The sequence below is a fragment of the Hoplias malabaricus genome, chromosome Y (genome assembly GCF_029633855.1).
Source record: "Hoplias malabaricus isolate fHopMal1 chromosome Y, fHopMal1.hap1, whole genome shotgun sequence".
Classification (NCBI taxonomy): Eukaryota; Metazoa; Chordata; class Actinopteri; order Characiformes; family Erythrinidae; genus Hoplias; species Hoplias malabaricus.
In genome coordinates this window covers 19,624,020-19,763,341 of record NC_089820.1, presented here as the reverse complement: position 1 = coordinate 19,763,341, position 139,322 = coordinate 19,624,020, and the positions used below count along the sequence as shown (strand labels likewise).

Genomic DNA, 139,322 nt, shown 5'->3' with positions numbered 1-139,322 from the left:
TTCTCTTGCATCCCCCATTTCCAAACATGCTTGCAGCCAAACCTGCCTGACCCCTTGGACACGGGTCGCCGTACTCTGTGTGTACCACTGTGGATGGATCGAGTGTTCCCCATGCCACCTGAAAATGATACGTTGAGTGGAGTTAAGAGAGCCGTTGACAGTAAATAAGATAACCTGATTTGCTTAAGTTTTTTTGGCTGGGCTACAGCTGCCAAGGCCAGGAAGGTAACAAGAAAGAAAATGGCTTCTGGCCAAAGCATTCCCCGTGGTCATTAAGCGTTGTAAGTGTTCAGGCCCTATGCCAAGGGTTTGGGGTATATTTGGATATTTCTGCAGCATAATACACACAAAAGCAGATATAATACAGCAAGGAATGCGGGCTAAACGTTTTGCCTATGGGGCCAAAGTGCTATGTGTTTTTCATGTTCCACAACACAATTCCAAGACGGCACAGAAATAAAAATTGTTGCTAGGTATAAGATAAACCTATTCCATAAGGAATGGCAGAGTCAGGGCAAAATAAGTGAGAACAACAAGTTTCTAAAATGGCAAGGTGTGTTTGTCACTTCCTCCAGAGTTGGAGGACAACTCAACAATATGGGAAAAGATGAGTAGCAGTCACGGAGCTATTGTAGAGTAAAGGGAAATAGTGAATTCACAAACCTCAAAACAGTAGCACGTTTAAGGATTCATGGATGTAGAAATCTAATTATGATAAATACGGGGAAAAAAAACAAGCAACCATTCCAACAAATTGCAGTAGGCTACAGGAAGTACTGGGAGCAGGGGGTTCTCTTGTTTTCGTTGCACAATGAAAGACAGCTCTGATGGAACCTTAAATGAAAGCAGCGGTGAAATGTGAGAGGAAACCACAGAAAGTGGTGTGGTTTGATTAGTCAGTGAATAGAATAATAAAGAGTACATTAATTAATTACGGAAATAATTGTCTTGCTGCAGTCCTTCATCAGTGGTCTTCCAATCTCTTCCTAAATGGCTGCCGCCCTGAAAAGATGAATTGAATAAGAAAGGTTGGAACAAGAGAATCATCAAACTATCCTGGACCAAACCCTGAACTGTATGCCCCTAATATACAGCATATCTGCGCACTGTACAAGCGTTTTCGACAATATTACATGTGACAAATATCAAGAAAATGTCAAATAAATTGCTTTGCAATTACAGTTTATTCCCAAATTGACAAGACAAACAAATGGATGGACTCAATTATGACAGTGAACATCACAGAATCATATGTTGCTGGTTATTCGTCTGTCAGCACCTTCTTTTGAAGTCACTTTACAGAAAGACAGCTGAGGTAAGAAGGTGCCAAACAGGCCTGTAGATATTTGTGTGGAATATTTTGCCACCCAAAGAACATATGAGCAGGTACTGATAAAGAGTGACAAGCCTGACCATGAGGAGGACTTCTGCTTCAATTTGAGGTGCAGAGCCTCATCTATTTTTGTCTCATTTATGTGTGTTTGAATGCGCGTGTGTGCGAGAGAGAGAGTGTGAAGCGAGACAGGGGGAATTGCATTGTCTTTACTGTAGCGACTGAGGGAGGTGCACTCAACGATTCTCCTTGAAGTTCTGAGAGATGTCGGTAAAGACGGAGCCGTCTGAAGTAGGTTAACCTCACCGTCATGTGACAGACGGCGGAGAGCGAACGTGCGACTTCCAGAAGCTGCCGAGCCCTGCTGACACCTCTCTCATTAATGGCTAACTCCTCTGCTCTGTCTTAATGAATCCTCAAGCTAGTCTTCAGCTTTAAAAAAAAAAAAAAGAAGGCGTAGAGACAGAGGCAACAAACATTTACCCTTTTTAAAAAGCTCACGTTACAAAGTGATCAAGCACCTTGCTGGTATCACATTTACTGTCATAATCAGAACAAAGCTCAAAATGATAACTTTACAAGAAAAAGAAAGTGTTTCTACCCCAAAATCTTAGACTATTTCTGTTGGTCCATTCAATGTGAATTGAAATTCTTTATTTAAAAAAAAAAGTAAAAAACAAACAAAAAATTTTATAAAATTTTAAAAATAACACGAAGACAGGTGTTTTTTTCTGACATAAACATTGTTTATTGGGAGAAGGGAACAGAAAAAAATGAAAAAAGTTCGAGGGAGAATGTGCAAAATGTATAATTGGATGACAAACAAAAACAGCAAAAGTTCTGTTTGTTATTGTAGAAGTTAAGACGAATTTTGAAGGTTAGTTTGAAAAATAGGTGCTGGAGAAAATCTGTAGTAAAAGAACTTAAGCAACAACTTCATTATCCAATCTTCTTTGTCCTCTGTGTGGTTCTGAACCTGCTAGGATCCCCTGCTTGATCCATAATCTGGACTTAAGCACAAGGAGAGCACACTGTTTCTACTTTTGGGTCCTCTCTATGAGGAGTAGGGATATATCAAAGAGCACAAATACCCCCACTTTGTGCTTAGAGGGTGACCTTTCTGACCTTCTCTTAGAACCAAGAAGAACCAGGCAGAGATCCACCTCTGTCTGGCACCTAAACACACATCGGGAGGAGCCTGTTGACGGCCACTAGGTGAGAAGAGAGGTTGCAGAGGTCATGGAGCCTCGCTGACAGGCATGAAAGGGCGGCACGATCACCTGTCACTCTCTCCATCACATCAAAGTCTGGCAGAAGAGCCTCCCTCCTGAGCAAGATCTGTTCATGAATATACCCACTGTGCAATCCGTCCTCGCTCCAGCCACTTTTCAGCAGCTCTGCAGCTCATAATACCACCTCAGTAGTCATCAGCGCAACCAATGCAAATCTTCGAATTACCCCACACCTCCAGTGTTTGAGGCAAAATAATGCTTAATCGCTTATTGTGGATATGAAGTTTCAAGTTTCAACGACACTGGGGTATCATCAGTACATGAGGAGTGTTCATCCTGTTTTTCTACCATTATAAACATGTTAAACCATTATAAAATGCCAGGTTTGACAGAGAATGAAGAATGAACCTGTAGAATTTTTATAAAACAAAACAAACTGCCTATTTTTCAAAATGCCCATCAAAACCCACTGTTGACACATAAACAAATCATCAGAGCATTTGGTAAGTCAGATGTCAGCTTCCTATAGCCACCAGTGTGAACAATTCTCTTTGTGTGAAATATAATGTTCAATATAAATCCATTCTCTTTCGTTTAGTTAAATTTCATTAATTGATTAAATGTGAAAAGTTTGTGGAATTTCCTTTTAAAATATAATAGTATCAATATTCTCCTGTAATGTTGAAGGTTTAATTTTTCTGCATTATAAATATACTATAAATGATATAATAATTCATTATATTCATAATTAATGGTACTTAAGATGGTATTAAGTAATAAGACAATAATAAGCATTGCTAAACAATTAAGTAAAGTCATAATTAATCATTTTGCCATGACAGAAACCAGAAATGGCATTATTATAGGACTTTATTTAATACTAAAAGAATCCTAGTTGATGCTAGTTCTTGTTTTTTATCATTACCTAATGATTAATTCATTAAACTAACCATCAAGTAAGGCATGTTACTGTCTTGTTTATTGTGAATTAATGTACCCTTACTGTAAAATGTTACGAATAATTCGTAAAATCTTTAATGTAAACTGTAGCAAGCCGTCTAAACTTGATCGATACATGTATCATTATTGGACAAGTTAAATTTTGATCAAGTAAAATCTGATCAAGAACGCCACAAAGATTCTCCCTCTCCTAAAGAATCTGTGTCAAATGAAAGTATCATGTCATTATATTTGAGAAGCAGCACACCTCAGCAGGTCTGAAGGGGGGGGGCCATGGTGTGGCCCTCTGGCTCCTGGCTTTGGTCTTAATCCTCTGGCTAATAAGTTCATAGCCAGGCCATATGCTCTGGTGCTGTTGCAGAGGGGGGGAGGCGTCTCCCCATGCTACTTACACCGGGACGGCCCATTTCTCAGGTACCTCCCCCGCTGGCCAGCCCTTTGTTCAGGGGGATCAGTCCACTCCACGCCGTGAATGGGTTGAATTGATTAGTCTGCACCGTATAATTGTCAGCAAATCCCCCCCTCGAATCATTTCCCATCCATTTGAAAAGGACAACGTTCCTTCTACTTTTTTTCTTCAGCTTTTTTTTTTGTGCCCACCACCCCCCTCCACCCTTTTCATGCCACTTGGTTTGTCTCCCCCCAACCCAAGCCACCTCCCTTCATGTTGAAGTGAAAAAAGAGGTGGGGGACAGAGAGAAGAGGGGGGGAAAAAAAGCAAATCTTTCACTTTGCCAGCCCTCCCGTTGGCACTCTGGCCAAGGATGAAAGGGGCCGGCGGGTGGACGTGTTCTAATCTGATGTCCTGGAGGGTTAGCGGCAGGCTGGCCACAGCTCTTACCTGCCCACGGACAGCCAGCACTGGCGTGAGCAAGGAGGATAGGAGGCTGGATAGGGGGGAAAAGGGATAAAGAGTGAAAGGGAGTTGTTTTGTGGGGGAAGACTCTGGGGTCTAGGCGCCAACTCTGGCTTATCCTGTGGCTTGGCCCATTCAAACAAGAGGCCCAGAAACCTGGGTCAGGCCAAAAGTCTGGAGTATTTACTAATACCGGTCACTATCATTGACTGGAACATGTAGAGCCCATCAAGCCTTTAGTGTTCGAGGATCAGGATTTGCCAGTTGTTCAAAATTATATACGTATCATATGTACATTTTAAAATAAAGAAAATGACAATCAGAAAATGATCAAAATGTCAGAACCGCCATTAATTGCAACAAAACATTTTAAAGGATGGTTATTTACAAAAATATATTTAAATGTAGCAGTTAATGTGAAGGACTTTTCATTTTAAAGAAGCTCAGTGTAAAGTTAATCATACCAACTATCAATTACATTTAAAACAAGAATTCTTAGGAATGTTTCATTTTGTTTATAGGAATCAACACCATTTTAAGCTTAAACAGAACATCTAAGATTGTGGGGAAACTCTGTTCTCTCTGGTTTGTTTATGTTCAGATGCTCCACATCTTTTAATGTGGAACAGTGTGTTTGATGAAAATAAAGACTGTTGTTTGTATGTGGCTGAAAGTCCACTTGTCTGTACGTTTGTTTTCACTGCATTACCACTGAAACTCAGTTGTAAATTGACCTGTTTAATTTTTGGTCTGTTCACTTTCATGCAGTTAGCAATTTCCTGAACGGAGCAATATCCTTGTCTTGGTTCATGCTTTTAAAAGTTTGGAGGTCTGTTCATTGTCAAAAAAAAACAAAAAAAAAAACAGATGTATTTTCTGTCTCGTGAGCAGAGAGAGAGAGTTAGAGAAAGCCTAGCATACCACAATGAGACACTGGGGCATCGTAAAAACATTAGACCAGTTTCAAGCACACAGACAGACCACAGAGCTACCAAATGGTGAGGCAACATCCTCTGAATTTTAGAAAAAGTAATTTTTTGAAATTGTGAAAGTTGCTTGTAGACTGTATTACTGTCAGTGGTGGACAAATTACACAAACTATGTACTTGAATCAAAGTACAGACACTCAAGGTAAAATATTACTCGAGTAAAAGTAGATGTCCTTGTTGTAGATCTCCACTGTAAAAGTACAAAAGTATCTACCTTCAAATGTACCTAAGTATCAAAAGTAAAAGTACCATGATGTATTATGGCTCTAATGTCCTATTATCATTTTTATAACAAAACTCATGCTTAACCCATTGTAGGTGAAAAGATTCTAGTGTCACTCTTGGTTCCCGAGTCTTTTGATGGATTGTCATGTAATTAGTCTGACACTGAACACAGAAATGGCCAAAGATTAAATACAATGAATGATGTTATATCAACGATTACATACACCCAAGGTGCTGCCCCTCCAAACCAACAGAGGTCACTGTCTCCAGAGTATTAAGCCCAATTTAAGCTGCTGTGTTGAACCTATGCCGTAGGCCTGATGCACATCTCTCCTGAAATGTAACTCGTTACATCTACGCAGACCACAACAGTTGTGATTGTTCTGCAGTCAGACAAAAATAGTCCAAGTTGCTCAAGAGAAGAAGTCCAGATAATTTAACTCCTGTACACTACACTCCCTAAATAGTGCACTTTAAAGATTTGTAAAACTTACACCATTACACATTATACTATATAGGGTTGAAGAAGATGTTTGAAATTCAGCCCTAGTTGTTTGGCGGTGTAATTGCAGAGCGACACAGATGCTAACGCACATGTATAAAATATTATAGTGGCATAGGACACTTGTGCATAACATAGATTTTTATTCATTTAAGAACATTAGGCATGATTTGGGGTTTTGTTTTCTGCTCCTGGGGCTCCCCATAGTGCAAATAACATTTACAGCACTGTACTGAAATTGGTAAGAAAAGGAGTGGTTTCCTACCCTCCTACTACATAGTGCTATCACTATTACATAGTGCTGTTTCTGCAGTGCTGAGCCCAGAGTAGCAACGACAGAGGCTCTATTCTCCCTATTATAGGTCAGTGAAGCATCACAATGTTTTTGAAGTTATAATTGTAATGTAAAAATATTACATAGTGTTCCATTAAGTTTTTTGTTTTGTCATCAACATAGTTGCAGAGATGCAGAGCATAATTTGAGCAATTTCTGCAGTTCTGTTTTTTAAACAGGTTACGTTTTTTGTTTTCCTGACTTCTTGTCTGATACTCGTTTTTGTCTTTTGGATTTGTTTATCTCTCTATACTGATTTTTGGGTATTGGAATATTTCTTCTGGTTTTGACATCACGTATTGTGTAAATCTCCAACTGACTCTCACCCTCGGTGAGTGATTTGCGACATCTACAGATCTGTAAACTGTGTATTTGAATGAATAGTAATTACTGATGACTCAAATACTGCCAAATACTAAACGGTATAAAACATTTTGTTAATTCATAACGGTTCTAAGAACAAAGCCTGCCTTTAGTATTATTGGGTTTTAGGCAGAGAAACATTTTCAATTGTTTTAGCGTTGCGAATATGTTTGTTCGTCTCCTAGCAATGGAACAGCTGTGTGTCACGTGTAGAGCTGTGCGGAGCAGGGAGACTTGTTCAGACACATAACGATTTTATTCACACATAAACCAAAAGTAACAGTAAAAAAGTATGATATTTGACTTTGAAATGTTGTGGAGTTAAAGTAAAACGTTGCCCAAAATGTAAATACTTCAGTAAAGTACAGATACAGGAAAAAAAATACTTAAGTACAGTAAAGAATTACATTTACTTTGCTACTGTCCACCACTGATTACTGTACTAAAGTATATACTTGATTTTTTTTGCTTTATGCTTTTTAGCTTGTGCCAAGACATTTGTGAAATTACGTTGAAATGTTTAAAGCCATCTGATGCTTCAATGTAATTTTTGTAGAAGTCCAGCCATTGAGTTCACCAGAGACCATCTCCTTTGAGGAAAGTTCATAGGTTCACGGTCATCTGGGTTGTGACCCCAGCTCCTCTCCCTTGTGACCAGAAAAAGTTTATGCCCAACTAAGGTCATAGACAGGGCGTTGACAAGTGGTTTGAACCCTTGAAGACCTTTTGTCCATTCTAGAGGATGGCTACTAGCATGACCACAGCTACTAATGGTTTGACCTTAGAGCACAGCCACTGTCCACGTGCCTGAAATCCCTTGATAAATGGGATGCTCATTGCGCAGTACTTACTCCAGGGAAAACAAAGCACTATGTGATGATATGGAACAATAAATTATCCAAAGTGCCTCAAAGCAAAATTGACATTAGCTCATGAATCACTATGATTAACATCTTATGATTATGGAGGATTTTTTTTAATAACAGTTCAATCTTCGCAATCTTGAAAAGTTTTTATTTCTTTTTAAAAAATAAAAGACTAATTTTTGTTTTTAAAAGTCAATTATTAATCACTGCTTTTCTGTATTAGCCTGTATAGTGCTGCTCAAGTAGGAATACAGTAAAAGCAATACTTGTCACTTAATTTATCGATAATGAATTAACAGCCAATGTTTATGAAGACTTTTTCATCCAAAATATTTTTCTAGTCCAAAAAGTCTAACAAATGACTGGTCCTGCACCTCACAAAGACAGTTAATGGCATTGCAAGGGCTAGGGTGAAAGGTCAAGTCGGTAGTGACCATTAAATTGGCCGATGATGGACTGGTCAAGCTTTCCATGGCTATGGGTAGTTTCCTGTCCCTTTGAAAATAGGTCATTTTACCAGCCTATTGATCTGAACCCCCACCCCACCATATGGACACTAGCAAACAAGGGTGACTGTTGGACACCTAATAGGTTAAAGGTTAAATGACCAGGGCTGTGAAAGGGGAGATAATGAAGGGTTCTCATTGGCTAATGTCCAGGAAATTCTAGAGGAAACAGAGAGAAATCTAACACAGAAGGTATTTACCTTGATGAAGTGTACCATATTACATTTCAAGCATAACTTGCTTGTCTATGGGATTGGTTGGACTTTGTAAAATCTTAACAGCCAACAACCAGAGACTAAAACTAAATTAACCTAGATGTATTTTCCACAGGTTCATATCCACTGTGGATTTTAGGACTAATCGCACTGGTCCATGAAGGGATATGAATATATTTAACTAAGGGCCCTTTTTTGTTTGACCATCCTCTATTGACATAAAGTGCTCCCACGGGACATCTTTCAAAGGCCACTGACCTGCCTCGTCTTCGTGACAGGCAGCCGTCTGATGTGTTTTTCCCACGTTCCTGGACCCTATTGTACCATGCAGGGGGTCTCTATTCGGGTTTGACCCCAGCGAGGGTAGACTTTGGCTTGGAGACGGCAAAGCCCCTCAATAGCTCCATGAGAACCAGGCTGAACTGGGAGTGGCAGAGTTGACCAGGACGGCATGTGGTCATTTTCCGGCTTGCTGCCCTCCTAAAGGCCCCTGGAGTAAAGGGGCTGAGCACTCCAGGGGTAGGGGGGAGCTTCTATATGTGAGAGAGGAATGAGAGAGAGAAAAACACAGGGTAGAGAAGAGAAGAATAACTGCCAAGATGCGCTGAAAGTGAGATGAGGTCACTGCAGTGGTGATGTCATCAGAGGATGGCACCATTGCTTATGATTGGTCTACAATCACTAAGATACATATTACACTGTAACTAGAGACCAGGCTAAGATTCTTTCAAAATGCAGATAAATTTCAAAACATATTTGTTCTACAAAGCATGAAAAATGGTATGTTTTAAATGCTAGTTGATGAAATGCAATAGGCTGGCCACATAAATACATTTCATAGAGGAGCAATACTTTGCCCATTAAAATCTGACAGATTTGTAATACCTCCACAATAAGATGACGTGTACCCAAGAGGACCATTCAAGTTGGATAGTTATGCATATCATGGACAAACTAGCTCAAGGAATACTCTATTTCCAATATCATTTGTTTGGTTACAAATAGCAAGATATAAAGCCACATCATTGTAAATGATCAGTTTGCAATAACTCTTCGCTGCTGTTTGTCATGAGCTGAGAAAATGGAAGTTAATTTGAAGATGGTAATTATATCGGGTAATAAAGTGCATCAAATTAGGTCCTCTCAGTTGGATTCTCTAACACATGATGTGTATGTTCCCAGTCAGGTCATACCTGTAAGCAATTCACTGTGTGATACAGCTTGTATTATGCACTGTGATCAGATGTGAAGTATTCAGCACCTGTCTTCATCCAGCAGTCGATTCCTTCAGTGTCAGCCATCTTCTCGTTTTCTCTCTATATCTGTAACCCCTCCACCCCCACCCATCCCTCCTCCCTCACCCTGAAGCCTGAACAGGCAAAGTAGAGAGATTTATCTGCGTCCTCTAGCCATGATGACAGGGTAAATATTCATACAGACATCCAAGGTTCTTCGCACTATTACTGGCATGGTTTCCCCCCACCGTTCTCCTTGCCGGTTAAATTCTTAAAGGGATTATTTGGTGAGATGAATGGGGCAAAAGCACTGAAGGGCATCCCAGCGATCTTCGAACAATGCTTCTGCCCCGATTGGTCCAGTGCTCGTTCTGGCCAATAAGATGACAGGAGAAATAAAACTGGCCTGAAGCTAATCCTAGCTAGGTGATTTGGATATAGAGACAGGCTATATTCATTGACATTTTAGATGAGGTTGTTAGCATAAGCTGCCATTCACCTGCATGGAAGGGGAAAAAGGATGTTTGTGTTAATGTATGTGGACCTGTACTTGTATTTGATTTTATGGTGTATTATAGTAAAGGTCAGAGTATCACAGTATTTCGTGTAAAAATTTAAGTGTAATATATTTTTAAAATAAAGGCTGTGACTGTGAATTTGAAAAGGTTCGCGTCAGTTCAATGGATCTTCCCAGAATTTTTTTTATGTGGCAATCCTTAAAATTCAAAAATGTACTTTCTTTAAATGTTTTATAGGGAACTAAAGATGGTTCTTCTGGATCACAGTGCAAAGAACCCTCTCTGCACCAATATGACGTGATTACTGACTGGAATAGTTTTATTTAATTTTTTATTTTTTTTAAACTAATACTTTATAGAAAATAATTTATCAAACACAGAACATTTCTATGGAATATATATAGTACATGATATATATAATAAAGAATGTATTCATTTAAAAACACAGATAAATAATCATTACAAGATGTAATATCTTTTTGTGCTTTATATGTTGGATTTCCATTGTTTGCTCATGAATACGTGGCCTCTTAATGACTGCCGAATATCCATCAAATCGTATATCGGTCAACGTTTAACACATTCACTGGCCTTTCCGTGAATCTGAGCTGCAAGTCTCTATAAGGGAATATGGTATTTTTATGGCATATCTTTGTGTACAATTGTGTGTGTGTGAGTGTGTGTGTGTGTTTGTGCATTGCGCCATTGCTTTGTGTCGTGCTGAGAGCTCCTCCTGAGAGCAGTGCACCACACCAGGGTGGCTGCAGCTGCACTGGCTTTCATCTCCTTAGGCACCCGGCGGGGGGCCAGGGTATTTATGTGTATCTGTGTGACCGTGTGTGTATGTGTGTGTATTTGTGAAAGAAAGTGGGGGAAGTCTAGAGGAGTGTACATTTTGAAATTAATTAAGGTTGGCAAAAAAAAAAAAAAAAAAGGAAAGAGAATGAGGGTATTTCTTTCAACGCTACTGTACTTCGCCTTGATTACAGCCTACATGTTTAATGAATTCATGTTTCATAGCTTGTCACTTTGAAATTGTGCAATAAAACATTGTTTTCTATAAATCAAAGGTGCTTCAGATTACAAACTGTCTTCATGCCTCTAAGAATAGAGTGGATGCAAGCATTACTCAGATATGAAATAATAATAATATGACAACTCCTGTTTATTCTTATATACGTGGGAAATAACTAAGATATTCATTCAAAATTAGTTAAAATAAAATAGTTTTAGGGAGAAAGTGTCTGACAGAATGCTTTATAATTTTGCGTCTCATACGGATTAACACGCTGCCCCAGGTTACATAACACACTGTCTTTTATTTCCTAACATACTGCCTTATATGTCCTTACACATCATCCTATATTACACTGTCCTTAGGCCATTAATACAGTCTCCTTTAGGACTTCACACTCTGCCCTTTATGATCTAACACCATCTTCTCATGAAAAGTTAACTGCATTAATTCATAAACTGAGTTTTTTTAAAGCCCATATCCAAATAATGTGCAAACAGTGTTCAATTTGTGTTTGGTACTGCAAACAAAACCTCAATACATTGTGCCTGCTGTCCGTTTATTATCAGTACACAGTCCTTAATAACAGACCCTGTCCTTTAGAGCATGACCTAACAATCATAACAATCATAACTTTGTTTTAAAAGGTAAAGTTTCAATATTTTGAACACAACAGTCAAAGGGCATGTTTTGTTGATGTTGTGTGGGACAATAAGTATACTCTCTGAGACACATTTATGCAGTATTACTGTTAGTTTGGAATGCAAATTATTGTGGGAAAATATATTATAAATTATGGCTTGGGTAAAATTTGTTGATTCTTTGTTTGTATATTTTTGTTTTTCTTTGTGGGAGTGTAAACGTACTTTCACTTTGTGGGAATTTTTAAGAACCCCCCATATCTTGTTTTATAATCAATAATGTATTGTGACTTATTTAGAAACCTTTCTTTATTTAAAAAAAATCTGCTGCTCTTCCACAACATTGATCTCACTCACAGATCAGGTAAATTACTGATCATCTTTTTGCAGTGGCACATGGCAAGGGGTAGGATATATTTGACAGCAAGTGAACAAACAGTTCTTGAAGTTGCTGTGTTGGTAGCAGGAAGGATCTGAGCACCTTTGACAAGGGCCGAATTATCTCCAAAACAGCAGGTTTTAGTAATGTGTTCATAGTATGCTGTGTTTAGCACCTACTACAAGTGGTGCGAGGGAGGACATATCAATGGGCCAGATGCCGTGATCTCACAGAAAAGCTATTGTAGCACAAATAGTGGAAAAACGTAACACAAAATGTGCCCCCACTAGGTGCATTTGGGCCTGCATGTTTGCAGACCGGTCATATGAGGTCATGTTGACCCCTTTTCAGCGCCTAAAGCATGAACATTGGGTATGTGAGCATCAGAACTGACCATGAGCAATATCCTGGTCTGATGAATCACATTTTCTTTTATATCATGTGGAGGGCTGTGTGCATGAGCATTGCTTACCTGGAGAAGAGATAACCCCAGGGTGCAGTATGGCAAGAAACAGTGTAGTCCTATGGGCAGGGTTAGGCTGGGAAACCTTGAACACATAAACACTGTTACAGACTATGTACATGGCCAACTGTATTCCCTAACAGCCGTGGACTTTTTCAGTATGATATTGCATGGTATCACAGTTCAAAAAGTGTTCAGTAGAGAGTTTAAGGAATTGATTTGTCTTTTATATCCCCCATTTCCTAGTCCAAACAAGCATCTGTGGGATGTGCTAGGGGAAAAATGCAATATATATGCAGGCCCCACCCCACAACTTACAGGCCTTTAGGATGTGCTGTTAATGTCTTGGTGTCAGTTACAACATTCAGAAGTTGAATCCACCTTGATAGGTCAGAACCAGTTTGGTGGCATGGAAGGGACCTACACGATAGGTTTATTGTTATGGCTGATATATGTAGGTGTGTGTATCTAAGAACAGCATAACCATATATGAATGATTCATCTGCTTGTTTCTTGGAATGACTGTTTGTTCTGCTGCCAGTGTCCATGCACATTTCCATGAGGCGCATTTTGTATGTGTGTTGTGTGTCTACATTCATCTCCTATCTGCGAGACTCTGTCCAAGTCAATCCCGGCAGAGCGGCTGCGGGAAAAGGGCCACACATGCGTCTCTCTGTGGCGAAGCTAATCCTGCACACACCTCTCACTCTCACACACAGCCCGAGGCTGGCCGCAGTGCTTTAGCCCCCGCGGAGTGCTGCAAGGCAACTGTGAGTGTGTATGTATGTGTGTGTCTCTGTCTGTTTCTCAGTACTCCATCCTCTATGCCTTTGATTTGCCCGGTCCCAACACGCCTTGCCCGTTTGAACTTTCCTTCCTCACTCCAGCGCCTGCTGAGGGCTGCAAGTCGTTTCATTTAAGGTCTAACTGCAGCCGGGATGAGGCCTGCTACCTCCTACTTTAATAATATATGGAATCCATAGAGTCTTTCCGAAAGTTGTTCTCTCTCCAGCTCTCCTCGGGAAGAAGTGAAGTAGTGAAGCCACTTGAAAGTTACTTTATGCATTCGACACTTTGATGTCCAGTAAGGAATCACTCTTGGTCCAACCTACAGCATCCACACGCCCTATGTGTCATGTACTGTCACAGTAGAGAACGGTGAGCAATTCTCTGCATTTTACACTTAACGTCCTTAAAAATAAAGATGTATATGGGGCCCAAAACTCTTCTTTGAAGCAACGCGATAGAACCATATTTTTAATGGTCATGTGAAGTACCTTTCTGATAAATGAATTCCGGGAGTTTGAAAAAGAAACTTGTTTTAATGCTTTTTTTCACACTCAAACAAATTAATTTAAATCAGGCTCTTATACTACATCATTTAAAACCACTGTAAAAGCATTGATGTTTGTGACATCAAAAAACAAGTCATTTAACATACACCATGATAGCTGCTTGATTTCCAATAATGGACTACGTTTACTGAGGGATAAATAGTATGTTTTGAAATGTGTGGCTTTACTAAGTCATAGTCTTTCTGTGATGTTTGAAGTATTATTCATTAAAGTTTATTAACGAAACAAACCAGATTCCTTTTGGGCATCATTCCAAAGAATATTTCTGGTGCCTTTATTTTTAAAAGCTTTGTGGATGTTTCTAAATACTAGCGAGTTACTTCTGCTCATTGCATCCCTGATGTCCTCACAGAAAGCAGTAATGGGATTACAAACATAAGTCTTTGTAATTGAGCTCCACCTAGAGAGATTAGCCCTTCAGCCTTTTAATCTTTAATGGCAAAACCTTCCTCAGCGATCTCTACAGGCATGTTTAAAAACATGTTGATGTTGGTTATTGTGGACTTATGATTGGTTAAGTCATGGACCTTTTGAGCAACATTTCCTTTTGATCAAATATAAATTTTCAGTTGTTTCGTGATATTACTTTGGCTAATTTGAGTGGGCATATTTACAAGCCCAAAGAAAACGTAAAAATGCTGGGTAACTATGATTAGGTCATTTTTCTCCATAGTATAATTCCTATTTCCAACTTTTCCATATGCCCATATTCCCAGCATTTCTACAACATTTTCTAATAGTTTACTGACCTCTCGAGAATGAAGTTTTGGCTTATATCTACAAACAGGTGGTGGTTCATCAGGACCACTCCTATCACATTGTAAAACCAAAGCAAAAACACTTTTGTGCCCCTGCCATTTGGGTGTATGCTAAACAGATATAATAAGCAGCTATGAACAAGGAGAAGAGCTTGTCTCTTCTACTGCGTTGTGCATCAGTTTCAGCATGTCCCCGCCTCAGCCTTGTCAGCCTTTGCCGGTCCTCACTCTCTACGAGTCCTCATTAGAAGAGGCCGGACTCTCCCCTCTCTTTCTCCACTTTCTCTGGATCATTAAACGTGATAACAAACAACTGTAGCAGCCCTGCAGAAGTCCAAATGTTCTACTCAAACTCTCTGTTAAAGAGTGAAAAAAGGGATCCAAACCTAGCAACCTTCAATAAATTGCACTGGGGTGAAATTTAAGGGAAATACAATGTATGCACTTCTCAGTAGGTTTGGGCACAGTCTGTAGGTTTTGATTGTTATGTATAATTTCTGCAAACCATAACTTTAGCAAAACCATTCACCTGCTAATAAATCTGGCTTTCATCTAAATGTGTTAATAGTGTAGGTAACTCGAAGGCATCAAAAAGGATCCATCAAAATGAGGGCGATCATTTTATATATTTTCAGTATGATTAGGATTGCTAAGGACAGTGAATAAAAACGATTTTGTTTTTTAGAGAATGTTAGATTTGATGTAAATGGATAACTAAATGCCATTTTTCTGTATAGCAATTCGTGAATGATACACTGATAATTAATAAACGTGTAGAAAGCCAGTGTTAAAACCACTTGAAATCACTTCCAAATGGTTTTAAACAGTTCACATTACATATAAGTGTCTTCCTCCGTCATTTCACCACTTAAGACAGCACTAAAAAAGAGCTGTCTGTAGAGAAACAACAGTCTGTTTGTTTTTTTTTAATCCAGACAAATTTAATACAGAGGATTATTATTATTATGATTGAAAACATTGCACCAGTTTTAAGGCTATGGTGAAGTCCATTGAGTCCAGATTGTTGTTGTGTATATGGTTTACAAAAGGTGTATTTATCCGAATGTGTTTTTGTGTATATTATTTGTTGTAACTGCAGTTTTTTGACCATGTCTCCCTTGTAAAGGAAGTCAGCGATCTCAGTGAGACTAAAGTGGTTAAATAAAGGTTGAAAAAAAAAAAAAGATTAAGCATTGAGTCTTTCAATGTGTACAGATATCTTACTTACTCATTTTTAAATAAATAGTAGTATTCTGCCTTTTTTATGTATTTTGTTAGCTTTTTTCATGAAAATCTGCACTGCATTCTTAAATATTAATTAATTTGTTAAATCTTAATTTTCAAAAAAATCAATTGAATTGAATTGAAATTGAAATGTGATTTAATTTATTTTAGAATGCTTATGAAGTAAGTATAATTCTATCTCAGTTTACACTTGAAAATAAAAGGCTCTAGTGTTGCTCTCTTTGTTGTGTTCTATATTCTACTGTTATTTCAGGATGACAAGCGAATCATCGTTTAGAATGTGTCTTAAATCTGTCTGGTGTTTTTGTGCATGATTTAACACAGTCTATTTTGGTATGATACACAGTGCAGTGTATATGGTACAATATAATCTATTTTCTTTTGCCTGCTGATAAAAATGAGGTAAAAATGCAGGGCATTGTCATAAAAAGGCAATGCTAATAATGCAACTGTAAGCATTCCACCGGGTCTTTTTTTCCATGGCTCCATTACAACTGAACTCGAACCTGAGACCTGTCTGCTATTTAATGTCTAGAAAAAGCTATTTATCCTCAAGCCAGGCTGAAATGGCGTTGGGATGTGTTGGTGGTAGAAGGCTGTAATGATTGGGAGAAATTACTGGGGCCTCAGCAGGCCTTCCCCCTCCTTTCCTCTCAGGTAGTAAAGGATCCACTCTTCTCTCTGCCTTGTGCACTCTATTCAAAGGGAATCCGTAACTGAATACTAGATGGTCCAGGCGTCTTTCAAGGGCTGGAGCTAATGAGACGCTTTACCTTGAAATCTGAGTGAGGCCAGAACTCAGCTAGTATAGCAGGATCACAATTGGGTACAGAGGTCCAGATCTTTCCAAAAGAAAGATAGAGGGTGGTGGGAACTTGGAATAGACATCATTTGAAGGATGTATAAAGCCCTTGAAGAAACTGGATTAGTGGGGATACCATTTTGTCGACCTCGAAAAGAAAGCTAGCATGGTTGACCGTAGCACTATGGCATTATACAGCACTGAAGGGACATGTAAAGCACTTGAAGAATGTGGATTAGTACAAGGAAGCCATTTTGTCCGCCTCAAAAAGTAAGCTAGCATGTTTGACACTAATGCTGACCCATTTTTTATGCTATTATCCCTGTCTATGTAACAGTCAGAAACCTTGAGGGCCTGGTGAGTTTACACAAGGCAGGCTTGCTTGACTGAGATGAGTAGAGAAATAGCACAGAGAACATATAACACATATTTTTAGTGTTAGCGACCCCTGCTAGCATATGACAGCAACACCATATGAAGCCAGGGACAAAAGAGGCCGGAAGATTTGCGTCCAAGGAGTCTTCTTTCAAAGCAGGGGGCCTAGGATGGCATGGAGGAGCAAGCGTACAAGCCACTGTCATGCTAATGAAAGTGTCCGAGTCTGTGAATGGGGGGGTGCAGCTAGTTATCTACTCGCTAATTAATGCATGCTACCGTGAGAGGGTTATATGCATAGCAATGAAGAGGAGAAATGGCAGTGTTTGTGCAGCGTGGGGGAAGGGTGTGTGGACGTCTTCTCCTGCATATAGATATCTAGTGTCTTTTAGATATCACTTTTTACGTTTAGATATCTAGTTACTTTTAATCTTGAGTAAGGTGCTACAGCTGCATTTTGGTGGTATATTTTCATGCATAGTTTGTTATGAGGGACTTTATTTTATTGTCATTTTGTAAATTGCTAGGACAATTTTTTAACAGAATTAATTTGATATGTCTACTCTGAAAATTTAAAAACAAAGTAAGGAAATTGTGATTTCTCCAGTAATATTGCTTCACCCTTCTGTGAACCCTTGCCACTCTAAAGAATCAAGAACACTCAACGAGCTCTTAGAATGTATAAATGGTTCTCTGCGTGGAATGGTTTTTCTCTATAACAGTTAATGGAAGCATTTTTAAATGGTTGTATGGACCTTCGTTTCACTATTGTTATGTGTCAAGGAAACAATTCCTCGGTGCTAAGTAAAGTTCTTCTTGTGAAGAAGAGTGTAGAGCCGAAGGTGCATCAGTGTAGAGCACTATGTGGTATTGTGGTAAGTCAACAAGTCAACAGTAACAAATTCTGTTTACATATCATCAGCTTTTTTGTCTTTTGTGGACAGTTCTGATAGCAAGCAGTTTTAGAAAGGAACTTGATGGTGACATTACCCCAGGGTCTGCTTTTTTAGAGTCTCCCATGACCTTCCTTGTCTGGCCCAGCCTAACGAACCTCTTTTCCCATAGACGGCTCTGCAGACCAACCTGTGTCAAGAGGCCCAGCATATGGCCCTGGGCCCTGCCTATTGTCTGCTGTGGCCGAGCAGGATGGCCTGCCATCATTGTAGCCATTGTGAAGGCAGAGGAGTATGTCTGGAGAAACAGACACAGGCTGACAGCAACTGATCCATACACTCACCAGTGTCTTTTCCCACCTAGTTCTCTATTATAGTAAATGCACACTAGACAAATGTGTCCGTGGCTGATCATTGTCAATCATAAGCCCCTAATTGTGGCCTGACATCCTTGAGACACTCCCATAAGGAAATGTTCTATGGTCACGAATCAAGCGTAACACTTTGGTAAAAAACGGTTCATTTGGAAATGAAAGGTTTTTAAGAATGTCCCCATAAATTGTATCTCATCTAAAATAGGTTAAATGCTTTGCGGCTCTGACTATTCCTGTCTCCTTTGGATGTGGGATGTAGAGATTATTTTAATTTGAAGATGAAGACTAATTTAAGAAATGCAATTTGCACTCAGCTTGAGCTCATGTTTTTTTTTCTTTTTCCAACATAAACTGCAAACAAAAAAATTAGCTATTGTTTATTATGTTTTTATTTGCTGCATAGTAGCACCATCTGCATTACGCTACACTGTTAGTCTTCAAACCACGCTGTGTATTTTCCTGAACCCTGAATTGACAGAAAGCAAATAGAAAGTAACGACTCATTTGCAGTGCAGAAAGAAGAGGTCTCGAGGGAAATAGTTAAAATTAGGTTCCATCATTCCCTCAGCCTGATCTAAAATTCTCCTTCATCACCTTTATAGGACATGGAGCAGCCCGTGGCACTATATGCATTCTCATGTCAATTTGTTGAAAGTGACACTCACTGAGATACTTTCAAAGTGGAGACCTTACAATTATAAAACCAAATGAAACAAATGTTTTCACATTAAATGTGCTGCATCCAGCTCTTGTTTCTAATGCAGAAAAGTGCATAGGTATAAATCAATCTATCTATCTATCTATCTATCTATCTATCTATCTATCTATTTCTTAATTTAATTCACTGTTGTAAATGTTAATTTGAGCACTTTTTCAGTGTTGGGTTGAAATCATTACACTCTTAGTGTTTGCCTTTAAACCACTTTAGAGCCATAGCCAAGTGTAAATAAACACTTACTTAAGTGATAGACTAAGTGTTGGGACGGGACACCTGTCTGTATACATTTCATTACTCTCTATTTACCTCCCTTTTATATAACATTTTAGTTTGACATGGACGTAGTAACCACATTCTGATTATTAATATCAGCTGACTGTCAATCCATTGATCATGGTCTTAAAATACATTAGTGCCTTAGTTCAGCATGCTTGTTTATATTGGCATATTTATATAGATTTATAATATGCATTTTACGAGTCTTTGTGCCTGTAATGAGTTTCTTCACCTTCAGTGAAGGAAGAAAGAAATATTAACAACGTGATCAATGTAAGAGTCCTCTATTTCTCTAAATATTTCTTTAAGGTATATCACTTATTAATGCTATCCTTTTTTTTATTTTATTTAATGTCTCTTCAAGTATCTACCATAGGGAATAAAAGGAAAATTACAGGAAATATTATTATTTTTTTACATTAGAATCAGTTGTATTTTTCAGTGCAGTTTTTGCAATTATATTGTTCTTTTATTGTTTGCGTTAAAATGGGACAGGACTCGCTTATGTCATGATTTGCAGCAGCGAGCACGGTTAAGAATACTCCAAATATGGAAAAAAATAATGGTGTGAAAATATAAATTTCTAAAAAGCCATCGGTTTCTAAAAAGGGGGGAGAGAAAAAAAATATCTGCAAAACAGAGACCCTGCTTTTCCGCAGAAAAGAAGAGACTCCCAGGTCGCTGATGCCATTTTAATTAAAGTGTTGCTAGGTAACAATGACACGGCGTGGCTTAATGGCCTCGCTTTAGTGAAATGAGGAGGGCGCTTGGGCACAAAGCGTGTGCTCGTCTTTTCTTTACCTTTGCATAGACAGTACCCCTCGCAGAGGGACATGCTAACATAAAAACACCCTTTCTCTCTCACTCACCCTCTTTTTCTCTTTTCTCTTCCTCCAGGATGGAGCACAGAGGCCACGCCGTGCCTTTCACCTTCAGAGTTGACTTACGGGTTCGAGGCTGCTGTGGCATGCTGGGAGTTTTATGGCGCCTGGCAACTGTCTCCAGCAGCAACCAGGAGACTGTCATGGCGAAGGGTGTGCAAACTGTGGACATAGTGAGAGAGAAAGAGAGAGAGAAAGTTGTTCTGTCTGTATTTGTGTATCAGAGGTGTAATAATTCCTTTTTTTTTATTCAGTCTGAGGCCAGTGCAGAAAAATTTTATGAAACTTTAATTACAAATATAGTGTTATATCAAATATCAATAGCTTTTCAACTCTGCATCAGTTTTTTGTCACTCAAAACCCCAAATTGTTCCATACTAAACATTTTTAAGATATAAGGACAATTTCTCTTTGAAATTAAGTGGCTAAGGTTTCACATACTGTTCACTTATGTGCCTTACATTCATACAACGAAATGTTTTCTACATTCACGCACACACACTAGTGAACACACACTTGGAGCAGCGTGCAGTCCTATATTGTAACTAAGCTGCAAAACAATAAGCCCCTTTTAAAAGAATAATTTTTGTGATGCTGTGAAAAACAACACGTTCACCTACATCTGCCCATTCATACCCCAGCAGTTGTGCCCCAGACATTCACACTGAGATTACTGGGAGTGTTTCATAAAAGTGCTCAGAACTTTTCCACTACCTGCAACGACAGGCCTCTAATAAAATAAGCCCCGATAATAAGCTCCCAAATAACCCTGAGAATTTATAATGACTTTTTAAAAAAAGGCCACTCGATTGAGTGTGAGTGTGTACTCAGATTAATCCCTGCCCCCTCACACTTTACTCTGTTAGGAGACATACAGGTGCTGAGATCTGATCACTGGATTCGCTGTCTTCAGCATTAGTTTGTATAGTTTTTCTATAATCTGTTAAAATTTGTTACACTCATCTATCTATCTATCTATCTATCTATCTATCTATCTATCTATCATCAGCAGACATTTTTCCTGTAATTTTATATCTGTTTTAAAGTATAGTGTTAAGGCTTTTCTTCTTTCTTTTCTTTTCTTTTTTTTTTTTTTTTGAAAACCATTTTATTCTTTCAAATGTTTTTGACTATACTTCTACAGCTCTTAACCTTTTCTCTAATTGTCATAATTCAAGTAATCCCAGACACATTCAGTGATGAAAAGACCTGGACTGTGGGGAGACCAACTGTTGTGGGAACACCACCAGCAGCTTCTCTGTTTGAGTCAAATTTCCGTTTCTCAGTTTTTTCTTGAAGGCTTCACAACCTTTCAGAACCATAGTGTTGAGTCACCTTCTCACCCTCAAAGAATGAAGAGAAACATCTGGGAATTTCATCAAACTCTATTTGATTTTTTCTCTCTTCTTTTCCCTCTGACTTTACCCCTGTATAAGATTATTATATATTTGATCTCTCTCTCTGAACATTTTATGGAAAAATGAATTAATGGCTGTTTTGAACATGTATTAAATAAAAATGTAAAGCTATGACTAAAGGACGTAGTTATTGCTGGCAACGCATGGTCCACAGACTTCCATTGGTCTGCTCTCTATATGTGTTTTGATGTATGGGTGTTTGTTTGTATGTATTTATGTATCTGTATGTCTGTCTATTAGGGCCATACAATATGGACAAAATAATGAAGGCAGAAGTAAATGTGGGAAGTGAAGCAGCTCTTTCAAGGAGCAGTGACTAAGGGTTTATTTCTTCTAGGTAGACACACAGTGTGGCAGTAATGTATGCATGTGGAATACATCCTGAGCTCTTTCTAATTCTAATATTCTCTGTCTCCCTCGTCCTCTCTCTCTCTCTCTCTCTCTCTCTCTCTCTTCTGAGATAATGCCATAATTTACAGCCACGTATTGTGCGAGATAAATGATGGCGGCTTTTCATAGCTAATGGGCATTTCCCTTTAACAAATAATAGGCCCCATTCTAACAGGAGAAAAAAGAATTGCCATCAAGGGGTATTTCTCACCTTGACTTCTTATTTTCCCTGTAATGGACATAAAGAGATTTTTCCTCCTTTGTAGACGAAATACATTGACACTGATCGAGAAGTGGCTCAATTTTGTGGATCTGCTCGTGCTGATGTATCTTTTTGGAACAATAAAATTTCTGCTGTTTTTTTATTTTTTTTTGGAGGGGAGTGAGAAATTGTTCCTGTCATCTTAAGTATCGTGTGATATTATGCAATTAGATTTTGAGGGAAGCTATATATTCTTGGCACTGTTTCTTTAACTCTGATCACACACACACACACACACTGAAAAACACACAGTCTGTTGTAGTACTGCTGGAATCTCAACGTCCCTTGAGGGTTCCAATTGACTGGCTACTGACCCTTGCTGCCCTCGGACTGCTAGCCACGGCTTAAATGAGAGGCTCGAGGGACACATCAGAGGCCACTGAAGGTTAAATAAGCAGAGGTGGCTAGTACAATACTGACCAAAGACCCTCCTGATTATGTATGGTGCTTATAACATGTTTATATTAATACCATGTAATTGGTCATTCTTCACCTGTAGTCAGTGTCAGAACTAAGATAAAGGTGTTGTGTATCTTTTGTTCCTTGCTCCATATTTTCATACTTTATTTAGTTTATTTTCAATGTTGCTATTTTTAATATTTGAGAACAATAAAAATCTCTATTAATTAATTGATAGGACTTTATCATTTTATATCATTAATAGTTGGTTAAATGTTGGTTTGGAAGCAGTTTGAGATGGTGGTGGGGGGAGAAAGGAACAAAAAGATCTTTCTTTTGAGACCATGCTGCATGATTTTGATCACAAGGGGGCAGTCAACTCTGTTCAAAAACCAAAGCATTTTCTGAACCCAGCCTGTTGGTTTAGCAAAATCCCTTTCTTCCTTTTTTTGCCTCGCTCTTATATCAAAACGCTGCATTTGACTCTCTCCCTGTGGTGATTTCTTCTGTTTTCGCCTATTAAAAACTGCCCTAGACTATGTAAAGCAATACATACAGTGTATGACAGTTCACAAATCAATTAGATGTTTTATATGAACATCCTTCAGCTCCAAACACTGCCCCAGATGAAAAATAGCATCCCACAAATACGCAGCGAGGGCTCCTGATCTACTTCAAGTGTCCTTTCTGTTTGCATTCATCTCGGGACAAAGGGGACGAGGTTAGGGTCAGCCATTATTGCAACTTTCCAGTATTTATTTCCCCTCTCTCAACAGAAATGGCACAATCATGGAATCCTCATTATGTGGCGGTAGACGACGACTAGGTGATTAAAAAGATACCTTCCCCAAAGCCGGTCTCTTGCTGGAGTGCTTGGGAACGATGATCCACCTGAAAAGGCCGCATGGTGGGCCTCAGTGAAGACGGCCTGCGTGAATGGAGCCTCTTACAACCAGAAAAGAGCCACTCTGACTGTTTGTTTTGGAAGCTGTCTCATTGATCCGAGGGCCAGGACGAAAAGGACAGGCTCGTTGTTCTGCTTTTTCCGGACAATAGCACTCATGCCTACCTTGCTCCAGTACTGGCCACTGGAATGCTTTTCACTCTGTGGGATTTGGGCCACCTCTTAAGACGAACAGTAAGCCTTTGCTTAAGTTAACATTCAGCTTTTTAGAAGAAAAAAAAAAAAATCATACAAAATATCTATTGTGATTTTATCCGATTGTGTGTACGGACCTCGACATGTTCAATAAATAAAGTGTTTGAATCAAATTTATTTGAACGTAAAACATGACAAAATGACATGTTCCATAACATTCATTTATTAAACACAAACTAACCAAAGTAATAAATAAAACGGAAGAATAGCAGTACTTAAAATACACTTAAGACAAACAAGGCCATTCCGACCCAATGGATTTTAAAAAGTGTCCCAGCTACTTCTCCACTAAGAACTCAATGGAGATTTAGAAAATAAAACAAAATTGTACATTTTACAAATGATTTGTCAATTTTGAGAAATTAAAAACAAAAAGGGTCAATTCTGAACCCTGAATAAAATGTTATTTGGCATTAGGGTTAGAAATGTTTAAAGACACAGACAGCATGGATGCCCCAAACAAAAGAGGCATTTCGTATGATTAACAGCTTTTTCTTCACTCTTGGTCTCTCTTCAGCATCTTGCTGAGAATTAGGCCTAATATAAGGAACAAAACGAACCAAAATCGGATATTAACGTGGCCTGGAAGTTAGCTTATTTATTTATTCTTTTTTTTTTTTTGCAAATATCAGAGTGTTTATAAGTCACAGATGACCAATAAAACCGAATGAAGCTGTGCAGGAATTTACATTACTCTTAAATCACAGCTACCATCCCAATTTTTAATGGATGTGCGGATGGTAAGAGTTTTTTTTTTGTTGTTAAAAAAAACAATAATAATATATTAATTTCAGTATTAATTTGCCTGATATACCACCTTCATTAGCAAGTTGTGTGAATCAGGAGAAAAAAAAAGTATGAATCAATCAATGAAAAACGACGTATTCATCAAAATTACATTTGAAAATATTAGGAAGGCTGATACATTCATATTGTGCATGCTCTCCAGATACTCCCAGTGGAGAGAGAATGAGGATAAGATTCATTTGTATAACTCTTGAGTTAAAAACACACTTTCATACAAAAAAAGAAAAAAAAGACACATTTGCGAATTAAAACGATATGCTTCTCTACGTGTGCTGCTTGAATGAGTTGTAGTGCAAAACCCATGTTTTTTTTACAGGCTGATGCTTCATTAATTCAGTATACTTCAACTTTATGCACCACTCTACTGTGGTACATGAAACACATTAACTCTCTTTGTAAAGAAGCCATGAGTTTTTTTCCCCTCTCTCACCATTGCTTGTACAATGAAGAGTACATCTGAGTGTTAACACTTACAATTCACAGCAGGCCATATGGTGCAATCACTGAGAATGGACACAAGCAGATGTTACACTCACAACAGATTAGGGGTTACAAGCGTACTTGGCACCTTAATATAAAAGCTAAACGGAAATCAATCCGAATACTAGATCCATGACAGCAAATCAATAGGGGCGACACGGGAACATGTGGAGCGCGCTCGCGGGCTCCGTTTGATCACGCTGGACCTTAGATTCAAAGCGAAATGTTTGACCAGTTAAACGATAAAGGAGGGGTGGGAGAAGAGCGCAGACCAGTGCTTTTTAGATCGTTTCCAAGATAGCTCCTTTCTTGTTCAAAATGCCCTTTTTAGATTTATGCCCGCCGGCAGCAGGGGTCAGCTGCAGCCCGCAGGCATTGATGTCTTTATGTTAACACTCGTTCGTCTGCTCACATGTACGCATTCATACACAAACACAGTTAAATTAGCTCAGTCTTTACAGCTACACATGACTCTTCATACAGGGAGGCCGGTTAAGAACCGCCCCCACGTCCATGCAGTCCAAACAAACAGAACACACGTTTAATTAGTACACACCTCTCTAATGAAGGCCGACGAGAGTCGATGTACCGCTGCTTTAGTGCTTATCCCCTTCACCATTACACATGCTTCCTTCGGTTGTAACACTGGGGTGACCGATGCCCCTACAGCATAGCCGAGTTTCTACTTTGGAGGAGGCAAACATAAAAACCGACTTACAAAATAAAATTATAAAACCTGCTGTTATTGTGTTGTTGTTTTTTTTCTCATCATTTATCATCCACTCAGCTCAGATCTAAAAATACAGTATCTCAATAATCATTAGCAATGCGCATCAAAAGTTCCCTCAGTGTATTTAAAACAAACAAACAAACAAACAAAAAGGCTCATATAAATGTATCCCTCTGATTATTCAGCGCTGCCATGTCGTCTGAACCCAGCATAGGCCCCTTCCCCTCAGGAGAAACCCCTCTTTTCTTCTATGAAAATTGCAATGACATTAATTGTTATTACTATTATTGTTATTGTTTGTTACAGTTGCCCGAACTTCAACTTGAGCGTTTTTTAAAAAAAGGACACCAAAGTCCATGGAGGAAGCCCATAAAGAGAGGAACTCTGATATGGTCGTGAGAGAGATGGAGAGTGGAGTTCCTGGGCCTTCAGCTGAGCAGTCCTGTCTGCTTTAGCACTGGCCTAGGTGGTGGCTCTCGAGGCACATGGCACCTCGCGGACTACTAGGCAGCCATCAGGTACTGGTGGTAGAAGAGGCCGAAGAGGGATGTGGAGAACAAGCAGGCAGCGATCCACCATGTGAGAAAAGAGAGGAGGCCTCGAAAAAGCAAAGGGGTGAAAACGGTCCTCAGTCCCCCTAAAGCCACAGACAGTTGGGCTACCGTTTGTGGAGCTTGTGCTCCTCCTTGTCCCACTGGGGCAGCCTGAAAGTCCTCATTCACAACGCACGGTGAACCACTGTCTTCGGGGTAAATGCCCCAGGAATGTCCACCTGAGAGGAAACCAAAAATACATGGTTTTAACCAAGATAAAAAAAAAACCTAGACGCTCGCAGAAACAAAGTAAACCATTTTCACCTTGAACCTGGACATTGCTGAAGAACACATCCGATCTACTCACCTAACGTTTTTAGCAGCAAAGTCGTATGCAACAGCATCACCAGGGGTGCCACATACTGAAGAGCTATCACACATAGGTAGTAAAAGACACGTGCGACCTGAGCAGAAAAGGGAAGAAAACATATTTGCAGTTAAAAACAGCTCATTTACACAAATCCACTTCAAAAACAAGCTACTTCAGGGCAAGAGGAGCTCATCAAACAGACTTATGGAGAACGTTCAGTGGGAGCTTAACTATGGAGAAGGGAGCGAAAACTCATAAATTCTGCGGATGGCTGTAAGACCAGACACCGCCGCAGCCATTTGTGAACCTCACTTATGGCTTGGCACATCAAACAGGCTCTTTTCCTCAGTGCAAGCTTTGGAGTGCTGGGGGTTTTGATCTCAACTGAGTCTCTGCTAAGCCCAAATAGTGGGCTCATTTTGGAGCTCTGAGGGCAACAATACCACCCCATCCTTTTTCATAGCGACACATTTTCGCCATTGAGGGATGCTGCCATGGTAATGTAGCAATATTGAGCGAACGATGGATGTAGGCATCTGGACACATTTAGACACCTGTGTCTGGTGGGGGCAGCGATTCTTTCCCATCTTACCAGTCAACACAGCAAAGAATATTTGGACACTCATTTAATGTTGGAGTTGTTGCAGTAGCAACATCAGAGAAAATGCGATGATGGCTTTACACCGGAATAATTCATTGAAGTATATAAAAAAGTCATACACTTCACTGAAACAAACAGTGGGCCTCGGTGGAAACGGGTAAAGGAAAGACTTTGGCACTGATAACATTTAGGGGTCCATGCAGTGGACACGACAAATAATACAGTTTGTAATAAAGTTTACATATTTATAAATATTTCTTTGAGTTTATTTATGTGTTTGTTCACCATTCTTTTGGATGTTATAAATCTAAGCAAATTTTTTCATGAAAAATATTGCTAGAAATTGTTCAATCTAACCATTCAAGACCATGGGGACCCATCATACATCACTGAAATGTTTAGTATAATACAGTGGAACCTCTACTTACGAACACCTAAACTAACGAACTTTCCAAGATACGAACCGGGTATTTGAATATTTTTTGCCTCCACCAACGAACCATGACTCTAGAAACAAACCCGAGCCTCCGCCGAGCCGGCGGCTGGAAATGGCCTCTGTCCCCAATAGACGAGTCTCCCAGCGCCCAGACTTGAGTGAGCGTTTAAGATTAGCAAATTGTAGCTTTAGCAATTTAGCATTAGTGTAAATAGCAGACATCGAAATTCGTGCTAAGTTAAGCCGTATCTACGCTTCGTCTCCCCACATTCACCCGGCTACTCTCCATTTTTTACTAATTTGAGAGTGTTGTAAACATAAATCCGTGCAAAAAGGGTGACTTTCAGGGTGGGGGCTGGAACGCATCAATTACTTTTCCATTATTTTAAATGGGGAAAATTGACTCGAGAAACAAACTTTTCCACTTACAAACCGGGTCACGGAACGGATCAAGTTCGTAGATAGAGGTTCCACTGTACTAAACTTTTATGTTAAAAATCCAATAAAGATTAAATGGGACAAACAAAATAGAAATATGACATTAAATACTCATCAAAGAATGACAAATTCGCTCATCAGGGAGTGGTCCTCATACTCCAATAAACATTTTTGGGAATGAGAGCCCTCTATCACTGACTCGTATGGAAAGCTGAATGTGCTTTGTTTCACAATCCAAAATACAGTTTTTAGCAATATTTTATTCAATATTTGCATTAATGTACACATTTACATTAGACAAAGTAAATGTATTTTTGTTAAACATAGTAAATGTACACAGCAAAAAGCATAAGGCTCATCACACGTTACTTCATTTCTCATATACAAATATTTTTGCTTATGTTGCGTGATAACTATGTCAGCCTTCTGCTTGTTTAGGGAATGCTTACACAAGCCTCTATTAAGACCTCCCATTTTATATCAAAACGAGAGAAACACTGGTGAAACACAGTAGACATTGATTGTGATTGTGTTTGATTGACTTGTGAAACGGGTGCAAAAGACATATTTGCACATGTTTACTGTGGGCCCAAAGAAATAAAATTCATTTAATTTGAAGACAATCGAGAGAAAACCAAGATTCGGGTTCCGTGAGACTTTAAAAACGTCAATTCACAACTTGACTACACAGTTAAAAACAAGTGGCATTCACCATGTTATTCCCGATCATTTCCTGAGATCACCTTCATTATCACGTACTTACACATATCACATTTTTACAAAAAGTGTTGAGATAAGAAAACGTGTTCTTGAAAATATTCTTCAATACGACACACTCTATACCTATTCATTAAAGCAACACACAGAATGCTGTATCATCAAAAAAATCAATCTGAGGGTTCAGGATGATCCTGTTAGACAAACAACACAGGATAAAGGGATGCATCTACCCACTCACCATTTTTTGCAGGTCCACTGTGCTGATGCGACCTGCTTCTTTCTTCATCTGCTCCACGCCCTTCTTGGCCAGGTTGAGGTAAGCCTGCAGGTGGTGCCGCATCATGGCCAACCTCAGCGCACACAGCAGCAAAATGACCCACAGACGCAGTGTATCATACGTCTTCTCTGACATCCTGGGTATTACACCAATGTTAAATTAATATTTATCTATTTGTGAACAGCAATGATTTTTTGCTTTTTTAAGAAGACATCATTCAGGTATGCATTCCTCTAATCTCTGCTCTGTAAAAGTAACAATATACATTTCCCATTACACTTTATTTTATATTGTAGTAGTTTAAAGTCTAAAGTATTGGAATATACACCAAGAGCTTAGGCCAATTTTCGAAAAATGGCAAAAAACTAATATTTGAATAATTACATGTATTTTAGGCTTTCTTTTACTTGTTATGTACCCTTTTGTTTTGATTTTAAAGAATGATAGTTTTGAATAATGATCAAAAATAATAGAGCAAACGTGACATTGCTCACGTTTTCCTTGTTAATTGTACCCCCCAGGTGACAGTTTTGGCACCTTACTCCTATGGATGTTCTGAAATGACATGTCTATTACTGCAGGTAAGTAAGTCTTTGTATATGGCTAAAGAACCATAGAATTAACAGCAGGTAGTAAAAGCAATTTAACCATGGTCCAAAATTGTGTTAAGCTTCACTGTTGTAAAGCTTGTTAAAAAAAAAAAAGAAATCACTGGTTTCTTGACACTTCCTTATTATTTTATTCCCTCAAAGTAAAATAATACATTCAAGATTTCAAATATTAAAGTTCACAGCATCACAGCTAAAAAATACCGATGTGAAATATGCAACTTACAAAGGCACACTTTCTTTCCCCAGTGTGGGATTCATTATGTAATCCTTGGTGATAGGCTTCACCCACAACAGGACCATTATTAAAGGGGCCAAAAAGTTGATATGCAGCAAAGTCCTGCAAAACCACCAGAAAAAAAACGACAAAGAAACATCAAATATACACATCCTCACTCTCTCATATCAAGAATGCCTCTAAAACACATGGCCTCAAGCATCGATTTTCAACAGGTCCTTGGAGCATTACTGTTTAATAGTAAAACCCAGAGAGGAACACTGAACAAGGGTTGGGGGGTTGGGGGGGTACGACACTGGGTGGCCACGAAGGGCATGAAGGGCCCCAACTGTAAAGCACTGCGGAAAACCCAGTTATTCCAATAATGATTATTTATTTATTAATAGGAACATGAACTATATCAATTTTCAACAGGTCCTTGGAGCATTACTGTTTAATAGTAAAACCCAGAGAGGAACACTGAACAAGGGGCTCAAGCTCAGGCTTAGGCCAAGAAGAGTGGTAGAGACTGTGGATTTTAAGAAAAAGGACAGGGAATAGGTTGGGGGTAATCCGGGCTACAGAAAGGAGTAACTATAAGCTGTGGAGTGAAATGGATATGGGTCTGGAGAGCTGGCCATACTGAAGTGGATTAGCTGAGGCTAGTGGGGAGTTCCTGACCCTCATCGCCAACCTCTCCCATGACACACGCCCCAGTGCCTGACGCAGGCTGAAATGGAGACCAGGTCCATCTGTAATAGTATTCATCTGCTGACTACATGAGGCAGAGGTCATGTGCAGGTGGACTGTGGAGAATTATGTGCAAATGCTAATGTGGTTACAGTGTCCAGGTCGTTTTTGCCGCTATAAAATGAGCCGGCTGGACAACTGGAAACATTGCTCTGGAAATTGGAATGAGTCTGTTGTAAAATATGTATAAAACATTGGTCAGGAAGTGATAGAACAGGGTAATTAGGACATAGTAATCAAAGAGCTTTCTAAGATTTTACAAAGGCAAAATTTTATGCTAATTATTTGAAGATACTGGCTTCATAATTCAGGATAACTCCCAAAAGATGCTGAACAAACAAAAAAGAAATTGTAATGGTAAGTATAATCAAGCTGGAAGGCCGAAGGAACGCTAGAGTGAGTTTTTTTTTTGGTGCTGATCATTTGAAAACTTCAGTGTTCACACTATGCAATCGATTTAAATGGCAAAATAAAACGTCTATTCTATTAATTTTAAGTTTCTAAAGGCACTCACTGTGTGAATTTGCCAGTGTTCAGGGTGAGGGCATCAAGATGCATCTGGGCCAATCGCAGACCGGGGAATGTGAGGAACGCTCCAATCAGAGAGCAGAGCAGAGCCAGAATCAGCTTAAAGGTCAGTTTGGATATAGGACCCCTGGAGAGAAACAGACAGAAAGCAAAGCTTTTTCACAGCAGGATTACACACAGACACACACAGAGACAGAAAACACACATACACATGTAAAGAGTCACAGACACAAACTAACAGAGCCTGACACACTAGCAGAGTTCAATGCACACACTCACTCACACACACACACACACACACACACACACACACACACACACACACACACACACACACACAAAACTCACTGGGATTCAAGGCCTTGGTTCTCCAGAAACTGCACAGCACTTTCAGAGAAATTTGCAAAACCTGAATAACACAAAAAAAGCTATAAATACAGGCTTTTCGTCACAGTACTTTAAGAACATTATTATTGTGTCAAATATTTTATTTCCTTAAAAACCTGCAGGCTTTTTGGCATGACAGTGTAATAAAATGTTCCCCAATCCTAATGGTGACTACCAACACACCTTCCTTGATTCATCACCTTATTAACAAACCTAATTAATTAAAATCAATGTTTTAGTTTTGGAGCAGAACATAGTGGCCAAGTAGTAGAGTTGATACATTGAGTGAATCAGTTCACAAATCAAGTTCAAACGCAAATCAATGATTCAAATCATTGTTTACAAGCACATGCTGCACATGCTCTGACCTCGTGTACACACAGCCATGGGGAAACTCTGAGACGACACACTGCTCGCCTTAAACACTGGATTATACTTCAGAACGTGTGTTTGTGACTGAAAACTGAGGAATAACAGATTAAACGAGTCACAGAACTTTGATGGAGCTCTTATTATTGAGTGTTTTCTACAATGGATTGATTAATAATGGATCACTGGACATAGCAAAAAGCCACATGCAACTGAACGAATTGCACCTTTGGGGGTTGGGGGGTTGGGGGGGTACGACACTGGGTGGCCACGAAGGGCATGAAGGGCCCCAACTGTAAAGCACTGCGGAAAACCCAGTTATTCCAATAATGATTATTTATTTATTAATAGGAACATGAACTATATCAATTATATCAAATTTAAAATTCTGGTTTTGGACAACTTGTATGAGGAAACTGAGGTTAAATAAAATGTGCCAGTCTTGGAATCAAATAGTACATGCACAGTATGCTATGGTCTCAAACCTGTATTTAATTTGGTTTTATTTTTGCATACAACTATTTATTATCAAAATGTATTGTTTACATAGCTGGGCTACTTGGGACCCCCAATAACTAAAGCTTTGCTCCTTTTGAAAACCAAGTAGGATGTGACCCTGTATGAACAGAACTAAATTTAAAACATTTACTGAGATTGACACACAGCAAGTCAAAGACAAACACAGAAAAAAATGGTTTTACCAGTTTCAAGTCCAAACTCCAGGTAGTTCTCAGTAACAATAAGGATGGCCATGGCTTTGACAAAGAAGAAGAAGGCAAAAGTGATGCAGAGAGAGCGCTCCCCACCTTCCTCCAGCTTAAAGTAATGAGCCGTGAGGGAGAAGAGGATCTTTCTGAGTAAATCGTGTTAAGGAATGCTTGTATAATGAAGACACTATATAACCAGGCACCCCTTTTAATAAGTGAATTCATATCTGCTTTTTTCAAGGTGCACTCATTACTGACACATGTTTAAATGTGCACCAACTGTTTGTATATATAAGCTTTGTTAACCGAATGGGACACTGATACAAAGATCACAATGGCCAGTACTAAGCATCAGCGAGAAAAAAAAAACAGAGCTGTGAAACTGCGTTCTCTGGAGTGATGACAAGCTTCTAACTTTTATTGTTTATGCTTATTTTCACACCTAAAAAACTCTATTCCTTGTGTTCATGGGACTCATCTGGGCAATAGGATCTTTTCGCACTGTGCAATATCTAAATCTGAGATAACCTACTGCTGAGAAAGTTAAGTGCTAACCGATACACTGTAATACCTGTTGAATCCTACAAATCCAAAGCTCCACTTGAGGCTCAAAACTTTTTGATCCTACATTAACATGGGCTCAAAGGGATCTGTAGCCCCCTGAGCAGAGCAGTAGCCTTTGATTGGGTCCAGCAGCTGTGCTTTCAGGGAAGCCGTCTAGTTGACTACTTTCCATTACTATAGACCACTTTGGAGATGCAATACATCTAAATCAGCTTCATCTGATAATGGCCACCAAAAATTTGTAGCTTTTGGACTCCCTATTAAAAACCCTGCCAAAGGAAATGAGTTACACAAAAGCAAGCTACATCAAATCAAACGTGCCAAAATCACATTCTCCAAGCTGAAGACCCAGCTACCAAATTAAATCATTCACTTTTAAAAAGTGAAAGACAAGATAAAGCCTATTATCAGTGGGAAGATGTCCAGATGTGTCCTCTCATAAGGCCAGCATGCCCGAATCTACTGCAGCTGATTACACTGGTCCGGGGTCAATCATGTGGTTGCATAGTGCAAAATCATGGAGGACCGTAGAAGGCCATCTAAGGAAATGTCTTGGTGACCATCACTTTGACAAGGTCATTTCTCCATCACATTCTCTCTGGAGCAAGCCAGGAGGGTAAAAAATGGCTCCTTCCTGACCACGTCCATCCATTTGCACTCACACAGGCCTATCATCATCCTCATCATCTTCATCATCCCGCCAGCCAGCCTCCCTCTTTCCCCATTCCCTCCGTCCTTTTTCCCAGGCAAATCAGTCTGGTGGGCCATGAAAATTGGGTGTCCAATCTTCAGTAGCAGGCAGTGAGTGGGTGAGGGGCAATGCATATAGCCACCGAGAGATTGATCCTCGTGGACTGTGCCGGGGTTAATGTGTGTGATTTAACGGCCAGCGAGGAAGAAAAGTAGCGGGTAAGAGGCAACAGGTGCTGACTCGGGGGCCTTACATCACATAGTGGCCGAGGCCTGCATTTCACCCAACTGCTTTCTGACTGCATAAATGGAACTTCTTTCAAAGAGGAGGTTGTTTTTAAACATGTACATACTGAAGGAATCGCATATTACACGTATTCTCAGAATTATGTCTGAGTACAAAGCCTTAAAGAAACTCAACAGCACACTTTCTGTTGTCCATTCATCTTTTGAAAAAGCGAACGGCAAATATTTTCACTCATGATTATTAGCAGGAACACAGAGGTATGCATCTTATTAATAACAATTGTTATATATCTTAGTGTGCATCTTATCGGCAGGTAGTGCACACATGGGCTTACAAAGGCATGAAACTGCTTTACATTTTGGTCATTTGTATTCTTTCGTCAGGCATTGACAGAGGGTGGACTCTACCAAGGGAAACATAAAAAGCTCAAACAAGGTTTTATTTATTATTTTTTATGAGATATATAATGCTACAGAAATTCAGAGGAACCCCCTTTAGCTTTAAGAGAGTCTGATTAATTTTCATACCAATGTACTGAAATTCCAAATAAGAAAACTGTCACTGAGCAAATAATATATACATATTTATATATGTGTATCACTGGCAGTTCATATAAAATATAGTAATATTTGGCCAATATTTTACATCATAAATTCTAATTCCTTACAGTTTCAGTAGACATCGATCTGGATTGTCAACACCTACCTTGTATCTACACTCATTGTCCATTTTTTCAGCTCCACTGACCACACAGGAGCACTTTGTAGTCCTGAATTTACAGACTGTAGTCCATCTGTTTCTCTGTATAATTTCTTATCCTCATTTCACCCTGCTCTTGAAAATGTCAGGACCCCCACAGTGCAGGTATAATCTGACACTGACTTGGTGGTGGTGTGAGTGTATGCTGCGCTGGTGTGATCAGAAACGACAGTGCTGCTGGAGTTTTTAAACACCGTTTATTCACTGTCCACATTCTTAGACACACCTACCTTGCTAAGAAGTCAGAGACAGAAGCTCATGTTGTGTTATTCTCTACTCCATCAGTGGACAAAGGGTGCCGCGCACAGTGGCCTGGATATTAGTGGTTGGTGAACAATTCTCGGTTCAGCAGTGACATTGAGAGGTTTAAACATACACTACACTAACATGAACTAACAATAACATACACTAACTTACCACCAACAGGTCTGTGTCACTGCAGCACTGAGAATGCCCCACCACCCAAATAATATCTGCTCTGCGGTGGTACTGTGGGGGTCCTAATAACTGAAGAGCAGGCGAGTTACAGTATTTAAAACAACAAAATACTTCTGTATGGTCAGTGGTGCTGATAAAATGAGCAATGAGTGTAGATACAGGGCAGGTGTTCCTAATCCAGTGATCATTCAGCGTGTATCACATAACCTTTTGGGTATTTGTGTATTTTTCATAAATCTTATCCACTTTAGATGCTTAAGGAAATCTATTTCTGTGGATAAACAGAGGTTTAGTTTATATGGACCCTGCAAAATGTGCTAACATTAGTCTGTTATCTGCCCATACCTCAGGCATAAGTGGAATAAATATTGTGACCAAATTCACCGCTTAGGAATATTTTAATCCAGTAAAACTGATGTGATGTTAGACAGCATTTTCTTCTTTCATCTGGCATTAAAGTAAACAGCAGGATTAGTGAACTTCTGAGGTAAAAAATATTTCACAATATTCATATACTCCACAGCACTTTAAATCCATGCATATGAAAAAACATAGGATATCCTGTAGATTACTTATTTGTTGGTCTGAGGACATGTGCAGATTCAAGACTAAAGATTCTTTGGATCCTTTTAGATCGAGAGCTACAGAACTCCACGCTAGGCTTCAACCAGAGTGAAATATTCAACGTTGCTGTTATGAAGGATACACGACAAAGGCCAGCACCAGCAGACTCCATACGACACTGATGTTCATCTCTCCACTTGGCTCAGCCATGCAGAAATACAGCTCAGTGATGAGGTACACTGCTGTTGCAGCCACAGTGAAGTCCACCAGCCACTGAAACTCTGGGAAGTAGTGCAGAGCTAGCAGAAAAAAATGACTGATGAGATCTTCAGAGTAGACAACAACTCGGCATATATAATAATAACATCTAATGATCTGAAGTAGACAGCATTGTATATACCTAGAGTGTCCACTTCTGCAATACATTTTGTTTCCAGCTGGAGGTCGATGTCCTTGGGAATGGTCACTGGCTTGTCTATGTGCCCATTATATTTCCTAGAATTGCAACAAAAAATGAAAGATATTCATGACATGTTGCAGTCAGAGTTAAATAAAGCAGCATTCATGCAACCAATATTGCAACAGTTAGTTTGGAGTGATTAAATTATTATTATGCCAGTTGATCTGAATGCAAACCAGTTGTAATCAACAAGGCAATCATATTTCAAAACAGAGGAATATGACATCATATTTACAAAATTCCCTCCTTGAATAGAGATACCTACAAGGCAAACTGGCTTCCAGGTTTGTAATATAGGCCGTATCAATAAGTCACAGCTTGACAAAATCCAATTACTGATACGGAGACCTATACAGTTCCCCACCTTTTTATGAAACAGATTCTGGTGTGCTCACATGATGGTGATGCCATTATTTTCTTTTCAAGATCACTGGATACCAAACACCAACCAGCAACATGAAGTAGAAATAGTTTCTCTTTAATGCAACTGAGGTGCTAGCGATTTTTCAGGGGTGACAGCAAAGGAAATATAACTTTATTTCAAGCGACAAGACTTGTGTTAGAGTTGCATTGCCTCAGATCCAAAAATTGCTGGCAATTATACTGTGAGAGGTAGAGGACTGCAAGAATTGGAGAGGAGAATTCACAACAAAACTTCACAAATTCCTCTCTCAAGCATCAAAAAGGCATTATTTAGCAATAATAGTTTCATAGAACATAAAAGGAACACGTCAAATATGAAATGTTTGATTGGTATTCTCTCAGGCCCAAAACATCATAGACAGATTTGCTCAGTCTGGGCTGCACATCAGTGTTTACACTTTTTTTTATACACTGAGGATTAGTACATTTCTTGCTTTTAAAAAAATAGCTTTATTCTATACAATGGTCAAATCAAATATTTCCCCCTAGTGCTCAGGCTGTTTGCATGAGAAGGGACTGAGTGTGAGGATGAATGTTGAGTCTGCTGGGAACAGCGGGGTACTGGAAGGGGAAGGGGTGTGTCCATGGGCCTCAAGGATCAACAGGAGCCAGTGTTTGAGCTCTCTACCCCATTGCTCTGGACCAGCTGTCCCAAAGAGTTTTCTAGGCCTCAACATGGCCCAAGTATAATGGCACTGTAGGAATCACTGGCTCCTTTCGTTTGATCTCTGGGTACCTGCTTGACGAAATTGTGCGGGAGCCCTCCAAAGAGCAGAGGAGGGCTTTTACATGACAACAGAAGGTGGACATAACAAAACTGGAAATAATAAAAAGGTAGGTGTATACAGCCTCATCTGCTTTTTAAAGGAATTATTAGAACAACACACTTGATCTTCAGTGCGCATCTTCAGATCAATAGAAGTAAGCCCATACTCTGTGAATTAGCCATAATTAGCAGTTGAATTAGCCATAATTAGCATATTAAAAGGTACACTTTTACTGTGATGGTGAACAACATATATTTAGGGCTAAATCTCAGCTCTGCAATTCAAGAGGCTAGCAAAAGACAAGCTAAAAGATAAAAGGAAATGCTTCTACAGACCTGTCCTTCTTGCTCTTCCCTAATTTCTGGTGTTTTCCAGCCAAACTCCTTAACTCATCTTCCGTGGGATGCTGGTACCAGCGCAGACTAAGACATGAAACACAATATAAAGAGGTTAGGAAAGAGTAATGATGCAAAATTAGCTAATATTATTTGCAGAGGTAAAAGATAAACATTTAGCACAACCTCCTCAACATTCTTTGGAAACCATCTTGTCACAAGCCCTGAGAGGGCTGTGCTGGTTTCAGTTGTTTTTATCTTTATTTATTCATTAATGAAAACTTAATTATGGAACTCTCCAGGGCAAAACTTCCAAGTCCTGTGCTTGAGCCAGGGAGGGGGGGGGGGATACATCCAAAAACAAGTACTCATGAATTATTGAGCCAGTTCCGAGGAGCTGTTTACTCTAAACACATATGGCGCTAATTAGGGGAAAGCAGGCGTGGCTCATGGTGGTCCTCTCGGGTTATTCCACTTTTTGATGCTGCCTTTTGGTTTACTGATAAGCCATAATGTTGCATCTTTGGTAGGCCCTTAAAACTAACAATAAAAGCAAGTGACTTGCGCAAAAGTAGATCATGCTGATTCCTGAGGAACCTGCCTTTGAAATAAAAGTGCCAGGATGCGATGTTAGTTAGAGCAATGCAAGGGTCACTTGAGCTACACAACAGGATCCAAAGCATTTCCTCATTACCTGCCACTGCAAAGGAGCCATCTTGCAAAGGAGTAGTGAGGTATAATTTTCTGAATCACGCAGGCCATTACCATGGTAACCACCAGCTGCACGCTGATCACACCCTAGGGGGAAAAGCACAGTACGAAAATTAACACATAAATAAAAAGTAGGCTAATAATATTTTTACACTGATTTATGGACATTATTGATGAAGTTATAGCTAAACAAGCATTTGACTGAATTTGTTTCCAATTAAATTAAATTTAACATGAACTAATTTACATGTAATAAGGGGAAATATCAAGCCATTTATATCATTGGGTACATTTCAATTAAAAAAAATACTGCTTCATTTAAAATTCTTGTAAATGCTTGAAGATGAAAAAAATGGTAGAATTGTTTGAATAGCACCGTAGAGTTATGGAGTGAAACATTCTCAGATATCAGCAGAGGTCATTAGCCAGTGTTTTTTTAGTGAAAAGCAAAAATTCTTACTGCATTTCAGACAGCCTGCTGAGGCAATATAAAAGACAGCAATTTCAGTTGGAAAACAGACTGCATATTGCAAATTTTCTGGAGTTTCTCAGTCAAGTACCAAAAACCATAAATGCCATTTCAACACAGCATCAAACTGCTCCAGCTAGTGTGGGAGGACTGCTGCCTTTGCTGGGCAATCTTACCATCCACACCAGTGAGGCACAGTTGGTGTCCTGCACTTGATGGAGAGACAGGAACCTGCATTCAAATTACCGCTGATCTCTGCAAATTGCTATGTGCTTGGCTAGCCACTTCAGAAATCACAGGGATTTTATGACAACATGGCTAGCAAGCCACTCTGGTCCGGTGGAAGAGAAAATCATCAATGAAGTCACAGGTGTTCAAGTCCATGTGAATGACCCAGACACATCTAGTGTCCGAAATACAGATGAAAGAATTGATCCATTTGTTTCTTTTTCTGCTCAGCCACAAACTACCACAATGCATACTTATTTAATTAATACAAGGGAGTCAATTAAGCATGTTTCCAGTCTTTTCTATGCAATGAATAGACTTATGTCCATTTTACATTTGTGTTGATTTGCTGATACCTATCTGTTAACTCACAGAAAATTCATGAAAGCATAGTTAACAGCCTCAGATTTGTTATTTACAAAACACAAACTTCCATCACTTTCAACACTCTCTAAATGCTTTGACAAAACAGTGTTAAGCCTTATCCGGAATGGATTAGTTTGACTCGTGGACATGGGGTAGAGTATTTACTACAAGAGTGTCTCAGTGATTTTAATCCTGTCCAAATACACCATTTCATTGGGCTGCCAGTGGACAGATGTTTCTGGTGGTTGTAAGTAGATATTGCTGGGACAGCTGTTCAAACAGAAGTGACCGTCTAAAATAATCTAGTAGCCCTGCTGTGTATGATCCAGAATGTGTGACGGCAGTACATGAATCAAGTAGCCAATTCCATCTCTGTTATATTCCCCAAGAAGTCTCATCCAGCGCGAATGTACCATAAACATTTAAGTATACCACCCTGTGCTCGCTGCACATTCTGTTTTTAAGGATTAAATACTAACTCTAAAAAAGTACCCCAGCTACAACTATGAAGGTACAAGAACAATATGTAGTTATTTAAAAAAAAATAAAATAAAATATAGAAACATAATATGACATGTCCTAGGAGGCTGAATCCATTACAAGAGGCAAATAACCATTAGAGTCATAGGTTCAACAACATATTACTGCTATTCAGGTTCTTTCACTCAAGAAGCTGTCTAAGCCAAGCAACCATTTGCACAATTAAGTCTATCTAATAGGGTTGCATGACATGGACAAAATACAAGTAATACAATTACACCATTATATATTAAAGCAGTGTTATGGCTTGAAATACATTACATCCTCAAGGTTGAACCAATAATTTGACATGCTTAGCCTGTATTATTTTAACTAAAACTGGCTTTTTTTTTTTTAATTTGCAGAAAAGTTGGGACTGTTTGTACAATGCAATAAAAATAGAATCTGTGATGTGTTATTATTCCTATTTTTCCCGTGTTTTTATTGAACAGTTGAATTTTTTTTATTTTTGTAAAAAAATATTTTTAAAAAAATGTAGAAGTTGATGCCCGCAGCACAATCCAAAAATTGGCAAAATAAGAGTGAAAAGTTCATAGAATATTCAAGATACAGTTGAATCTTAAAACATTCCATAATAAGCAGGTGAATGAGCTTCCACAAAAGCAAAGAAAGATTTAAGTTCACCACTCTGAGCCAAACTTTGTGACTGTTAAACAGTTCAACAACAATATTTATAATGTTCAGTGCAAGACTTCAATATATTTTAACATACACTGTACTAATATTTATTTTTTAAAATTGAGGTCACCTCTGTATTTGTAAGCCAACACTGTTAAAGAAGTACGTGACTGTACTTTGGAAAAAGTTTATGACATAACACTGCTACACCAAGAAATGCAACATTATTTCTGCAAAACAACGCCAGGCCTATTTCTCTGTGCTACATCAACATGGCCTAGCAGGTACAGAATGCATTTGCTTGACTGAACTGACTGAACAGCAAACCAAAGAGGGTTGAGCCGTATATTGAGTATTGGCTCAAGAAGAATGCAGAAGCATTCTTAAACGTCACAAACCTTAGTAGAAAAAGACACCCCTAAACCAAGAACAACAGCAACTGAAGTGTTCATCAGGCAGCAGTGGCACCATTTTGGAAGCAATTTCATTTTGCCCAGCCAAAACTTTTAGGAGAGTGCTCTATCAATCTAGAAATACAACAGACACATCTATATAATATGTGTGTCACAGAAAATATGGGTCTCTCTTGGCCACACGAACACTCACCCAGAGGTAAGTGGGAGGGCTGGGCCTGACCCATTACTATAAGGGACTCCAAGAGGCCCATAAGGGGCTAGTTCCAGAGGGGAAAATTGAAGCAGCATGGGTACACTATCTGCCCTCAGTAGCACTGACACAAAATACACAGGGGCCAAATGAGGTCTGAGGGGGGCCTGTGCAGATAAGCAGCAGGTCCAAGAGCTCAATTGCCAGGCCCTTCTTCACAAATTAGGCCTGGGCCAGAGGAGATCACAGCATCAGCAACTTGCAAAAAGATAGGTTGGGATCCTTGGCATGTTGTCATTTAGGAGTGTTCTTAAGATGAGCTGTTGTGTAGTGCTTTCAGAAAACAAGTATTGTTACTTAATGCATTTTATGAGGGAGGAAAAAAAGAGGTAAAAGGTGCACCAGTCAATTTTCAAGAATTAGCTAGTTGACCATTTTTTGTCAGAATTTTAGCTTTATTTAACCTAAACTCTCAATAAATGAACGCATATAACACATTCCCAGTCATATCTACTATGCAAAGTAGCAACATTCATTCGCTATCTGCAAATGATTTATCCTGATCAGGAACCTACACAGCATTATTGGGCACAAAACAGGAACACATCTTGGAAAGTCTCAGTGCATCAATCTCAACATCTCCATCGTAAGTGTGTAGAGAATTTTCACTTCTAATCCACTTACAAATACGTGTTTTTTGGGGTGTGGGAGGAAACCGTCCAGAGGGAAATCCATGCAGACATAGGGTACACACAATTAACTCCTCAGAAAATTACTAGAGACAGGGATTGGACCCCAGGCCCTGAGACTCTGGATCTGTGTGTCAGCGACACAACCAGAAGCATGCAAACGTGTAACAATAGTAACAATCTGCAGAGAATCAGATGCTTATTTGGATAATGAATGAAATGCCAGATGTGATCTCCTAACAAGAATGATTAAGGATAACAATGAGAAATTGTGGGCTTGATATGGGTAATTATTGTCTGACAGACCACAAGCTTGCAGACAGCACATGGGCACAATGGAAGATTGTGCCCATGAAAAAAACAAAAAAAACAAAGATATTTGTTATGCTGTGAGGAGTTTGGTGTGTTCTCCCTGTGTCCGCATGGGTTTCCTCCGGGTGACTGTCTGTGAGGAGTGTGGTGTGTTCTCCCTGTGTCCGCGTGGGTTTCCTCCGGGTGACTGTCTGTGAGGAGTGTGGTGTGTTCTCCCTGTGTCTGCGTGGGTTTCCTCCGGGTGACTGTCTGTGAGGAGTGTGGTGTGTTCTCCGTGTCTGCGTGGGTTTCCTCCGGGTGACTGTCTGTGAGGAGTGTGGTGTGTTCTCTCCGTGTCCGCGTGGGTTTCCTCCCACAGTCCAAAAACACATGTTGGTAGGTGAATTGGCGACTCAAAAGTGTCCGTAGGTGTGAATGTGTGAGTGCATGTGTGTGTGTTGCCCTGTGAAGGACTGGCGTCCACTCCAAGGTGTATTCCTGCCTTGCGCCCAATGATTCCAGGTAGGCTCTGGACCCACCGCACCCCTGAATTGGAAAAGCGGTTACAGAGAATGAATGAATGAATGAATGAATGAATGAATGAATGAATGAATGAATTTTTGTTATGTGTATGGAAACATGCTATATGTGGAAAGAATAAACATTACCAGTATTTCCCCATAGGTTTCCCTGTGTTGTGATGGTGGTGGAGATATGTTAATATATGGAAAATTTATCTAAAAGAATTTCCAAAATTATCCACTCATATACAAATCTTAACTAATTCAAATCACATGACTTGAATGGTGCACAGAAATCTGTACAGTTCTCAAAAAATTGATAAACATAGGTAGACTTTTGTCTAAAGAATACAGACTTGTGTCACCAAAGACATGACTCTCAGTGGTAGGCCTCTAAACCTAGAACCAGACACAGACTAAACATGAGTGACCCATACTTGCCATTGTATTCCTCTTATTACGATGTTCTGTGGAATTATATTTGGAGGGATTCCACAATGAGACTTTATTACGTTAAAAAAGTAATCACTGTGTATTGCATTTTTAGTAGTTACACCCCAGTCTGAGGAATGTCTGCATGCCAGCAATTTGACAGCATGCGTCAACACTGATAATACTTATTGTAATAATGTTAAATGGTCAGCATGCATTCAATGTTTTTAATAACCTACAATAACTATGATTGTGTCTAATATGGCATTTCATTAGCTAAATACTGAGTCCTTCATGGGCTGAATCAGGTAAAATCACTGGGCCCTCTAGAAACGGCACTTGACTTTGCAGACACAGTGTTTACTGTAACACGATACATTACCCATTCATAAACATACAGTGTATACATATATTCTGTGTGCAGTCACCTGTTCTTTAAACCAGATGAACTACCAGTAACTACCAATATACAACAGACAAATGCAATGTTTCCTCATCACTTACTCAAAGCAAACCACGCTACAGTGTAGATGGTTCTGGTTCTTACAACAGATATTAAAGCAACTCAAGGCTGGGAAGACAATTTTTAAACATCTATTTAAGTATATTAACACAAATAATTGGGCACGAGGGCAACACATTGGTGGTGTCTTGATACAGCACTTGGGTTAATGTGTTAATATTTTCATCTTGAGTTTACTGAAGCACTTACCCAAGTATTATACCTGAGTATTTAGAGTAGCACAGTGAAGCATATAAACATTAAATGAAAGCCAGTGTTGCACACAAGCGACAACCTAATTTGCTAGCCACAATATAAAATGATATGACACAATACATATCAATATACAGTATGATACCATGCAGCATTGTGGCACAGTACCAGTCCTCATGCCCTCTGCATATATGATTGGCGTGTTGGGGCAGTAGTGGGAAGAGTGGCCAGTGAAGTGTGTTCCCTCTGTTAAAGACTCGAATGTCTGGGCGCAAAGTTGGAGTCAGCGTGGAGCAGTGTGTTTGTTGTTTACTAAATGAGTTAAAATAAGTATGTTACAACATAATAATAATAATAATAATAATAATAATAATAATAATAACAACATGCTGTGCTATTTTGTCACACTTCTAATATTTGGAGATATTTATGAATGCAACAATATCAAAAAATACTTCATAGATTAGAAACAGTAATCTCCATATAGACTCTCAAAATGATGTACCATCTCTGACACCTAGCATATGTGCCTGCCTGGCTGACTAAAACAGTAAGGTTTTCTAGGATTATACACAAAACCAAATAACACAACTAAGCCTTAATGTGTGCTTATCATCATTTGAACACAGTGCAAACACAGTGTCTTAAACATGGAGGGCATCTTAAGGTCAAAGACAACCTTGAAGTGGATGGTGACGCCTTCATTACACCTCCACCTGAGCAACCAATGTCATCCATAGTTGGGAAAAGTGGGGCTATTGAGAATGCTCTGTTATCATTACATAATATAATATAAGAAGGAAAATTGGTACTAAAATACTTTCCCAAAAATCTGTATTCAACTGACTATTCAACTTAACTAGGTTAAATACATCATACAGTAATTTAAGTTAGAAATCTTAGCATATATTATTCATAAAGTTGTGAGGAAACATTAGTTTTATCTCTGAACGTAACGTTACAAGGCTAAAATAAAGCAACACTATCACAATGAAATACAGTGTATTTTGGCTAATGTATTAGCTTCGAAACTTCACAGCAAAACACCTAGCTAAACCAAACTTAAGGCTTTTAAATACTCTTGTCTAGTTAAGTATATATTACGCTACGGTTTTTCGGTAACCATTCTATGAAAAGAAGAGAAGGAGTGAGAACTGCAAAGAGAAACCTTTTTAAGTGCCATTAGCTAAACCTAGCCTGGCTGTACAGTGCTCAGAGATTGAGAACATGGCTCAGTGCCAATTTGCTGAGAGATGCCTATGTAGTGTGCTGCATATGTAATGAACCTACAGGCTGCACTAGAAACAGGACTGAATATGTTAGACAGACAGTAGAAATGTACAGTTCACGTAATTACAAATCATACTTTATACTCTAATTTGGCTATAGAATCAAATATATAACTATACGGACCTAGTGCACTATGTAGGGAGCAAGAGGACAATTTGAGACGCGCCCCAGGTTTAACTGTGGAGACCTGTGCATAGATTTTAACGGCCCTGTTCATAAACGGCAGCTCAGACAGACAGACAGACAGGAGACGAAGTAATGTATGTGAGGAAAAGAAAGACGTTTGCTTCATGAAGATAGAGTGAGCACTATATTTATTACGTCCTGGTTTACTCACCATTTTTCTGCTTTCGACTCAGCGCCGGTCACTCTGCGCAGACAGACAGCAGCTCGGAGCACATAAGCCTGCTTCTACCGCAGCTATTCTCACAGAGGAACGGGTCAATGGCCAGTTTAAACCCACATAAACTGCTACCTTCACATTACTGACTCCAGCTAGATCCCCCCGCACTGTTTTCATCTGCAGTAACAGTAGAGGTCACGCTGCGATTCCTCATTCACAGAACACCGCACTGAACGCCTGAAATCCACTGTAATTAAATTGTACGCAATTAGTCTTCAAAGTGATCTCTGTAGCAGTACTAAATTTATGATGAATATATATGCACCCTGAAATAACCAGAATTGGGATATTCTTGTATTTAAACAATATTTTGGATCCAGCGGCATACAGGCAAATCCCCTGTCTTCCCTCCACCAGACGCAGGACCCCTGTGCAGGTTCTGCTTTAAAGCGCATGTGAGGGGTCTGCCGGCGCTGATCCAGTTCTGCAGGAGACCGAGCACAAGACACCCGGGTTTAACCTGTATTACCAGGTAGTTTGTATCCCTTTTCTGCTGCCACAGTATCGGGTTACTTTAGATTAAAAGTTGTAACACTGCTGTGAGGGTCTGATTGCATTCAGCACCATGCAAGCCCTAATGAGCTCAGGTACTGAATTTTGCATTTAATCAAACATCAAAGCACAAACACCACTCCAACTCATCACGGAGGTATTGAATGGAGCTTAAGAAATTCAGAGAATATAGCTCCACTGCTCCACAGCCCAGGGCTGGATGGCTTTATTTATAAAAACCCATTTTCTCAAAAATTGGGGCATTTTTAAAACTGTGGTATTATCAAGAATCTGCTTTGTTATATGTCTTGAAACTCGTTCAGGTACAAATAAGATTTCCAGGATTCACTGACTAACTTAAATGTATTTTGAATAGATGCCTGGTCACCAATGTGTTATCACCTTAAAGTTTAATTACATCAGCTCAACCGTCTGGTCACTCATGTCTAATTCTTCTGTTCATGAAGTGCTATATGTTTTCAGTTGGATCCAGATCTGGAGAGAAGGCTGGCCACCCATTAATCTTACACACTGAGTGTCTACACTCTCAGATTTTCACTGTGGTGGTACCTTTTGCTGTCACTGTTTTGGCACCCTTAAAGGTCCATGCCTTTAGTTAAGGAACATATTTGTACCATTTTCCATAATATTTGTAGATATTAAAGTTGTGTTGATATATATACACACACACACGTTAAAGATGAGAGGGACCATCCTACTTGTTAAGTAAGTTCAGAATCCAGCATCCTTTGTGGTAGGGTGGGGCATTAGTGCACATGGCATGAGTGAATTCATCATCTGTGAAGATACTGTTAATGCTGGATGATATATACAGGTTTTGGAGCAACATGCGGTCATCCAGGCAACATCGTTTTTCTGGGAATGCCTTGCCTTTTTTCAGTAAAACAAGGATAATCCATGTTTTGCCTGGATTACATCAGCATGTAACAGAGTCCAGTACCTAAACTAGTCTAGACCTGTCACCAGTTGAAAACAGTTGGTGCATTATGAAACAAACAGCATTGTAACAGACCCTGAGGTGTTGAGCAGCTGAAATCCTATATTAAGCAAGAATAGGAAAATATACTACAGACATTATTCTCCACAGTTCTCAAACATGTTCTTTCATGAAGAGGTGATGCAACATGAAAGAAAACATGGTCTTATCCCAACTTTTTTGGAAACATTTGGTTGGTGTCAAATTCAAAATGATAAAAATATTAAGAAAAAATAAATGTAAAAATCTCAATTTCATGTACAATTTTGTCTTTGTACTATTTTCAGTAGAAAAATAAGTTTTAAGGGGATTGCGTATAATTTCACATTTTTACAATTACAATGTCTCACACACTAAATACATCACCATCACATCAGTGTCACTGAAGGGCTGAGAATGATCCACCAAAAAAATTTACTCTGAGAGTTGCAGTTAATTTTTTAGATGTTTAGATAGGAATTAGCCAATGAATCACAACCCTGTCTCTGTGTTGGCCAGTGCTTTGCAGCAATGCAAGTGTGGCCTTGTAAACTTTGCAGTCTGAATCTCCAATTTAAATAATTTATTTATATATTCATTTATTTTTTAACATGGCATACTACACAGATTGACTTAGCACAGAATGAGCCTAAAAGTCAAAACCCTTACAATTTAAATCACAAGAGCACACATAACTCCAGGTCTAAGCCTTTTCACTTTGGAAAACATGAATGCTGTTCTTGAAAACGGCTATAACCACCTGCTGTAAACAATGTCCTGAGTAAGTACATTTTCTTCTACTTAAATTTTCACTGGACCTTCTTAAATACAAGGTTATGAAATAGTCAAATTACGTATTTTGCATTCTGCCGGTTAACCCTACTGTTTATTAAATTGCCATCATAAAATTTGTAACATAAATAATCATCAAAATATCTAATTCAAATGCCTAAAAACTAGGGAGATAAATTCATGGAAAGTAGCTTTGGCAGTAGCTTACTCTTTGGCTCTGACTGTAGCTGCTTTAGAAAATGGGAAACACAAAGGAGATTGTTGTTGACTTGAGCAGAGACATTGAGATCATTCTCCACTCAACGCAAACTGCTCCTCTGTGGAGATCTTTGGTGTTCACTCAGAGGAGAAACTCACCTGACCGTGATCACCAGCTCCATTGGGCAAGAAGCACAGCTTCTCTACATCCTGCAGAAGCTAAGGGGAGCTCATTTTCCACTCACCATCCTCACCATGTTCTACAGAGGCACTATAGAAAGTGTCTTGCATTACTGATTTATTTGTGAATTGCACCATCTCCAATTCCAAGACTCTCAAATCTATACCAAGGTCAGCTGAGAAGATCGCTGGTCTTCAGTGTTAGACTATGCAACAGTTTTGTTCCATAAGTCATCACATTCACTCTAGAGTCTGAGCTGACTGATACCCACCCACACACACACACACACACATTTAACGACTTGCACATTTCCAATCAATACATATAATTACTGCCTGGAATTTATTAAACACTTGCATTTTAACACACTATTCTTAAGTGTCACAGCTATAACAGTACCACCACACTTCATTTGTGCTCAAAACTGTTAACGTGGTTACACTACAGTGCTTTTGGTCCTTTCCATCCATCTACCCATTATCTGTAACCGCTTTTCCAGTTGAGGGGCACGGTGGGTCCAGAGCCTACCTGGATTCATTGGGCGCAAGGCAGGAACACACCCTGGAGGGGGCACCAGTCCTTCACAAGGCAACACACACACTCACACATTCACTCAAACACTCACGGACACCTTTGAGTCGCCAATCCACCTACCAACTTTGGACTGTGGGAGGAAACCATAGCACCTGGAGGAAATCCATGCAGACACAGGGAGAACACATCAAACTCCTCACAAACAGTCACCCGGAGCGGGAATCGAACCCACAACATCCAGGTCCCTGGAGCTGTGTGACTGTGACACTATCTGCTACTCCTTTCCATCTATACTTATAATTATAATAACAATACATTTTATTTGTAATGCACTTTACATTTCAAAGACATCTCAAAGTGCTACAGGATAATCTTTTATTAAGTTCACAAGGACCTATTGTGTCCATCAATTTTTGCATTTATCACATGGTTTTTGTGCAATAAATTGTTGTATTGTTTTGTATTTGTTGCATTCTGCTTTACTCAGTTTTATGTTTTATGTTGTACCCTGAAGCACCTTACATGGGCATTCTTTCTTATTTACCCTGCCCCACCCAAAAGTTGTCCAAATTGGCGCTGTCCAAAGAAAACCAATGTTTTTTCTTGTAAATTCTTCTTAAATTCATTGGAAGTCAATGTTAAAGATTTTAAACCCTAGCGTTTGTATTGGTTCAGTAATCATGGAATATTTTCCCCACAGTGTGAAGGACCGTAGCTATTGTCAAATGATATAGTAACCAAAAAATCAACCAAATGGAGCTACACATTTTTCTTTGGACATCAATGTTATGCAAATGTGCATATATCCAACACTTTTATAAACATTAAGTTTTGCTTGCTTTTTGCCAAAAAAATAAAAAAGCTTTCTGTGTGTTTTATATAAAATGTTGTTTTTAGATTGTGACCAGGTCTAAGACCCTGTTCAGTAAAAATAACTAGATCATATGCTTTTACAAGCATCACTTTTTTTAATATAGGCAAAAATGGTTCTTAAAAGGCTGTTTTTACTGGTATAACCATAGCTTTATTAGACTGCATGTATTAATTTACACTGTAACATTAATAATGGAGTAATAAATACTGCGAAATAAATTTATTGAACTCTTAACTGGTTTTAAAAGCCTTGCATATTTTTTGTTCTGGTATATTTTGTGTTTTTTGTACATTTCCAAAAGCTGCTTACAACTTTTGCCTCCTCGTTAATTTTGGCTGCACGTTTCCCTTTCCCTTAGAAGGTTCTGCATGCTCCCCCAATTTTCAAAGTTACACCCTGGAGGATGCAGCTCTTTTAAGTGCTCATAGCTACCCATGAGTCATGGATGTAATAAGGAGTCCAATTAGGACATTAAAAGATCCATTCGCCATAGGTTTTAAAGGAGGCCCTATGGGTGTGTATGTGACTGCCCTTCTAGCAGTGACAGTAGTAATACCACAGACTACAATAGTAAATGATATGAAAGAAGTCTTGGTATCCCGTTGTTACTGTACAGTCTTATTTCCAAATCTGTGAAATAAGAACATATTCTAATCCCTTTTCCCAAAATAAGCAACATGACTGAACATAATAATGGTACAGGAGTTAGCATACAGTACACTACACAATTACAGCGCCTCACCCCCTCCTTCGCATCTTACAGTGCGTCACTATCGTCTGTTCTTTTCATTAGGCTCTTTGCCATGGGTTTTATTTTTAGATGAAACGTTGTATCTAGGTCGGGGAGTACACAGTCAACTTTCACACATTTTTTCCTCTGCTCCTTATCCATGTGATCTCTCCTTGGTGTCATCTCCTTTGTTCTAACTCCCCGGCCCTGCATTACAGATAAAGACAATGAAAAACTACTACAGCCCTGCCTTTGCATAATCAATCAAACACACTTATTTTGGAATGTCATGCTTTATTTTTAATGACGAGGGTTTTTTAGCATTTGAAAACTGAACAGGATTACACTACACTTCCATCTTTTATTAATCAAACATGATTTGAAATGTGTGTCACATCTCCCAGCTGTTGTGCCATGGGAGTGGGGTGGGGAGGATGAGAGAGAGAGAGACAGTGCAAAATGGTAAAGTATAGCATTTGTTCTCATGTAAATTCCACCTCCACATTTTGTGTAATGTGTATAATTTTTGCATCAGAGACAGAGACTATGTTATAAATTGCATGATATATTTGTATCTATGCTGTAAATAATGGACAGCAATACAAGAGACATATAAAACTTAGTGTATAATACCAAGTACTAGTAAGAATAAAATATAGCAGCAAAACAGTAGTGGTTCGTTTCCAAAAGGTTAGGAATAAATTATAAATACATTCAAATAAACACAGAGGGGGAAAGAAAGGAGGGAAATGATGATGTCATAATGAACTGACAACCAATCAGCATCTGGTTACCATGCAGTTTATGCAGTTACACTGGTTGTTGTTATTTACTCTGTATCTGGTTGGTTATACTCTATAACTGGTCTCCGTCTGTCCTTTTATGATACGCAGTTATACAGCACTTTTGAAGAAATGCATGATGATAAAGATTAACTAGTCATGTATCCCACTCATATTTCAAAGCAAAGGAAAGACGACGCAATCATTATGAAATATGAACACCGCAGGATTCATTCTGATATACATTCAGTAAATATGAGCCATGTTACAACATATAAAACCATTTCTTCCGGAAATCTTATACAGAAGGCATCCACTTTCACAAGACAATAGTTCACATTGTTCATTCAAAAGAAATACATTGGGCCCATCCCTGTTTTGTGTATTGTATTCATATTTCTTTGCTGTTATTCAAGGGAATGCACATGTGGCATTTATTTGCCATTATGGAATCAGGCCTATTTAGAAGAATCAAACTTTTTCTGTCAAATGTCACATGATTTTTTTTTTCCATGACATACTATTATTTAAAAGAATCAGAGCAGCTAATGTTGTTTTTATTATTATTTATTTTTCATCAGACATATTTAAATGTCTTGTGTAGATGTAAATGTCACCTCGGAGCTCTGCTGACATTAGAGCCAGGTTGTATACTTTAGATGTCCTCTGTGAAGAAAGAGAAAGAAAGGAACAGTGAAGAGAAATGTGAATATCATTAGCAAGTGAACTGAATGCATCTCTATACGCGTATACTTGTCACTGCAATAATAATGCTTAGAAAAAACACAGTGATACTTGAAGGTATTTTCACAACACAAAATATAGTACCACACAAAAGCAAGAGACCTCCACTTATTACTTGCTTTCCACTGTAATTTATGTTAAGGGCACATTTTATTCATTATTGTGTATTATTTAATTATTTATTTACTAACGAAAATGGAACTCGTCACATGCAAGATCCCGTCCACCACTCAAACCTCACTGTCAGTTAAAGAGTATTAAAGTTTTGATGTTTGAGGGATCTTAAATCTAATTTAAATTAGTGTTTCTGTCCTATTTTTGTTTTGTTTTATTTATTTATTTTTTTGTTTGTTTTTTAAAAAAACAACAAAACACTATGGGTCTGAAAGAAAGGAGCTGAAAACAAGCTCTGACTGAGAAATGAAAATAGACAAAAATTAAAAATAAAAATCAAATTAAGAACTAGAATGTGCTTGTGTTTACTTGGATAATGAGAAATAGAAAATGCAATTAAGATTATATTTAAAAAAAAAAACCTTGGAGGTGTAAAAAATATTCTTGCAGGTTTCAAAATCTAATTGAATATATTTTGAAAATTCATCTTTTCAAAGAGTATTTTAAAACTGGTTTTAACAGAAAGTAAAATAAATATATTAAGAATAAATAAAATGTCAAATAAAATGTTGCACTTTTTTTTGTAATTTTATGAACATGATATAAACGTATACCACAAACTCATAATAATGAGAATAATGCTTAAAGTAATGGCAAAATGGGCTGACATCCAGATTATTGTTATTGTACATAACAATTTTTTATTGTCGTTTATATTCTCTATAATTGGTACTGATGACACCAACAGTATTAAAACAATGTATTGTGACTCAGTTTGTATGTAATTCATCAGTATGTTCATAGCATATCATGATATCGGCCACAAAGAAAGGCATGCAGTGACTAGCGTCCTATTAACAGCTAGCATCCTAAAACAGGCAACAGCCCATTACATTACTGCACTACTGTACCTTTGATTAGTGGATCCGTCTGGGCTTTCTTTATACAACACTCCTCTGGAATAGGCACTGTCCCGGGCCTGAAAGGGGGCCGGACCGGGTCTGAGAGGGCCGCTTTGAGGCCTTGTCGGGTCAGACGGACCCCCTGAGGGGAAGCCCCACACCTCTCTCCCTCCATCAGTCCATACGGGCCTCCTCCATGTCGTGAAGTGTCTGTATAAAGAGCCCTGGCTCCTTCAGCACAGTCGGCCTCGGCTGAAATGGAGATGGGCCCCCCCTTTCTCATTAGTGTCTTGGGCATGCTAATCAGTGGCGTTTTTTCCCCCTGTCTTTTTATTTTTTGCAGTGTCAAAGATTTTAGAACAACACAAACCACCACACTAGCCCAAATAGATATGTTTCAGTAGGAGGCAGCAGTACAGTGCAGCATCAAATTGGAGTCTTCAGCTCATGCATGTTAGAGCAGAGAGTAATGCTGAGATGTGCTAATTAAAAAAACGCAAGGGGGAGGGCAGTGTGGCTAGACTGGAGGGAGGGAGATAGAGAAAGAGAGAGAGAAAGAGAGAGAGAGAATTCTCTTGATCAGGTAATTAAACACCCTGCCGGAGCCATTCTCTCTTCTCTTGGTTTTGGAGCGGAGATGAGGCGCACCGGACACTTCTGATTCAGAGACCAATCCACAGGCCTGACAATGTCCAGCAGAAGAAGACAGTAAGAATTTGGAGGTGAAACAGAAAGGCCTTATGTGTTGCTGTCATTCATAGCCTTATTTCACCATTTTGTGCATGTCTGTGGTGCATTCACTCTTAGCCTTTTCTGTGATGTTTTTGTAAATATATTGTCTGTTAAATCACTACGTTTTTAACATATTTAATTAGAATTTAGGGGGTGGGGATACCTAGAAATAGTAAATAATTCTATTACCGACTGCTCTATATTTATCTCTTTGAATGTGCATGTTCACACAGAAATGCTTTTCTCTCTCTCTCTCTCTCTCTCTCTCTCTCTCTCTCTCTCTTAATGATTTTGCTGACTGACATTGCCTGCAGACGCACGTAGACCCGTTCTGATATGTATGAATCTGAATTTATAATAAAAGTCTATTCTGCAGAATTCCTCTTGCTTCTTTTTCTTGCATGTTTTCCTTGATACACTGGAATTAAATGCTGTTTTTTAAGTGTATTTTTAGCGAAAGAATTTTGTGCTGCAATTCCCTCACAGTTGTTTTAATGAGTCAGAACTAGAATGAAGGCACATATCCTGCAAACAGCAGCACGTGCCTGTGTTAAAGAGCTTGACCTTGGGTTAAGAGGGTTTGGCCCTTGACCTCAGGGATGGGTTACCTCTTCACCTCCAGCTCCCTAGAGAGTCCAGACAGAGTGACCAGTGAGGCTGGGAGCGGGTGTCTATGTGTGTTTTAGATTGGTATATTTATACTTTATTATGTTATTGCAGGAAATTATATATATATATATATATATATATATATATATGCTTGAATTTTTAGATGACGAGCATTCAGATCAGGTTTTTAACGTTTCCCTTGTTGATTCTGGGTGCTGTCTTGCACAGTGATCAACAGCAGGTAAAACCTGCAGAACTATCCTTAATGAATATGAGGTTGTTTCCATTCATGAGTAAAATTGCATTAGGAATCTGATATTTAAATATTTTTTCTTTATTTCTGGACATATCTGAGGATGCATAGAAATGAATAGAATTTTCTAATATTAAATACAGGATGATTCCAGTATGATTTCAATGTTGCTATTTCCTGTATGATTTTTTAATTAGAATTTGACAACAACTAAATAATAAATCAATAAAAATAATAATAAAATTAAAACATTTAAGAAATATATATTATATAACTTTCTGCACTGAAGTGTGTTTTTCTTCATAATATTTTTGAAAGTAAATTAATCTTTTCAGACATTATTGCTATGTGTAATTTACTGGTTAATAGGTTAATAAAGTGAATAACAGTTAATTTTGTCTCCATATGAATAGACTATGACTATATGGCAAGGGATATGTAGCTGTGAAGGCCAAAGGCCAGTTGAGCCTACGACACATTGCTGTAATTAGGGTTGGATTAATATGCGAACTGTGAGCCGATGCAGATATGATACACAAATATTTATAAAATAAAATGTGCTACCTGGAATAGCATTACAGAGAAGAATGACATTAATTTGAATGCTGTACAATCAATTTAGAAGTAGCCCAGTATCACATCAATATATCTAGGGGTACAATATATTCACCAATACATATATAGGTTTAAAAACATGGTTTAGCTGATACAAATATGATTTTGTTATGACTTGGAAAGTCAATTAATCCAGAAAAAAAACACTGATTGGTTAGTTTTCTCACCATACCAACCTACATTAATATAGAAACTCTCTCTCACACAGATATACTCAAGCACACCCTTGCGCTGGCTCCTACTCTCAGTGTTGAACCTCCCAGAATTAAAGCAGCCTTCAGATCGAACCACTGACCAGGAATAACAACTCCAGGGCCCAAGAAAAAAAAAAAAAAAAAAAAAAGGAAAAGAAAAAAGTTCTCAGGGAATAATTTCTGTCTGGCCACAGAGCAGGGCAGCTGATTTGGGCTAGGGTGTTAGCATAACAAAAGGCCCAGAGCCTGTGAACTTGGGGAACCTTTCGACCTCGGCGCTGTGGGCATGAATGGCGCAGGAGCCTCCCCATAGTGCGCCTCGGCAGCGCCCCTGTTCGTGGCTAAATTGTTAATCAGGGTAATTTAATATACTTTTCAATATGCCCCCATCTCTCATCAGGAGAAGCATTCACAGCCTCTGTCTCCACTCACATGCACACACATACACACACTCACACACTGAAAAACAGTACCACCCCCACTTTCGTTCTCTTTCAGACAGGCCAGACAGACAGCTGCAGTCCATAGCCCTCCATCCCACTGAAGTGTAGGGATACACTTGACATAGTGGAAAGGCCTGGGAAGTGTGTGTGTGTGTGTGTGTGTGTGTGTGTGTGTGTGTGTGTGTGTGTGTGTGTGTGTGTGTGTATGTGAATGTGTACATATGCGTGTGTGTGTGTGTGTTTTCTGTATGCTGCCTGTGGTGATGGTCCACATCAGTAACACGAATAACAATCCACTCAGTCACCGATGGCCATTCCAAGGCTAGTAAATGCACCAGTATCAATCAAAATCATATTGTATTCTTTTCTGAGCTGTTTGCTATGCCATTTAGGTGTGCGCTCTCTACTTTAAAATACACCAGATGATAATAATATAAACAGATATCTGATTCCAATTTTCTATTGTAGTTCTGTGATCTACAGTATGGTTTGTTTATATATATATATATATATATATATATATACAAACAAAATACACCTAAAGTAAATTTCAACAGCAAACAGTTTTCAGATGAACAGTAAATAAAACTTGACTAAAATCACCTTGGTGAAGATTGAGGCTGTTCTGTGTGGGTGAGCTGTTTGCTTGCATTTTTATTTGTTTCTCTCATTGTTTAATAATACAGCTGATCAGTGTAAAGATTCTTCATGTTCTTCAATCAGCCGAAACATCCCAGATGGGCACTGACACAAGCCGATGCTGCAAGGCATGCCACACAAACTACAGGACAGGTGATAATTAAGCAAACACATTTGTATTTATATTGGTATTAATATTATTATCTTTATTTCAATATTAATGTTTGTAAATAAACTCGTAGTGTCCAATTAAAAAGTTTATATATTGTGGTGATTGCCAGAGACCGGGCGGGGGACATGCATCGCAGCCAAACTGCTTACTGATTGGGGATTTATTTGGTTTTATCTGTTAGTGTGTGTGTGTGTGTGTTTGGAATTGAGGTTTTGTTGTTGTTGCGGCTCACCGTCAGCCAGAATGGTGTCTGCTGGTGTATGGTGCTCCTGGCTCTTGCTATGCACCAAGCACAAATACTGCTGCTTCTTTTTGCACTGTATTCTTTTAAAGGGGCAGTAAAGGCTTCTTGTTTTTCAGTTCGGCTGTGTCTTAATTACCCATCTCTGAAGCTGCTGCAATATAGAATTTTATCACGTGCATGAAGACATTTGCTCAGTGTGTAAACAAATGATGTTGATGATTTACAGCTCTGAATCTATAACATTAATCAGATAATATAATAGTTATATGATGATGATTAAATGCAAAGTTAGCGTAGCCTTTTAAAAAGTCTGTAGTAATTTAGATAAAGACCAACAATGAATGACAAATCATTATACTTTAATTTTAAAAATGTATATCAAACTTCTCCATGTTTTGTACAGTAAATATTATAATTTGAGTGTGCATCATCATCATGATCACTTCACATAAATTGCTAGCATGTGAATTGTTTCACATCATTATACACTACAAAGGATTCCTGACACTTCTTCAGATATTATATGTGTGATGTCATGTCCTGGCATTATCTAGGCCTTATAGCACAGTGATGTCAGGGCAGTGTTGGCTAGTGTTGATGACTCAGTGGCTAGAGCTCTGTGTGTGAGTAACTCTACAGGTCCAAGCCTGCCTCAGACCTCCATAAATACTGCTGCAATACAGAGTGACTCAACCTGTGTGTGTGTGTGTGTGTGTGTGTGTGTGTGTACTGATCAGGGCTGTACAGTGGATGGTCTTGTGCAAGTGGAGACCTCTAGGGTTCATACCTCCAATATCTGAAAAGCACAAACACAAACCAATGAGAATCACAAATGGCACAGCATTGTTTTATGTTCCAGACTGTACACTGCTTGCTGTCTGGTGGAACTTTCATATCTAAAGCCATTGAATCAAATCTCAGGGCCTGGGACAAAATACAATTTAAGCTACCTCCCGAAATTTCACTGCTGACTGTGCGATGTTTTTTGATGCTCCAGATCTTTCATTTGTAAACCACTTTTACCAAATAGTAGGGAGCACAACAGGCAGATACTGCTCAACAGATTTGGAAGAAGAAAAAGAAGAAGAATCACTTTTATTAATCCCCTAGGGAAAATGATTATCTGCATTTAACCCATCTGTAGTAGTGAACACACAAACACACACTAGTGAGCGATTCTTCCCACACCTTGGTGGGGGGCAGAGAAAAAACACAACCGGAGCAGTGGGCTCCAACCACCTCGGTGCATTGCTCAAGGGCACTTCAGCCGTGGATGAATTTTTTTACAGCTGGTCCTGGGAATTGAACTGGGGACCCAGTTTTACCTTAAGGCTATGGCTGCCTGCTGCCCCCTGCCCCCTGGGTAGTCACTTAAAGGGAAATGCTGAAGCTATTGTGTTTTTTCTGAGTGCATTCAAATACTAATGTTGTAGCGGGTGGGAAAGAAAAGTATGACAATTACCATACCAAGGTTTGTTCTATTACATGCTAACAAGGGTGTAGGGAAAAAGGACATAGGGAACCTGAACCAGAACCAGAGCTGGAAACTCTTCTACCCCTACTCTGCCCATATGGTGGATACTCCTTTGCCTGTTTTCCTTGCCACACACCAACCCCACATCATTATGCACAACACATGCATTAAACATGCATTTAATTCTGAATAACCCCACCAAGACAATGCTGGCATCTACCTCCGTCAGCTCCACAGAGTCCTAGACCCTCCCCAGTAAATGGCTAATGCTACAACACTTCCACTCAGATATTCATGCGTAGTAAGACACAAAATAGGTATTCTTACTTTAGTACCCAAGCAATGTATAGTAACAAGAGCTCCTTGTGCCACGGTGACCCCCAGTCCATAGCCTGCTCATATTTAACAGGATTTTGTGCTATATTGGTGCAAACAACTGCTAAATATGAGTCTATTTTAAATATGATGAGGGGCATCAAAATATTGCCATTTCATCATTGATCTTTATATAGAAGGCATGTATCTGTATTTACATAGTCCTTGATTTAAAACGAAGTGGGCAGATGGATTTGATTCGGCCCACCTCTGCACCTGTACACCAGATATTCTCACGATCGCAAGGCTAATTTACATCAACATTCGCCAGGATAAGGGCTCTCTCTCTCTTATAGGGACAGAGACACGGCAGAGGCCACTCCCATGTGGGTCATGAATTAAAAGTGGCCCCTGTCTTGTCTATTAATGCCTGTCTAATTATTGCTCCAGTCTATTTCTTTTTAGACGAGGCAGGACCACCACTAGTCTACACGCTTTAAAATAAATATTTCTTAATGGCTCTTGGCTTGGACATACATTTCTAAGAATAACCTTTCACTGGAAACGTTACATTATGTGCAAATTTATCAAGGTCTTCTGACGTTTTATTATATAAAAAATTAAATTACCGTTTTAGATATACATTGCTTTTTTCAGTTTTTTGGGGGGCAGTGACTTCACTGCATATTTAAATTTTCCTCTTTAAAATTTTGGTTGACGTAGATAGTAAGTAGTGGTACATGCTTAGAAATAATCTTGCGCAAACATTATTTGTTTTGATATTCACCTTGTCGCTTTCTAGATCTCGTCTGGTCTGGGTTTCCCATGTCTGAAGTTCAAGTTGAAGACCACAGTGGGTTTGGGAGGTGACAACTGGTCAGACAAGTCAAGCAGGGTTTAAACAGGAGAACAAATGAATGATGACTCTCAGGGGACCCCTTTTCCAGCCTGATCCCAGGGTGTTGGGACTTTGTCTAGACTGAGCCACTTTTGTCTCTCTTTGGTGATTCCCAAGACCAGACTGAATGAGACGACTTGACCCAGGCCTTGGTCGCCTAGGGATACATGGGGGAAGGGAACCAGACACAACATTTTACAAAAGTACCAGAAGAACCTAGAACATATTAAGTATAAAAAAACAATAGTGCAAAAGTATGTAATGAATCTTATATTTGGGACGTATTGAATAATAAACAAAGCAGCAACTGAACGTTTAGTATTGGGCTGTCATTTCACAACATTCGCTATTGCATGGCTAGAGCCTCCTGTCAGGCTGTCTAACCGACTGACCTGATAGGCTGTATGGACAATGCAGCCAGAGCAGTCAGAGGCTACACTCATTAAGGCAGGACTGTTTTATTTCAATAGGGATTTACAAAAATTTGAATATTGCTCTGCATCTAATAGACTTTGTGGATTGATTTACTTTGGGAAATTGTGAGTGAGATGTATTGGAGACCTTCCCATCATTGTGGTTTAATGATAGTGTGGGAAAAGGCTAGGACAACATGGCATTTTAATGAATCATGCTCTTTCATTAAAAAGCAATCCCTCATCAGTCTTTACACAGGCTAGGGCTCAGCCCCATCCAGCTCTTATCCAACACACACGTTATTTGATTTGGATAAATCTACAGAAATATATATTTTTCTTCTTGTGATATTGACAGTGATTACAAACTGATTTCTGTATGGTAGAATACAAGTTTCACATTAAGGATCTTACATTTGACACAAGCTCTCAGATGTACAGTACAAATGTGACTGAAAGTGATACTAACAGTGCCTGTGAAGTCATTTTTGTTTTCTGGTCCCAGCTGCCTATTCTTTTGTTTTGCATTAGACTATAAAATAGTGCTGGGGTTGACTCTTGGCTGTGGATTAATTGAAAGGCAGAAAGCGCTGCACTTGTGTAAATCATGTAGCCCCTGGGCATGGTTGGAAAAAGACACTTGGCCCACAAGATACTACAGCGCTACTCTAGGGGTGGAGAAGATGCTTTGTGCTTTCTATGCTTTTGCTTGTAGACCACCAGGCCAAGCTCACCATCCTGAAGATAAAAACTGCATTGACTTCTTCAGTTTCTCTTCGCTAAATTTCTCGTTTTCATCAAAGAGGTATCAGTGCTTTGAAAAATAATGCATTCATTGTCTGTAACCGCTTATCCAGGTCAGGGCCACAGTGGGTCAGGAGCCTACACGGAGTCATTGGGCGCAAGGCAGGGACACACCCTGGAGGGCGACACACACACACAAACACTGTTTTGAGTCGCCAGTCCACCTGCCAACGTGGGTTTTTGGACTGTGGGAGGAAATAGGAGCACTGGGAGGAAACCCACTTGGACACAGGGAGAACACACCAAACTCCTCACAGACAGTCACCCGGAGCGGGACTCGAACCCACAACCTCCAGGTCCCTGGAGCTGTGTGACACTACTTGCTGTGCCACAGTGCAGCCCTACATTAATATTTACAAAATATTAATATTCTAAAATTATGCATGGAAGCAATATACTACAACAATAAACCACAAACTACAAAGTAAATAAATAAATAAACAAAAATAAAATAATAATAATAATAATAAATAAAAAATAAAATCACACCAGCTTAAAGACATTTTGGACTAGAAAAGTGGTTTAGCAATTTAATTTAATATAATTTTGCCTTGATTTGTTGTGTTTAGTGCTTCAAAATGCCCCCACATTCTATACTGGGGACAGTTTGGACTGCAGGCAGGCCAGTCTAGCACATGTACTTTCTTTCACGCACTGAAATTGCTCCACCATGCCGCCCTGGATTTACATTTACAAACAAAATTAAGTTGACTAGGATGACAAGACGTCCTCTTTTACCCGGACATGTCCTCTTTTTTAGACATTTTTAAAAAAATGTCCGGCCGGAATTTCACATAGAATTGAATTTGGAGAAGCGTTTCGTTCACAAACTAGTCCCGCCCTCCCCTACTCCGATTGGTTCGCTTGAGTGAGAAGGGGGCGTGGTGAAGTAGCCTAAAATGTTCGGATTGGACGGTCTGACTGTAGAGCTACCGTTATTGGTCGATAACCTTCTCTGTAAACATTTAACCATTTTCACCATCTAAGATCTGGTCAAGCTAAATTTGACAAGACAAAAAAATCATGAACTTTCTTGTGTTCTTAATGTCTGCAGTTAAATACAACTAATAGTATATTTAGAACTCACTACTGCGTTTTTTATCTGCATTCACATGCTTCAACGTTTCTAATTTTGGGTTTCAGGATGTGTCCAATTCTGAGGTTATATCTTGTCACAAGATGGTTTTTACTATATTTTAGTAAGAAAAAAAAATGTTCTAACTCGTACAAAAAATCAGAACGTCTATTTTATAAAACTATTTTGTTAATCAGACTTCAGACTGTGAATTGCCAGTCACTGACTCTAGTGCACAAAGTCCACACTTCTGATTGGTTTAGAACACACATCGGGCGCGCGCCTCGGAAGAGGTCTGAGGTTAGTAACCTTTACGATGCAAACAAACAAAAAAAATAAAACAGTAACACAGGACTAGGATTATACGCGTCGAATTTAGGACAGACATTTTCAACAACAACAACAAAAGTTACACATTTGTTTAATTTATGAAAAGTGAGAATGAAAATAAATAAATTTAAAGACGTCGAGGAGCAGTTTTAGACAGGTTAACCTAACGTTAGGGGCGAGTACGTGAACGTTAGCTGACGTGGTTGGCTAATGTTTTCACTAATTGTTTAAAGGATATTTTAAATATTTTACTTCAAATCAATACAGTGATTCAGGGATACAGTCATAATTGAAAAGGCTGATGAAGTGTAAGTGGTAAATTATGAAGTCATGTTAAAGTGTAGGCTTTATCAACAGGAAGTGACATAGCTATAAACCAGAAGTAATTATTAGTTAAAAATAGCTTGTCACCTCCATGGAACAATCCAACGTTTGACACAGATCTAAGGCAACTAAACCAGGCAATATTAATCATTCTTATAGTAATATTTTGTGTATCTTTACTGACAAATATATGTCGCAAAATCTAGCAATGTATTTAACAGGATTATCTTGTATCGATAATTTTTGTACCTTTTCTATTGTGGGACATATTATAGTCTTTCACACAACATCATTGTACCATTTCACCAATAAACAATAAAAACGTAAACAATAAAAAATGATGAGTTCACTAACTTAAAAATTACTTGAAAGTTCACTATCTGTCAAAGACAAATTCACACAGGCATAGTTTCTTACGTCATAAACATAAGGAACCATGGGTCTTTCAACTAACAGGGTGGAGTTAGGTTTTTTTTTTTTAAGAAGTACATTTTAAATATGTAGTTTGATTTAATATTGATATATTGATGAGTTTTTATAGCTGATGACCAGAAGGGACAGACATATTGTTTCTGTCAAATTAAAAATGTATCTCCATTTTTGTGGCTTTTTATTTTAATACAGTGTTTGGACACAGGTGCTGTTCTTCACATTGTGAGAATTTCATGATGAATGGACCAATAGTAATGTGTGGAAATTACTTGGAATAAAATCGTTTTTTACACTGACTTTCAGTGAAAGCTAAGAAGTTTTATTTCCGTCTCCTGTAAAGTTACTATTTTGTGAGATACATGTTTTTCATTGGAAAGTATGAACTCAGGACCCTAACACTGCAGAGGTGTGGCAACATTTTCCTGGTTTAAAGAGGGAAAAACAATTAAAAACCTGTGGTGTGATCAGTCACACACAAAAAAGGATCTAAAAGAATTAGTAAATAAAGGATAATGGCTAAACATTCATAGAGTAAAACAGTTCTCATCAGTTTAGTTTTAAGATTAACCTTTGAAAGTCCTTCAAAGTGATGTAACCGGTTACTAAACACATTCACTGGTAAGTCTTTGTAAACATGACATTTTAGTAGTTTAATCATTTTTAAGGTTAATTTTGAAATGTCTTGATATGAAAAGGCTTGGGCTGTGTTTAAATTGTTGCTTTTCTTTTTTCATTTACAGGAGTGGAGTCTGCAGAGGAGGAAACATTTCTTTGACCAAAGCTGCTGGCTAATAGGGTAATGTGTTTTATTGTATGCTACGTGCATTTCTAGCTGCAGATTTAAGTCATGGTCTGATGTTAAAGAGCTGTTTTCAGAACACTACACTGACCTGCACTAAAGGGGTACAGGGGTGACCTGTACATTGACTGAGGTACTATATATTTATTCTGTTCAGTTTAAACATAATAGCTCTGGGCTGGGAAATTTGGCCCGTTTTCTGTGTTTGTAATTATGTAGGAAATTCAGTAATGTAAGTGAAACAGGAGCAAAACATGAGGCAGGAAGTCTGAAGCTGCTACTTTATTGACCAATATAGTTGTTTTCATTTAAAAGCAGGGGTATTTTTGTGCACATAAAGAGTAATGTTACATATCACTAAAAACATAGGAAGGAAGACAGGGAGAGAGAGAGAACACTGGCCTTGTGCTTCAGCGTGATGGTTTTCTGCATCTCTGGAGACTCCCACACTGTGCTGGAACTGCACTTCAGAATCAATCATTATCTAGCAGGCCTCAAAATACAATAAGACAGAGTCAGGCACAGGGTGAACACGAACATATATGTGTGCAGATGCTCACATGCATGCACCCACTCAAGATGCCCATACAAAGGACAATCAAATAAAATCTAAGAATCATTGTGTTGCACACATAGCAAACATAAAGTGATGGCTAACAAGAAAAAAAACATACAAAAAAATAATAAAATAAGAGCAACAACATCAATACACAGAGCTATGCTGGGCTGCTTTTTACACCAGAGTGTGAGAATGAAAATCGGGTGTCATATCCACCTCTCATGGTTCCTCTACCTGGGCTAAAAAAAGCCACCTCATCCTCTGTCTAAAGGAAATAACAGCCCCAGAGCTGGACACTATGATGTCTGTATTGGGATCAGTTGTACCATGTTGCATTTTTCTTTGCATATGTTAGTTACTATCAGTACAGAACTCAGCAAAGTCATTGACTGCAAACCTTTTACAGCTGCACTTTTACCTGGTAATTCTGGTAATGTCGCCTAGTAAATGGATTTGCAAGAGGCCTAGTTAGATACAACATTAAGTCTATATTAATGGCATAAACTGTATAGAAACTTGCTGGATTTGAACACATTTTACCTTTAATTTTAAATTCCATTTATTGTCCTTTCTTGTTAACGTCAAAAAGAAATAACTGAATTTTTAAATTTCATAATCATTCAGTCTTTTTTTGGTTTAGTGCATTTTTTCTGTGCCCAATTGCTTCATAAACTTATAGAACAAAATGTTATTAACATGGATCATCTTTTGTAAGGTGATATATTTAAGGGATATAACCCATCCTTACACTGCCACCCATTTGTGGAAATCTGTGCTGTGTGTGTGCTGTCATATGGTCCTCTCGTATTGGCAGATTCGCACTTTGGAGGACATCACCTGGCATGCCTGTGAATTCTGACGGGCAGACAGACACACTGGGAATATGCTACACATTTCTCCCTCTAAAAGCTTCCTCTATAGTAGTCTGCCTTCCTCTGTACACATGCACACACACACACATAGACACACACACACACGTCCCTCTTTCAATGGCATATGCTCGGCTGTTCTAACACGTCCTACTGTTTGTCTGTAGATGAAGCTGGAAAAGGAGATTCTCTTACAGTACAACTGGGTCTCATTTCTCTTGCATGAAAGTTGGAAAAAGTTTGCAATGGAGGCGTTTGGTATCTTCGCGTCCACAGGGAGCGCAGGGTGTAGCGCCTTAGAGTTTTTTTTCTCTCTCTCTCTCTCTCTCCTTCTCGCTCTCTCCCTCCCTGCTTGTTTCCCAATAAGAATAAGATAACAGAAAGACCTGCTATCTGAAGATAAAAGTGAAATACTGCACAGTACTTTCCTTTTTCTTAAAAAAAAATCATCCTAATGGAGTTTAAAAGTTAGATACCTTTCTCAGACCTCACCAAGGTCACTTTGGCCTTAAAAGCACTTTTGGTTTATTTCTTTTTCTGTACAAATTCAAGTGTCAACAGTGAAACTTTCTTGGGTCTCTTTGTTTCTCGTTTATTGCGGATCAATCCTAAGTGATTCTGCTACAAGGTTTCCTTGGCTTTTTGTGGTTTCACATGCTCTTGACCCAATCCAATTGTGTGAGGCTGACCAGCACCAGTTCTGGGAAGATCTGCTCTAATCCACCGATTCATAACTGAAGATGGAACATCAATCATTATAGATCCATAATAGACATCAGTCAATCACTGTGCCTAATGCGATTAGACTGCTGCCAGTCATTTCAAACTTGTTCTTTTTTCCATTTACAGGACTGCAGATCTGGGGAACAAAACATTTATCTGACTAAAGGAGCTGGCTCATGAGGTAATTATTTTCATTAAATGTCAGATACTTTTAGTGGTTTAGGTAGACCATCATTTGTTTCTAGTTATTGAACCATACAGAAAGATTGATGTACAGGCACAGACGAGCATGCACGTGTCATACATCTGTCCCTTATATAGAATTAAAATAATAATGTCAGTAATAATATATTTGTATTTAAAGGCTAAGCGCCACTTAATGGACCTCCATGAATATTTCACATTATTTTAGTTACTGACATATATAAGTATGAAGTAAAATGAAAATAGCAGCTTAATTTGCTTTAAAACTGACTATTTTATTAAATTGACGGAAAAACCCGAGCTCGCTACGGACATTCTTGAACGCAACCGTGACGTCACTGGTGGACAACAACTGAACAACGCCGCGGTAAAACACCGTTATGACCGACTGTTATGACAGTATCTAGCTAAATAACCAACATTATTCATGACAATAGCCTAGCAATAAGCTAAACTCAAATTTAGAGGTACCGTTATTCTTGTAAATGTGATCGAAGTCGAACTCGAATTCATCCGACACTATAAACCTCCGTAATGCAGCTACGTAGCCGAGTATAATCTGAGCCACCGAGTTTAGCAAGTCAAGCTAACGTTAACTAACACCAACTAAAACAGGCGAAGTGAGTGTCCTTACCCTGTTTACCTCCATGTTACAGAGGCTCTTGAACACCTTTCGTTGGTTTCCTTACATGTCCATATTGTTGGAAAAGCGCCAGTGAAATGAGCTACAGATAACGGAGTGAGCGGATTGTCCTTTCCAAAGTGCCCGTTTAAAGTTGACAAATTTAGTCCATTTTCTGGATATTTTGGGATCTTTGGGCCATTTGTGCACAGATGTCCCACTGTACATTGAATGATTGCAGCCAAAAACAACACACCTTTTCGTCATTTTGCATTAAATTAAGTGCAACTTCTAGAGTTGTTGTCCACCATCTACGTCACAGGCAAGACGCCTATTAGAGTTTCCGAACACCATTGGGGGGGGGGGGGGGGACCAACGGTCTTTTAAACCTTATTCCTTGAATTAGTAAGAAATAACATGTTTTCTGACTATCAATAAACACAAGTTAGGAACTCAAATTCCACTGTATTTATTTGTTTGACACTTTCATAGAGCTGGTGCTTAGCCTTTAAACTGCACATTTAGCACTTTTCATTTTAATCATTTTAAAATCATTTTACATGTAGGTGTGTATGTATGCACACACACACACACAAAACTACTACTACTACTTTGAAAATAACAGCATAATTACAAGCAGCCTGGTCCACAATTTTTAGGCATATGCGAATAAATAGTTTAAAATCACATATCAGGTGTTCATTCCTGATTTTCATCTGGAATGCTATTCCATATGTTTGACATTTACAGTAAGTCAGCTTTAGTTTAACTAAGTTGTCTGTCAAACACTCCCTGCTGTCATGTATGTTTTATTTCTCTCAAAGCCATAAAAATGCGTTACCAATAGAATGTAATTTCCTGGAGCAGTTGCACATAAGCAAACAAATATTGACTAGAGGGGTGCAAAGTCCCCCAGTATTAGATGTGAAGCATTGGAACTGCATTTCTGAAGTGGTGGACGAACAGGCACCTTTTAATTCTATAATCTGCCTGTTGCTCCGCATACTTTATTTGACTCCTTTCACACTGTTCTTAAATTCGTCAGGACCGTCAAGGAACCACCACCAAGCAGGTTTGAATTGGGTAATGGATCATTATCAGCACTGTAGTGACATTGATGTGGTAGTGGTAGATTGTTGCAATGGTACAAGTGGATCACACACAGCAGTTCTTCTGGAGTTTTTATGGAACCACAATGCACTCATACATGGTTAGTGGATCTGAGAGAAAGGACAGTGAGTGTAGGAACAAGGGGGTGGTCATAATGTTATGTCTGGTTGTTGTATAGTATACGTTCTTTACAATAATAGGTCCTAAGCGTAATCCAAAACCTAGAGGTTTCCTTAACCTCTGTAACCAAAACCAAACGGCGCTACAGTCAGGTCATTTTCATATCGAAAATGTTCAAAAACAAGACACACATTCACTTCACAACACATTATCATATTCCTCACATCTCTTTTTCCCTTTTAGTTTTGAGAGTAAAGCTCTCCACTGCTCCAGAAACAGGCAACACCTGGCCGTAGCATGGCCACATGATTCTGAGGTCAGGCACACAGTCCCGCACACACAATGGCTGGCTTTGTCCTCAGGTGTACTACTAGACTCCCCTGTGATGCACACTCTGTGACACTGTAGGATAGGGTAGAATATATGATCAGACTTTTCATAAGCAAGATGCTGCCCTTTAATATATCTAGATCCCTTCCTGATGCAATTCTGTGCAAATCACAAACTTACATTGCACCCAAAATATGAATTTTCACTTTCCTCTTGGTTAAACATGGGCTTATTCTCACAGTTGGATTTGTCAGTTTGTTAACATTGTCAACTGTTTTGTGAACACAAATGAGAGCTGGACAGTAACAGTCCATCATAACTGAGTTCCAATTTCCTGCTGTGTGATATGTGAAATATTTCCACGTCAGACAAATCTTGGTAGTGTGTATTGGATGTCATAGTAAATGGGCAAACTTGGCATTTGTTTCATTATTTTTAAAAAAAATTTGTTTTTTTTTTTAAATGTTTTTCTTTCTCCTCTCCAAGGGGTGTTATAGTTAATGCTATACATTTTATTGTTTATTTTTAATGCCATGAATACATTTTCCTGGTTTGTCTCTTGTAACAATCTTTGAGAGTTACTTATGAGGTTTGCACCTGTGTGGCTATGATTTGCTGTTTTATTTGGGGACATGGTAAAGACCATGGGCTCCTTCCTGCTGTGTGTTATTTTCTTCTGTTTGCTGTGTAAACATGCCATGGTGCTCTGGACTGGTTTTAATCAATTATATAAGAAAAATCCTAGTCTTGAGACCAGGCTTTATATGGTCACTGTGGCTAATAAACAGGCTAGTTGGAATAATGTCCACAAGTGTCTGGATCACTACTACTAGGCTCTATGCCCTGTGCTTTGTAGCATGGACTATGATAAAATATGCAAAACAACATATTTTATTATGTTTTTTCCTGTTAGAAAACTTTGACACTTATATTTTTCCTTATTTTCTTTGGCATTTATTTAATAGGTAATGTTACTAGTGAAGATGCTAGGGCTACATTTATTGTCATATGTGCTCTAATGGAATGGTCAGTCAACTACAATTGCAAAACTGTTTTGTCCTTTTCTCAAATACATGAGAAGTGAAGAAATGGAAATGAATGTACAGAGTTTTACATGTAGGTCTCAGTGTTACATGACAATGAATAAACCACCAATAATCATTCTCTAGAAGTATCATAGCTGTTACGTTATAGGAACAAAGCTATAATGCCAAGTGCAGCACACCCTTGGTGAGGCAGTGACTGAGCAGTGTCAACTTTTTCAGTGGACCTAAGACTGATCATTTTAATATCCACTGTATTAGAAATTCCATCATCTGCAATTCAGAAAAACAAATCACACAGGAAATGTGCTACTTGGAAAAATAACAATTTATTGAATAAACAATCTCTTCAGTTCAAACATATTCAAATAATGAAGCAACACAAACACACAAGCATACAAAATCCAGTGCAATTATAGTCCTGTGCAATTTAGTCCTGTCTTTTGTCATTTAACTTAGCCATTGTGAGTGTTCTTCTAGAATGTGAGACTTATAAATGTAATACTAGGGATCTCTGACAAAGCTTGTTATCAGACAATCTGGATAAAGATGAATTAATGTCAGAGGTGTAGTCTGGCTCTTGTCTTTTAGCTCTTGATCTCTTGGTCTCCCTCTGATACTAGAATCTTAGAGCTAGAATTGGGTTGGAGTAGTCATCCATGGAAGCCACGGATTCACCTGAGGAAAAGGAAAGACAAATTAGTTCAAATTGCTAGGTCATGAAAAAAAATCTCTAACACACTGTAGTTCCACACTGAATCCAAGAGCAGTTAAAGTTTAAATTCTAGAAATGGAATTTGTGGAGAAAACTGCTGATGTGCACAGTGATATGTCAGCAGATTCTCATGATCAACCAACAAGTGCTGAATTTACTAATGTGAATTTTGATAACCTGGAAGAGGTTTTATTTATTGTTTTAATTCCGTCTTATTTAAAAAATATGATCATACCACAGATATGATTCTCACTGGAAACTCACTTTTCTTTTAAAAAAAAAGATTTCCTTTGATCTATTCATTAAAACATTGTTACACAACATAAGGGCTGTATGTGTGGTTTGTCAAAATGTGGTCACTGTTGTGGCCATCTTTTTGGATGAACCTTTAACTGTGCCTTAATTTGCACCCTCAGTAAATGTGATGTCACGCATATCAAATGTCTTAAATAAGGAATAATTTTAGACCATTTTTATTTGAACTTGGATTTTTTTTATATGTATTTATTTATTTTTTTAAATTGCTAAAAGGGTTTATGTATTTTAACTATACATTATAAAGTACAGCATATTATGGCAGATGCAGCATACTTCAACAAGACCGGAAAACTATTTAAAGTGCACATTTCAGCATTTTAAGAAGTTATTCCAATGTATTTGTCCTTAGAGGTTGCATAGAATCATGGGCTTAAATCCCTCAGCAACTAAAATTTATGTTTTCTTTGTAATTAAGATAATGTTTTTTCTCTGGGCTCACAGTAAGATATGTGCAAGGTATGTCTTATGAGTTATAAATTTAATGAATGTGTGCTTAATCGGAACATAGTTTTACAATGTTAAATCATTCAAAATGCTGTATTTTATGCCATAATATCAGCAAAACACATTAAAGTTTTCATGCAGGTGTGCGATAGAGGCGTGTCATTCACATATTGTTACTGTCCAACGAAAAACATGCAAATAGTATCGACAGAATCTGCAAAGTGGTATCTCTACCGTAAAAGGCAAAATACTCTTACGTTTAAATGGAAGTTAATGTAAAAAGAGTTTATTCAAAGTGGTTTTGGGGCATTTGCATCGATCTATTGATTCTGAACTGCCTATAGAGTGTAAAGAGGAGCTGAAGGGTTAAAACAATGTACCAAATCAAAACTGAAAAATATACAGCTATGCGTTGTTTTTGGACATTAACAATATGTTCATTAGAATATTATGACCACACCAAGTGTTCTCAGATAATAATAATAATTTTTTTTGTTTAATTAAAGATTTGCTTGATGTTTAACAAAAAACAAAAACAATTCTACAGAAAATGTGAATATTTTATATGTTGCCAGCAGCTTTTTAATTGATGTTGTTAACATTAGGTGAAGTGTATGTGATACATGTTCACATCCTTCTTCTTTCCAATAACTTTTGTTGAGTTTAGAATTAAATTAAATGACATAATACTGTCTCACATCACTTTAACACATATAAAGATTTACAACAAAGCTTTGTATGAAATGTATTTAACTATGTACATGTGAAACATCTTATCAGGCACATTCAGAACGTGACCCCATTGCTTTGAGAAACAAACAGACAAACAAAATTCAAAGGTTTTAAGATCTCTGTGTATACAAAGGCACAATGGAATGGACTATAATGGCTGACAGATGTCTTCCCTATTTCAGGTTGCACCTTTGTTCCACTTTGCTCTGAATCTTCTCACATGGATTTTCTTACCATCTCTATAACTCAAGACGTATAACACCTATAAACCTATAACACGTTTCATTTTTTTTTTTTTTTTTTTTTTTGTGTATGGCCACCGTTGGTCTGGGAGTGTCTTGCTTTTTAGCCTTCTCTTAATTTTTGTTGTCCTATTGTCTAATGTGTGGTTAGGAAAGAGAAAGCCTGATTGGATTTCACATTTGCCCCACAAGTGTGTATTTGTTGTGTTATGTTTCAACGCTACTACAGAGCACAATGGCAAGTAGGAGAGACTGTTTAAGAGGTGTTTATATGTGGTAGAGATGTGGTAAAACTTAATTTTTAAGCCCAGATATTCAAGAATACATTCGAGGTGACTTGAGATTGTAACTTCTCCATTTTCTAGACTTATAGAACAACTTGAGGGTGGCTGCTAAATGGGTTGGGTTGTGAAAATGGACACAATAAAACTGAGTAGCCTCTGTTTCTCTAGAATCTTTTTGGTTTTAAGACTAACTGGAAGAAGACAAGGAGACAGAAAATATATGTTCAAAACACTAGAGCACACTTCCTGTACTGTAAGACCTACGAGAGCTTTGACACGGTTTCATGATGTCATTGTTGTTCACCTACTAATCATGGCTTTTTCCAGGTCTGTACTCTTTCTTTGAGCTACATTAATATTACAGTAGATTCTGGAGAATCAGCTTGGCACTTACCCACCTTTACCACCATAATAGGGGCAAATTTCAGAAGGTCTTTTTTTTTGGAGAAGACCCCATAACAAAAGCTTAACTTAAGTTTGGGATAAATTAAAAGCTCTGGCTACACACTGTACAATGCCTCAAGCGAGGGAAACGTGTTTGAAGTCCCATCCATGATCAGTTTGGATATGTGTTTTAGGCTGGTGCTGACTCAACAGATTCTGCTGCCCTATCTGTGTCAAACTCTCTACATACTCTCCATTATCTCTCAGAGAAATGGAAGTGCCGCTTGATCCACACTTACCCAAACCGAACCTCCTGACTCAACAGAGTCGTGCTGAGATTGCACATAGTACCATCCTCCGTTATCAAGTAGAAGCGTCTATGTGCGGTTGAGTGCTTCCATTAAACTAAGCAGTTCTCTCCATTTAGCTAGAAAGGCCGTTTCTTCAAGTAGCCACTAATAAATAGCCTACTACGGCACACAATGTATTTCTTCCTCAACATTGACCTAGTGATATACATTAGCGTGTAAAACAATGCACGAATTTAAACCATATGTCGCAAACAAGCATGAGGACCAGTTACCAGCTGGTGGTCTGATATAATATGTCATAGGAAATCATTGGGGCAATTATGCAACAGGCCTCAGCAGAGATATTAGCTAGATGCATATATCACAGTAGCTTGGCTTGCCTCAGTCATATTAACTTTTGTTTATCACAATTAAGATCTGGGAATTAATAAACAAACAAATACATCAATGAATGAATAATTTAATGAGAAAATATCTCCTACTAACCTGTATTCCCAACAACAGCAAGTAATCCTTGATGTCATTTCATAGAAATTCTGACCTAGAAGAAGAACAAACAAATTCTATTGAAGGAACTGCAGATGGCTCTGTATAACTAGTTAAATCAGATATAACCCACTGAACCTGAGATATCTTGACCTACTTTCCTCCCATCTACTCTTCTTTTGTTGAGATAGATAAACCCATGCTCTCACCACATATCAGACGATATATAAGCAAAGTGTAGTGCAATGTGCATTCCGCATCCCTCCACACAGCAGAGGTACATTGAAACAGTTTCAGCGATTATAAATCATTTACTGCACATTCCATTCCCTTTTTTAACCCCTTAGTGAAAGCACATTTAGCTTGGGTTAATAATATGTCCTCCAAGGAGTGTGTGTGTGTGTGTGTGTGTGTGTGTGTGTGTGTGTGTCTACTTGCATGTGTATGTGTTCAGTGACTGGAAGCCTTCACTTGAAATGACCTGTGGCCCAGTTGTGTCCCGGTTTGTGTCAGAGTAAGTGCTTTTGTATTGATGTGGATATTAATGATTTAATATCCACTGTTGACTGACCTGCCTCTCGCACACAGTATCATAACGCACTTCAAAAACCAGCAGTCATCAGATCATCAGTAAATTATCAAGCTCTTTAATAACATAACTTATTAGCATGACAACCTGCATTATAGATCTAATCCCTAACAGTATATTATATCTTGGAAATGTCAATACAAATATTGTTCAACTTTAGTTGAAAAAATGTGTTGTGATGGGTTTGAATGTGCTGAACAAAGACAGTTGAGGCCGAGTAGATATGCACACAGCTGCCTTTGCATCGCTCCAATCCCCCTTCCCCCACCATGGCCTGCCCTTGGCATCGATGGTTTGGTATCGCCTTGGCATGCTGGAGTGTTGCCATGGAAACCTGTATAAACCTTCATTTCGCCACCCTGCAAGACGGGTGAGGCCATGCGTTTCGGTGTGCATTTGCGCGTGCGTGCACACTCTCACACACACACACACACACACCATTCTGGACACAGGCAGTGTATATCCTATTCCTGTGCCAAGGGCTCAATTCTTTTCTTAAGTGTGCAAATGAATTCATGGCTGTTCAGAGAATGTGAAAACTACACCTTTTCCAATAATGGCTTATACACTCTAGCAGGGGTATGGGATATGGGGTTACCTGTAAAACTCAGCACCATTATGGAATTTATGAATGGTGGGTTTCATGTTTTTAAACCCATAAAAATGACTTTACTTCCTGAATTAAATGATTTTAATCTACCAGTTTAAGGAATCAAATGTTTTTCTTTTTGTGTAACACATGCTAGTATCTACTCTGTGTGTGTGTGTTTGTGTGCACATGGACAAGCACACATATCTGCTGTTCTGTCCAGGGTACTTGGACCGCAGTTCATCCAGAAGTGATTCTTTTCATTAGACACTATAAATAATTTAATGTTGAGGCTGTCTATTCTGTCTACAGACCAGGTGCATTACCATTTAAATAAACCAGAGAGGATACACATACATACAGACCACAAACAATAAATCTAAAATTTATATCACATTTATCATTTAGTCCTTTTATAGGAGTAAATTAATTTAATGGCTTCAGACTTGCAAGCTATCTATAGAAATATCATCCAGTAACAGTAACAGTGATTGTAGACCATTTGTTTTTAAAAAGAAAAATGGTTTAAATGAGAAAAATATAAAGGGTTAATATCTAAGTTTACATCCTTTCTTCTTTTGCCCGGGCTTTTTTATTTCCAAGATGTCCCACACTTGCACTAAAAATAATCCCGCGTGATTGGATGGCTAATTTGAAGTGTCAATTATTCTTATGTAAATGTGCACAGTTTCTCACGTTTCAAAAGTGGAAAAGCACAGATGGCAACACGGAAATCTCCCCACACAAGGCAAAGCGGCCTGCCAGACAAAAAAGAGCTTGCATAATGTGACGCCGCTATTTGCATGTCTGTCCTCTGCAATGTAACATCAGATATAGTAGGTATGGCTGACATGGCTAATGCTAACAGTGATTTGCAAATGGTCAAGATGGCAGCATCCTTTACAAAGAATAGCCAACTTACATAATGTTAACATAATACATGAACTGACTTCAGTTCTTTGTGCACATCAGACAAAGAATGTGTAGTCAGAATGAGTGAGGACTGTAGCGCAACTGGAATATGCATGTCTGGAGATTTGAAAACATGTACCTCTAAAATCTTCATCCTATCTATAATTGCTGCATTGAATGTGTGACATATGCACTTATGCATTGGGTAATGGGTGGACTACTCTGAGCTTATAACACATCAGAAGCGTTCCATATTATTAGCAGTGAACCTCCCACACCTGCCAATCAAGAAATTTCATCTCTGTCTGAGTCAAAAAGCAAACATGGTTTTGCCAAAATGAGGGCAAGAAAGAAAGAATTTAAAAGGAAAATCCAGACAGACAGTGGAAGACAAAGACAGAGCAAGAGAGAGAGTACATGAAGCTGCTCTCCCAGCGTGACCTGAACAAGCCACTAAAACCTGATTCCTGACAGTTCGCTCACGCTCAGGCTAAGAGACAGCGGCCTCTTTGCTTTCACACTAAAGACCATGATTTTGCCTCAGACAAGTCCGTCGGCTGACACACCTGCTGTGAAACCTGGCAACTCCCAGACAAATATGCGGATAAGCTTCAATAGGCTAGCATGGAAATATTGGACAGCTTTGTTTTAGCTTCAAGAGGAAAGAGCATTTTAGCCTATGCAAACATTAACTTAATGCTAACAGTTTGCTAAATGTAAACATTTCAATCCTATCTTAAATGTAAATCGACAAAAAAATGTTCCTTGACCTTCTCAGCTGATGCTGAAGTAGGAGAAGAATAAAGAGAAGCAGAGGAGGGAAAAAAAAGCTTTTCAGACCCAAAACAGTGTATCAAGCAACCTGCTGTGGCATCCTGTTACATCATGACAATGGAGCCCTTTCAAAGTGAGTCTCAACATGGCAGCCAGGTCCTCAAGTTCTGTTGATTGTCTCACACAGGGTCAAGAGCGAGAGGAAAGAAGGGGAGTGTTGAGTTATCTTAGACAATAATGGCAGTCTCCAAAATGAGATGGACTCTGTGTTAAGTTTGTTTTGACCCTTTACCTCCTAAGCTAATTTTGTTAGTTTGGGATGTTAAAAAAGTGACAGAACTGTCAGAACGCCCGAGCCTTGGATCCATTTGGAAGGAGCATCACATTACCAATTTCTGAGGGACTTGCACAGTATTGTGAAGTCCACAGTACCCCCTTAGTGTTGTTAGTTGTATGCTATTTTGAGAACAGGACGGTCAGCCTTAGAGATATATTTAGAAAACAGTTCCTTATGAGACCAGATTCAAAATAGAACCGAACCTTGCAAGACTCTAAGATTAGGACTCAACTGAACTGGGAGACAGTTTGCTGATTAGCTGTCAAAAGATGGCCAGACCAAATCTTATTTGGCTCACGCCTTTAACGTGATGGCTAGTTTGTTTGTATTAGCTTAACATGGCTTTTGGATCTCTTCCCAGATTAAGTAATTGCTGCACATTTTTCAGAGCACAGATAAAATCTGGAATCTTCTGGGATACACAATACCCAGACAGTCCCTGATTGACTCTGGCCATGGTGCTGATGTGACTGCAGAATTATATCTAGTTTGTATCCAATCCAAGTTATACCAAATTAATAGCATATAGCACTATTTCGGAGGGAACCTTTACCCACTTTCCTTAAATTTTGAAATTTCGTTTTTTCCACAAAGGCCTGCTCTAGATGCTACCAGATGGATGCATAGTCCAGATACTGTCAGTGTCATACTGGACAAGGCTATTCACACAGCTTGAACGCCATATGCCTAGTACCTTTTATTTTCACCTGCCTCCCCTCTGAAGAAATGTGTGTCTGTGTGTGTGTGTGTGTGTGTTGTTTGTGTGTGTCATGCACATCAAAAACCGTAAGGTGAATCCTTTTGAGCTGGCGGCACGGTCGGCCACAGAATGAATAAACATCCATGTCAGGAGAAACTGATACACTCCCTTTTCAGCCAGACGGGCCTCTCGTGGGAAAAACAGCTTGCACACAATGGACAGAGACGGCCTTTTGTTGAGACTCTCAGAGCTGTGGGCTAGCTCTTCTCTCCAGCCTGTGCCCTGCACAGACCACTCCCCTCAGTTCACATAGTAACACACACACAGAGTTTGCTTCCTCCTCCATCTGAACTCAGCTCCATATGAATTCTCTTCCTAAATGATTTTGCTGTGTATACTGACACTCTGAAGAAATGTCAGGGATAAGGAAAAAAAAGAGGGAGAAACTAAAAATGGGCGTATCTCAGTCTGTACTTAAACCACCCCCCAAAGGGGGGTTTTAATACTAGCCCTAAATCCTTGGGATAGTGGCTCGCCATTGAGCTGCTCCAAAACAAACCCACAAGGAAGGCCCCACAGCAGGCCAACCCAGGGGAATTTACGCACGCTTTTGTCCAAGATTCAAAGGTTTCAGCATTAGACAGCCTGGGCTTTGTGGGGTGTACGGTGGGGGTCTTGTAGGTGGGTTTCTCAGTCCTCATACTGAGCTTGAACTTGACATTGATAAGTCTTTCTTGGTGTCACAAGACATCCCGAAGAGTTTGCACTTTATAACATTATTTTTCCAAACGCATGACTTGGAAACGCTATTTTACAAAATCAGTCAGGTCAGAGATGTGTTGCACGCTGTTGTCTATTTTCTTTCACAGTGTGTTGCAAATATAGTGATGATTTTGCATGCTGTTCTCTTTGCTTTGTATTTTCTATTCAAATGCATTCAGGCTAGTCGATACGCTACTGATAGCACATTACGTTTATGTTGATGCCTTAATTGATCTGAACTACTTTTTCAAGGCCTTGAGAAAAGCAGCCAACTCTTTTCTCCAGTGCTACTCGTCCAAGGCCCGTTCTCACGGACGCCTTCCACCGTCTCTCCCTCTCCCCCATTCTTTGCTTTCAGCTCCAATTTGGGCCACAATAAAGTTGTTATGCATGACAGTTTGGGGAGCAGAATGGATGTGGCTCAAGCCTGCTGTGTGGCTACAAAGTGGGCCCATTCTCCAGGCCCCAGCTCAGTTACGGGGGCCTGGGCGGAGGGAGCCGCACGCCGTTGCCGGGACGTTCTCAGACTGACGGAAACAATTAGACTCAAATGTTTCAGAGCAGCAGACACAGGACGCTTCCAGACCTGCATGCATCTTCCACAAAGAATGGCTTGGTTGCCATTCATGTTCTCTGAAGCACTGAGAAGGAGAATGGGCTCATTTTAGGCTTCTAAAGACCAAATAATTAGGTTAGACCAAATAATTGGGTTAGGATACCTGCTTATTTTTTTAATATGATTTAATATTGAAAAGTTGTTATAGGGACATGAAACCATGTCAAAATCCAGGTCTATGGTGTAAGTCTGAGGACAGAATGTGGGATGTATAAGAAAAACAGTTTTTCTCAAATAGAAATTGTACAGCAAAAGCAAAAATAATAACAATAATAATAATAATAAATGAATAAATAAATAAATGAATAAAATTAAAATAATATAAAATAAGTGTTGCCAACTTAATCAAACCTTAACCAAACATAAGAAAAGCAGAAATTATATATATATATATATATATATATATATATATATATATATATATATATATATATATATATATTTAGAGTTTTGGATAGCTTATGTATGAGTTCTTATAGTCCCCCTTCTCTTCTTTCGCTAATAAACATATGAAAAAGTGCTTTTGGTGGGCTCCTGAAATCGGGTGACCATATGTGCCAGCGTTCTGTATCATTCTTCTGTACTGCCCCACACAAGGGGACCACCATAACTTAGTTTGTCTTCCATACAAAGTTTCAGCCAAGCATGGGTGGACTCATTAGACGGCTTTTCTTTGGAGCCAATGAAGCTCAAAAGACCTCCCAACAAAGGAGCTAATCACAGCCTCCATCCTCGGCTCTAGCTGGAGTTTCTCTTTTCACCGGCTGGGTCTTAGATCATTTCTCACAGCTAGCTAGCTAGGTAACAGCCAATGGCTTTGCGGATGAACATAAACATTCTGTTATTGATACCGTTTGTTTCTGTTATATTTGTGTGTGTATGTTTTGTGCATGGGCTTGTTCAAGTCAATTTGGTACAAATCAGCATTTTGCCACCCATTTAGTGCATTGCTAGATACTTTGGTGTATACCGAGCTGAGGGAGGTATGCCATAAGGTGCCAATTTGTGTACAGTGATATGTCAGAATGTGCTTGTTGAGGGGTTACTAAGTGGTTGAGCCTGGTGGCAATGCAAGTGTGTGTAACGTGATGGCTGTATGGTGTGGGTGTGGGGCTCAAGCAGACAATGCCGCCCCAGGCTCCTCTACGCTGGCATTGACCTTGAACCTCAGCAGCCTCCATTCCCATGGTTTCAGAGGCTGTGTGCGTGAGTGTGTTTTCTCTTGGTTCTGCTCTTTCTATCACTCCAAATCTGACAATGTGTAAAAATCCCTACAGCACACCTACATGCCTAGTAACCCCAAACAATCTTGTTTAACGAGCAGTGCTATTAATCTACCAGTGAGCTAGTATTGGTAACAGTTATCTATTTGCATTACTAGAAGAAATGGCCCCAGTGATGGTGAAAATTCATGTACCGCTGGTTTAAAAACCTGTTGTTGATAAATTGATGCATTTCATGCGAACTAAAGCAGTGGTCATATTTCTATATTTATTTTATCTAATGGAAAAAAACATGTTTTGCAGGTACAATATTAAATTTAGGACTTCCTCAGACCATTTGTGGACATCAGACAAAACAGCTTTCGGTTTTAGGAGGAAAAATGTGAGTTAAATTCATGTCTTTGTTCAACAAATAGAATGTATTAAGTGGCCTTTGGTGAAATGGCTTCAGAAAATGCGGCAAATTTGTTTGTGTCTTTGTCTCTTGTCATTTGAATTCCATTGTTTGTTAAATATACTTCAGTGTACACACTGTGATTGATTCTACATTTATTTCTGTACATGGGATCTTCTTAATATTACCAGGTCCAAAATTGTTGCTCTACCTTTGGTGGAAAGTAAGTAAAGTCCACCTCAACCACCTTAATCCAGTTTAACAGCTTACAGTATTTTTGTTTCTCATGTGGTTGCTTAAATAAGGGATCTATGTTACCAACACAAGTCTATATAAACTCTAACATTCAACCTGAAGAAGTTTCACTATGTGCAAAATGCCACTGCAACTGTAAAGAAGAGAGACGGGATGAGGTGGGGGGTGGGCCATAGGACTGTCTAATAATAGAACTAGCTTGGGTTTGCATAGCAGCATGTCTACACAACCTTCTCCTCACCAGTCAGAGGAAAAGATCGAGCATGAGAGAGAATGCGAAAGCAGTTGGAATAGAACGTACAATAGCTTGCCTAAATATGCCTAAGAGGTCCCTCAACACAGATTAAAGAGTTAAATGTAGTCTTTTCCTGACCATATACTAAACCTTGACAGTGCATTATAAATGGTCAGAATTCACAGTCACCCGTGATTTATCTTATAAATGCTGCAGACTGAAGCGCTGCACTGCTGCCAGCAGCTTCTGAGATTCACCCTCCTCATGTGTCGGCAGCAAGGCTCCTTCTCACTGCCCTACATTCAGCTGACTGATCCAACACACGCAGCCTTCTGTCACAAATAATCATTACAGCACCCACCCCCCCTTCGCCATGCTCGCTCTACCACTGTATTAAATATTGAAGATTTTCAACTTTCAACCATGTGAGTGTTAAAGCGCCCCACCATCAGGACACAGAGACAAACACATGAGGATGCATGCGACCACACACACACACACACACACACACACACACACGATTTGATGTGAAGGTGCTATGAGTCTCATGCATGTACAGTATTCTTCAGTGTGCAAGCTAACACAGAAATCCCCTTTTATTGTTGTCATTTTTGTCTTTTCATTTCCTTCCATTTTGAGTGATAGCTGGAATCGTGTCAGAAGCAACTCCTCCGCATCCTCCCCTCGTACTAATTCCTGTGTTCCTTCTATTTTCCGTTCTTCCTCCATTCCTTTGTTCTTCCTCTAACTTGCTAAGCGCATCAAGGTATGCATTTTTCCTTGAAGGTCTGCTGGTACTTATACTTTTTAAAAAAGAATATTATGCTGTGTGGCCTGACCAGTGGTGCTAGCTAGGTGTGAGTGTCACTGGGTCGACGTTAATTACTCGCTTGTCCATAGGAGCATCATCACTATGGCAACGCGCCATTAACAGGGAAGAGACCGGCCAGATGAAAATAAGTGCAAATGAGGCTCCCGCCCAGACCCCCTCCATGAATTTGGAAATTGGCCAAGTGTCGTGGCATACACGTTCCTTATTAGAATTTAATACCAGGGCCCTGAGAATGTACCTGTGCATCTCTTTTAAATGCAACAATGGAGTCGAATATGCACAGAGACGAATATGCAATGGGGGAGGAGGTATGAATCCAGTGGCTTGCCACAAAAATATAAAGAGGGAGGTTGCCTGATATATGAGGATGGGGTCTGGATGGAGATTTTTAGCTAAAATGCTGCCAAAATTAGTATGAGATTAATTTTTTGAAAATATTTGTGTTTGGAATGGAAGGAGCGCTAATGTACTTGTAAAGTTTTTGTGATTAGCATGCTGTGAATGCAGTGTTCCAGGAATGTGGTGGTGTTAGATGGGTATGTAGTGTCTAACTGTGATTAACCCTTAGCGTTTTCAGCTGTGATATCTGCAAGTGTGAAGACAGACTGGGAAATAAGGGGATGTATGCCATGCAAAGATGGAGATTTGTGCCCTATTGAGCAACTGGTTCATTGAGCTTTTAGAAAACTGATGCTGTCAAATAAACCTCAGCCTGAGGATACAAATTACAGAATTTCCACCACACAGATTTTTTTCCTTTTTTAAATTAGGTTTGTACCCTATGGGGGATATTCAAGAGGCCCAACCTGCTAACTAAAGTAGTATCCTTGACACACACACACACACACACACACACACACACTCACACTCACGCTACCAATAGACAGAACCTAACATGCATTGACATGGTAGGGTACAATTAGAAAGATTCCAGACAAAAGTCACTGGGCACTGTTTTAGACAGAAATGCCACCCACCTTCTCCTCCGCCATTTTGGGTACAGATTGCAGCCATTATCAGGCCTATTTCCCAGGTACAGAAAAGCATCCGAAGAACAGAGGAACCGGCGACTAGCGGCGTGTAAGAATCGCCGACGGGGATAGGGGGTGACAATTTCGTATGCAATTGCCATTGTCACTCACAGACTCTCTGTGTCTGCGACTTTCATTTCGTCAAAGCAAGAGCTATTTCCAGTCGCAACAGTAGGTGGGTGGCTGGGGAGGGGTGTACCACAGTCTAGAGCCACGCGCCTAAGTGATTTCAAGGTTTCTGAGAGCATTCCTCTGTGTTAGCCATTAACAAAATGGACTCCTAAAATGCCATATATGATTTAACATATCCACAGATGAGAAGCAGATAGTAGGTTTCAACGGCAGAGTTGCAGATTTGAAGGGAGTTGACAGGCCACAGAGAGAGAAGCTGAGAGAATTTCTCTCTGTGCACCCCCCCCCCCTCCCCCAACATCCAACACCCACCCACAGACTCACATTCATACAGGGCATCTTTATTGCCCTTAGCTTATATAGCAACACAGGGTACATTGAGTGTTGCTAATGGATGTGGTTCATTTCTTCAGAATCATACATTTAAGCAAGACACACACTGTCTTTTTCATCTGTAGCATAAAGATGAATACCACAAGCAGTATTTTGAAGTTTTTCCCTGCACATTGTAAAAGAAGCAAAAACCCACTGACTTGCTACACTCCTAAAACAGAACTCATTGTGCAGATGATAAAACATCTGTTTGGCTTCTGTTAGAAATCTTTTAATAAATATTTTGTTGCTTTCTGTGTCGCTAAAACACTGTCTGAATTTTCCCAGAATCCTATTTCTTAAATTTGGCTCATAATTACTAGCATATCGACATGAAGCCACAAAGAAACTGCATTCTCATTTGCTGTCAATCATCAAATCAAGTTTTATCTGCGTCCAAAAATCCCGTTCTGTAATGGGAAAAGCAGCATCAAATTCTTGATCGCCCTCAGCGTACGAGAAACCTCAGCGAGAGAGGCACTGTGCCAGGCTAGCTGTGCTAGACTGCTAATTGATTGCTTCTTGCTAACAAGGATGTAATGTATTCTATTGTGTTTCCCCCTATGTTAATGAGGTCCAAAAAAGAACACACTATTTCTTTTTCTTCTTTTTGCCCACCTTGCAGCCCCCCCTTTCTCTCTTCATTTCTTTCCCTCTCTCTTTCTCTCTGTTTTACACACACACACACACACACACACACACACACACAGATTTGATGTGAAGATGCTATGACAGGCACTCTTTCTCTGTGCAGCTGGCATGGAGGATGCAGTAGGGGTACGGTAATGGGATCATGGGAGAGTGTCCTATATGCCTCTTTTTCTCTCTCTTTTCCTTGCTCTCACACGCCCACGCACACACACATAGCCACCCCAAGTCCCCCCTCAAAAACATGCTCCCCCTAATGAGGGGTGGCGGGACAATGGCACCATTGTTACCCCCTTGTTTTGAAACCCTGGGCCTGAGAACAATCGCTGTTTACCCAAGCAGTGGCGAGGGCCCCTTGGCCCCGGACGTTAATTAATTGGAGGAGCCTCTGATTGAGTCTGCATCGGGCACCCTCCGTTACAAAGACCGCCATTCAGAGCCCCTGGGCCACGAGGAGAAGGAGCACTCTCACGGCAAAAACGCACGCCTCTCCTTGTTTTCTCTCCCTCCCTTTCTTCCTTCCTTTCCGGATCGGCCTCCTCTTCTCTCTCTTTTTCTTTTTTCCCCTCTCACTAACTCCTCTCCCCATTCCTCCTTTTTTCTCTGTATTTGTAGCCCCCCCCAATCCTCCCCCTATCTGCATCCTCATTGCCTATGCAAGTGAGAACCCGCCCTCTGTTTCGTTTGCACACCTGCCAAGCTGCCCATACCCTGAATGACAAACTGACTGTAGGGGATGTAATATAAAAGATTGGCAAATGTAAAAACAAACTGTCAGGAACGAATAAACAACAACAACAATTTTTTTTAGGAAAAATGAAACAATGAAATGTAACTAACATGACAATGTAGCATAATGCAATGATGGAATACAACAATAGAAATATATCTACCTTGTGCTACATGAAAGACTTTCTAGCACATGGTGTTCAGATTGTTCTAGACTGTTCTAGAAGAGCCAAGAAAGATTTGTAATTCATATTACATTAGAAAAAAGGAAATAAGATAAAAAATGGCGCTTAGAAATCCTGGCGTGTATTTAGCACTGCAGATTTGTATTCGTGAATTTCCACACCCACAATCTGCCCCCCCCCCCCCCCCCCCCCCCGAAAGTCGGCCAATCGGCCAGCAGCAGTATGCAAAACGGCTTCATGAATATGCTTAATTAGGTGGGGCTGGTGTAATTCTTCTGGGACTTATGGGATGTGACATTTGTAGGGCAGAGGCATAGAACAGCGTAAGCAAGAGTGACAAATACATTATCCTTTTCTCCACGTTATAACATTTTACGGGTCTATCGGAATATGTTTGCGCATACGCCGTCCTCCACCCACACCTATACTATTTACATATTTGCATGGTACTGAATTTCCCATACTCGCACGAACCTCAGGGTATGATGGGCATATGGAATTATTCATACACACAATTCCAACACTGAACTAAACATGTGGAGACATCTCAGAGGGGATAAAAAGACTTTTCAGAGAGCTTTTCATGTGTAATGAGAGTTTTGCAAGCTACATTTATTTTTGCTTTGGAAATAGCTTCTCGAGGCCGTTGGATATGGAAATCAAAATCACAGATTTGAACAGTAAGCTAGTCTCAAGGCTGATGACTTATTGAATTATTGGAACAAAAAAAGCCTTAAATATGATTGTAGTCACACACACTTGGAAAAAAAATAAAATAAATCAGCAAAGCAAAATGCACACAAAGCACTGATTTGAGGCTCAAGGGTGTATTTTTTGGTTTGCAATACTAAGTGCAGTATGAAGTAATTATGTTTAACGAAACAGTATTTAGCGAAAGCGTATCATACCTGAAGCTGTTAGCTCTGTCAGTGCTGACAAAGCTCTGGTCTTTGAGCGGAAAACTCTTATTTAATGCAGTCATTCATTAACATTTTTGAAACGTAATGAAACCACTGCCAGTCCTCACTGTAGATTTCATTCCCTATGCGTACCGTCAAAGACACAAATGCTACAGATATGGAAATGCAGGGGGAGGGGGGGAATTATAAATGCCAATGACTAAAATCATGCTTCGTACAGAATCTAAGCATTTACTGTTCAAATCAAAAAGAATGACAGTGCCTACACATACATGTAAGCTACCTTTACATAATGTATACATTATCATACGTTTTAGCCACACATACAGATGCATGCACTAAGGAAGCTCTTATCTGTGAGTGGGCCTAACTTCTTTGAAAGGGGAGGTTTGGGAACCCTATAATGCGCTTCAGCTCTGAATCCTCTCTCAAAATCAGCACCCTATAATCCCTTACATTGTGTTGCATGCAAAAGAGATCTACCGTATCCATGTGGCAGAGGTGGTCGATATACATACATATATATATATATATATATATATAAATATATATGCACATACTGAGGGAAGCCTGTATATGTTTAAATCCTCTGACAGTCCAGTGCAGATGTAATAACATTTTTAATACACTGAAATACACTGAAAATGAATTTTTCACTCATATTTGTAACCATGTACACACCTGCATGTGCCTTATTAACTAAAATTATCTGTGTGTGTGTGTGTGTGTGTATGTGTATAAAATAGTCCACTAGTTTCCAAAGCTAGGGTTTAAACATTCAACAAAGTTGAAAAGAAGATGGACTCATAGCAACCGTGCAAGCCTTGGTAGAGTAACATTAGATAAACATGACGTTCAAAATGATGTTTTAGCTCAGTTTCTCTTCAGCATACCCTTGTGACAAGACGCTGTGGGTCTGAAAGAATATGTAGCGTTCAGGAAGCCTTAGTTCAGTTCAGGAAATGGACAAAAATATCTATTAATCAAACAATAAGCAGTTGGAGTCCAGTGGTATTGAAAGTGTTTGGAAATACTTGGCTTGGGAGAAGCAGGAAATGTTACCAACGTCTAAGACCAATTGTAGTGTGTCAGAGAAACTGAGATCCTAACAAAAAGGAATGGGCAGTGTAGCAAAGGGAATGGTTTGACACAGACATTTAAACATTTGCTATGATTGAAATTGCTCTGTATAAATAATTCCTGCCTTTTCCCACCTATGCTGAGAAATGTATCGATCCCCCGTAATGACTGTTTTGACTGGAGGTAATTGAGAGGTGGCCTCTGACTTCTGGACAATATGGCACACATCCACTGCCACTTTTTTCCACCGACATGTATTTATTACATATGCATACTTTCACACACATAGACATTCTTAAAAAAAAAATCCCTGAATATATAAATACGTATTTGTATAGATATACATATACCGACATTCATGCATACACACAAGCATGCTCTTCATGCTCCTACCTTACATTTCTTCCCCCTTCCCCCACTCTCTATTGCGCATACACATGCGCACGCGTACACGCAAACCTCACCCACACACGCACGCACACACACACGCACACATATGGTGCATGGTAAGGTGTAGCTCATACAACCCAGGAAATTAACTTGACATTTTATGGAGACCAGAAGAGGGGCCAAAAAAAAAAAAAAAGAAAAAGAAATAGGAGGAGGGGGAAAAAAAGAGCAGCCATGGCGCAGATAGCATAAAGCTGCTCCTGAGTCGGCTGGGGCTTTTTGCGGATCTGCAATGCAGACGGGTGCTGGGGTGGCCACGGAAAATGAGCTTTTCCGTTTTTTTTTTTTTACCCACCTTCCTCTGGAGACGATGCCTCTCTCTCTCTCTCTCTCTCTCTCTCTCTCTCTCTCTCTCTCTCTCTCACTCTCTTTCCCTTGACGAATACTTCCCTTCTATTTTCATATCCAATTCGGCCTGTCCCATTGGCAGGGGGTTCCGCTTGATGTGAGGTTAACGAAATGATAGAGATGACGGGTACGGGACAAAATCTCACCTCAGTTTAAGCTCCCAATTAGAACGAAACGCAGAGATGACACAGGGACGAATAAGGGAGGGACTGAATTTGGGGAAGAGCCAACGCTGCCTCGCAGGCACCATTTATTTCATATATATGCATGCACATGGGGTGGAGTGACTGAAGCATTTCCTTATTGTCTCTGTACTTGCTCATTAACAGTTACGCATTTTTAAATTCATGCTAAATATATATTCACTGAGATGTATTTGTTTTAATTCTGTAATGTTTAAAGCCTGAAATTTTAGGGTTGTGTATAAATGAATGGTTATGTGAGTATAACACTGTAATTACATCCGTTATTCAGGTACTCCTATGAACCTAATATGTAAATTATATTTTTGAGATGGAGGAGATGTCTAATGATATGAAATAATATTGTAAATTTAACCCTGGACCCTTTGAAACAAGAACCTTAACCTAAGAAACAAAAAACAAATACTTTTACAATTTTGTTTTCAAGAATGGAATAAGTTCTAATAAGAGATAATAGCAATGTAAGTGTCCAGGTTCTTCTCCTAGCGGAACCCAGTCTAAAAATATAGCTAAAAACCAGACATACAAAATAAAACATTGTCTGATAGAGGTGTGAGTTTGGCTCAGTGTTTCTTTAGGATTGTTTCTCTGTGCTTTCATTTGCTCATTCCACAATGAGGCTTAACAGCGTTTCTGAGGTTTGCGATTTCAGTCCGAATGACCACATTCAAATACAGCCACAGCTAAGAAGCATGAATTAATTTATCATCTTTACCCCTCCCCTTCTCTCTCTCTCTCTTTCTCTCTTTCTCACACACACACACACACACACACACGTGTCTGTCTGGAACATCTCGGTGGCTCAATCCTGCTCTATTAGACATGCAGGAATGTTAACATCATTATGCATTATTGTAAGTGTCTGTCTATGCTTTCACACCCCAGCCCCCTCTTTCTTGCATTATATTTTGTCTGAGGAGAGGCCCAGATGAGTGCGTGTGTGTGTGTGTGTGTGTGTGTGTGTGTGTGTGTGTGTGTGTGTGTGCATACGTGTGCCCCCCACACATCAAAAATGTAGCATTGTGCCTTCTGTCTGGAGAAGGGCATTATTTTAACAGGCTTTCATGTGCTGCCGCACACAAATCACTGATCTTTCTGGATATGGAAGAAGTCTCAAACACATACAAAAACACACACTGTCTCTCTCTCTCACACACACACACACACAGAGGTAAAAAAAAAACTTCATAGCCGTTACACCACAAATACGTGTACCTAATTTTTTCTAAAACATGATTGCAACAGCATTTGTTATTTCTTCCACGTGGCACAACATTCTAAAATTACCTCACTTGTGTTTAACTATTAGTAAAACTATACCTTCATAAAAAACCCAATCTAATTCAAGTACCATCACGGGTCTGATTTTTATACTGTTCATCAGGAAGGGGGGTCGTGAGGTCTAGAACTGCTTATTTAGAATGATCATCATGCTTGAAAAAGTCATACTTCACATACAAATGTTGGCATGCTTTTTTTCTACATGACAATAGATCTATGACAATAGATTTGGGTAAAAAAAAAAGGTGTGTTAAAAACAAAATAAAAAAAATAAATAAACAAAACGAAAAATCAAAGGAAAAAAAACAACAACAAACAAACCATATCATTTGATAGAATCATGGTTGTTGCTATAATAACATTTTAAATCTTATTTGACAAAAGCTGTTCTTAAAAAGTTCTAGAATTTTATTTGGACTTGTAAATGAATATCTGTTTTTCTGAAATTCTGGAAAGAAATAGAAAATGGAGGAAAAGGTTACGTGAGATGATTACAAAATGTGATTCTCAGGTGCCACGGCTTTTGCATGGTCTTAGGCAAAGACAACCTCAGCCAGAGAGGGGGATATTAACATGCTAGTGGCTCATATCGCAAGAGGTGGGAGGGTTCGATGCAAAGCAGCTGAAATTAACATGACCTCTTAGGGTCTTTCAACATCATCGCCAGCATATAGAGGCAGGTATATATAAAAGCACAGCGGTGATGGAAATGGCTGTTTTGCAAAAGGCAAACAGTGAACCCCTTCGCCATGTGCCTCCCTTGTCCTCCTTGTCTTCCTCAGCCTCACCACCTCCACTCTTTCCTTCTAGCTGCTGGCGATTTGCATATATTTGCATGCATTTTGCTATGCGCATAGCCTTTGTTCTTGGTGTAAAATGATGATGCGGGTTAAACTCCCACTGCATGGCATTGTTACACACCACACAGAATGATGCTACTTGGATATTTAATAAATGCAACATTGCTCTATCATCTTTAATTATAGATCTCACTTAAATCTTGCTTTTTTTTCAGGACAGGGAATAAATTGAAACATGAATGAGGATCAAATGCTGATTAGTAAAAGAGTGTTTTTGAAGAATGTTCCTAAAATAGCCAAGGTGGGGGAAGTACACTGTGTGCGAGCTCTGGAGCAGGACGGAGACATGCATGTAATGCGAAATTATTCACTGAATATGAAAAATTGATATTACCAATGAAATCTGAATCATTTATATTAAACACCATAAGACAAGTATGGCTAGGTTTTCACCATATTATAATCATTCTTTCGAAATGCTAATTGCAGCATCTCAATAAGATGTAGTGTAGGCACATTTAGCTTTTTACAGTCGTTGGAATATACGGCGTGTAAACCAAAGCTCTCCGCTGGTTGGGGTGTGGGCAGGCATGTGGCACGCTGGAATCTATTGTCCTCATGGGCGCTTTTCCTGCACCCATGGCTCACTGTAATCACGCAAGCACAGGCGTGGGTATTCATTAGCTCCTCGGGGCTAACACTAATCACACCCCAGTGTGGTGCATGCAGGGAAGGATCTGTGCAATATGCATAAAAGCAGCCAAGGCTGAGGCTGCATTTGGACCACAGATGCTTGATGATAGCAAGCTGATAGCATGCATGCTAGTGCTAGTGAAGTGAATTTGGGAAATGCGCATGCAAGGGATGTGAGTGCTCCTAATAGGAGGGATTTCAGCTGATTGGAAAAAGCCAAATCAAACAGTTGTGTGTGTGCTAATGTATTATATTCCCAACTAGATTGAACAGAATACTGACACTTGTACAAATACATAATAATTATACTCAGTACAACCCTATACTCAATTACAGTCTTTTATTAAATGCAAGGATTTTTTTTCTTGCCTTGAAGCTGAATGTATATACGTTATAAAATATTGCTTGGTTTGCAAAAGAATGCATTTGAACAGTGTTACATCATAAAAATCCTATTAAAACAAGAGCTGACCTCTACTCTATAAACATAACCCAGTCTACAGGCTGCAGGCAGGAGGGCTTGTGGTTTTCAAAGCTTGAGTGAACTCTACATTCTCTCTTTAATTGGCCTTTAAAAGCACATGTCCAACTAGCAGTGTTAGTAATTAACATCAAGTATCTGTTGAGATGACTTCTCCAACCGAACCACAAGCTTTTTAAGTCATCCAGTCATATACAAGGTTACACTGAATATAATGTTGCATTCAATCACACAGTCATGAAAGCAAAGCGAAGTTAACTTCATTGACTGCGTCCTTTTGATACACACAGAGACATTGTGTCAGACACAATCACAGCTTGCATTTTCAGTATAAATGTAAATTTCCTTGCATTGCATGTTTAAGTGTAAACATAGTTCAGATTCTGAACCCTACATGGTGTCTTCCACGAAAGTAGGATAAAAACACAATTGTTAATAGCAATGTGTTCAGTTGTTTTTAGATTCAAGAGCAGGTATAGTTTTAAATGTAGCACGCATAGTAAGTTATTGTGTTGATTCAAATTGTAGACCTCTAATATAAATATTGGCTTTTAATGTTGATGTTTTTAAAAGTGAACGTGAATAGCGGGTTTTTACCAGGAGAGTTTGTGTTCTATAGGCCCAATGGTAAGCCAGGCATCAACGTGACATTTCTTCAACAATATTACTCGTTTATTACTTAGTTTTCATCTCACGTGGTATGTTTTATATGCTAAAAGATGATTGAAATAAGCAATGCCATAACCGTAGAGTTCCTAAGATCGTTAAAAAATTATGTAATTACAAGGCCCGGGTTACTTACATAATAAACCTAAGGACCCTGTCAACTTGTGGGAAGGGCTTTCAAGCTGCAGGTGAGGGGCAGAGGAGTGAGTGGAGATACAGATGGAGACTGCTTGCATATTCCTGGTCGCAAGAACTGAATAAAAGCAAAGTTGGAGGGTTATATCTAAGCCAGTTTTAATGGATTTTTTTTATCATACTTATACATATATATATATATATATATATATATATGTGTGTGTGTGTGTGTGTGTGTGTGTGTGTGTGTGTATGCACTAAATAGTGTTCATATAGTTTTTTGCCTTCTCCTAGTTTTGAGAATAGGGCAGTTATAGTACAGTAGAATGACAAAAATCCCCTACATGAGTCCATTTACAAAGGACTCCTTATTACAGTGTGTTGGCTTGTTTTTTTTTTTCTTTTTCTTTTTTTTTTTTTTGTTTATTGAACTCACCTTATGCCGGTTTTATTGGAAGATAAAGTAGCCAGGTCCATTTTGCTTCCTCTCTCTTCTTGTGGTAAGTTATGGTCATATTTCCCAGCTCCTGTAATATAAGGGAAAAATAGACTTCATAAATATTTTGCATTTCAAAGCTGTAGCCTAACATATCTGGTTTGGGATGATCCTTATAGGTTTTTACAACTGATGAAGGAAAAACTGAGAAAGTAAAACACTCCATGGTGCAGCACGCATTCTGAATTTATACAGCTCTAAGTTTGAAGTTCGGAAGCTGAAATAACTATTTCAATTTAAAATATGCTACATATGTATGGAGCAATGTCTGCTATAGTGGCGTGACTGTCACCTCTAAACATCTCCTTGGCTCCTGAGCTCTACAGCTGTGCATTTTCCAGAATCATCCACCAAAACCAAAATACACATGTACACAGTCTATACTGTACTCTTAAATGCATGTTACGTCTTATATTTGTCAATAAATCTGGTTCAGTGTTGTACATAAAAGTCAAATGTGTATAGTAATTTTACAAAACGAATATTGCTTTATAGCTTTTAATTTCCTTTATAGTCCCCACAAACATACTAACATATCTGATTTACCAAAGAATTGTTGTTGAGACAACCTGTCACTGAAAGGGTCTACAGGGAACTGATAATGGTTCTGCTATGGCATTGCTTTTAATCTTTATATCATTTCTGTATTTTGTTAAGGAAGTATGTTTTTGGCAAGATACTGTAACTCAAAATAGTAACTTGAGTAAGTGATTAAAAAAAGGCTCATGCATTACAAGTAAATACACAAAAAAAACCCACATATGTTCTTAGAGTCTGTCATAGCCAGAGGACATTTGGTTTAATATTATTTGTAGAAATTGTTTTTTTTTCCCACAATTGAAATTATTGCAAATTGCAGTTCTTAATAATAGTTTACATTTGCATAATTGACTTCCTTAGTAGTATCTTCCAAATGTAAAAATGCACCATTCAAAGCCACTGTATATCTTTTTATGCTTGTCTGCACTGGATGCTTTTATCTTGAAACAGGCTCAAAAATAGTGCAGGCTATGTCTGTCTGGTAGCATTCTCCTAGCAGATGTCAAAGGAAGAATGACAGATGTCAGGTTTTATTAAGCCTCTGTGCTAGGCTAGGCACTGGTTAAACTTGCTGGGTTCTCCTGGACAGTGGACACTGGTCTGACACAAAGTCATTTTGGCTTTTTAAGCGCATATTTGGTGTATTTGTTTGTTTGTGTTTTTCATGTTTAAAAAAAAAAAAGACTATAGCTATTTTGATGCTTATAGCTCCATAAAATTGCCTATATGTTTATTTTAACATTGTCCACCAGCAAGAATACAGACGTTTGTTTTTTTTTAAAGAAAGCATTAGTGGTTACAGACTAGATTAAGCTTTTATTCTGAAAGGTGTGGTTCTCAATAATAAAAGGTCACAGGTAGTAGTTGTTAAGAATAGCTTTAATTAAATAGTATTAAATTATAACAAAACATCACTTTAATTTTTAAGAGTGACAAAATTGATGGATTCCGTTTTCTGCACTGTTTTATAAGGAGATACTGACAGTAGAACAGCTGTTTACTAATAAAACCCCAAATAAATTGAAGGGTTTTACACAATGACGTCAAACACAGCCCAGAGAGAGTCTGGCACCATTGTTTACACTGGACCATGGCTATATACACAGTAGCGGTCCCCACATTAGTTACAACAGGTATGGTGCACTTCCTCTCTCATGACATATTTCCTGTCCCTGTTTATAATTGGATGATGCTGAGCCCCAGTTTCTGGGGGGGGAAAAAAATCAGTGACAGTTCCACTCCAAACTGATGAGGGGAAGAGCATTGGTACCGAATCAGCTAAGCAGGTTCGCATGTTTGTCTAGCCTGCAGGATCTGTTTTTCTGGGCAAAAGCAAGCTCCCTTTTTTATGCTCATGGTGTTGGCAGGCTGAGACCACCCATCCCCCCCCACACGGTTCCACAGCCAGGGTGTCTCGAGTTATTGCATCTCCCTGCCAGCAGCCCAGCCCTGACAATCAGCGGTTACTGGGTTGTATGAGGGGCGACTGGTCTAGCATGGAACCAGGTATGATTCCCCCACTGACAGTCTGCATCTCGTCTGCTGGATGAAAAACGAGAGCCCCCCCACCCCACACACACACACACACACACACACACACACACACACACATTGGTGCCCAAAGCACACAAAAGCAGTGCATGGATCATGACCAGATACAAACAAAAGCACTTAGTGACTATTTCATACACCCACGCAAAACATAGTTGAGTAATCACACACAAATCTCTGGGGTGGGGTGGGGGGGGGGGTTGTGTACCAGCTGGACAATGAGAATGAGTCGTGTGTATGCCAAAGCATTGGACAAAGAAATATACTTTGCATATCTCCAAAATACTATAGAGCTATACGTTATAACATTTTTACCATGCATTAAAAATATTTAGAATATTTAGCAAGAAGATTTCATATATATAAAATACTGTAAATATTGTTTGATGGAAAGGATAAGCACATGCACTGGATAAGGAAATAAATCCTGGATCACAGTGATGGAACAGAAACCCAAATTATAGCCCTGTATGATTTTGGCCGTTCCGCAGAACACAACACAGACCGGCCTACATTATACTGATGTGAGTTCTATTCAGAAAGCGTGAAAATAATTGTGGCGAGTGGTGTGTATGATTATGTGTCTGGTTGGTTCCCCTTTGGCCACCCTCCATGCCCTGCCGTCTTATTTCCGTGATGTGCCAAGTGCAGGAGACCCCCTCATCTGCCTTTATTAGCCACTGACAGGCCTGGCCTAACACATGCAGGAATTTAATTACACTCTTCTCATCTCTGTGTCTGGGGGGTTCCACACATAAGGTGTGTGAGAGTGAGCGTGTGTGGGTGTGTGAGGCAGGGAGTTTCGCAGCACACTTTCACACTAATTAACACTATTCAGACTTTCTGGAAGTGTGACCACAAAATGTGGTCATGAGGATATTTATACGCGTGCATGCCGACCCCCACAGCTAACCAGAGGGTGCATTTGTAGATAAACGTGCAATTGTACAAACACATGTGTTGCAAACATAAAGGGCTTCTCAGGGGATGCATATACACTGTTGCTCTTACACTAAACAGATTGTAGCAGCAAATGGTGTGCTATAGTTCTACCAGGGAACGACCCTTCCAGTGCTGCCATTACTATCTAAACCATTCAGTTATTAATCATAAGACTTCACTCACCAAACACATATGCAAGTTTAATAGTCTTGATAGTAAACCACAGAGGTGTAAGCCTCTGTATATGTTCTTACAGTTGAAGGATTTAAGGGGTTAACATCATTCCTGATCACCCCTGCAGCAACCTCAGCTATCAAAAGCCTAGCTCTGTCGAAAGGGGAATAACACTAGCCCATTCAGGCCAGATAGCATGTACTGGAGCTGTCCACCCAATGTGTCCATGCCTCGCTGCCACTTCCACATGTTAGACCTTGTCTTCTCCAAAGCTCCCTTCAGTGCTGAATTTAGAGGCCTCCAAAGAAGCCCATTACGGCATGACTGTAGGTGTGGGTGTCAGTGGTAAAACCACGCAGTGCACAATCCAGGAAGGGAAGCAGAAAATGAAGCCCCTGCTTTGTCTGCACTTCCCTGCTCTTATTCACCCATGGCAATTACCTGGGAGAGCTACAATAGTGCCTGCCCTTGGTCTTTACATCACTATGCATAGGAGATGCATGCCTATTTTTTTCCCTTTTTTGCTTCCTTTCTGCCACCTAATTCCACTTAGAAATGCTCTTGTTGCATCCATGGGCTGTACTGTTGAATGGCATCATATGCTTGCCCAAATGGAATATAAATGTGTGTGTGAATCTGGATGCTGTGGGTGGGTATATATGGGGGAGATGTTTGAGCTAAGCTTTAGGGCTCATTTCCTTCAAAGTTGCCACAGCAGTGCCATGAGGCTCTGGGAGATGAAAGTGAGATGCAAATGGTGCTAGGGCTCAACATTTCCCCCTTCTTCTAAGTAGCCACCTTTTGAAATAATTAAGATAGTATAGTGGATGTGAGTGTGTGTACCTAGCCACTGGAACGCATCACATTGCAGGGCTGGTCTCAAAGCCCGAATATATAGGGAGGGCTGCGTCCAGAAGGGCATCCGGCGTGATGGGGCCAGCGGTGGGTGGGTGGAGGTGGTGGGGTAGATCGAGTGGCTTCTCTGCTTCAGATGCCCCAAGTCTGATAGGAAGTGCCACAGCAGCACTGGGTTTTACCCTTTAACTTAAATGCCACATTGGCAACCCACCTACAAAGCTTTAGCCTGTAAATAAAGATTGCTAACCCCTCAAAAGATAATCCTAACCTAGGCCTTGACTTAGTCCTAAAACTACATATCTTGTGTATTTAGTTTAATATTGATTACTAAATTATTCAAAATAGTCATCAAATAGGGTTTTGAGAATTTGTTAATAAAATTACAAGAAGTGTAAAAGGTACATTTGGAGGTCAGTTGACTAAGTCCCTTCTGTCCTCTTCAAGAATCAGTCCGTGTCAATAAAACACCTAGCATTCTCTAGCAAAAAAACATTATCTATTAGTGATGCTGGCATGCCATCGTCATCTTTAGCATAAGTCAGATTAGAGCCGCGTGGATTTGAATATAGATGTAATGGCTTACCCAGGTCCTAGCCACAGGCCAGGGCTCGGCACAGGATGAATAAATATTCATTCCGAATTTCCAGAGATCGCACAGTGCCATAGAAGAATACAGAGCTGAGATAAAACGCATTGGATTCCACCCTGTGTTAGAGGATGGCGCGGGTGTTGCAGAGGATAAGGTGCGGCTGCTGCTTGCCATGAGCCATTCGCATATGTAGCTGACAGTAATGGAGGGGAGGGACAGTCTGTGCATGCAAATGAGTCGCTCGGCATGCACGGCATTATGCGATGGCAGCTAATTTTGTAATTGAAACGCGAGGCCGCGCCAGCGGACATTTTAAGTCTACCCTCTTCCCAGTGCTCACCACAGCCTAAGCCCTTTAAGATGGTGGTACCTTGAAGGAAGCAGTGCTGCTGCACTAAGACAACCCCAGCCTTCTCCTCTGCCCCAGATCACGGGCAGATCGAGGGGCACCCTCAGCCTACCCTTATCTCAACCATCAATTTTTAATCCCTCCATCCTTCTAATAAGGATATTACGTGGGCAGCTCTGGGTACCCCTGCACCCCCACCTCAGCCGTGCTGCATATATGCATGAGGCGGCTTTCATGAAATCTGCATAAAAGCCAGTGATTCTAATGTAAGCGCAGTGACATGAAGCGCTTGCGGTTTCCAGCGTATGATGTGACAGGTGCAGGCCCTTAAATCATTTAATTGTGGCTCCATGCGTTTGCATACTGCGCCCATTCACAGACCAGCATAAAGCCAGTGTGTACCACATTCAACCGTATTTTCAAAGCTCAAATCTGCTCATGTTAATTCTGATCCACCTAAATTTACCACTCAGTGTAAACTGGCTTTTGATGAGGTTGAATTTTGAAGCAGTGAAATAATACAAATTAATTTTTGAGACCCACAACTTGACGTATGATAAATTCTTACAAATAACATTCATAAAAAAGGGGGCACATATTTGAATGATTCTCACTATACCTCACTAATGCGCCAGAATAGGTTACCTTTTATGAACCACCCTACACTATGCTGCTGGTTATTTGTAATTAATACGGCTAAATAATTCATCGGCATGAAATGTATTATGTAGACTCTTTCATCTGACAGCTTTTGAAGGGTATTTCAATGCAATTATAGTAATTTATTTATAACATGAATGCATTTGCATAATCTGAATTCAGCAGACTGCAGCAGAATTCAGATGGACAGTCAGCCAGGCGGTTCCATTTGAGCACAATAAAACCATCAACACATTCACACAGCGTAAACACTCTGGGAGGTATTTGTATTCCAGAGCAGCGTTCTGAAACACATGTGAGGACATGGCTGCAAACATATATATTAATAAGTAGTGTTGTGTAATAATAAGGGACAATATTGAGGCTTGAACAGCACTAAATCAAAAAAAAGCACTAAACATATTGAGTATTTTGCAAGGTTTGCTCACCTCATTATGTGCTGAGTTTAACTACTTTATCGTATTCTAAGAGGTATTTTCAGTGAATGTAATTAATGCTAATACTGAGAAACAATATATTAGATTTGTCAAAGGGGTAAGTTTCGATTTTTCATTCATGTAATACATTAAAGACATTTTCTATCGGTTCTTTTTTTTTATTAAATAAATACAGCACTGTATTCTGCAATATCAGAGACTGTCCAATTAAAAGGGACATAAAGTATTTAAAAGAACATCAGAAAGAAGTTACTACATTTGTAGTAAAATAAGAAAAAAATCCTATACTTTGAAATATATATAAATCAAGCTCTACCCACTTTTAATTTAAAAGAAGAAATGTATATGTTTGTGTTCATGCTCCCATTGTGAGAAAATATCATCTAACATCATGGGTCTAAAAGGTTATGTAGTTGTAAATGTTATTTAGAAAAGGAAATTACAAAAAGAAAAGCTGGAAATCAAACAAAAAAATATGTTGGTGACCCTAGGGAATCTAGGCATCAGCATCATTGATTGTATGTACTGCATATCACATCTCTGTTTGGCCTATGTCTATATTCAGCAGTGTTACACAGTGTCATTTCTTTAAACAAGTTAACAATTTAGAATAATATTATGCTGCTGTCCTTATAAAACTGTGCTTTATATCTTTCCTGGGTACAGAACTGCTGCCAGCGTTTCTCTACAATATGCTTTGAGACTTGGTGAGCATCGCATCAAATGTAAAAATGCTTTGCATCATCCTGAGTGTGATGAATTGAGATTTGACCGAAGGGACATGGAGTACTGGGGCGTTGTGTAACACACGTTGAGGGGGCGAGTGACACACAGTTATACGCATGCGTGCTCTCCTTCTCTCTCTCACACACGTGCATGCACAATCTCACACTCATTTGGCACAGACTCATTCATAGAGAATCACGAACTAACTGATATATACACTCTCATGTACACAAATGTGTATATACACGCACATACACACATACATACACTTCCACACACAGCCAGCATGCACACGGTGAGCTCACCTCCTGTTGCCACAGCGACACCAACCAATGGGAGAAGCAAAGTACATGTGACAAGGACCTGAGAAAAAGGGGGGGGGGCGGAGTTATACACAGCTTCTAGCAGCATTCTGCTTGTTTAAGATGTCTACTCCAGACCACCCTACCACTTAGCCTGGAAACTTGTACCACTGAACAGCTGCCTAGTCGATTCAGAACTGATAAACCCTCACTATAAGTCAGTATTACTACATTTCATGTGTACAAATGTTTTCAGACAGACGTTACCTAGATCAAAGCCACTGAAACGCATTGCAAATATATTTACAATGATATATCCCTGTCTCTAACACCAGTAAATGATAGGAATCATTATTTATAAGCTTTTCTTTTGCTTTCTTTACTCAAAGGTTAAAAGCAAAAAGGCCCCTAAACAGGCCACACACACCATAAAGAACACATCACTGTCAGAATTGTTACCTTTATCTCATTGCAATGAAGAAATTCTCTTAAAATCCTCTTCATTCAGAATCTAATCACCAAAAGTCATATATCTATTTTTATGTCCTTGAATGAGTTTCTATAAAAATAACACATTGCATGTATTTTCAGACAGATATCTCTTGAACGGTCCCATTGTAGTATGTTAATACTGAGAGGGTCCATGTGAAACTGATTTTTACTATTTAAAATGTTCAAAATGCTGACAATTAGTATTCTTCTAAATGCTGATTACAGGATAGTGGAGACTTCCAGGGAATCAAAGCCAGAACAACAGCCCAGACCGGAGGCCTCGCAGCTGAGGGAAGTGGAGTAGTCCAAAATATGAAGATTGCTCACCCAATGAATACTGATAAGCTGCCTCGGTCGCCATGGTTATACCACTCAGCCAATCAAAAGGCAGGAATTTTTCCCTGCACTGTAAATGTGCACAACACACACACGTACAATCATGCAAACCTTTCACACAGGATAGCCTATCAGGTGAATATTCATACGCTTGCCAACCGGCCTGAGCTTTGTAAGCCACATATATAACAGGCATATATTCACATCAGATGTGCACCAGAGAGACCGAGAATGAGAAGATGGCAATCTTTATCTCATTTCTCGCCTTTAAAAAAAAAAATTCAGGGCAAACCCAGTGAAATTAAATCTCTTCCGAATCTTATATGACAGCCATGAAAAGCACCTGGCATGGGTAGATCCTCATAAACCTGAACTGAAATTCCAGCATGCATTTTTTTTTTTTGGCTGAGGAACATTTTACACCAGCAACTATTCTACACCGGCCACATACTGTCTTTGCGGAATGCTGATATCCTTGAGAAACGTGACCCATTTCTATCACTCAAAGCATGTGGCACTGCAATAATGAAAGACTACTTCAAATATGATTTGCAGAGATTCCAGACCACTCACAACCTTTCTTGCAGTACATCCCTGCATTAAATTGCAGTGGTGACATTTTGAATAGATTGAGTGACTTTCTCACCCCTGTGCCTACAAGGCTTGCTTTGAATGGGCAAAATGAAGGACCAGCCTACATATGCTTTGAGAGTCAAAATGATAATAATATAAAAAATATCTATATAAAATAAATATAAAATAAGCCTAGAAGAGATGGTTGCAGATAAGACTAAATGGGAATAAAAGGAACCAACGTTTGACTGGTAATACAAATAAATACCTGCGGAATATTTCCTAACTAGTTCCGGTCTGAAATACTACGTGTTAAAAGCAGACAAATGTGCTGTTTTGAATTAAAATGAAATATAATAATGAAAATAAAACAAGAAAGAAAGAAAGGCCAGCAGCATCGTCCATCTACACTTCTTCACATCACAAGTGCAACACAACGAGGAAATTTAGCTCCACCACTTAACTCGGTTCAAGTTCTTAACACGACGGTGACATGTGGAGTCCTGAAAACAATGAAGACCATTCAGAAGCCTGTTGGAGGAGAATTTCACTGGACAGTGAATCGGGCTTATTCACTGTTAGGCTGTACTCTGATTCCCCCCCCCCCCCTCCCCCGCATTACCCCCCTCGCGGAAGCATTGGCTAATGGCGCGATACTGATGGCTTCGACTGAATAAGGGACACTTGGGTTTATCTCGTGTGGGACAAAGAAGATGACTAAGTTACTTTATTTATTTATATATTTATTTATTTAAAGCCTATAGCCTAAAGCCTGATACTTGGGTATCAGTTATATCTGTTTGTAGCCTACTATTATTAATAACAATGGGAAGAATTCTGACGCAGTTAAAGCTATTAATAATAACGGTCCTTTTTTTGTAACACTATACAGGGGTTCTTTACGTCACAATATGGTTCCTTAAACACAACACGTCTTCCTATTGGTTTATCGCCCCTTGTTTATTTTTCCTGGTTCTATAATCACATGCTTTATTTAAGTGTACTCGGAAGAACGTGTTTTAATGTATAATAATAATAATAATAATAATAATAATAATATATTTATATAAATGCTATGAAGAGGACATTAACGGTAGTGTGGTTGCTGTTTTATAAACAGAACATAAAACGAGAAATAAATGACGTAAAAATGCTTCTGTTATTTATGACGTTTTTCTAACCCCCGCGAAATTTGTCTTATTTTCCTGATGAGATGTACTTCTCCTTTTTTTCTTTAGGCCTATTAACCGCAGTCTTCCCTGTGAACAAGGCTGGTGTGAATTCGTTGCTGGCTTGAGCAGATTATATTTTAAGCGCCTTGCAGTTGTGATAATGTAAGCTATATGAAAGGGCGTCATGGCCAAATAAAGGGAAATAAAAGCCGGCCAGAAAAAAAAATCTCACACTTCTCAAGTTCAAATACAAATGCGAGCACAATGGTGGGTGATGTCATCTTTTCAGCAAAGCCTGCTTTAGTCTACGGCTTCCCAAAAAGAACAATTAAATACACCACTTTAATAAAGAATTAGAAAAAAAGAAAGAAAGAAACACACACACACCCTTGTGTGAGGTATACGCTGTCTACCAGGGCCCTGTAGCAGCGCCGGCTCGATTCGAGCCCATGTGCGCGTCATGCTGCTGCTCTGTGGGTCAAGTCTCTTCTCTCCTAAAGTGATGCAGATGAGTCTGGTGCACTTGACGTCTTTCTATGACCTGTGTCGCCCCCCCACCCTCCCCCATCCTCCTCCCCCAAACGTCCCACGTCCCCCACCCCACCCCCGACCCCTCCAGCTCTGTCTGTCACACTCGCGCTGGCCTATGGCGCTGAGCGTGGGAACGGCAGCGGCCGCGCGTTCACAGCTCCTGCGCTCCGTTTAACGGAATCCATTAAAGGAGGAGCGAGTCCCCCCACACCACCCCAAAAAAAAAAACCGTCTCTCTCTCTCACACACACACACACACACCACACACACACTTTGTCAGCCCTGTATATGTCCTAATTATTTGTGTGCAGGGTACAAGCGGCATGGCCTGGACCATAGACGAGCTGAACTGAAATGAAGGGATGAGGTGGGTGGGGGGTCGGGGTGAGGGGGGGGTGGGGTGGAGCAGGCGCGCACGTGGCTCAGTTTCAGATGAGTTAAGCTTTTTTTTCTTTTGATAGTTTAAATAAACAATCATTTAAAAGCACAGACTTGTGCAAAAGTTTCAGCACTGGTGGTCAATGACGTTTTGTTGATTTTCTTATTAAAATGAGTTAGCACAGGGTCCAGATTTTTAACTATAAATTGCTATTTTGAGTGCGCAAATTCTATAAACATACACATAAATAAATACGTTTATGATGTGCTAAAACGTCATACAAGCCCTATTTTAAGCGATATGCTTTCCCCATAACAGCAGCTGTGCTATTTGCAGGATGTGTTAAGTCAGAAAGGTAATATAATATTTGAGCTGAGGCACCCAAACTTTGTTTAGGTTACTACTGTATGTAAAATAAAACAAATATAAAATAAAAATAAATAAATAATTAAAAAAACCGTGCTGAGGGTAAAGTTTGCTAATTTAGTTGTGCAATGTGTGTATGTATTGTGTCATGAGCTAATCTGCCTATACAACATAACTCACATTTCACTATGCCACACTTTTCGGTCGTATCAATCACATATAGTTTTTTTCTCTTTCTTTCTTTCTTTCTTTCTTTCTTTCTTTCTTTCTTTCTTTCAAAACGTCATTACGTTGTGGAACATCCAATGGATCCGATGAGCCTGGAGGCAGTTTTTACTTTCGGTTATCTAGCTTTATGACGGCCATCACACTCATACAGCTAGATAACCAAAGATAACAACTCGCTTCCAAATCCGCGCCAGTAATCCAGTCGGACCCTCCAGTTTCTTGCCTTGTCATTGGGCAAAATCCACATGGCCGAGCCGTGTAACTGGAACCAGTCAGGGAACTCCTTAATTAGCAACTTGTCCAGCGCTGTCCTCCTTGATTAAAAAAAAAAAAGAAACAGGCTACAGCCTACGCCCGGCTAAGTATGTCGAGTTTCTTCAAAAATGCGCAACATTACAAAAAAAAAAAACCTCGTAATTCCTTAGTCAACGGTTAAGCCATAAAACAATATCAGAGTTGAAGTTGAGGTGCAGTCCTCCCTTATGCGCGCGCGCACGCATACACACACACTCGCGCTCGCACGCACGCACAATCATACACACTCACGCACGCGCAGGCCTTCATTAGCATTGCAGATTGGCCCCCAGTCTCACAGTCTCACAAAAGGCTCCTCTGGTGCTGTTAGCCAGCGGTAGAGATCCCACAGCGGTGAGGTTACTAGGAAGACATCCCTGTCCCACATTGAAATGCTTTAATAATTGTGATTTGGAGATAAAAAAAAACAAAAAACAAGAACAGTCGACAGTGGAAGTAGCGTCTATAGTGTTAGCCCAAAGATTGCTGGAAAGCTGAGATGGGAAGAAGAGGGTGATGAAGAGAAGAGAGATTCCGCCGCGCTACCTCTGCTAGCTGTGTGTGTGTGTGTGTGTGTGTGTGTGAGAGAGAGAGAGAGAGAGAGAGAGAGAGAGAGAGAGAGAGAGAGAGAGAGACACAGAGAAAGGGGAGGAAACAGAAAGCCATCTCAGGGAGAGAGAGAGGGAGTGAGTGAGAAAGAGAAGAAGAGAAAGGAGGAGGGTATTGGTGGTGGTGATATGGGGTGGTGGGGGGAGTGGGGGGGTTCTAACGGCGACCAAAAAACGTGGACCAACCGCGAACAGGTCAAAGGTCTCGGACCGCTGGGGAGCGTTCAAGCTAATGATGATGTCGACGAAGACGAGGCTGCTAAGCTCGAGTTGCCTTTTTTCCCGCCATCACCACGCGCGCCGGTGCTGTACAGGCATGTTATTGGTCGTGATGTAGGTTTAATAAAAAACCCCGGAACAATCACCAGAGATGATTAGCCGGTTAGTCGGCGCTGAGGGAAGAGTGATGCAGAGGAACAGCGCTTTATGTGGCGTGGCGATTTTGTGTTTATTTCTAAAAATTCTGAAGACGTTTCTGAGGAAAATGGAGGCACGCTAATGTCTGCTCGCAGGTTTTCTAGAGGGGGGGGGGTGCTTCAGTGTGAAGAGGTGCCATCTTTTGTTTATTTTTTTTAAATCTGAAGACATATCTGTGGAAAATGGAAGTACGCCAATGAATGCTAGTAGGTTTCCTGAGGGAAAAATAGGGCTGTGATGTGAGATAGGGTGGTGTACTGGAGCCCGGCCTGGTCGTCGTGATTCACAGCTGTGAATGAGGCTATGCATGTGCTCTGATGGTGAAACAATACTCCCTAAAGTGGTTCTTCAAGGGTTCTGTTGTAAAGGCATTGGTTCTATACAAGACCAAGAACACTTAAGGGACATTTATTTATTTATTTTGTATTTTTTGCCTGTGTGAATAGTTTATATCTTTTGGGAAACCTGGACATTATTCATTAAAGGAGCAACAAGGACTTCAAATGTTTAGTTTTGGGGGATATATATTCATCGTTTCTATGTGTGTAATAGGCTTGTATAGAATCTACATGTGATTGTAAGTGTGTGTGTGTGTGTGGGGGGGGGGGTCCTGGAAAGGGGGAGACATTCTAAAGGTGGAAAAGCAATAAATATATTCCTTCATCACTTGTGTCCTCAATTCATTTTCCTTTCAGAGTTGGTCTGAAATTACCTGAATGCCTATCACACGTTCTGATTGGAGGCCTTCACTGAACATTGTGCTACAGTAGCAAGAGGCTTTAATTTTTAAGCTATTTGTGCCATTATCCTCATCTCAAACATATCCCCTGAAGCATTTAGCTAGATTAATTTTGCAGTGTCCACACAGTCAGTGTCAGATCTGAAGTAGGCTAACATAACTGCCATCAATTTCCCACTCTCGACCCTGCAAAGATAGCCTATAATTTCAGTGCCCTAATTTTACTTGCCCACTACTCATTTTTCTGGAGGGAAAAAGCCAAAATAGATTTAATTAGTTAGTTGATGTGATGGATCTGTGACTGAATTGGCTCATGTGAGAGTGATAAAAAAGGGAGCCTCCATTACACTTACAGGCTGAATCACTAGGCCCTGCAGCTCAGTCACATTCAGGTTTGACAGAAGCCTCCATCTGGCAGAACCAGCCAATAGTTCATAGGTTCAAGTTCAATAAGCCCTGGACTTGTTTCAATTAACTGTTTATCTGTAAATAATAATAATATTAATAAAAAAACACGGACTTATGCTAGCCACCAATGTTGCACATATACGGCTTGTGTGATATTTTTATGCTAATGTTTTAATGTGACATAGAAGAGTTCTGTGCATATTAGCATGAACACAGTAGAGTCAAAAATGATCTTGATATATATGATCCACCTTAGGAGACACTCACTACTCTGACGGGGCTACACCCCAATGCAGCAGAACAGTATCGCAAATACTGAGCACAATGGCCAGAAGGCCTGCTTAAAGCTGAATGGATGGTCGTGCTGACTTTGACATGGTCTTGACATTGACCCTCAACACAGTATTCAATATTCAAAATGCATATCTCTGTAATTACTCAGTAATTAGACAAAGTAGGAACAGTAGGCCTGACGTGCCTAATAAAGCGAAATCAAAATAGCCCCAATCATAGCCACATGAGGATATTTTTGAAAGGAAGTGACAGTGCAGGCTCATTTATAATAACTAAGAACTAGAGGTAGCCCACAGATCACTATCACCTCCACCGTGGGTGTCTACAGGTACCTTTCTATATAAAGAACATATTCCTAGATCCAAAGATGGATATCACACTTAGGACCATTTTGTGGACATGGATTAAGCCTAGAATTGGACAAAACTCCAAATGCAAAATGGTTTGGTAGAAAACTGGCCCATAGACAGCAGCGTTACTACAAGTACTCCACTGATCAACTCTGCGTACAGAAGCAAGCTTTAAAAAGTGCAGTGTACCAAGTTTCTAAATAAAGCCCAGCTGAAATCTGACGGCCTCAACCAGGAGGAAAACCGGCCAACGGCGTCTTCCCGTGTACTCACGTTCGTTTTATGTTTAGCTATTTTTCATCCAGACAGGTTTCACGTCGGTCTCGGTGATTAACCGCGCATGATTTTCCCACAGCGCGCGCGTGATTTCCGTTCATTCCGTTTAAAGTTTGCCGCTGCAGATCAGCTCCGGTTTGGGCTTCGCGCGCGCGAGGAAGCGCAGAGTGAAGAGGAGAGAGCGAATAAACGAGAGAGAGGGAGAGAGAGAGAGAAAGAGAGAGGAGGGGTCGAGAAGTTTCCCATAACCTATTTGTCTACAGTGCCGAATGGAAAAAGTGCACTGAGGCGCTGAGAGGGTCGACGTGATTTTTTTTCTTTTTTTTTTTCTTTTTTTTTTTGGGTGGTTGGGGGGTGTCTATGGGGTGGACCTCTCTCTCTCTCTCTCTTTCTCTCTCTCTCTCTCTGAAAGAGAAAGGACGTGCTCTGAAATTCAAACAAGTTGGCCAGTTCTTTTGTTGGCCTTGAACTGAGGAGCCATTGTCGGTGTATTGGCGTGGCTGAACCCCCCCGGTATCCAAACCGGGTTACGGACCGACTGACTGCGGTAATGAATTTGCTTCGAGCTTTTCTCCCCAAACACGATGTGACTGACGGAACGCATTTGCCGTATTTAACACGGAGAGAACATTATTAGTAACAGAGGGGAAAAGACATGGGATCAAGACAAGGGCCTCTCTCTGTGAGGCGCACGAGTTAAAACAAAGTTTCGGCAAAGCAATACCGAGAAATCTAATTCTCACAGAATCTATTAAGAGTGTTCAGGTGTACACACACACACACACACACACACACGAGCTTTTACTAGTAGTAAGTGTTCATTTTCTAACCAGTAGAACCAGTAGTGTGTTAATAAATGCTCATTAATGTACTTCCTTGCAGACGTTTGCAGAAGAATGAATTTTCCAAATTAAAATAATCTACAGGGATCCAAATAAATGTTAGTGGGTCATTTTCATTTATTTACTGAGTTTACAAATTGTAAAAAAAAAGTATACAAAAAAAACTAAATTAAAGTTTTATTTTTGAATGTTCAGAATGTTCACTTAACAATTTTAAAAAATGCAAATTTTATGTCCTACAGAGATTTGTAGCTTCAAGTTCAACTTCAAGTTTTTTTTAATTGTTTTAATTAATTTATTTTAAAAGGAAATTAATTATTAAAGTTTTGTGGTTAATGGGCGTCGCCGTCTGTCTCTGTATTTTTAATCGTTTGTTTAAACCCTCCGTTATTGCACTGAGACAGGCTCCCCTTCGCACTCCAGGTCACGTCCAGTGACGTAGGCGGGCTGATCCGCCGCGCGCAGCCATATTTAAATACATCAAGGCAAATTAGCGCATCAAATATGCAAATCCTGCTTTTTTCCGGAGGAGCCTCTACATCCGCTCTGTAGCCCTGCGTTTGCAGCGCCATTCCGCGCGCTTGGAGCTTTTGCCGCGTCCGCTGCGAAGCGCTGAGGAAGAAGAAGAAGAGGAGGAGGAAAAAGAGAAAGAGAGAGGGGGAGAGGAAGCGGCTGGGCTGCGTGTACATAAAGAGCCGCTCGGCCACTCTCCCTGCTCCCAGCACAGCATGCTAGTTTTAATACTGATGCATATGTAAAAGGTAGATTTGCATCTCTTTTGCATATTCGCGTTGCCTGCGTTCCCGTTGTATTCCTGCTGTCTGTTGTTTGTTTATTTATTAATTTATTTATTTATATATGTATGTGTGTATTCAGGAGCCATGGGCGAGCGGTATAGGTAGCTATACGGGGTTTTCTTTTGTTTCTGTATTGAAGTGATCTGTACGTTGAAACCTATAATATGTTAATGGAAAATTATTTGGTTTAATGCAGTAGAATATTTAATAATTATTCAAATGCTGAGTCTACGAACAAAGCCGGTTAGTCAAACAAAAGAAGAGCGATACACCAACATTTTAAGATGCCCTAAACACACACACACACGTTGCCACATTATTCAAAAACGTGTACAATTTTTCAGTATACGAGTATAGTAATGACAGGGAGGTGTGATAAGGGGTAAATAATAAACCATTAAAAATACATTTTCATAGCAGATGACGCCTACTCTACTCCAGCAGAGCGATATAGACGTGTAACCTCAGTATAAGAATAAGCCCAACAGGGATATGATTTGGTCGTGATTTCTTCAAATCACTGAGAAATCCTTACGTAATCAGAGAGCCAGCCATAGTCTGAAATCATTAGCTCTCATTAACAGACACATTAGTGAGTGTTGTAAAACTCACCCTCACAGCCTTCAGTGAATGTCCGAGTGCTCTCTCATCCGTGGCACCGCACATTTCCACAACTTTTTCCTCCTCTTCTTCGGCGCAGTCACGGTCATCCCTCCCTCCTAGAGTTCCTCTCTTCTCAGTTCTTCACCTCTTCATTCTTTGCTTTGCTCACGTGTGTTCTTCAAAAAAACTCTCAGCACTTTTCTTGCGCTTTCCCAGCGCTGCTGCTGCCGCCCTTAAGCGCGAGCGCAGCTCTGTGTCCGCGGTGTAGACTGAATTTGCCCCGCGCGCTACTTCTGCACCCCCCCTCCGCCCCCCAGCAGCAGGGCACCACCGTCGCCATTACCATAGTCATGCATATTCACAGAGCAATTAGAATACGGAGGCTAACTTTCGATTTAAACAATAACAAACAATGCTCTCGTGAAGATAACGACGCGACGTTTGTAGAATACAGTGCACTGTTTCCACCTCTGTTTATTGCACCTTGACTTCATCCGTTAAGGTTTAATTCCTGAGTGTTCCTTCTCACGTGTTTCTTTTTTTTAACCATATTTAAAATGTACAGTTTTTGACTGTTATATTTATTATCTATTGCTAAATCACAAAAGCTAGGAAAGTTGACCTTTCGAAAAGATCCAGAAATGTAACGAGTTTGAAGTCGTTTATTAACATCAGCCCAATGTTTTTAGTTGCCCACCACGGCTGTGTCTTCATTATTCATGACCGTGGTACTCTCTCTGGTGTGGTGTGATGTCTCTGCAGCCTTTAGCCCTGAATGAACTTATTTGGAATTAAGCATCCAGTTGTCCACAAAAGTCGAGGTCCAGAGAGTTTTAATAAGAATGTGCCTTCATCTTAAAACCACAGACCGTAATGTCGAGAGGAGAACGAACTCCTACAAGGTTCTCGTCGTCGGGAGACATTAAGATTCCCACACAGCAGAGGGAGAAATGGACATCGTTTTTCATTATCGGGATAATTTCGTTTTCAGGAAATGTGTATCATATCAAATATGAAACAAACCGCTGTAGTGGAGCTCTGTTAAGAGGCTGATGTCAATCTGAAGGAGTGAGGGATTTTCACACTAGATGTCAGGATGATTAAGCTAGTTAAACAAATAGATGGCGGCATCGTGCAATTTTATGTAGTGTGTGTGTGTGTGTGTGCGCGCGTGTGCGTATGCATGCACGGTTTCATCATCTCAATATTTCAGGTTAGCTATAAGGCTACAAACCCATTTTTTCATTCCTCTTTTCAGCCTTATTGTTTTTACAAACACAACCACTGTCGGGAATCTGCCTCGGCACGTCATGGTGGAATTTTAAAAAGCTGAGATTTAAGAATAATTAATCACATATATAATCAGCTAAGTTGACTAATTGCAAATATATATAACCCTCGTAATTTTTGACATGTGTATGTCGTCTTTGTGTAAATCAGTGTTTTCTTTTAAACAACTAAACAATGATTGAGTATCTGTGGAAAAAATGGTACATTTATTATATTCACTTTTCTGACGAAAACAGCGCAGGCTAATCATCAGTTAGAGCTGCTTTCTTTCCTTCTCCTGTTTGATTTATTTCCATTTTAGTGGAAATGAAATCTGGGTCAGTGGAAGGCGCTTGTGTGACGGACACGGACACTGCCCTCTAGCGGACACTGCGGGAATTACAATACAAATGGGGGGAAAAAAAGTATCAAACGTTTGACGACTGAGAGGAAAATTGAAAGACAGATACACGGTGATACCAGCACTCATTTAAAATTAATATGGTGAAAAGGAATGGACAAAAATTAGTTGTCAGCCCGTTTGAAGCGGCAAAATACCTGGACAAAACTCTATATGAGGTTCCAGCAAAAGATCATTCATGTACGTTAAATACGTAACGGCAAAAAAATTCCAGTGTTACAGACTCTCTCTCTCTCTCTCTCTCTCTCTCTCTCTCTCTAAGCCGCGCGTAAAAGAGCTTGAAAAGCCTTTAAACATACTCGTTTTGAAGTGAGGAACGGCGTCCTGCCCTTTTACACCTCAAACAGTGAAGTAATCGAAGCACTGCTCCAATGTTCGTTTAGGTAAATAGCTCTTCGGCTGCGAGTGTAAATATATTTGGACACCAGTCAAAGCTGCTTTCATTTTCCAGGGAACTGAACATTTTAGGCTGTAAATTTTTTTAACACGCGAGGAGCTTTCGTTTAAAACGTCTTTAAAGTGTATATATGTGTTTATGCATATAGTGTATATACGGTCTATATATCGGAATGATCAATCAGCTTTAAATGTTAAAAATAAATAAATAAATCAGCACACATGCTACACACACACACACACACACACACACACACACACACACACAAAGCCGATATCAAATCTAAATATAAAATAAAACAAATATGTGCGACAAACTAAGGAAAAAAAAAACACAAAACAATAAAACGTCAAAGCGTATGTAACGGTATCTAAATACAGTTTAATAACGGGGTCCGTATTTTGAACTACTGTGCAGCTGTGAGCTACAGGTTATATTTTTATAGTTCGATTATTAAAACACGTTTAATCATCTACATACGCCATTGGAAAATAATGATAAAATAATGTAAAAAAACGGCAGTAATTATATAAAGAGTACACATCTATGACGTCATCTGTTAAGACTTTATACTATTAATAATTTACACGTATCATTCGACATTATAGGCTCATGAAAAACGGAATGGCATTATTATTATTATTATTATTATTATTATTATTATTATTATTTATTTTTTTTAATTGTTTTACAGCTGATATTAAAAACCCTCTGGTCTATGAATAATTGTATTCCAGTTTACAAACTTTTTAAAGAGAAGTTAATCTAAGCAAAGTTAATCAAACCCCGATAAAGCAATCCACGGTATGTACAATTATTATTAGATTTGTACAGTTTGAGAACCCCCCCCCCCTCCACACACACACCACCAAGTCATTGTACATTTAATCGTTTGTTCACATTGCAATACAATGTTTTAGTTGGATTTTTTATTTTATTTTATTTTATTTTTAATTATTTTAATAGTTTTTTGGGGCTTAAACACTTCCTGAAGATGGAACGTTTATCACTAAATATAGAGAAGAATGTACTAGTAGAGGTCCAACAGTGGTAATAAAGTACCATAAATATATATTCTCTTTTCTATGAGGACAGGGTTTTAATTTAATTTAATTTAATGTATAGATTGATAGATTGTTAATTTTTATAACAGAACTTTTAAATATAAAAACAATATTAAAATACTGGAGTTGACATACAGTTCAGTAAAATCAGAGAAACTTAAAAGCAGTAAAATTAGAACATGGTACAGTTATGTTTCCTTAGAGACATACTCTTGAAAGAATTGTAAATGTTTGTTAATTTACCGTTTATGTTGTTAATTTAAGTATTTAAAGCTGTATTTTGGGGTGCAGTTAATAAATTTGAGTCGTCCTTTTTAGAAAAACACAGCTTTCCCCGCTTTTGTCAGATGTGTTTATTTTTTTCTTTCTTCTCTTTCTTTCTTCTTTCGTTCTTTTCAAAAGTTCAGGTTTAATTACTGCAAGTCGTTTATTTAAAAACCAATACATACACTTCAACTCCCTCCTCGGAGAATATACAGCAGTAAAATACAACAATCAGTACACAATGCCATACAAAATAATAGGCAATATTAATAATAATTAATAGTAAATTAATAAATAATAAAAGGGGCATGCCACTCTAATGCTGGACTGTCCTAATTGTAGTAATATTGATGTCTCAAATTAGGGAGTCTGTTCTTATCGTCAGTTCATGTAAATGGACTGTTTATAGCCTTTGGTTTTGATTGTGGAGAATGTTCCTTCGGAGCTGTATTCAGAGAGCCGCAGCAGGCAGAGCCTTGCTCTCACTGGAGCCCTCTCCAGCTCAGCTCAAACTGAATAGGTATTCAGAGACGTGAGAGTGTTCTTCAGTATGCAGGAGGGACACAGAGGGACACACCAGTCTCCACTCCACCCAGGGGTGGCACTAGGAGCGGCAGCGGCGCACGGTGCAAAGCCCCGGCTGGTACAGTGTCGTGAAGCTGATTGTGCATCAGGTACATGTGAACACGTTGTGGATGTCAGTAAACGTGTCCCCTGAACCAGTCACAACACAGCTGTCCTAGTGACTTCACCTCGTGGTCATCTAGGATCAAGCTCCACACACAGATAACGAGGCCCAGGAACAGCCAGTGCAGGCTGGTACAAAGGCCACACAGGCCCCATCATCAGTCGTCTCTCTAGTCTGTGTTCTGCCTTTACTCTCTTCTATTCACATTCTGCTCTTCCAGATTTTAATGGTATTCTCCTGTTTCTAAAGCACTGCTCGTCTCTGGAGTTTACATCTGTGAAACTGTGGCAGTACGAGTGTAAAACTCAATGCTGTTCATCCTGCTCCTCTCTAAATGTTCAGACTCTGTGGAGATCTCACTTCTCACTTTGAGCACTTCTCCATCCTTGTTCTTTTGACTCTGAAGAATACATTGCCTTAAAATCACATGGAGGTGGTTAATATAAATGCAGCTCCCTGGATGCAGAGGTACACCACAAAGAAGGACTACATAAATTAAGGGTCTAAGACACAGCTATCACACAAGAATTGAGCTGAGAGACATTCCTATTGGACAATCCTCCACTTTGGGCTGAGGTTACCTTGCTAACTAAAAAAATCCTGCTTTGTAGAATACTCCCCAGAACTGATGAACCCACATGATCAACACAAGTGGCACAGATGGCAGTTAAACTTAAACATTGAAGAGTGTTTGCACTTTCCCCACCCAGGTATTTCTCAGATTGTTAAAGTCAGCTTTGGAATCAATCTGCTTTTAGAAGCAGGAAAAATGCCAAATGTAAAAAGACACAGCACACAATGTTGTTCCAAGATCCGTTTCTAGTTTTAAACTGAAGCAATGCTCATATTTAGTAAATTATGAAAATGAGAATAGTTAATAAAATAAACAAAATAATTGAAAGCAGTCAAATCTCATTCTTTCTCGTTCTCTGTCTCATTTATGCATCAACACTGCCCTCTTGTGGACACCACAGAAATAGCCCGCAAATTCCAGGGACGACAAACAGACATTGGCACCATCTAGTGGTGAACTGTGTCCATTACAGCCCCCAAAATATCGTTGCGGAGTTTAGGCGGTGCCAATACATTTCAAACACAAATATATCCATATATAGGTGTATTATTAAAGACTATATACTCACATTCATAAGTGTAAAACCCCAGGACTATGTTGTAAGTCGATTGTACCGCTCCTTTTGTGTGTATTCACACTCGTTTTGAACAATAAAACAAGTCTTCATTTCAGTCGGCTACAAGCTAAATAAACAACATGGAAAACCTGGAAGGGACTTTTAAGACTGTCCGGATATGTTCCGCTCACTCTTTACATTTCCGTTCATGTTTATTGCCCACTGTTTATCGGTAAACATTGGAATCGTCCAAAGCAGAGGAAAGTAGTTAAACTCTCACAAAGTCTAACCTTTAAAGAGTGTACACTCCTCGAACATTAAGTACCTTCAGAGTGCCCCATTCACAAAGAGTGCTCTCAGTATTTACACCTGCAGAAGAAGCTCATTCCATTCAGTAAATTAAATACTATTTATCATGAAAGATTGCTAATTAAAATGTTATTATTCATATCTATATTTAAAAGATAGTTACCAGAGTGTTGTATGAACTGTAAACTTCAGTTTCTTTCTTTATTATAAAAGGAAACGCTAAATATTACTAATGTAATATTTACATTTTTTAAATTAACTATTTATTGCCTTAAACTGTATAAATTGAATGGTTTGAGTTTAATGCAAATAAAGAGCAATTTACACCTCCTTCAAGAGGTCCCCAGCTACGGAAGCATTAATCATAATTCAATTAAAAAACACTAAATAATAATTAAAATAATGATAATTAGAGCCTTCCTAATAAATTACATATTGCTGTATTAAAGCATGTGCTACGCCTTATAAAAGTAAACAAGAGTGACTAAGGAATGAGTCTGAAAGTTTGCTGAAAACCAAATGAAATCTTATGTAAATCATAATAGATCTTTACAAAAGAAACTGGTTTCAACATTCGTTGTTTTGTTGAATTTAAAACGGGTAACAACCTGCACGGACTACACATAAGATACTTTATTTTACATTTTTGAACAAAGGTCATGCCTTAGCTCCTTTATTCTCTTTAATTGGACAAAGTACAGTGTGTGTATCATTCCACTGACATCTGAATTATTGGGAGATTACTGTGAAAGGAATAAATAAATAAATTAATTAATATATATTAATTAATTCATTCATTCATTATCTGTAACCCTTATCCAGTTCAGGGTCGGGGTGGGTCCAGAGCCTACCTGGAATCATTGGGTGCAGGGTGGGAATACACCCTGGAGGGGGCGCCAGTCCTTCACAGGGTAACACAGACTCACACACATTCACTCACACCTACGAACACTTTTGAGTCGCCAATCCCCAAGACCCCACGCGGACACAGAGCAAACACTCCAACTCCTCACAGACAGTCACCCGGAGGAAACCCACGCTGACACAGGGAGAACACAACAATTCCTCACAGACAGTCACCCGGAGCGGGAATCTAACCCACAACCCCCAAGCCCCTGGAGCAGTGTGACTGCGACACTCCTAATATATATTAATTATATATTAATGCCAGGTTTAAAGGGTTAATTTGAATTATGTAATTCTTAGCGTAAGGAATTGAAGTGCCAGGTTTAAAGGGTTAATTTTATACACAATACTATGCAATGTAAAAATCCTATGCTTTAATGAGGCCTGTGTTTTTTTTTTTTGTTGTTTTTTTTTTCCGGACAATGTTTTCCGGATCTTTCTGTGGAATCAGGATGTTCATTTACCCAACCTGCTTAACAACTGAGAGCAACACACTGCACGCTCAACTGATGTTTATCTGCTCGCCGCTGCATATTAAGAACTTTAAGGTGTGATTTTCCCAGCCTGCTCTATACAGCTCTACTTCGCTCCCTGGCCTGGTGTGTGCCCACACACGTGGCAGAGTGTGGGTGGGCAGCGGTGGTCTGACGGCCCCTGTGTGGTCCCTGACCACAGCGTTAGGTTGAAACTGCACAGCTGAACACTTTTGAACAATGATCTTATAGAGATCATCTATTCTATGAGGTTTTGAGGTATTGAGGTGATATATACACACACATGCTTACATAAATATACATATATATAGGACCTCTATGACTGTTTTAAGGAGGAAGTTAGGATAATGCTGTAATGTGCATTACCTAATGTATCTAATGAGTCCCCTCATGATCTGAAGTCAGTTTCTAAAGTTCACAGGTTAACGTCACGGCACCGGACGCTCTTCCTCAGTCAGTGTAGAAAGGTAACGGCGAGCTCTGGCCTGAGGCCTTTCTGCACTCTCCTGTACCTCTTGCTCACGGTGAGTGAGAACACACTCGCTCCTGGAGCTGATGAGTGAAAATTAGAGGCGCGTGTGTTAATACGCATGTTTCTGCTGCTCCCACAGCGACTCTGAGGTTATGAGAGAGATATTAAAAGCAATGGAACGCTGCCAGGGGAAACTTAGAGTGGAATGTGAAGCCACAAGTGTTCACACACATCAGCGTTTGTAGGTAAAGTACACATCCAGCGCACAGGAATATTGTTATTTTGGAGGGCAGAACGTTTTTTAATCCATTTTGGTTTAAGACTTTTTGGAAATTTGTCTGTGATTTTCAGCACTGAACGAAATGAAGCAAAAATCGTCTTGTCTGCACCCTCTGTGAACTGCTAGATTAGCGGTTTCTTGCACATTTCCCCGCAGCTAGTGCTAAGTCATAATAGGTTTAGCTATTTTAGATGTAAAACCATCCATCCATTCATTATCTGTAACCCTTATCCAGTTCAGGGTCACGGTGGGTCCAGAGCCTACCTAGAATCTTTGGGTGCAAGGCAGGAATACACCCTGGAGGGGGCGCTAGTCCTTCACAGGGCAACACACACACACACACACACACTCACACCTATGGTCACTTTTTGAGTCACCAATCAACCTACCAACGTGTGTTTTTGGACTGTGGGAGGAAACTGGAGCACCCGGAGGAAACCCACGCAGACACAGGGAGAACACAGATGTAAAACCCTTGAATCTAAATTGACATTCTGCACCAATAGCAATGTTTATACTCTGGAAAACATTGATGTCTGATGATCACAAAGGGTCTAGAACTTTTTTAAAGTTTAAAAGCTAACCACACAGTGAAGATGGTCTAGAAATAAAAGAGTTCTTTAAAACTTTTACAAAGTTCAGAGTTCATTCACTGATACGGCTCTTTGGGGCTCAGTGAAGCTTTTGCGGCACCTATCATTATGAAGTTAACATTTCAGAATTTGCACAATGTGGTTCTAACTGTGCTGATATATAGCTGTTAGAACAGGGCCTTGCAGGGTCTTTGAGTCTGGAGTAAGCAGTTTTGTAGATTTTGCCACTCCACAAAAACACAAACGCACACTTCCTGTATTTAAAAAATGTATACAACAACCCAGTAAACAGGGAACGTCCCTGGACGTTCAAAAAAGGTCTAAAAGTAGTCTGTCCATCAAGGACACATTTTAAACGTCAATGGACGTCCAAAATCCATCTTAATAAGTTAGTTAAGTGGTGACCAATCGATAACGTCAGTGGACGTCCAAAATGCGTTTTATACAAGTAATTTATTTCGGGACCAATTAATAACGTCAATGGATGTCCAAAATACGTCTAATAGTCGTCTTTTCAACTTTCATTTTCAACCTTAAGAGAACGTTGATTAGACGACAGTCATTACGTTATTTCAACGTTGAATCAACGGCTAAATGTTTACTGGGAAATAATGACTTCAAATGAATGATCTGTTTTCTGTGACTGTGATGTGTGACACCAGTGAGAGGAAGGTTAAAAAAACACCACAAACACAATAAAAGCACTCGGGGGCACCAGTGGTAACTAAGAAAGCCAGTAACTTTACTGAATTCTCTGCAAAATACAAATACCTTTTTTGAATCCCAGCAGGAGAAACGATTTTTTAACCCATACATTAAATTTTCACTACATACAGCTGAATCAAGTCCCTTGAGATACAGAGATGTGTGTTTTCTTTTAATTTAATGACATCTTGTCTTCAAGTGGCGACAAAGTCCAGCTTATGCCGCTGAAAGCCTCTTTCTCCTGGTTTCAAAAAAAAAAAAAATTAAGAAAATAAGAAAAAAAGGAAAAGAAAAAGAATGAAAGAAAAATAGACAGAAAAGAAACAGAAAAAAAACACATTTCCTTTCAACCTTCCATGTGGTAGGTTTGATACAAGCTACATTTGTTACTACAGACTTTTTTTTTTAAGTTTTTATTTGTGTTATTTGTTTTTTTTTTAATTTATTATTTTATTTTAAGGAAAAACAGCAAACCAAAAAGGATGAACCAGGGAGCCATATGTGGACGTTGTGTGGAATTTATAGAACAAACAATGGCATAATATTTCACAACACTGTACACTTGTTGGGTTCCAAGTTTTGTACTTCTTTTTGTTTTTTTTAAATGTTTAAAATCCCGTTTCTTGTCATGACTGGTCGAGTGCTAATTCGAGGTCCTGGGAGGGTGAATATGAGGTACTTGGATTATTGGAAATTACCCAACGCAAATACACGTTTCTCAAACCCAAAGAATATGAATTAGAAAAAAGCCAAAAGAACACTGCTCCATGTCTTTGGTAGAAAAAGATAACAATTGTCCAATCTCTGAATACGAAGGGTTTTGTTAAACGTGAGCTCCAGTGATGTATGTAGAAGAAATGGGGCTAGTGCACCGAATGGCCTTTGATAATGGCACAAATAAGTTAAACACGATCGAGGGTTCACAAAATCAGCCTCGATAAAAACCATGAATCCATGACAGCACGACATATTCATTAGTCAATATAACTTCACTAGTCTCTCATGCTGTTAAATCTTTCAGTGCAATGTCAATCCAAGTGAAAGTATTCATGATTTGTTTGAACGTCATCTGCTTTGGCGTTCACAGATGGTCAGAAGAGTTGTGCTTCTTTTTAAACAAGTGCACATCTGGATAAATATCTTGTGCTCACTGAACGTTAGATAGAAATACGAGGTGAAACTCGGAGACTGTGAACTAGCAAGAAATCCAATCGTCTACCGAACTCAGGATGATGTCACCTGACAATTGGGAGAAATATCCGATTAGAAGGGTGCTTAATTCACATTCTTCACCTGAGTAACATGACACCATTGCTTTACCAAACGACGTGTTCATGAGCACGGCTGGGTGAATAATTGAAGTTGAATCTTAAAAAATTCTGGCTGGGTTTGCCCCTGAAAGATTCTGTCTGGAGCAACAAGAAAAAGAAGAAAAAAGGAAAACATAATAAAAGACAAAACAATGTGCAACTGTACTTATGTAACCTCACACTGAAAAAATGCTATGACCATAATTATTATCATATATATTTATATATTAGAAAGCTATACACAAGCATGTTAATTTCACAGATTTTTTTAAAAAGTATCTTAATATTATTATTCAATATAATTAGAAATACACGTTTAAAAACAAAAACAAAAAAAACTCTACAAAAAAAACCAAACAAACAAAAAAACAAATAAACAAACTGTTGAGCAAAGCAAGGGTTCTCAGATGATGTCATGGCTTAGGTTCGAAAAGCCCAAGGTTAATCCTTCTTTCACAACTATCGTTTTCATAGAAGCAAAGCTATCAAAACACATTCTGGCTTATATAAACTACAAAAAGCCACAAAAATGCTTTGCATTGTATTCCTTTTTATATGAAAATATAAGCAAGTGTATCATACAATTGTTTCTTTTTTCCTGTTTTTTTTTTAATACTGAACATTTAAAGCAAGTCCTAGGTTTCTGTTAAATTTCATCAGAATAAACTAACATGGCTCTTAATTGAAGGTATGGTCCTTTGTCTACTGACGTGTGTCATTCAATCTCGCTATTGGCCCTCAGCAGGAGAGCTGGATTCATCAAAATGATCTGAAAAATTCCTTATCCCTGACTTAAACCTAGGGGCAGTATACCTGTACAATCCTTTGAAAAAACAAAAATTCTTGCATAAAAGCTTTCATTTTGCGCTAAATCTGCAATGTCTGGCAACCTCAACCCTTTCCCCCTTGTCCCTGCCCACTCTCTATGTACAATACGTTGAACCTGCAACATGACATTGTCAATCATAACATACACTTAGCGAGGGAACACTCCGGAGAGAGTGGCGAAGAAAAGTGAATCTGTACACATAGTTTTGATAGAGCAAGTCAAGTGCTAGCCTGCCTCCACCCTCAGCTGTGCTTCTCCCATTGGCTGTATTACGCTGAGGACAGTACTTTTACAAAAAAATAAAGAAAAACAAATCAAGAGTACCTGCCGTTTATTTTTGTTTGTTTGTTGTTGCGTTTGTTACTATGCTTATATTTACCTCTGCACACGTGGGTAAAGACATATTCATGTGCACAATTTATGCACAGTAACACTGCCACCCCTCAAAAATCCTGCTCTCTAGCCCCTACCACACTTTCTCCTACCAACAACCATCGGTTATGTCAATATGTACAGTCGTAATCAAACAATTGGAATGTTTTATTGATTTTCTAAGTAAAAATGAACACAAATCTTCTACAGAAAACACACTTCTGCCTTGTAACCCACAATTGTTGAATTTATCATATTTGTAAAAATATAAAACATAAGATGTGGCCAGTGCCAAAGTTCTTGCACATTATAAATTCTATTTTTCTATGTTAAACTAAGCAAATTAATAGAAACCATGCACTAAAATGTGCAGAAATGCCATTGTTATGTTTCCTGTAGAAGAAAATTCTTTCTTACAAATTCAACAAAACATTTTTCTCCCACGTGTTGTCTTACGTCTGTATGTTTATTGGACACCGCATTTAAAAAAAAACAACAACCAAAAAAACAAAAACAAAGATGACAAAAGCCTTGCAGTTAGATTTCGAGTAATTTTCGAGAAAACACCTCCTCCCTGTTTACATAGTGACCACCGAGAGAGGGGGGGGGGGTGACCACTTGTCAGAAAAAGACAGAAAAAGAGAGTCCGAACGGCGCGGGTGGACTGAGGTCAAGGTCAGGGGCCTGTTGAGGTTTCGGGTGGGGGCGGAGCTTATCATGTGGCCCAGCCCTCGGACAGACGGACTCGTTTGACGGACGGACTGTCGCGCTCATCCATGGGCCGAACCATCCCGAGGGGCGAGTGGAAGTCGGCCCGGTGCTCGTCCCGTTCGCTGCCCTCGTGTGAGCTGCCGCAGCTGCTGAGGCTGTCAGCCGGAGAGCGGCCCGAGTCCTGGCGCGCCTGAGGGGGCGGGGCTCCATGCTGCTGCTGGTGGGGAGGGGGCGGGGCGTAGGCGGGCGTGGCGCTGCTGGAGCGGTCTCTAGGAGGAGAAACAGGTTCGGACTTGATGTGCAGGCTTTGAGTAGAGGGCAGGGAGAGATTTGAACCCTGACATAAGTGAGAGCTAGTGCAATTTCTGTAGGAAGGAAAGGAAACGGAGTGGGGTTACAGAACGTGACGAGTGCCCGAGCACTCATGTACATAACATACAAACGATTTATTATTAACTGGACATCTTAAAGAGTATATTTAGCAAACTGTTCTGTATTTTTAAAAGTCCAAAGCAGGAACTGTTAGTTGTTTGGTCATCGTATGGTGACAGTAAATGGCCTTGGAGCCACAAAAACGTAATTGTGCCTTCTGCCCTCCCCAATACATGAGCTTTTCAAGTCGAATGGGTCAGTGGACAGATCAATTAACACAAAGTTTATCCGTCTCTGATTCAGTTACCATCAGACTGACAGAGATGATATTCATGTGTGTCATTCTCTGTCAGTGCTGTCCTTCCATCAGTTCCTGACTGGGACCTTAAGCAATGACTAACTGCATTAAATCACGACACGATAGGAAGTGCCACATTAAAACTAGCAAATGTGTGAAACAAAGGTGACTGAAAAAAGCTAGCAATGAGAAGTCCTTATCGCATCTTTAACGTGTATACAGATGTGCTCAGGCTCACCCCAGCTGGCCGAGCGCAGAGTGCTGCATGTTCTGGAGGTGTTGCTGCTGCCAGCCACTCATTGAACCCAGGTGCAGGGTGTTGGCACTGTTGAAACCAGATATAGATGACAGGTCGGCACTGCTCAGAGAGTATTCTAGAAAAGGGCAGAGGAAGAAGGTCAGACTGTGCTGAATGAAGCTGGGTGTGTTGACAGTTACCTTAATTGAATCAAGAAAGGTAAAGGAGCAAAAGTCAGTACTAGTTGAAACCTAGTGGCCTGGATGTATCCAAGATATTTTGAAAATGGCCACCGTCACATATGGGACCCGCTGTATGGAGCATAAATTGTTTCATCCCGAAAGTGAAAACACTAAATTAACTGTAAGAAAAGCAACACAAATTAGTGTTTTCACTTTCGGGATGAAACAATTTATGCTCCATACAGCGTGTCCCATATGTGACGGTGGCCATTTTTAAAATATCTTGGATACAGCCAGACCACTAGGTTTCAAAGGCAGAAGAATCACTGGAAAAAAATGTCTGATTGCAGCTTTAAATGAGGCCTATGCTCAATGTTATATCAAAACTTACATTTCTAAAGTAAGGTTAACTTCCCGAAATATTCACCTAGACTTCAGCTGAGGCTCTAGAAATATTCTGCAGAAAGTTACTGCAGAAATACATCTGTAATATGATTTTAAACATAAGGGACTACCTGAAGGGAGGGGGGGGGGGGCTTTTCTATATGTAGCTCTTCACTGTGGATTACACACTTCCCTGAGTGGTTACAAGCTTTTTAAAGTAAACCATAGGCTGCAGCAGTGGTTTGCACCTTGTGGTAAAATGCGAGATGTCATGCTGATGTATTCTTCTCTTTATGACACTTTTTAGCACATTTTTGCCCACATCCTGGAGTATGTTCTTAATCAGTTCATCAGGTTTTCTTCATCTTTTCGCCACTACCCTTTTGTGGTCTGCCAAGTTGTTCACAACTGCTAAGCGCAACAGCGAACACTTGCATCAGGCAACAGAGTCAAAATATTTCTAAACAGTGAATATAGCTAGGTTTTGTTGTACCCACTGCTGGCAGACATGTTTGATGTTGCACACACAGCGTGTATAGTCTCCCTATAAAAGTATTATATATAGAATTGAATAGACAAGGGTTGGCTGGAGGGGAATAGAGTTCCCAGGCATTACACTGTGAAACTGCATTGTCTGGAGGAAAAAAAAAATCCCAGCTATTCAGATTTCTGGCTCCAATCACCAAAGTCAATCAGTGTACATCTCATCGAAACAATCTGATGCTTTTATTTACATCTTAATGAAAGTATTATATAAATGAAATGTTTCAACTTCAAATCCTAAATCTAAAAGCACAGATTCAGAGCAACAGCTACATTCTACACTGGATTCAATACGAATACTGTATACCTACCGGTACCATATGAAGTGGAGATAGCTGAAGGATAGCCACCCATTCCCTGGCCTGGTAGGGTGGGAGTTGCCACAGAGACCACTGGAGTGGCCAATGACTGTGCAGACTGAGAGTTGTTTATTCTCTGGTTCTGTAAGAAAAGAAAAAAAAAACAGAGATGGAGACATATAGATGGAATCAGTCACCCACATAAACTCTCTTTACTCTTCACAGACGGCAAGAGATTGAGCAAACTTGTGAAAAGGAATTAATCACTTGACGTGCAGCACCACTGAACTCTTCCAACCTATCATTTACAACCCCTTGCAGGGTGCTTGGTCTCTATAGCAACCTAGACGGTCTCCAGGGCAACAGGATCAGCAACAACAGGGGGTGGGGCTGTTTCTTTTTTCTTTTTTTTTTTTTTTGCTGAAATGATGACTGATGAGGTAGAAATGCACTCACGTCCTTCATTCTGTGGGCTGAGAAACGCTCGTATAGAGTCCAAGCAGAGACGGAGGGGGTCAAACTGATTTGTCGGAGAACAGCAGAGAGACAAGGGTGTGTTGATGTTAAGCCACCACTAGAAGTCGCTAATGTTCCTTGCAAATATAGATACCGATGTTTACCAGATAAGCTACTGCTTGTCAAAAGTTTGCCATGGGGATTTGCTGATGTTGTTCAGCTATAATAGAGACGGCAGATCCTTGCTTAGTATGGGCGCACTATATATGGTCATCTAAAAAACAAATCAGGGGCTAATCTAACACATAATGACAGCTAGAGGTTGAAGGATGGCCTTTAATGTCTATTAGTCTATGTCAGCAGGTTGAGTGGCAGTCTCACTTACCAGTAGAAGGTCAACATCCTCAGACTGATGGCAGTAAATAGGAGAAGGTAGTAAATGCAGAATTAGTCTCAGTGGCTCAGGGAGCTACTTGTGCTTAACGCTAAATCGAGCCCGAGTATGTCGGCTGAATCTAAGGGCCGGAACTACCTATTTAAAGTGGGTAAGACGGTTTCTACTTAAAGCTAGGAGACTAACACGAAGGCTCGAGAGAAGAGAAGAAGGAAGGAGATGGCAAAAGCAAGACGATTAAGAATAGTACAAGACAGAAGAGAAACCATGCTCCTCTCAGTCAGGAAACAAACTAGTACCCGCCACTTACAATGGAGGGCATGTTGCTCTTGGCTCCAGGTGGGATGAGCACGCGCAGGTCAGGCTTGCGGCTGTTCATGCCCAGGTTCATGGGCGGTGGAGACTTGGCCTGCATGTTCTTATTCATCCCTCCTGAGGACACCAGCAATCCGGGAGAGTTACGGTGGTTTCCGTAGCCATTTCCTATCGAGGAGAGACAGAAAGAGAGCGAGGGAGTCAGATACTCTCGTACACTGCCAAATATTGCACATCAAGCTTTCACCGTACCACAGATTTTAACCAGGCTCCATTTGACCTGCTCCTTTCAACCAAAAGGTGCCAATTTCCAAGTCATCTGCTATAAAGCAGCCATTCAGACTTGTCTTTGACACGTTGCTTTATTTCAGATTCCTTTCACCACACAAGCCCATTAAAGCTAAGTCTGATGCGTTACGCCACATTGAAACCATCTTCAATCTTCTTTCACCACAAACGTGAGCTTTCACCTCAGTGCTGCATGATTTTGCGTAGCCTTTGCCAAAGCTAAGCAGTCATTTATGTGGAGCAAGACCTCACTAAACACACCCTCTCATTCAGCTCTTTTAGGAAACAACAGAGAATTAGCACAAAGCACATTTCTTAGTCAGTAGTTAGTGTTTAGGGCCAGTTAAGTTACAACTTATGGCCAGGGAAAGGAAGCAGAGGTTTGGTATTGTTTTAAATACTATTAGGTTTATTGTTTTTTTTTTGTTTTAAAACTATATAAATGTGTGGTCAAGTCTTAGCATGACCTCATGTTTAAATTCAGATTCTTATAACAAAACAAATCTAGAATAAACTTGCTTCAGTTGTGATTTACTGGTACCACTTCTGACAAATCCTGTCTCCATAATGCTTTATAATAGGTGCATTTATGAGGTGTTATATGACATCTATGATACCTCGTAAAGTCTGGCCTGTGTAATTATGATTACATAAACACTTAAGAGTACATGATTCATAAAACCCGGCTTCAAAATGCAGTATAATATCCTTTGATGAGACCACTGTGAACACCGTAACACACTGTAACAAGGTTCTACTAAGTTCATATGAACGTATACTGTTCATTCTGTTATGCAACTTGACTTTGTGAAATCGTATACTCACTTTTGCCTCCTAAAGTGTTATGTGTGTAATTATATCCTCTTTGGAACGATTATGCAGGTTCATGACAGACATTTGTTGGCATGATGTATGACAAATAACACATTAAATAAGCATTTATGAAGAATTATCAAAAGAAGATTGGTAGGAATGTTAACAAAACTATTTTTAGTTTAGGATTAAGGTAAACCTGCATATGGTAAAACCTGTCATTTGCTTTTCCATGCAACACGAAAAAGAAGAATGCAAAGCTAAAGCACAGTTACAAACACTTATCTCTGATGTGCTGTAATTAATACATTTGCAGCTCCATCTGCATTAGCAGCCATCTGTTAGTGTAATCCAAAGGCACGTAGCAATCTAACACTTGAAAGTTGACGTTTGTTCATGAGTTGAGGTTAAACGGGTTAAAATGCTACTAGAGTCTGTCTCTCTACAGTACAGTGGGACTGTGATGTCTGACTTACACCTCGTGAATATTTCTCTTCTGCATAACCCCTGATATCTCTCACCTTAGCAGCCAATTTTTCCCATCAGCTATCTTTAGAGAAGTCAAGAACTGATGATAGAGGTGAGTCTCACTTGTTCCTTCTGTGGTTTTGTGGTAAAGAGGCAGGTGTTTAGTGAATAGAGGAGACAGGGGAATTTATTAATACTTGGTGCTCATTGGCTGAAATGGGTTTGATTATTGAATATCAGTGGACATTACACATTTAAATATGTTCTTTTTGTTTTTGCTTGCGTAAAAAAGATAGTGGACCTTATTTTGGAATTGTCTGACGTTGGTTCCAGAAATAGAAATGGTTCTCCTCTTATGTAGATATAAAAACTTACCTACGTCCCTTTCATTACCACAATGTCCGCCTTAATTTGAAAGGAAATTATTGCATTTTTTGCTTACAAAATTCATAACAACAGACATAAATAAGGGACTACAGCATTTATTCCAGTATACCGTCAGAAAAACTGTCACTGTGTTAGCAACATATTCATACTTTTATTTTGGGAACGTAATTGTAGCTTATTCTCCAGGACTTTATATCATGTTCTTATATTTTACACAGTTATTTAATGACAGATTACAAACATACACCTCTGCTTCTGGAGAAGAGAGTGCAATGTACCTTTCGGGAACAACACTGGACTTTAACACCACTGTTGTACTTTTAAGGGTACATTTACACTGTGCGTACAATTAGTGACCAATAATGTACCTTTACCGTATCTCTTTTTTCTGAGAGTATAGGATACCAAATTATACACTAAAAAAAGTGGCCAAGCAACTAACTTTGGTCCCTTTGGAAAAAGCTTTTTAAAGGCTTAAAGTAGCCCTAACATTTATATCAAATATTTACTTTGTGTGAACTCATTTTTAGTTTTTTGTTTTGGAACCAAATGCTTTTCCGTTCTAAAAATGCTGAAAGAACCCATTGTGGCAGTTTTGTGAAGAGTGTACTGTGAGAATTTTTGATCAACTTTATCTTCTGTCTTTGCAGATATCTCAGTTTGTATTAAGTCTATTAGAAAGGAAGGCTAGCACTGACATTTTCTGTTGCCCTGCAGGCATTCTCTATGAATGACAAAACCTGTTAAGTCCTAAAAATGGGCAATCAAGGATAAGTACATGTGCATCTCTGTGGGTTTGACCAGCAGAGACCAAAGAATGAATCAGGCTGGCAATCTACATTCCTAATCCACGAGTGCTAGCCCCAACTTCACAGACTCCATCAAACCCAGAGGGGTACGTTACAGTGGGAAAGAGCGAGAGAAGTATGGTGTCTTTGTTTCTTTCCACAGCCCACTTTATTTCTTTGAGGGTTAAAACATGAAGCGTTGTACACTCGCTGCCACTTAAAAGAGGGGCAGGAATTATACGTTAGACATAAATGAACTTCCTAATCATATGCTGAGGGGGAAAACGAGACGCAGATGTTGTCCTCGGCAATTTCTCCCCGGTGATCTTTCTTTAATTTGAAGGCAACGGTTTTTGTTGTTTTGAAATGAAAAGTCTTGAAAGCGCAATTTGTATGATTCGAGGAAAATGAGGGGGGAGAGGCAGGCTGGGAACTAGGAGATTGTGAGGGAGTGTGACTCTCTGTGCATGTGTGTGTGAGTGTGTGCTATTTGCGATGATGTATTTCCTGCCTCCTCTTCATACACAGTGAAGTATAGGCTGCTAGCAGCTGGCTCCGGTACTTTTCTGAACACTTGAAGGCTCAACAACCACACATCATTGTTGAGGGTTCAGAGAGATAGAGAGAGAGAGAAAGAAAGAAGAAAACGCATCTCCTTCGCCCCTCAAAAACATTTATTCATCCTAACTTTTTCTATCAAGAAACTAGGCCGATGCTTTAGGTTTCAAAGACTACCTCCACGATTTCAAATATTTTGGGTTTAAAGCTCTGCACTGTGGGTCGGCCCTGTAAACACACCCACCCTAAGAACCTAAGCTCTCGAACGCTGACACTCGCTGAACAAAAAAGTCATCGTTTAGTTCCACTGTGAGTTTGAGTGCTCTACCCTGTCGGTTTTCACTCTGATCTGTCCTGGTCGTCATGGAGACATGGTAGATTTCACAATGTGCAAGAGGTTAAAATTAAGGACAACACTTATACCAAGAAATCATGAAATGGATGAAATATTCTAAGTCGACTTCCTTCCGTGTCATTTTTTTCCCCTAAATCTGGTTCAGATGCTTTTCCAGTGGCTGGGGAAGTGACACTTGAAGGCGAAAACTATTTGCTACAAGTGACAGTTGTGCAGACTATGTACACACAACAGTGGCACAGGCATCATATTAGCACACAGAATGTGATAACTGGAAATGACACTGTGAACAGAATATGATTTAAGCATTGAGCTTATCAAACGAGTCTTGTTTATTACCTCTGAGCGTATCTACTGACCATTCTTCATTTCCGTTAAATACCCCATGCTTCAAAGTGTTTTGTTGCTTTGTAACTAAACGACAGGCTTCTGTCATCCTCTCTTTTTCTGTCTTTTTCTCCATTTCATTCTCCCTCACAACAGTTAGTGCCCAAGGGCCTCCCGTTTCACTCACAATGGGGAAGTGCTAAAATTACAGCTGGCCATATACCAGCAGTCCCCTCCACTCACATGAAAATGCCTGATGTGTACGTTTGATAAAAAACCCAAGGCTATTTCTGAGCCTTCACAGAAGACGCCTAACTGTAAACGCACTTGGCCTGGGTTTCCGTGTAAAGGCTACAAGGGGCTAGCGTATGCACCAGCACGGTTATACGCACTCTGTGGACAGTGTCTCTGATTCCTTGTCATGGTGAAAAAGCTATGCTGGATCCGGTTTCTGGACCCTGTGCTGCTGAGCCTGAGGCTTTGGGCCACGGCCCGAGTTTACTAACGGAAATAATGCTACATGAGCTCAAAGGCTAACAGAATAAACAGTATTTAACCAGCCATGGGTTTGGCTGTTGGTATATTTAAGAAGTGACATGGGGTCTTTTCCAAATTCTAAAACACACAAGCCGCCTCTTGCATGTCTAATTTACATGTGACACTGTGTAATACACACACACACAAACTGTGTTCTAAGGAGAAACTGTGGTTGTCTGAGAATGCTGCAGTTTTCTGGCACATAAATAACCAACTGAATGGAAAACGATCGAGTCATATTAAACATACTGTTTGCCAAAGCCTGGAACACGAGGTATTGTGCTATTTTCCAAACGAGTTATGATTAAGACTCTGTTGTGTTATTCATCATTTACTGTAATGTCATTTCAGCCACTTAGTGTGTCTGTTCTTTGAGGGGAGGTTTTTTTCTGGAACAGCTGGCATGCCATGCTAAAAAAAAAAAAAACAAAAAAAACACCCCTCAGTCATGACTAAGAACGATTTCAAGTAAAAAGCCTGAATATTCTCGTCTCCCTTTACGTTTGGGACACGAATCTGAAAGACGATTGAATGGCCCGTCTTTGAGTGCCCCGTGACTCTTCAAGGCTGTTGTTTCCAGTGGGACGTCCTGCATTAAGTTCACACTGCATCCTCTGTTCAGCCTCAGCGACACAATGGCCGCATTGGACGGCTGCGGGCTTTGAGCGTGGACGGAAGGGCCGCTGCCATAAGTGGTACTTTTGTATGTGACGGACAGTAAAGAGACGGGGTTAGACAGAGGGACCTCGGCCTCACCCCTCTCCATGGCCCCGAGGGCACTGCAGGGCCAGACGAGGTTAGCCAGCTGTGCTAGAGCGAGCCCCATGCCAGTTTCCAAGAAGCTACTGTCCTGATTTTTATATAGAAGCTTTGCCTCTCTGCTGACCACTGCTGAGTGGTTCAGACAGACATACATAGACACACAAGCACACGTGCGTACACATATGCATACATAAGCTGTCTCCAAGGCGACCGCAAGTCAAAGGCCTAGTCTGTGCCTGCATGCACTATAACTTTCCCTTTCAAGTGGATTAAACACACACATGCGTACACACATTCCGAAAGCTATTTACGGGCTAGTTAAAGAAAAAAAAAATCCAAACACACACTTCCTTGCGCTCCAAACATATGCAAGCATTTATCCTATAGAAGAACAAGTACTAAAGTAGCCAAACACAAACAGGCCTGATGAAGCGAAAGCTTGGTGTGTTGCTGTGTTCCGTTTGGATCAGATGCTTGGAGGTAAAGCAAACAAACACGGCTGAGGGGTCAAACAAAGGCAAAGCCAAGTCATAATGCTGTTTACTCTTTTTACAAATACTACCGGTATTTACGACACTCGCTGCAAAGACTAAATGTTCTTTGAGCGCTCTGGAAAACACGTTGTGTGTACGCAAGGCTTAGCCAAACCTCAGATGACATACTGAGGCAAACTGTTTTCATTGCAATGCACCCATCAAGCTTCATGCATAATGTCCTGTTGTAATTGTTATTTGTCTGGACAAAATGGCTTGAGTATTGAAAATAGTTTTCATTAACGTACATTAACATTTATTACACTGTAATTTCTATGTATAACACCAAACGACAAGTATATCCCATTTTGACTGTGGCTGCTGATATTTATATTTTAGTTTTTGGTGTTTATTCTGCATTTACATTTGTTCTAGCCTTTTCACTGAAAAGTTTAAATGAAAGTTAATGACTACAATCTGCAAGAAAATGCTTAGAGCGTTAACACAGCCACAGCTTTTTTTTGTATCTTTTTTTCTTTTTGCTCTCCGTGGTGTGTTTAAGCTGGAAGAGAACGTGTGAGTGTGTAAGAGACGTGAACAAGAGGGAACATACTGTAGTACGTTGGGATGCCATCCTTACCAGCACTGGTGCCCGGGCCTGTGGTCAAATCGGCCCCCATAAGACCACCTGGAACAGAGGGGGAGACAGCGAGAAAGAGCATGAGGAGATGTTTCAATCACCTCATTGCACTTGACGTTCATATCCTACCACAAAAACCTTCCTTCGAACCTGTCACATCATTTATTTAGCTTCTACCAACCACGACCATCTCCCACCGTCTAGGCCCACATCCTAGAGTGTGTTTGTATGTGTGTGTTTGTGTGTGTGTGAGAGCAAGCGGGACAGGCCAACTGAGGTGACAAAAAAGTTTGTACACAAATGAATAAGACAGCACCCTTTTCTTTTTCTTTTTTTTCTTTAGGGGCGCGGGTGTTTGTGAGTATGTGTGTGTGTGTGGGGGGGGGAGGGGGGCGGTGGTGGTGGACAGCCTGCGGCCAGAGAGGCCAGGCCTCAGCGTCCAAGAAAAATGACACATTTTTATTTTTAAGCCGGCAGCGCAGCGGTTGTGGTCAGGCAGATTGCGCGGGGCTGGGCCAAAGCTCATATTTAGCCAGCGCTCCTGTAATGGGCGGCTGATTGCATGGGGAAAGCATGGCTGCTAATGACAGGGCTGAGGGGGAGAGCCCCTAGCTTACCAAGCCAGAGACTTGGACAACAATAACAAACTGGGGATGGGGCTGGACCATATGACTGCGTTTAATCAGGGGCTATCTGTAACATATAGACAACACATGGCATTGCACGAAGGCCAGAGGGAAGTGATTTGTAATGTCAGAAGCTATGTACGTCAGCTTATGAGATATTCTTCTATTTTGAGTGACTATTGTGCAGTTACCAACAGTGATAACAAAAGCAAGGCATTACAATATTGCACTTGACAGAAGCAAGCAGAAAACCGTTGTCAAAAATTAAGACATCTATATCTATAACTCATAATTCATAAGAGAAAAGTCTATTTTATTGAATAGGATGAAAGTTATTAGCATATCGTCACTGTCCAATGAAAAACACGTATCTGCGTTTTTGTCAAAGTTTGGTTTTATACATCATTTGGACACAACCAATAGAAATGACTGGGTTTTTATTCCCATGTGTTTTCATTTGTTTAAAACTCTCCCAAAGAACGTAGATCAAATGTAAATATACTCAACATTTTAAATCCAAAATCACAATAATAACTCGCCACATATTAAAGTTCTAAACTTATAAAGCTGTTACTGTTGCATTTGAAAGAGGTCGTTACAGTTGTGAAAGCCTGCCACATTCACACCCATAAAGGACATCTCACTGATGCTTGAGGATGTTACCTGCACTAGGAGGTCTGTGTGTGACTCCAGGAGACATGCTATTCCTCTGTAGGCTGTGGTGAGCCAGTGGGACCAGGTTGTGGTTTCCGAGGGAACCCCCTGGGTGGCTGTAGATCTGGTTGCTCACAGGGATGGACACGGGCATCTCGTAGTTGGAGGGGGGCACGGCCTGGTGGAGAAGAGAGAGACGGAACGTATAGAAAGGCAACAGTCAATAAACGAACGCAAATAGAACCTCCATAACTTTTAATGCAAGAGAATGAGAAGGTTCTTCACAGTCAAACGTCTCTTTTGCAAAAAACATTTTCCAAAAACTTTCCAAAGGACCCTCTGAGTGTACATTGGAAAATGTACTGCAATGAAATTAGTTACTTCCAATGTTTCTACATACAATATCAGCACAAAGTGGTGTACACGTTAGGTCTTTGTTAAATATCCAATAGCATGTCGTTTCAAAGTTTTAAATGAGACCCTCTTGTTCTCGCCATCGTTACCTAACAACAACAATTCATCACAGAGAAGTGTACTATATGAAAGATATAGAGAGACACATAGAAGTAGAGACAGAGGTAGAAGCATGATCTTCTCTCATTCCCCATGTCACTCTAGGAGAGAGGCTTAACCTTGAGGAGCGGTGGCAAGTGAGCTCTTCCTCCCCCATGTTGTTTCGTAAGGAGAAAATAGCCCCCTAATTGTAGCCATGTGTCCTAAGGGTCCATAAGTGCTCATCTGGGGGAGCATCAGCCGGCAGAAACCGGAGACGAGTCCCTCCCTCTCTCTCTTGCTTTCACTCACTGTCTGTCTGTCTGTCTCTCTCTCTCTCTCTCTGCCCGCAAGGCCGTAGCAATCACTTGCACAGAGCTAGGCAAATATTTTTGTTCTGTGTTGAAGGTCTCTGAGAACGAGAGCTCCTCTTTCCCTCGTGTGTTCAGTTTTTGCTTTCTTTCTTCTTCGCCTCTTTCCTCCGCCTAAAGGTGTGCCCTCCCATGATTTCCACAAAAATCCCAAACACAGTGTTCACGTTTTTAGGGATCTTGAATAACCCTTTGTTTTGCAACTAAATTTATCTACCACTCCACCCCGAGTCCTATCATTTCTCCTCTTCTGTGTTTTCTAGATCAGGCGTAGGGTCAGCTTTTTTTTCCCTCTGTCTTTTCTCTCTCTCCCTCTCTCTCTCTCTCTCTGTCTGGCTCGGTCTCTCTCTCTCTGTCTCTCCCCTGCAGGGTGTTATTTGTGTGGTGCCATCCTTCCTGTTCTGCTCTGTAACTCAGAGAGCGTGGCCCATGGTGACCGCAAGCCAAACTGCCACCATGACCAACACAATGGTCGACTCATCCCTGACCCTGACCCCACCCTAGATCATTCGGTTACTGTGGGTTCTACCATAGCCAGAGAACTTATTTTTGTTCTTTTGTTGCATTCACTCACTACCAGGTACAGACGTGTTTGGAGCCGGACGGATGAAGCGAAAACAATTTGTTCTTAGCAAAATTTCTTATATGTCAAAATATGTCTTCTGTGTTGTAGAATTGATTTGTTATTAGACACACAGTAGTGTGCACAAACAACACCATTATCCATTATGCCATTTGTTATTTATCCATCCATCCATCCATTCATCATGTGTTCATTCACTCATTCATCTTCTGTATTTGCTTCATCTTTGTCAGCAGTAGATTCTACCACAAAACTCAAGAAATATTTCTAGTTAAAAAAAATAAATTAAACAAATAAAATTAAATAAATAAAATAATTAAACACCCCAACAGTGTTTAGAAATTAATAAAGCGTATACAAAGGCACTAATAACAACCACACAATTCCTGTCACATCACCATTAATGTCCCTTAAAAACTAAATAAAGTACAGATCATGAAAACCAAGACGGATTTCTTAGACTGAACTGTATATATGACCCTGTGTTTTTCTGGAAATGCTGGTAGCTTTAAAATAAAACGTAGATTGGACACATCAGTCTGTCTCATATTTTAACCAATATAAACATAATCAGAAGCTACCAACATACACATCAAAATCTTCAGTGACTCCTCTTGACCAACATGGCATATGTGTTCTCTCCAGCAGCGCTGCATTCAAAAGCGTAATGTATTGAATGGTACATGTTTGAAATGTACATGTATATAATTTCCATATGTAAGATATATATATCACATCAGCACGAGTACTGTCAATAATGTGTAATTCACTGGAAATTCTGTACACAAATTCAACTCATCACTCTTTTCCATGAGGGTGTGTTGTAGTGTTTGTTTTGTGTGTGTGTGTACATGTTTGCAAGGCAGTGGTTGTTTTGTGGTGTGCTGTTTTTATGCAAGTTATTTCAGACCCAAGGACTTCAACAAGCACACTCTTTTAACAAGCAGACTTTGGTGAGAAGGGGAAAGAAAGCCATGCAGATTTCAAAGTGTGACATTATACCATTAATCATAACTCAATTGTAGAGTCCATCTTTGGCCAAGAGGAATTAAAAAAAAATCCTGTATATTTCATGGGAAATATAAAACACAAAACTATTTGCAATTGCTGACAGCAGTCTCTCCACCCACATTTCTCAGAACTGGGGATCATTTGTCTCTTCAATTAAAAAAGAAAGTAAAGTAAAAAGAAAGAAGAAACCCTTTAATCACACAAAACTCACAAAAAAGCCATCTTCTAATCAGCTTAGTTAGCAGCATGCTAGCTCATGAAGGTAATTGTGAGCTGAATTCCAAGCCTTCACTTCAAGCCACTAGCGTTTAGTTTGCTCTGAGAGAGGGGTTAGTGCTATGCTAGCACGTCTGAATGGCTGTTAGCTCTCGCATGGCCTCCTCAGCAGCTGCCGTACTTACAGGGATCTTATGAGTCTTGATCATATGATCAAACTCTTCGTTAATCTGTTTGTATTTCTCCTCCGTTCGGGGAGTGAGTGCGAGAGCAGACTCGAGCTCCGGGCTCTCGCCGCCTTTGTTCTCCTTCTTGCTCAATGCCTGAAGGCCATAGAGAATAAAGAGAGAGGGAGAGAGATAGAGAGAAAGGGAAAGATCGAGAGAGAGAAAGAGAGAAGGCGAGTGAGAGGGATGTTTGAGTGAAGGTACTTACACACAGTCTCTGTCTGCTGATCATTAGGTCTATGTCCTCGTTGATTTTGCGGTACTTGTCCTCAGACTCGGGGCTGTGTCCAGCCGAGTCGTCTGCGTCTGGGTCTGGGCTGTCACACCCGTTTAGGCCCTTCTTTCTCAAGGTCTGAAAACACGTACAATCCAAATTAGCCATGGAGGCAACACCAGGGAACAGAAATCTACATCTACAGTGTTGTAAGCCTATTTGTGTACATCACTCACACATGAATTAAATGTATTACACTGTACCCCTGTAAAAAAACAGTACTTGTGTTTATGTCATTTATTTTGACCATGTGGATTAACACAAATAATGAGATTTGATATTTCTCCATATTTTCAGTGCCTCAGTTAATTACATGTATATGGGTTTACACCAGGTCGTCTAATGGCATAGTACAGAGGATATATTACAATTTTATTTACATTAAAGAACTGTGTATTTAAGTTTTAAAGTGTGTGTATAATTTAACCATTACCAGCAATATGACAGTGTCCCCAACAGTATATACACAGTATACAGTCACTGCCCTATGAAAAACGTATATCTACACTGGAGCACAGCAGATGTCCTTCACAGTGTATGAAAATCTCATGATGAATGAACCAATAGAAATGTAATAAAACCTTTTCACACTGACTTTCATTGAAACCTAAAACGCTTTTTCCTTCTCTTATAAAGTGCCTATTTTGGAGATATACATGTTTTACTTTGGACAGCGACGTCATGTTCAAATACTGACTGAATTAAATACGTACTACTACTGAATTGTTTTGAAACGAGGCTATCTTGATTTCATCATACACACTCAGCCAGATTTCAGAATGAGGAAAAAAGCAGCTCATGTTCTGGATGATTACATATTACAAAGTTGATCAAAAACCAAAAAGATTATAGTTAACTCCTAATAAAATGAGTCCAGCTAGCAGTTTCCCTCCTAGCCACCTGATGGCCACCTTCTAGTACAAATGACACATTCCTCACTCCACATGTGCAGCTTTCACTCGGACCCTGAGGAACAGACTGACTGTTACTGTACCTGATTGTGACTGTTCAGCACAAAGTGAATACGGCACGATCAGGTCCTCCGTGGAGACTTCACACGTAAAACATTTCCTAAATGAGCTTGTTGGTGGGTTCTGCATGCAGCAGGTACATAAATAACCATGTCCTCTCCTGACTTCATTAAAGGAGCCTCCACTCTCACAATGTAAGTAGAACAGAAGCTAGCAGAGCAAGATGCCTCATCAAAGCGAAGCACGGCTGGCTATAATAAAGAGAGATTAGCGCATACGGGGACGCAGCAGCTCGCTAACGACACGCACCGCCAGCGCACTCACACACTTACCCACACACACACACAGCGTCTCTTTCATCTGCCTGTCTGCATCACACACCCCGTAATTAAATTTACTCTGCCGACGCCAAGATTTGATGAAGACCGACGAAAAGAGTGAGATGAGGCAGGTTAGGCTCATTTTCCATCTTCAGTGTGACACATATATAACAATCAGGTGTTAGAAGGGAATGTAGACGATTTGCCTGTATAGGAGGCAGCCTACGTGATGGCAAAGTTTTTTTTTTCTTATTTTATCCTTCAGTGCTGATCAGATACTTTGAAAAATAATGTTTTAAAGAAATGGAAAATGATACAACTGTGTATGAACACACACTCTACAAATCCACCTTAAACGTAATGATATAATTAGGTTTAATTATGCAGTTAGTACAATTATCTTCAGATTACATTTTCTTTTACATTACTTTTTTCCATTAATTTTCATTTTCTTCAAATACACCCTTTTCTACTTTCAGACACAAGTGCGATTCAGACTGTACACTTAGGATCCACGGTTTTGACAAAATACCTCCTCTCACGTCCGTGAACTGGGAGTGAGGGCAATAGTTACCATTTACTGAAGGGCAGCGTTCAACATCTACCAAAGCCATCTGCGATAACTGACAAACCTATAGAACCACTTTCACCAATCAGCCATAACAATACAATGACCTCCCCGTTTCTTTCCCTGACCTTTTTATCAGCTCTAGCAGCACTTTATAGTATTACACACTGTTCTTCAATGATCAGGACCCTAACATAGTGGTGACATGGATCAGACACAGCAGTGCTGTTGGAGTTTTTAAACACTGGATCCATTCATTGTCCGCTTTATTAGACGTTTGAACAGTGCCAGAGAGAAAGGGGTCTAAAAACGTAGCGGCGCTACTGTGTCTGATCCGCTCTTACCAGCACAACAAACGCAAACACCACGTCAATGTGAGTGCTGTTCTTGTAAAGACTGCTTTTTTAAAGAGTGTCTGAGTTCCTACACTCCTTGTCCATTTAATCAGCTTCATTGACCATACAGATGCACTTTATAGCTCTACAATTACAGACTAGTCCATCTGTTCCTCTGATTTCACCTTGTCCTTCAGTGGTCAGGACCCGCACTGGACCATCACAGAGCTGGTAGTATTTGGCTGGAAAGTAATTCTCAGCACCGCCATAAGATTCCTGTCCTTCAGTAAAGTGTTAATGTGATCATTTACACCAGGATTATGTTATAACAATTAACTGAGCATTGGAATAGGCCCTTATTTCAGCAAAACGCCTTTTCACTGGGCTTTACAGCTCTTGGCTTCCTTATGGTGGTCTTTAAATGAACTTGGATAGCTCCAGTGATATTTAGGTTCTCTGCAGCAGTAGCGCAGTAGTGCAGTGGGGGTGGGTGTACGGTGCCATGGGGTGGGCTGCACTATGCTGGCTGTAAGGAGCTGAAGGCTAAAGAGGCAGTGTTGGGCTGATGGGAGGCCATGCTGGCACAGGGAGCTTTCAAGCAGGGCTGGCAGTTTAAGAGCCAGCGTGGGGCCGCCACAGGGGCCCCCTGGAGACCGGCAGTTCTGCCACTCATTCCAGACATGTGCACCTGTCAGAGCGCCCACACCTGTCACTAGAACACACACATACACACACACTTCGGCAGGGGGGCAAGGGGAAGGGCCAATCACCAGCATGCCTACGGAGGATAGCCATAGATGGCTTACCACCTCTTGATTCATCTCTCTCTCTCTTTTTTTTCTAATGAGCTCATATACAACAACCAAAAGTATGAGCTTCCTTGGTTTAGATCTGGTCTAAAATCATTTAATTCGTTTTTTTTTACAGCACACCATTGGTAAGTATACTACACATTAGGGCTGCCACGTTGTTTTAAGCTTTGTACAAGGACTTTAATGGTGATGGGCCTGAATATGAATGGAGGGGGTGGTTGTGGTGAGCAGAGCACTGTTTTTTAACCGCTGGAACATCTGACTACAGGTGGTGTGGGACATTGACCTTATCGATAGCCTACATTTATCCAAAAAACTAATATCTACACCATCTGAATATTTACCACCAGCACTGGTCCACATATTGATAGTGAGCTCAAGAAAGTGCACTGTGATTTAGCTTTGTCACAATGTCTGCTTCAATGCGGTGGTAACACATGTAAACACACTTAATTTACTGAGGAAAAAA

At 39.7% G+C, this 139,322-nt stretch overlaps 2 protein-coding genes and 1 long non-coding RNA gene across 4 annotated transcripts in view; 1 reads left to right on the top strand and 2 right to left on the bottom strand.

Annotated features, from left to right (window-relative positions):
- Positions 1-24,122: 24,122 nt before the first annotated feature.
- On the bottom strand, positions 24,123-46,138 carry LOC136679739 (transmembrane protein 161B). Its single transcript, XM_066658407.1, has 12 exons — positions 45,956-46,138; positions 38,837-38,940; positions 38,143-38,229; positions 36,558-36,652; positions 36,300-36,456; positions 32,890-33,041; positions 31,781-31,841; positions 31,419-31,559; positions 30,164-30,277; positions 29,291-29,465; positions 26,855-26,951; positions 24,123-26,726 (listed from the first exon to the last, which is right to left on the bottom strand). Exons 1-12 carry the CDS (start codon positions 45,956-45,958, stop codon positions 26,458-26,460), a joined length of 1,455 nt encoding a protein of 484 aa, XP_066514504.1. The 5' UTR covers positions 45,959-46,138; the 3' UTR covers positions 24,123-26,457.
- Positions 46,139-62,436: 16,298 nt separating this feature from the next.
- Positions 62,437-102,656, top strand: LOC136679073 (uncharacterized). 2 transcript variants are annotated; one of them, XR_010796522.1, is made up of 5 exons: positions 62,437-62,520; positions 64,047-64,102; positions 66,383-66,437; positions 100,315-100,476; positions 102,237-102,656. It is a non-coding gene; the product is annotated as an uncharacterized lncRNA (long non-coding RNA). The 2 variants fall into 2 exon arrangements; XR_010796521.1 differs by lacking the exon at positions 102,237-102,656 and having other exon boundaries at positions 100,315-102,222.
- Positions 102,657-118,347: 15,691 nt separating this feature from the next.
- LOC136678376 (myocyte-specific enhancer factor 2C-like) overlaps positions 118,348-139,322 on the bottom strand; it is a 73,373-nt gene continuing 52,398 nt past the window's right edge. The window contains exons 4-10 of the mRNA XM_066656422.1: positions 135,782-135,925; positions 132,683-132,851; positions 131,367-131,441; positions 124,993-125,165; positions 123,845-123,974; positions 122,425-122,560; positions 118,348-121,881 (exon numbers count right to left, since the gene is read on the bottom strand). Of these exons, the coding sequence (XP_066512519.1) occupies positions 121,521-121,881; positions 122,425-122,560; positions 123,845-123,974; positions 124,993-125,165; positions 131,367-131,441; positions 132,683-132,851; positions 135,782-135,925 (1,188 nt within the window). The 3' untranslated portion in view covers positions 118,348-121,520. The remainder of the gene's footprint in view (positions 121,882-122,424; positions 122,561-123,844; positions 123,975-124,992; positions 125,166-131,366; positions 131,442-132,682; positions 132,852-135,781; positions 135,926-139,322) is intronic.

Excerpts from the sequence above, each read along its gene's own strand:
- LOC136679739 (XM_066658407.1), bottom strand. Across the intron at positions 30,278-31,418 it reads AACACTGGCAAATTCACACA|GACTTTGCTGCATATCAACT; the intron begins GTGAGTGCCTTT and ends GTGGTTTTGCAG. Across the intron at positions 29,466-30,163 it reads GGGAAAGAAAGTGTGCCTTT|GATGTCAGAGAAGACGTATG; the intron begins GTAAGTTGCATA and ends TGTAATACCCAG.